This window comes from Manis javanica, chromosome 13, assembly GCF_040802235.1.
Source record: "Manis javanica isolate MJ-LG chromosome 13, MJ_LKY, whole genome shotgun sequence".
In the NCBI taxonomy this organism is placed as follows: domain Eukaryota; kingdom Metazoa; phylum Chordata; class Mammalia; order Pholidota; family Manidae; genus Manis; species Manis javanica.
In genome coordinates, this window is record NC_133168.1 from 57,606,506 (window position 1) to 57,750,684 (window position 144,179).

General features: G+C 40.7%; 2 protein-coding genes across 3 annotated transcripts; one reads left to right on the forward strand and one right to left on the reverse strand.

Annotated features, from left to right (window-relative positions):
- The first annotated feature begins 2,538 nt into the window (after positions 1–2,538).
- HECA (hdc homolog, cell cycle regulator) lies at positions 2,539–49,648 on the forward strand. 2 transcript variants are annotated; one of them, XM_037022033.2, is made up of 4 exons: positions 2,539–3,107; positions 34,043–35,092; positions 43,180–43,334; positions 46,098–49,648. In XM_037022033.2, the coding sequence occupies exons 1-4, from the start codon at positions 2,837–2,839 to the stop codon at positions 46,260–46,262; spliced, it is 1,641 nt and encodes a 546-aa protein (XP_036877928.1). In that variant the 5' UTR covers positions 2,539–2,836; the 3' UTR covers positions 46,263–49,648. The 2 variants fall into 2 exon arrangements, with proteins under 2 accessions (XP_036877928.1, XP_073075776.1); XM_073219675.1 differs by lacking the exon at positions 2,539–3,107 and adding an exon at positions 23,801–24,054.
- Positions 49,649–92,448: 42,800 nt separating this feature from the next.
- Positions 92,449–139,870, reverse strand: TXLNB (taxilin beta). The gene is made up of 10 exons (XM_073219676.1): positions 139,665–139,870; positions 136,987–137,443; positions 129,679–129,766; positions 118,137–118,307; positions 109,639–109,833; positions 107,714–107,833; positions 103,992–104,066; positions 99,060–99,152; positions 96,813–96,908; positions 92,449–95,606 (listed from the first exon to the last, which is right to left on the reverse strand). Exons 1-10 carry the CDS (start codon positions 139,825–139,827, stop codon positions 94,845–94,847), a joined length of 2,220 nt encoding a protein of 739 aa, XP_073075777.1. The 5' UTR covers positions 139,828–139,870; the 3' UTR covers positions 92,449–94,844.
- Positions 139,871–144,179: the final 4,309 nt, after the last annotated feature.

Sequence of the window (144,179 nt, forward strand, 5' to 3'; positions counted from 1 at the left end):
GGAAATAGGAAATGGAGTCCTTTAGCCTCACCTCAATTTTGTTTTGAACATCTTGAGTTTAGTACTTCTTTTTGGTAGCAATAAAATCAAAACTATTACCTCTGCATGAAATTTGACTAAGGTTAAAAATAGGTTAGCAAGGTTGAGCATGGAAGAAATGGCCTAGCTTCTCCTTCCTCCTTTTCATTTTGTTTTGGTTTGAATGAGGAGGTAGCTCACACAATGAACAAGAACAGCAACTGGCTGAATGTCTGTGTGCTCTGAGCCAATTGTGATATTTTTGTGGGAATGCTTCCAATTCTTAAATCTTAGTTATGTAGAGGTGGGAGGCAGCTGGCGTGACTGTCTGTCTGCGGGGTACATGCATACTTACTCTGATCCAACATGGCACAACAGCAATGTGCATATTTAAGACAATAATTATCTCCATGTTCTTTTACTCTAACAAAAAACTTCTTTCTCACCACTTAAAAAAAACAACAACAGCAAAAGAAGAAAAAAGGGCAAAGCCAAGGTCACTAAAATATTTTGAGATTTTTCAGCCACCTTCAGTAATGAAATTAAGCTAAATCTGAAAGGGCCACATTAACTTATCTTCCTCCACAGCTCCACTGCACTACCCCTAAAGTCTCCATTTATTTTACTACCATCATCATTTCCTCTAGTTTTCAGAATTTCTTGACTTCCTTTATCCCACACATTCAAGTGGCCACCAAAGCCTGCTCCATCTAACTTCAAAGCATTTGCCCATTCATTTATTCATGTTATTTGTTATGCATTTATTAAAATACTGTGTACCGTGCACTGTGTCAGGCACCAAGGATTACAATGATGATTAAGACACAGTTCTGCCATCACAGAGCGGATACTCTCTCTCTAGTGGGGGCCCAGACAATAGACTAATAAAGAGGCAATTTTAATACCTTGTGTGCAGGCTGTTGGGGTGGGGAAGGTCAGGGGGGCATATGGGGACGAGTCTAGGCTTTGAGCTGTTAGAAAAGACTTTCTAGAGAATCCATGATTTACCTGAGACTTTAAGGTTCAGAAAAATGTAGCCAGAAGAATGTGTTAGGCATCTTTCATTAAAAAATTTTCATTAACACTTACTCTGGGTCAGACTTTCTGCGGGACTGCAGAGTTAGAAAGATAGACTCAATCCGCGCTCTCAGTGCTTAGAGAACATCAGGGTGGGGGAGATACAGATGTGAAAATATAAACACAGAATATCTATGTATGTATCTCTCACTCTATGAAAGTCCAGCCAGCAATTGCTCCCAAGTATCCAGGCTCCTCCCTGTAGCTCTTGGCTCTGTTATGGACTCTGCTATGCACGCCCAGAGCCCAGTCAGAATACAGTAGGAGGGTTCGAGTATTCTTCCACCTGCGTTCCTTTTTTGTCTCTTGATGCTTCACAACACAGCTACAGAGCTTTACTGAAGGGCTGGGTTAATTAAAGATTACACTATAGGGGGGAAAACTGTAAACTGTCAGTTAAAATAGTTGTAGGGAATAAAGGAAAAAAAGAGAATAATTTACACATTGAACAAATAAATATATGCTAGCTGTTGCCTGAGGTGCCTATGAGAGAACATCTCCTACCTAGGGAACTTCCATTTGAGTGAGAAGGTGATAGGGAAAAGTAAACATATGCATGGACGATATAATTAGAGATGATGAGAGACATAAACAGGGTGATGTTTCTTATAGCTCTTCTGGGGAAGTGTCTCTGTTGAATGTCCTGAAGGAAAGGATGTGTTTGAGCTGGGACCTGAGGGATGGGAAGGAGCTGGTCTGTGCAAACGCAGAATAGAGTTGTAAAAAAGGGAGACCAAGTGAAACTCTTCCCAGGGGTCGCCAGCCCTCAAGTCATTGCCTCTCTTCACAGGTGTCCTGTTCTAATCCAGCCTGCTCACAGTGCAGCCACTTCTCTCTCAGGACTACTCAATCCTACGCAGAGATTGGGTTTGCCCCCAGACAGGGCCTCCTTCTGGGTCACAGACAACATTTAGTTTCATCCTAGCTGGTGGGTCCAGTTTGAATGAAATGTTTCACCACTAAGCTGTGCCGGCTTTTCATTCAGCGGCCGTCTTGTCCATTCTCGCCGTCCAGGAACGCAGCCCCATTTCTGTAATTACTGAAACTAATACTGTTCCTGAAGGGCAAAGCCTTTCAATGGATTGTTAATCCGAAATCCTTTGTTTTCCATTCTTGTTCTAGTCACCCGCCTGCTTTTTTCCGGACCATACTGTTGTAAATCTCTTTTACGTGAAGGTCAGGAGGCAGCCGCATACCTTCAGACACCACCGGATTGGCGATCGCGGTCAGCTCTGGAAGCCGCTTCGCCGACGCCCGGCAGCTCCGGAGGCTCGGAAAGAGGGCGCCAGGATGACGTCACTCGACGCGGCCGGCTCAGCGCGGGGCTTGACGTCACGCACGCGGCCGGTCCACCGTGAGGTCACCTGGTGGGCGCGGCCAGGCCGAATCCCCAGTGTCGTCACGGGCAGGGGCGGGGCCAGAGCGTGTCAGCCAAGCCGAATCAAAACAAGCCGTAGACCCGCCTTTTCCCTCCGGCTCGGGAGCGTCTCGCTCGCGCCTCGAGCCCGCGGCGTCCGCGCGGCTGCGAGCCTCTGGTGGCCGCGCGCCGGCTCCAGGAAGCCGGGGAGGGCGCGGCGGCCGGGATGGCGCGGCGCGGGCCGCGCGGCTAGACGGGCGTCGGAGGAGCCGCCGGCCCGCGCCCTCCATTCTCTCGCTGCGGGAGCCGGTTCCGCGCGGGCCGGGAGCTGTCGCGTCTCCGGCAGCCGCCTTCGGTGACGCGGGGCACCTGGACGCTCGCGAGATGCCCAACCCCAAAAACAGTAAAGGCGGCCGCAAAAACAAGCGCGCCAACAGCAGCGGGGACGAGCAGGAAAATGGAGCCGGGGCCCTGGCGGCGGCGGGCGCGGCGGGCGCGGCGGCCGGCGGGGCCCTGGCGGCAGCGGCCGGCTGCGGAGCGGCGGCGGCGGGCGCGGCGGGCACCGGGGGCGCGGCGGGCACCGGAGGCACGGGCACTGGCGCCGCCAACGCCGCGGCCGCCCCGGGGGCTGCGGCCGCGGGCGATGCCAAGAACGGTAAGACTGGGTTGGCGGGGCGAGCGCCAACTTCCTCCCCGAGGGGACGGCGCGGTGGCGGGGCCCTGGGTGGCGCGGGCGATGCGTGGACAATGCGAGAGTCAGGAAGTGCTCACCCCGCCCCTCCGCCCCGCCGCGGCCGCCCCTCCTCGGTCCCCACGCCCGGCCGAGGACGGAGCTGGCCCGGCCTGGGTCCGGCCGGCCGCACGCCCTGGGCAGCCCGCGTCCCGGACTCCGAGGGGCGCCCAGGTGTCCGGCCGCCGCAGCGCCACCCTCGGCCCGGCCCTGGTGCCCGCCCTGGCAAAGCCGAGTGTGTGCCCCGGCCGGAGGGAGGGGGAAAGGAAGGAAAGAAGGGAGGGAGAAAAGAGCTGCCCGAGTCGAGAAGAATGATCCGATTGAAAACTTGGGCACCAGTTCGTTCTTCCCTGTGCCCCCCTCACCCACCCGCCATTCCCCCTCAGGTGAAAGACAGCCTTAAATCCCAGCAAATCCAGGCCTGCTCTGACGATTGCCACAGGTGAAGAGGTCCTGAGACATTTTTACTATACGGCGTGTGTGTGTGTGTGTGTGGGGGGTGCTGTTTAATTCTCTTGCTCGCTTGAGGAAGGAAGAGAATCTGAACTTGACTTCCGTTCTCAGTCTGGAGTTTAAAAAAAAAAAGCATTGTCTAGTTGTGTTTCACGTTTTTGGAAGCACCGCTAGTAGTCTTAGGTAGTGTCTGAATGCACCTTTTGAGGGGACACTTAGTCAACAGTGAAGATGTGATGGGATTGCCGTTGTCCTACAGAGACATGGCCTTCGTTGTGGAGTGCTAGCACACGTTTTTTTCTTGGACAGTTTGAATTCCTCTGGTCAGGTAGTTTTTCAGGAATGGGAATATAGGTATATCTTAATGAAGGAAGGTGAGGATCTTTCTCTCTGGCTTTTAACTTGTAGTTTTCAGCCTTTGAAGCTGTTCTTTATTAGATCAGTAACTTTTGAAACAGGGCACCTGCACTTAGAAGAACCCAACAGTGTTCTAAACACAGGAGACTGAAGCCAGCCTATTAGAAACAGCAGAACCTTAGGCCCCACTGACTGTCTCTGCACTGTAGACATAGGAAGATTTCTTTTTTCACTCAGAAACAAACTGAATCCGTTTGTGAGTGTTTGATAATACATCTTTTGGCCAGACTGTCTTCTCCATGTTCTTTTGTTTTAATAGCTTTCAACCTCATTTTGGTATTGATGTGGCAGAAGGGAAGGAAGATGGACTCCTGGCTCAGCCATTTAAAACTTTGCCATTTTGGAAAAGCCAGCCTTTCTGGCCTCAATTTCCTCACCTGTGAAATTGAAAAAATAATTATGCTGGTTATTTTGGTCTCCTCATCGGGTTATTATGAGGCCCAGAGTGTCCCTTCCCTACTTAGTTCCCAGTTCTTGTCTTAGAGGCTTGTTACATTTTGAACAGCTTAGTATAGTAGTTCCTCAGGAAAAGTAAGTGATCAATGAATGATAGCTGTCATTTATTCAAAATATATTAAGCACTACAGTTTTGCAAGTACTGTGTTAAATATTATAGGATACAGTGGTAGGTAGAGTAATCAGAGCGATCATTCTGGTCCTCATGGAGCTTGCAGTTTAGTTCTGGTGGTGGTTCTGGGTTACTCTGCTATACTGTGTATGGAAGCTTCAGATTGGCTGTTCCTTTTCTTTCTCCAAAAGATTAGACCACTTTAGGGTAGTGTGAGGACTTTTTTGATGCTATCTCCTTGTGCATAAACTGGTTATGGTACTATTACTCTCCTCTGAAGCGGCAAACTCAAGTCTGTGTAGCAATTATGTATATATTTGTGTGAAGCTATGCATTTCAGATTTGGAGCTTGTTTTAGTAAATGAATGGGGTGGGGGTGGGGTGGGGAGAAGGAAGAAATGGGTCAAACATTACTGTAATCTGAGCTAGAGAAGGTGAAACTTAGATCAGTGAGCTGAATTTTATGATGCCAAATTCTTGGTTCTGACATGGTGTGAAGTCAGTGAATGACCCATCCTAATTTGAAGAATGTGCAGTTAATGATAACTGAACATGGATGCTAAGGCATCCTATATGCAAAATTGTTAAATAAAGTACAAGTGCTTTCTTTTTGCCATTTAAAACTGTGTTTAGTAATATAGGGATGGAAGAGGTAGCATCAGTGAATTTTTAAAGGAAGGGGCAACAGATATGTGCAAACTCTCAGAATCAACTGATATGGCCCAGTTATTTTTGAATTTTAAAATAACATTTGACTAGTATGTATAAATACATTTCAGTTTTTTACTTAGCTGTGATATTAGACTTTATGGTTATGGGTATTACAAATCAAACAATTATTCTGGAGATGTAGTAAATCTGCATCTTATTAAACTTTTTAATGGTTTGTTTTCACTGCTCAACTCAGTTGTGATCTACATCTCCTAGCATGCAAACTCAATGACTTCACTTGAAGTTAATAGTATTTATTTGTACTTGTTGGGAGTTTATAGAATTGTTTTATGTTTTGTAGTTCTTGAGCAGTGTGGGCACCAGGGCAGGGTAATATTAGTTCTTAGTTCACTATCAATAGGTATAAATACCTACTTACTCTATGAAAGATAGTTAGGGAAAGCTTGGGGAAGCTACAGTACAGTACAGTTGTAGTTGAAGAAGTTGAACTGGTTGCAATTGTACATCTTGGGTAAATGGAATATTAATTGTAAGGAATCTGTACCCCTAGTAAGAACTTCGTTAGTGCATTTTTAGATACTGATTTAGGAAGCTGTTTGCAGGGATTGGAGTAAAAGGTGAGGAAAGCCATCCTCTTCCTACATAGCAAATATCTTTCTGTACATATTGTAGCACTTTAATTATAGGTGGGCAAGATTTGCCAGTCATTTTTTTAAAGACGTAGTCATCATGCAGATTATAACTATCAGTTTCTGCATGTGTGAAATGGGATTATAGTATCCATCCATACATATATCTTGTAAAGTACATCTATGGTATGTATTACATACATACTATATATATGTAAACAGTAATGCTTGACTTACTAGTGGGGGAGTGAGGAAAGGGGGGTTGAACCAAGTGAGGAGTTGAACTGTGATGCACTTCAAATGGGGACCTCTGGAGCTGGGATGGCCTTTCAGAATTACCTTACCTTAAGGCATGGGGCAGGGTCTTTAAACTCCTCCATCCCCCATTGACTGATCATTTGGCTATGGGTTGACCCTAGGAAAAGTATGACCTACTTGGTGGTATATCTAGCTGGAGAATCACTTTGGAGAGGGTCTCAGGGAGAGCCTTCGGCTCCAAGTGAAGGGGAGCCTTTCTTATTCCCCTAGCATTTTTGGTTTCTTCACTTAGACCACCAGTGCCATTCACTTGAAATGGAAGTGTGGGATAAATAGTTCTCACTAATGACTAAATAGGCTTCATGGACTAGGCTGAGAGTTAACCACTGTTATAACATTGTTTTGATGGGAAATGTGCTCAGAATTCAGTACATCTGTTTACAAATAGATTTTTGGTGACACCTGTTCCCTATAAACAAGATTTTTATTTTTCTGCAAACTTAGGCCACCAGACACACTTCTTATAACCCCAGGTTTGTAGTATATTTTAAATAGTTTCTCTTTTTAGATGTGAATTCTTACTACATTTAAATTACCTGTATCCATCTGAAGGAAAAGGAAGTGTGTTTACCTGCTTTTTACTTTAAATTAAGGAATATTTATTGAGGGTCTAAGGTGTGTAGTGCACCATTGCCATCTTGGAAGACATTTTCTTGGGTTATCTAGAAGTTGCTTTTGTCAGGTCTTTAAAATATCTGCTACTTTTTTGGACCTTGTCTTTTGAAACCCACCCTTGTAATGGGGATCGGTAAAAAATACTGCCTCATCCATCAAAGATTCATCTTGTACACTTCGTATTCTGTGCTCTGCTAATGGTGTTTTATGCACAATCCTTACTCTCTCTCTCTCTCTCTCTCTCTCTCTCTCTCTCTCTCTCTCTCTCTCTCTCTCTCTCTCCTTCTACAGGCCCTGAGCTTACATTCTAGAAACTAAACCTTCAATGTCAGCTTTTCTGTAAATCCAAGGATATGTATCATTCTGTAGAGAATTGAAAGCAGGAGATAAAACTTGGAAATCTCTTGCAGCTTAATCCTCCTATGAATTTACTTCAGGCTTTTAGCTATGAACAATTTAAAGAACTTGAAGGTATCACAAGGAAGACTTTTAGGGTAAAAAAAAAATCAGTCCTGGTTTTGATCACAAACTCTTTGGCATTTTTAAGGGATTGATTTAATTAATTTATTATTTCATTACTTTGCCAGTTATAAATAGCACTGTGGAAAAAATATTTAAAAGTCATAAAAAAGTAAAGAAGGTAGGCAAAGTTCTCCTTGACTTTCTAGTTACATGCTACTTAGACACCATTGTTAACATTTTGATATACTTTCAGCCTTTACATTTTTTTAATAGATTTTTTTAAGTTACCTGTATAATTTTTGAAAAAAGACATTTTATAATCTACTTTTTATATGTACAGTATTTTATGGACATTTTAGCAGGGCAGTAAACACAGGTGTATCAATACTTTAAATGATGGCATAATATGTCTTTTGAAATCCACCCTTGTACCAAATAAGAACCTACTGGTTCTTATTCATATATCTCTGGGCATTATTCAGTTATCTCGTTAGGATGAATTCTTACCTGTGGACTTACTATGTCAAAGGATTTGCATAGTTTGATGGTTTAATACATGCTGACAGTTTGCCCTATAGAAAGGTTGCACCATTTTGACCCCTCTGTGGTCAGGGCGCCCTTTCCCTACGGCCCTCCCAGTTCCTAGTTCTGGTTGTTTTAAATGCATGCTGGAGAATTGCTGGTACCCTGGACTGTCTCAGTAATCAGAGGGCTCCTTTTGGATCGAGAGCTTGGAGTAGATGCTCCCACACTTAGGGAGACTTTCCAAGGCTGAGTCTATTTCTTTTGGGGACTATTGTACTCTGGTGATTTGGTGGCTAGCAAGGGTTCAGCAAAATAATAATGGGGAATGGTATTTTTGCAGCTGGCAATAGTGACGATGAGAGCATTGGCTTTTGAAATTCTCTCTGTAGTATTTTTTTCTAATCTTAGGAAGTAAGGCCTAGAATTTTTGAAGTTTTAGTCAAAAATGCAGTTTGAACAGACCTGTTCAAACTAGGTGCCACATTTTACTAGTAAAGTTACTTTGGGGCAAGTTATTTAATGTTTCTCAGACTCTATTTTACAGCCCTTTGGAGTGTTTCCAAAGATGAGGAAAACAATATTCTTGAAAGATTTTGGCATAGGGTCTGACAGATATGGACAGTATTAACAGTTTTATCAGTTTTATGATTTGCTCAATTTTATCCAATTAAAAAGCTTGTTAAAGTATTATACTGTTGAGTACAGGCCCTGAGAGACAATAAGTTGGTGGTGAAGGGTCTGTGAATATTAATAGAGAAGAGGACTGGTATAAAGGTTTTTATCCAAGCACTGATTTGACTGTAAATGATCTCTTCTTCCATCGTCATCTCTCTCTCTGAGCATAGTTCACCTGGAAAAATTAGATAAGTGAATTAGAAAAAAGCAAAAAGAAAAGAAAAAAGTAAAAAGCAAATCTTTCATTTACATCTTTTTTACTTCATTCATTTATAGATCTCACATGTATAGAAAGACTTCTATTTGTCAGGCACTGTGCTAGGCTCTGGGATGATAAGGACAAAAGGGGCCATGGTCTAGTTGGAAGATTTCCCAGAAGCAAGTGCAAGTAGGGTACTACATGTGTGACACAAGGGCAGCTATGAACTAAAGAGCAGGGGCTTCTGAGGTGGCAAAATATTAAAGATAGGGATTGTATTTGAAGATATGGAGAAGTGAAATGAACATATGGAGTTGAAGAGTAGCTGTAAGGAGGTGAGGATCTCAGGGTGTTCTTTAGGAATCAGGGCTTAATATTACTAACAGTTAAACAGAAGATCATCCCCTCTCTCCAGGTAACAACTAGAGAGTTCATTCATTAGTTCATGCATTCATTTGTCTGCTCATTCATTGTTTTGTTTGCACTCATACATTTACTAAACATTTATTATGTACCTACTGTCTTCTGTGACTGGAAGTTTAATGTTGAATTACACTTTAAGAAATCAGAATCTATACCCACAGAGACTCATGGTGAAGCTGGGCCAAGAGACATGTAAACACCGGGAGCCATGACAATGTGCTGTGGATACCCAGTGGGAAAAACAATTTGTTTCCTGGAGGAGGGAACGTTTGAGCTGAGCCTCACAGGAAGAGCAGCAGTTCGCTCTGAAAGCAAAGGAAGGATGTTTCAAGCAGAGGGAGGTAGGAAAGAGCCTTGAATTCTGGTTGGTGCCAGGAGTTTGTGGCTGGTTGGGTGGTAGGACATGAGGCTGGAGCCAGACAGTCAAATCTGGATGTTTAATAGCCACAGAGACCCATCCTGAGCAGGGAATAGGTCAGCTGAAGCTGCAGAAGGGGACTGTAGGTTGTTGACAAGATTGTGAAGTTGTGTATTTCTTGCAGTTTTTCTGGTATCTTCTGGCAGTTTTTCTTTTGATACAGTCAGTTAAGGATTGGTGGTTCAACCTGCCACAGTCCCTTGATTGTGATTTTTCAGTAAAGTAGTGGGCATATTTATTTTTCTGCACAGCAGGAGATAGTATTGCAGCATGGCAAGTCTGTCTTAATTGTGGCCATCAGCATCCCTGTGCTTTCTGAGCCATGAGAGATTAGCTAATTGAGAGAGAACCAAATGCCAAGGGAAGACTTGGGGCCATCTGAGCAGAAAGGTTTTCTCTGGAGGGAAAGGGTTGTTTCTATGGTTTATTTTTTATACCTTGGTAGAAAGTGTGTATCTCTGTGACAGGTTAGGTTACTTTTCTTGGTTTTTCATTTTATTTTTATCATTGGATCAGTTTTAAAATAATAAATTTTGGTGAGGGGATATGTCTTTGTTTTGTGCAGTGACTATATGTGTGTTTTAATTCTGTGTATTTCAGAAAACTTCCAGTTCTCAGTGGTTGGTTTGAAATAGCAACTTGCTTTATTTAATCAATAGGATGTTTTAACTTGATTGTACTTGAGAGGTTTTTATAAACTGGCAAAAAGTGAGTTGTGTTTCTAATGTTTAATAACTGTATGTTCTGATTTATCAGAGGTAGATAGGGGAAGTAAATTATTTCTCCTAAATTATTCTTAAGAGAATAATACTTGAAAACAGTCTTATAGTTAGAAACAAGAAAAATTAAATTTAAAGAAAAGTGAGAAATAAGAAGATGGAAAGAGGAAGTATTAAATGTTAATCGTATAATTGTTTAGATTGCAATTGAAAGCATGGTTCTCAGATACACTTATAATACAGTGTATTGCATAGATTGAAATTGTCTGGGATGAGAAACTTTCCTCTTCCCTCTTCTGTTTCTAGGCACCTTCATATTAAACTGACAAAAGATGGATTATCAAGAGAAAAGATAGATTTAATCACAGAAAAGAATGTGACTCAAAGGGAGTGGAGGTTAGAATTTGTGGTTTCATATACCCTTTAATAGAAAGGGAAGGAGAAGGGCACTTACGGGAAAACAAACTACTTCTTAATAAGACAAGGGGAGGGAAGGATGGTAACTTTTTGGGAAGATAAATGGCCCTTAGAGAATAGATAGGAGATATGATAGTTTTCTGACAATATTTGGGTGTGGTGTAGAGACTTATCTCTGTTGATAAGAGTTAATCCTCCATGGCTACTCCTATGGAGGGGATTTATGACAATTGAGTTCTTTTGAGAGGCTCTGTTTTTATGCAGATAAGAGATTTTAGAAACTCAAATGCCTTCAGCTCAAAATAATTTTTAGGCTACAGTGGCATATTCTGGACCTTTTCAAAATATATTGCAACTCAAATTACATCACCCTCATAATAGCAATTACAGATGGTCAGATAGCAAAAGACAGTGTCATAATTCAGGATTCTCTTTTAATTTTATTGGAAATTTATTAGAAGTAAATGGTCTTAATGCATATGCTGTTATAAGACTGATAGTAAAGGTGAATTTAGGCAGAAGTTAGCAGAGCATCAAATTGCTCATATAAGTAATGGAAATTTGTTAAATTTAAATAAAATTTTTTCCCCAGGGGTAAGCATAAGTTTGATGATACTTTAGATCATGTTCCTTCAAGTTGTAAAAGCATCTCAGGAGATTCAACACTGGTGTTGAAACAGAATCACAAACTCTGTTTTCGATTTCTAGAACAGCACTCTTGAATGTGATGTTTATTTCATTATACTATTTAGTAGGGCTATGTTATAACACAACTTCTTATTAAAGTGACACGCTATCTATTAATTCCCAACAAAGATCAATGTCTGGGCAGAAATGGAAACTGACTAATTTACAGAATCAAATTCTGGCTATTTTTGATAGGCAGCATGTGCAGTCTGTAATCGGAGAGGATAAGGCTAGGATCGTTAGTTGGTGACAGTTGTTAATGAACAGACTTGATGTTGTCAAGAGCCATGGAGAAAGCCTGGCATTGAGAAATAGGAAGTGTTCTTCCGTAGTGGAGGCAGAAATACACACATTTCACACATGGGGCAGCTCCAAGAATTCTTCCAATGGTTTCCAACTCCTCAGATCTATTATTGAACAGTGCTTACATGTTAGCCCTACAATGATTTGGTTGTACTATATATTAGGCTTTTAGTTTTAGAAATGCAGATAATGTCTTCCAGTACAGAAGCAAATTGGGTAAGATTCCTGGGTGGTAGGCGTGTTGGGGATGTAGAACCCATAGAACCATAGAGTCCACAGAAAGGAGAAGTGGTCGTTTCCAGTGACAGGAACAACAATAATACTGAGACAGGGACCGTGGGTGTAGTCAGAGTAGGGTGAAGGCCTCCGGAAAAAGCAAGGCAGAGTATTTGCAGTCAGAGCAATGTACATGCAAGGAAACCCCCTACTAAAACTCTGTGTTAAACATTCAGCTCTAGAGTCATTCTTCAGTAAGATCAGTTAATATTCTCCAGATAAAGAGTAGCACATGTTTTTATTATGCTAATCATTTATAATCATGTGTGAGATTCACCTTAGCATGCTAAAAGGCCCAGGCCTATGTGCTGTTCTTTCCTCCTTCAGATCTGTTGAAGTGATTTTGCAAACTGGGCAACTAATTTAGCATGCAGGCCCAGCCATAAACAACACAGTAAAAGGCAGAAAGGATTCCATCTTAAAGATAAGATTGCATTTTAATACCCAAGAAGTTAAGACGTTAGAAATTCTGGCCATCAGCATCCCTGTGCTTTCTGAGCCATGAGAGAAATAGGAAGTGTTCTTCCGTAGTGGAGGCAGAAATACAATACCTTTAGCAAGCAATACCTCAGCCCACCTTGGGGATGGGGCAGGTGACCTTGTTTCATATGCTCCGAGACCAAGACACTGGTATCTCAGGGAGAAATCATCAGAGCAGGAAGTTGCTTGTGTTAAGTTAATTCTAAATATTCTGGGAACACTTAAGTCCACACCCCTAAGCCTTTTTCATGTTCTCAAAAATCTTCAACTGCCTATAAAACCCCTATACAATGCACCACTATGGACTCTCATGCCAGGAGCTCTGTCCTTTCACTTTATCTCTATATAAAAGCCTATACCTTGCTCTCCTACCCTGAGTGTTTGTGGAGCTCATTTTTCGCCTTCATGAACAAGAACCCTGGCATCAATACCACAGCTGCTCTCTTTTGAGTGCTTTCTAGGATCCCGATGTGACATCTGGCAGTCTGTAGTCTACCTGTGAGGACGAGGACAGCTATGCTCCAGAGATGGCCTCCTTCCCTTTTTTGCAGAAAAGACATGCTTGGGTTAGGGTAATGTGCCCGACACCGATATCACAGTTGGATCCTGTATGATACTCATTCCATCTTGACTGACACACACATGTGTATAAATAATGAACAAGTGTTTAATAGATTTAAAATCACTATAAAAGCATTAAGGAAGCAATAGGGCCATTTACACTACTTTTAAAAGGCTTCTTGCTTACCATTGTGGCAATTAAAATTAGATTTGTGGAACAAGAAAACACTTAACCAACGAAACATTTTGCCCTCACATTGTGCGTTCTTGATCTGACTTTTGATGTATATGACAGAAAGATTCCCTGGTCTTTTAATTGTGGAGATTGTAAAAATTTGAATCGATACTTTTCTGTTCTTAGTGGAACACACTTCAGAACTAGGATATGATTATCTTCTTTAGGCTAAGTCCTAGAAGTATGATCACTAGTCACAAGGCATGTGATTTTTAAGGCTTTGACATATTGCCAAACTGGTCTCCAGGAATGGTTTGCTTGTTTCCACTGACACTGGCCCTGGGTGATGTGCCATTTTTTTCACATGCCTCAGCATGGATGTTGGTAACAGTTTTCATCTTTTTCAATCAGATAGATGAAAAATCACATCCCATTTTTACTTTTATTTGCATTTGTTGGGTTATCAGCGAGTGAGCGTCTTTTATGTATACCACTCATATGTATTTTTTTTCTGTTTGTACTTTTTGTCCATTTTGCTAATGGGATAGATATTTGTGTTCTTCTTTGATGTGTACAAAGTCTTTGTAGATTCAGGATACTTTCTGGTGTACGTTTTCCCCCGTTCATTGTTTATCTTTTTGCCTTGTTTAAGGTGTTCTTTAAGGTTAGAAGTGTTATAGCTGTGTGTGATCACAGAACATCTACATAGAGATAGAACCTCAAGAGAAAGATAGGGGAGAATGAGGAAAGTTGTGAAATTGTAGGAGAAGTGGTTTTGGGTATGGCATAAGGTTAGTGACTGAATTCATTTGGATGTCAGTGCACAGTAATGCTGTTACATTTGTGAGGTTCTGTGTCCTTCTTGTATTTAATTTGCTGGGCTCGATTGGTTGCAACTCCTGCCACCCTCCCTGACCTTCTTTTCCCTAACTGGCCACTTCCCTGACCACTACTGTCCAGAAGACAGCTGAGCTCTGCAGCTCAACACCTGTCACTTCTCACACATTTCTCAAGTCCCCTGCAGTTTTTATTCCAACCGCAGAAGACTTTGAAACTTGTAGATAAAGCCCATTATTTACTTTTCCCCTCTTTGCAAGAACCAAGCCGCAAATTTAGGCTTCTTAAGGCTAAATTGCCTCTACTTCCTTGTGGCAACAAACTTAAATGCTGAGTCGTAAGAAAGTTCTCATTTGTCTCATTCTGGCACTGGGATTGAAATTACATTTGTATGTTAATGAAATGAGAACATTGCACTTAATTGAACTGAGAGTTTATCCACACCCTGTGCATCATGCTGATCCAGTCAGCCCTTGTGCTTCTCAAGTGTCTGTGATTTAGAAGAGGTTCCCAAATTCATTGCTGTTCTGAAGAGTGAGATTTGAGAGATTGCTATTTTGCAAGGCCAGTGAACTTTTCTGAGCCCAAATGCCCTTATCTGTAGAAAGGGAGGATAACATGATGTATTGCTTATGACTTACTCTTTGCAGACAGAGTGTAGAGCTGCTTGAAAAGGCAAATAGTTGTCACATGAATCGGGTGTTTTAGTGTTTAGTTGGTTTTTTGGTTCTTAAGTTTGTCATGTGGTAGTATGACTGCTTCCCACCTTGCTGAGTGCGCGCTGCCCTTTGTTGGAGGAACCCAGGGCAGACTTTGTCTCTCACACAAAGAGTTTGCAGGGAATGTTGCTCTTCTAAAATCCTTATTCTGCTTCCTGGAGGGGTCCTTTAGTTTGTCTACAAGTTCTGGTCTAGGAGATCTTGTTGTGCAGATGGTTAGCAGAGAATCTGCAGTGCTTGCCTGTGGGTCTCAGGGCAGGCCTAGCAACTTGAGTGAGTTTTAAGGAGGTTCTATAAAAGGCTTTTCTGATCCCATGGTAGGGAGACTGTGGGGAAGCCATGGGGGGGAGGGATCTTTCACCAGTGTGAGTACAGTTGACTTGGGGGTTGTTTTGTCTGCTTCATCCTGTCCCCAGGTTTCATTTTAAAAGCAGATTCCATGTGATTTTAACCACTTGATGAGCAGAGCCTTCTTTTGATCTGTTGTACTCCATGATGTACATGTGTGTGCCTGTAACTGTAGTCATGCCTTACGTAGTTTGTATCTGGATTCACTTCAGGCCTTTCTGCTTTTTGCCCTTCACTGGTCTCTAGGGTGCTATGGAGTGGGAGTTAAAGTGTTATTAAAGCATTTGAAATGCTTACATATGACTTTCCTTTGTTTTTTTTTTATGTCCCTTTTAGATTTTGTATTTTAAATTAGGTTAAAGAATTTGGAATATACCAAAGCATATTATGGATTTTATCAAAATAACTTCTACAGGCATAAGAAACTTGGCGTGTATATGTATCATTGCACATATGGGAATATATCTGTAAGGTTGAAGGCACTGGGGGGAGGGGTAAGCACGTCAAACACTGCTGAACTGATGACGTGCCAAAGACCCCGGCTGCTGCCCCCTCCCAACCTGAAAAATGTGCCTTAGGCTAGCCAATCCTCGCACCGCTGTAAATCTAAGCTCTGCTTCCCCCTACCTTCTTTAAAAACTCGCTGCCTGCCCTGCTGGGTGTGACTTCCCCAGCCTGTGATAGCCAGACGGGGGAATATCACCTGGGAATTGCACTCAAATAAACTGCCTGGCCCTTTGTTGCCTCTCCTCGCCTGCTTATTTCAGCTAGAATTTATCTTACAATATCAATGTGTTATATTGGGTCACTGTTTTTCTTGGGATTTGGTTGATGAAAAACAATTTGTAAGCTTCATTGTTGAGATACTCAGATTTGAAATTTTTGACTTTGAATAAATCAGTTGTCCTCATAATTATTTTTTAATGTTCCATGAGATGTGTGATCAAAAGATGACTTGGAAGAACTTTTAAAGAATTAATTTGCCATGTTTTTCTCTTGACATGTTTAGAAATATTTAGAATTCATTTGGAATATACTCATATATACATTTGTACATATTTACATATTTTAATAGAATTGATACTTAATACAGTAAATTCTAAGGCAGAATGAGAAATTTCTAGATATTTTGGTAACATTTTTATAAGTGGTATATATTTTTTTCCTTCTAGTTTAGAAACGAATAGTTCTGAGTCTTTGAGTGGCCAATACTATAAAATTATATCTGTGTCCCACAAAAGTTAGAAATTGGAAAAGGAATGAACGTCTAGTTGTGATTCACTGGCTTAATATAGCACTGGGGGTCCATAACGTTGAGTTTCCTTAGCAGTAGAAAATTTTATGAAATACAGGTAACCCTTAAACAATAAAGGGATTAGGGGCACTGACCCTCCCACAAAATCTGTGTATAACTTGATTCTCCTGTTGGGGAAGAAGAAATTTCCTCTACCCCTCAAGGTGCTTCTACCTAGTCTAAAAAAAAGTTGACATGGGACAGAAAAAAAACATTTAATTACATAGGTATGGGGAACTCATAGACATGGATTCCAAAGTTAGGGACATTGAAGTAAGTCATCCTGAACTAAGGAGAAGGGGGCAGGGGTCTGGGACTTCCAAGGAAAAGGGAAGCAATTCACAGGAATATAAAAGAGTAAGTGTTTGATAAATATTTGATGGGCCACATAGAAACAGTGAGACACAGAAAGGAATTTTGACAGACTCAGCCACATTCCTCTCTTTTTACCACACCTAGTTCACATTATAATGTAGTTGTCGATGGTGACAGCTCTCTTCCTGGAGCACTTCTTCTAGGTCTTTTTATGATATTGTAGGGCTAAAGGGGAAAGGTCAAAGTTTCTTTCTGACTTAGGCCTTGATTATGTATAGCTCACATGTTGCAAGGGCAAATTTGGGGGCAGCCTGCCCTTGGCACCTACACCCCCAAAACTAGCCTACTGTTGACCAGAAGCCCTGCTAATAACAAAAACAGTCAACTAACACATATTTTGTATGTTCATGTATTATACACTGTATTCTTACAATAAAGTAAACTAAAAAAAAGAATGTTGCTTCAAGTGGTCACAAATCTCCAAAAACTTTTTCCAAGTTATTCATTGAAAAAATCCATGTATAAGTGTTTTGTTTAAGGGTCAACTGTATTCTCTTGGAAACAAGTCATACTATAGTGTAACTCCAGGGGGAAAATCCCAGGGCAAAATACCTTTGAACCGAAGTCAGTCAAAGAGAGAAACAGAGTGGAAGAAACCCATTTATTGCTTATAAGCAGTCGTCCACTTCTGTTTGCCTGTGCCTCTTGCAACCTGGCTGCAGAAAAAGGGGACCCCACCCAACCTCTACGGTCCAGATATACCCTCTCTTGCCCTGGTAATTACCTATTGATATGGAGATGGCCTACTTCTCTCCACCCCTTGGAAACACTTATTGATAGGAAGATACACTAAGGCCAGGTGAGAGATTCTGGAAATACTGCAGTTTTACCCACATACAGCAAGCTGTGTTGACTGTGTATATGTGATGAACTTCTGGACCAGGACAGAGACATGATTCTTGAGTTTAGTTTTCATTTTTCCTGAGGTACATACAAGACTTATACATACCCTCTCTTTTGACAAGTCTGTCCTTGTTGCAACAGATTCTGTAACTTAACTTGTTTGTGTTGATGCAGCATTTCAGAAATAGGCTGATATGTCCCCCAGGCAGAAAGCTTTTTTTTTTCTCCTCAGATCGCGGCAAAGTGACTGCCAGGGTGGGTGGAATAGCAATAAAGCATTTTCCTAGATTTATTTTGAAGGCAAGGCAAGGGAGCAGAAAGAGTATATTTTTCGAGGAGTTCAGCAGGGCAGAAAACCATATGGAAAACAAAGGAGTGTAAGGACTTAGTTTGGGGTATGGATAGGGTAGGGAAATGAATTTAGCTACATTATTGTGGGATTTTATTGCTTTATATACAGTATTTTTAAAGTGTTGAGAGTTGGTGTGTTGAGAGCTCCAGACGGAGGGGATTCCCAGCTCTGGGCAAGTTCACTATGGATTTGATGAGACCTAATAAGGACAGAGGGATGTTGCAGGTGAAAAGGGGCTCATACCACGTTTTATTCTCACTGCAGTAGGTTGAGTTCTGGAATTCTGTCTGCCTTGTCTCTGCCCCTGGTTCATCCTCTGCTCCCCTCTCTCCTTCCCTCTGTCCCTAGAATGGGGAGGAACTCTTAGTGTCAATACTGGCAGTAATAGCTTATTATCAATGGGTACAAGCATGCCCCTCTGCTGCAGCCTAAGTATTACCTCATTGCATGTATACAGTTGGCGAGATTAGGATCAGGTGAGAATTTTGGCCATGGAATTTCCATTTTCCATGGTCCACAGTGTGTGGACCCTGTCCATTGACCCAAACCAGGTCAGGCAAAGCAGGCTGAGCTTCTGTTTCTCAATGTCATTGCTTTTTCTCCTGCCCAGTTCCATAGTCTTATACTGATAAAATGGTGTTTCTTTATATTCTTTCCAAGGAAAATTGCTTTATTCTCTCTAATTATTTTACTTGTGACTTTTTTTTTTAATTTAGCAGTTCTATCAGCTAGAGTAGATTTACCATATTGTCTGTCTTTGTTTTTAAGGAGTGCAAAAATTGGGAGTCAGGAAACCTTTATATTATAATTGAGTTTAAGCAATTCTTTAACTTGGTTTTCCCTGTACCTAGTTTTAAAGAAAGTCTGAGAATTAGTATGGGTATTGAACATTGTGAATAAGCTTTTGGGTTAACCAAATCATAGTAAGTAGTTCTATAATTTTGAATAAGACACTATTCCAAATTGTAGAACTACTTGTTATGAGCTGGTTACACAAAGCTGTTGGTCACTGCCTCTTATTACTAGATGGTTCTATGTTCTTTTTAAAATTTTTCCCCCTACCAAAGCTTTTTAATTTTTTTTATTATTTTTATTTTGGTATATCATAATCTACAATTACATGAGGAACATTATATTTACTAGACTCCCCCCATCACCAAGTCCTGTCCATTACATACCCCATTACAGTCACTGTCCATCAGCATAGTAAGATGCCATAGAATCACTACTTGTCTTCTCTGTGTTGTACAACCCTCCCCGTGCCCCCCCGATACATTGTCTGCTAATAATAATGCCCCCCCTCCTTTTTTTTCCCCTTATCTCTCCCTTCCCTCCCATCCTCCCCAGTCCCTTTCTGTTTGGTAACTGTTAGTCCATTCTTGGGTTCTGTGAGTCTGCTGCTGTTTTGTTCCTTCAGTTTTTTTCTTTGTTCTTATACTCCACAGATGAGTGAAATCATTTGATACTTGTCTTTTTCCACCTAGCTTATTTCACTGAGCATAATACCCTCTAGCTCCATCCATGTTGTTGCAAATGGTAGGATTTGGTTTCTTCTTATGGCTGAATAATATTCCATTGTGTACATGTACCACATCTTTATCCATCCATCTACTGATAGACCCTTAGGTGGCTTCCATTTCTTGGCTAATGTAAATAGTGCTGTGATAAACATAGGGGTGCATATGTCTTTTTGAAACTGATGCTCCTGCATTTTTAGGGTAAATTCCTAAGAGTGGAATTCCTGGGTCAAATGGTATTTCTATTTTGAGTTTTTTGAGGAACCTCCATACTGCTTTCCACAATGGTTGAACTAATTTACATTCCCACCAGCAGTGTAGGAGGGTTCCCCTTTCTCTACAACCTGCTAACATTTGTTGCTGTTTGTCTTTTGGAAGGTGGCGATCCTTACTGGTGTGAGGTGATATCTCATTGTGGTTTTAATTTGCATTTCTCTGATGACAAGCGATGTGGAGCATCTTTTCATGTGCTTGTTGGCCATCTGAATTTCTTCTTTGGAGAACTGTCTGTTCAGCTCCTCTGCCCATTTTTTAATTGGATTATTTACTTTTTGTTTGTTGAGGTGCGTGAGCTCTTTATATATTATCGGATCTGTCATTTATGAATATATTCTCCCATACTGTAGAATGCCTTTTTGTTCTATTGGTGGTATCTTTGCTGTCCAGAAGCTTTTCAGCTTGATATAGTCCCACTTGTTCATTTTTGCTTTTGTTTCTCTTGCCCAGGGAGATAATGTTCATGAAGAAGTTGCTCATGTTTATGTCCAAGAGATTTTTGCCTATGTTTTTTTCTAAGAGTTATATGTTTTCATGACTTACATTCAGGTCTTTGATCCATTTCAAATTTACTTTTGTGTATGGGGTTAGACAATGATCCAGTTTCATTTTCTTGCATGTAGCTGTCCAGTTTTGCCAACAGCAGCTGTTGAAGAGGCTGTCATTTCCCCATTGTATGTCCATGGCTCCTTTATCGTATATTAATTGACACTGGCTCTATGTTCTTTATTAATCTGTGTGCAGTATGTGTGGGAATGGAAGAGGGAAGGTCACCTACTAGTTGAATGACTTTGGGCTGATCACCAAAGGATCCAGAAATATTTGTAGAATTTGAACTGAGGAATTGCCATATTTCTATTTTGTGGAACTTTGGCATTTTTAAGAAACATTGTGGAAAAACTGTGAAATCATTAACTTTATCCTGATATTTAGCCTTAACCATGCATATTTTTGGTCCGTGTCCTTTTGGATCTTGACCTGGCCTCTGTTAGGCAAGGAAATAAGAATTTTGTACTTTATAGTTATTATCAATATAGATTTCTTACTGATATCAGAGTGTTGGAGTCAGAATGGAAATGAAAAAAATAGGTAAAATAGAAGCCTATAGCTTTCTATTTAGTTGGCTGTGAGGCTGGGTAGGCTGGTGGGAGTAAAAGCCTTGTGTTTTAACCCTACTCTAAGCATAAAAATGTGTTTAATTGAATGTAATTGCCATGTACTCAATTTGCTGTCCACTTTGGAACAGTCTCACAGATGAAAATTACATGAGGGAGGATTAACTAAATCAGAGGTTAAGACAGATATGCTTAAGTGAGTTTATGGTAGTTCCTATACTAATTAAAACAATTTGACAAAATATTTTTGTATTAGCTTCCTTTTATGTATAGGACTTGGTGTCTTTTTTATTTAGTAGAGAAAAGTTTCTCAAAATATTTAAAAATTAATTTAAAAACCTTTTTGGTTTTTACTTAAAAATACTAGTTAATCAATAAATGCTTTTTAAATACCTAGTGAATCTGTGGTGTGATGTGGGGCACCAGTGGGCTGCAGGTATCCTTACCAGTCTGTGTCCACCCTTCCTCTTCTAATCTGCTTTCTGCCCTATAGCCACAGGGAGGCGTCATGGCTGGAGCAGAGGCTTCCTGCAGCCGCCTAATGGATGATCAGGTGAAAAGGCCATACTGGAGCCTAATTGTGGAACTCCTTGTATAAATCCAGAGGAAGGGCTTGGTGCTTGAGTCTGGCAGTTTCTGAAGGCTGATCTGAGGTGGTGATCAAACATTTTTGCATGTGTATCCCCTAAAAGAATTTGGGAAAAACAGTTCCTTTTGCACATTGAAAATTGTCACACCCAGTTGTATAAAGATTTAAATAAATGCAGAAGGTACGGTTTCCAGTTAATTGCAAACATTGTCACTTAATGAGTTTAAACAAAATCCAAATATCATAGTAATTTGATAACCATTATCAGCCATCAGCCATTCAAAAAATAGTCATAAATTTTGTATTTTCTATTTCTATTCAACTCTCACCCAGAATTTGATTATAAGACTGAGTATTGTCCTCCTTCAATGTCTTTTGTTGACCATTCATATTCATTCTTGATAGCAAAACCAATTTATGTAGCAATTTAATTTATATAGCAACAAAATATGAATATAAACTTAAATTTATATTAAGAAGCACTTCTGGAATGACCAAATAAGGAACTCTAGAAATCTGCTTCTCCATAAAAGCAATGAGAACACTGTCAGAAATGATCAATATCAACTTTTCAGAACTCTAGAAATTAACCAAAGGGTGCACTAATCCTAGGAGTGTTCATTCAAGGGAAATGACTGAATTATAGTAAGAAGAGTGAATTTTGTTGTATTTTAACTTACTACATTCCCACTCCCTATCCCAGGCTCCCTGATAGCTTTAAAACAAGCAGCCTAGTAGTCACTGCAGGGGGAAGAACAGGTTGGGAGCTTCCCCCAAAGCCCTGGTCCCTGAGAACTGTCACTATTTTTGATTGGAAGTTCCTTGGTAAAGCCTCGTTCATAAAGTTTGTTTTTATTTGACTTTATTCAGAGATTTCCCAGTGGAAAAGCACATTCTTAGGGTGACTGTTGAAAGCAGCAGCAATTATTTAACATTGCAGCTGCCTGTGGCAGTGATGCTAGTTGGGGCAAATAAAAGATTGGCCAAAAAACTTAAAATTTTGGGAAGAGATGTACATAGGGGACTTTGAAAAGCTCTGTTGTGTTCCTGGTGCTCCAGAAGACATGCACAGGGGCAGGGCTGCACACATGTCCAGGAAAGACCTGTGGGGGCCCTCATTCTCACCTCTGGCTGACCTTGAGGCTCTGCACACGCAGGAAGTAAAGGCTAACGCAGAGTTGTAAACTGCTGAAATGTTGAAGATGTTCCCCAATACACATGCAGAGCCTCTTGGCAAAGGGTGGGAAGACTTCTTGATTCAAGGCACTTAAGAAGTCTGTCCAGTTATTAGCTGACCACTAAGTTGACTAAGCAGAGACTTCAGTGTCTGCACATGACAAATAAACACAGACTTTATAGAATTAATCCAGGAAAATCACTAAGCAAACATCAATAAAAACAACATCAACACCATGTCCGGTGAGGGGAGGGAATCTGATTTTCAGAGTTGCTACCATATGTTGTTTCAAGTGTCCAGTTTTCACCAGCAGAAAAGTGTACTCAAAGAGTGTGCAAAGTATGGCTTAGGATCTTATCATTTGTATCCCTGATGTTAAATTCTGCACTGGGCACAAAACAGGTGTTCAAAAACATTTGAATTGACTTGCATTGATTAGCAGCTGGTCATAATTAGCTGATTTTCAGAGACTCCATGTTTTTTCTTCTGTCTGTAGTGAGCATTTAACCCTAAGACAGACCCCTAGAACAGGGTCCTTATTAAACAATGGCTATTAAAAAAAGCCATATATTTGTCCAAATGAGTGTTCATTAGTATCCTAGAAAGTTTGAAGGCTCTTTATTTAGGCAGTTGTGTAACAGTAAACCTGATAAGAAAACTGACTTATTCAGAGACTGGCTCACTCTTAAATGTTTCCTGTATGACGTTTATCTTTATAATTTTGAGTTTTTAAAGCATTTTGAGAATATGACTATTATACTTTTTTGCCGGTGTCCAGATCTCCGTACAGTCAAGTACTCACTTGTACAAGTACTGATGTACAGTCACTTGACAAGTACTGATGTACAGTCAAGTACTCACGTTAGCCTGTATATGACTACTGTGATGGTTCAAAGGATTTTGGTGTGTCAGAGGTAGTAAATTGGTGTTAAGTCTACTTATGCTGATAAAAGAAAATCTGGCCTCAAATCTATAATATTTTCAGGTGACAAACTTACACCATTTTCATAATTAATTGTGATGATGGAAGAAGTTCCAGGTTGTTGTGTACTGTATTGATGTTCCCTGATTCATTCTAGAAGCAGAAAAAAGAAAACTGGAAATGCTGATATCATCACATCTGTACACAGGGTGTTATCAATATTTCCTGCTTTTGAATACTCATTTGTGTATATTTTTCTATATTTTTCATTCTTTTTTTACTGCAGCATCTGTAAAAAGATGAAGTAAACCTGCTGGACTGGCCAGCTTCAGCATCCTGTATTGCTGTAAGGAGGGGATGCTGGCCGAATTTGTACTGATGCTGAGCAGAGGCAAGAGCTGATTCGTATCCTAGAGAATGTGGTCAGAATTCCAGTTGGTGATGACTGATTCCTGCAGTGGTTAATGCTGACTCGCCAACTTGCAGAGAGTGACATGACAAAGGACAACCCAGAAAGTAAACAGTTGTTTACTAGCAATTGTAAACAAGGCCGGAAATGACTTGGGTTCGCAGTGATCATGAGGTTAAAATTCAACTGTTAAAGACCTTGGTTAGCAAGTTCTTTTGAGGACTAGTTTGGGTTTATAAGAAATTGAAGGCCTTTGTCTTTTCTACTCTTTGTTTCATAGTTTTCTGTTTGCAAATGTCTAAGAATATAATAAGGAGTTTTGGGTTTTCTCCGGTAGAGCATGTGAAAGTAAAATGCATGGGTCTTTTTCACTGGAAATAATACTGCAAATAGAGTAGATATGTATGTGTGTATATAAAATTACAGGGATATAAAGTTATATCTGTAGTTATTCATGAATAAGCTCATGAGTATGTATGCCTAATTTCAATTGGCACCTGTTATAGACATATTTTTTCTTATAATTCTTATATATGAGTACATGTACCTATGATTATTTTACCAATGGATATGACTTTTTATTAGGACAAGTTGCTGTTGTAATTGCTAATGCTGCTTATAATTAAGGCTAGGTAACTACAATGATCTATTATTGTTGCTGTGAAGTTGTTGTACTGATGTTTCTTAGGTAGCCATCCTAAGAACATGAAATCAGTTGGAGTCTTGTATTTGTCAGTGGTGATGTGGTCCAGCAGCAGGTTCAGATTATGTGACCACATCTCTATCACTTGTCGTTTCTCAGTTCATTGATCTTTTCTCTGCCTCTCTGCTATAGATCCAAGTCTATAGGTAAATATGGGACTCTTCTTTGAAGATTTGCCAGAAAGGAATTCCCAGGTTTGATAGGTGAGGGAAAGAAGGGAAGAAGGGGAAGTAAAGATGATGCTATTGAAAAGAGCTAAGTGGAGACCATGCTGGGGGCACCCAAGGATGACGGTGTCCTGAGGACTCTAGGTTTCGGGAGTTGGAGCCAAGGAGATAGGACCCCTTGGGAGATGACAAGGCAGGTTAGAATTGGGAGGAAGCAGGGGCCACTTCACTGTGTCTTAGTTTCACCAGAGAGGCTGGGAGCAAATTGGGGGTGCAGGGAGCACGTGCATGGATGAGGTGAGGCAAGGAGAACTGAAGGGGCTGGTTGGCTAGCAGAGCCCTGAACGACAGGAGCCAGGCCTAAGTTGTGTCCAAGAGAGAAGCCAGGTGAGATGGGAATAGGTAGAAACCTGGGTATGAAGAGTGAAGTCTGAAGCTGCAGGGCTGAGCCAAGGGGAAGTGGAGGAGAGGTGTGAAACGGATGAGGTGAGTCTCTCCAGGACCAAGAGCTCTTGTGTTTGGCAGTGGGGTGCTTCTCTCAGGAGCAAAGCACAGGGCATGGCCAAGAGGGTAGCCATTCCTAAAAGGTGCTGTGTTTGTGGGACTCCTGGAGCCAGTGGGTCAGCACTGGCCTCCCCTCTCACTTTGAACCCTTCTCTGGTCAACTTTGGAAAGAGAGGAGGGAGGGGAGAACCTTGGCACCCATCAAGTACAGACTTTAGTACGTATGAGGCAAAACTGATTTGAAATTTATGAGAGGAGGTGGTGAATGTTTTGTTTTCATCATTTATACCCTCCTTCTTCCAAAAATAAAGTGGCTTTCAAAATACATGTAATACTATAAGAGAAGTAATAAGGAAGTGAGAGTATTAGTAATAGGGATAATACCCTTAGGAAAAGTATTGGATATCTGAGTCATTACAAGAGATAGGTCACAAATTTGGCTTCCACCTTTCTGGCACAGGGGGGCAAGAGCCAAAACAGTGGCAGTGGTGTGCTCTGCAGTGTCCATCAGATTAAAAACAAATCAAAACAGTCACTTAGTCATGTAAAGATGTTGTAAAATACTGAACAATGTCCATGCCAATAACCTTTATAAATAAAACAAATTTATTAGGCCAGCACACATCATTAAAAGCAGTCTTTCCAGTGAATGAAGCGATATGGTCCAGGTAACCAGCTCTGTGACACCTGGTTTAACTGAGGGATAGCTTTCATCTCGCGTGGGAGTCACACACCCAAATGCCTCCAGGGCCTGACATGAATAAGCATGTGTTGGGGGCTGGGGCTGATGGGTGGGTGGGAGTATACTTGGTGCACCCATAAAACATTTGGATTTACATTTCATAACAAAAAACCCTGTACTGATTTGATAAGACACATTGCAGTCCAGCTACTTCACTGGAACTCTGTCTAGAGGAATGTGTGTACATCATCTATGAATCCTTTGTTAAAAACATTAATTTCAGTTGAGGTTTTTTTTGGAAGACACTGAAGAGCAGTGAGTTATAGGTTGTATTCTCTGACAGGCACCTGGTTTGCAAATGACCCATGTTGCCAGTTAATCATGCAGCCGTATGTTTTACCTGCTGGACAGACTAGGGAGGAGGTAAAGCCATTTGTCTTCTCAGCTGAGGCCTTTGGGAATTGTAGGGGAGGAAAACTTCCTTCTTCCCTTCCAGGTTCTTTGGCTGGTCTAGTAATTAAATTGACTTAAGAGACATTAACAGGAGAAAAACAAAGTTATGTACATGCAGGAGCCCCACAAAGACATGAGAGGCTCTCTGACAGCAGTTGAGGCTTATAAGCCATCCCGAGCTAAGAGGTTAGGAGTCTGGGATTTCGGGGAGGAAGACAAGTCCCAGGAAGGTGGGAAGAGCAGGGGTTTGACATGCCTTGCAGAGAAGTCTTTCTTACATAAGGCTTCTTGAGTTTGCTGAGACTTATTTGTCTTCAGCTCAAAATAATCTGCCCACCGCAGTGGCACATTCTTGGGGAGCCTGCCCTAGGTCCAGAGGGGAGGGGCAGGTATAGGGAGGGGACCTACCCCACTGTGTCCTTTGGTCCCTAGGCACCATTTTGGGCCCACCAAGAGAGAAGAAATAGGGGGAGGCTATTTTGGATACACTGTTCTATAACTGAGGTGTATGTAGATATTACATATAAAAACTATGATTTAGGAGTGTTGATTATGGCCACATTTTGAATATTTGTGTGGCAAAGGGGAGGACATTGGCAAGGATAATCAAAATCAAGTTCTGTAGGGTTTCAGAGGAGCAAGGAAAATGCTTCAAAATTTGAATATAGTACTGAAGTATCGTCAAAGTCTTTTCTCTAGTCTAAAAATGGGATAGTTTAGTAACTGGGCAGTTTCTCTGTAGTTATATATATGCACATACTCATGCATGTACACATATACTTAATCTAGAGTTATATTCCCAATTTGTGATATTGAGATTTGGTTCTGAGGGCTCCCGGATTTACCTCTCCTTTAGGGTGAGTTTGTTCAGAACATGTAATGCTAGGGTGCTGTGTATGTAGTTCCCAGTGATCCAGCCACCTTCAACATGGGAGTTTCCAGGAGAAAAGGCAGCCTGCTAATTTACTTCCTACTGTAGTATGATCCCATTATATACAGATTGAATTATGCAGATTTCATCTAATGACACATACTATTAGTAAAAGCTTTATATTATGTGCAAAATTTCAGTGGATACATTCCCCCAGATTATGCATTACACTATCTTGTATTTTCAAAGCCAGCAGGTCAACTCTATTGTAAAAATGCTTTGTTTCCCAGTGGCATCACCTTTTCTTGTAAATCCTTGGCAGTATTACATGAACTCCTGTTGTTTGTAGAACTTCTTCAAGGATTTTGGTGACATTTGTGTCATTACTTCAAAATGAACTGTTACAATTTCCACCTTTATTATGGCTTTAGGAATATCCAAGTGTGCTGTTGCTGGTGCTGAGAAACATTCTGAAAATCAGTAACTTTGGAACAGATATGTGATAACACACATGCTGTCCATTTATGAGCTACAACTGAGAAATATTAGAAATAATGCTGAAATTAAAAAGCACCAATAAAACAAGTACACACCACAGTGACTGCAGATTTATGTGCTGTGAAGACGTATTTCCCACAGCCTTCCCCCAGACTGGGATAATCAGTCTTGAATTATGTAAATTCTTTGAGGAATATATCCCATGAATCAAATGCAGCCATGCTTTATGAATCCCTATTACCTAGGCTTGGAAAAGATAACTTAGGTTGAAAAATACATATAGCAAAGTGTTTATTTGTCTGACATTTGAGTGGAGCACCTTTAAGGGGTTAGAAGAGAATTTTGCTTTTAGTTCTTTCAAACTTGTCAGTAAATATTCAGTGAATTATTTTATGTGTGCCATTCTGTAGGGAAGAAGTACATTTCTTACACTTATTTATGTGCGGAGGAGGGGTAACGGTCACTTCCTGGTTGTAGCTTTGCTCTAGATGCATGCATTCAAAGTCCTTTGGTTTTCACATCAGATAATATAAAGTGATAAGGCTTTTAATAATAATTGCTTATATTTGAATGGTGCTTATTGTATGCCAGACACTGCCTTAATAACTCCTTTAATTCTCTTGGCAACCTTTTCAGGTAGGTACTATTATTTCTGCCTTTTTACAGGGGAGAAAGCAGAAGCACAGGGTGGTTAAGTTACTTGCCAAAGATTGTAAAACTGATTAGTTGTAGAGCTGAGAGTCCAATCCAGGCTGGCTGGCTCTGGAGTCTGTAATCTCAGTCACCATGCTCTGTGGCTCCTCAGGAAGCTGGAGATGATCCTCTGGTCCACAACTTCCTGCCCTGAGGGGAACTTGCTCTGCAAACCAGGGGATGTGTTCCCACCTAGGAAGAATTACTATGTGGAAAAGAGCCCTGTCATAAAATAGTGGTTAAGAAACCCTAAAATCTGCGTTTGGTTAACTGGATATCCAAGGAGGGTAGAATAGATTCCGGTAAGTTTGAGGAAATGAAGGTGAGGGCCAGGCTCTGCCCTGAAAGAGAAGTCCCGGTTGAGTCTGGAAGACCTGGTGAGCGCCCAGCTTGCCGAGCGAGCGAGCAGCCTGGCTGTGCTCCGCAGGGCTTCCCCCGCCCTCCTGCCTCCAGCCGCCAGCACTGCAGTCACTGCAGAGTGTGAAATCTGACTGGGCCCTGCCTTCTTTCAACGAGACATGTGTTAAAACACTTAGTACAATTTTCACAGTAGTGGGTTCACGAGGATGACTGTGACCAGGTCCTACCATAGGTTTTGCCTTAGAAAGCCTCATCTGACTGCAGGAGACCCTCCTCAACCCCCTACCCCAAACTCCCCACCTGCCTGCGATGCTTAAAACTATTTTAAGAGGGGTGAAAACATTTAATTTCACAGTTAAAAAGCAGAAAATGACAATTTATGGGGCTCCTGTTAGTGTGGATGAGTTTGCCAAGGGGTTCGTGTTTGTTGGGTGGCCAGTGTAAATGACTGCTGCCAGATTGTCCCTGTTTCACAGGTGGGGGAGCACAGAGGCCTGCCGTTGGGGAGGCCTTGGGATGAGAAGGCTGGGAGAGTGACAGACTTTGTCCAGCTGAGGTCAGCCTAGTTACCTCATTGTCCACACTTGAAACTGCTTGGGTTTTGGCCAGAATGAGGTGATTAGTTTCACTTGAGCAGGGATAATTAGAAGCCAAATACTGAATATTTGATGATGAAGCTGTAAAAACAGGCATTGGAGGATTTGGCTACATTTTTTAAAACAGTGCTGACTCTGCACAAAGGACCATTTTCCCATATTGCTTGTTAGCCCAGCTATCATATCTTAAGACTAGTGTCCCAAGGGCTTCACTGAATGTGGGATTCCCTTCTCCCCTCTCCTGTTCAAGGTTTAGTTGTATCAGATCAATCTGTATTTTGTTTATACCATTGTTGGATTGCTCTTCTTAAGAGCTAGGGGTTTTATAAATTTAGAGATAGCTTTCTGGAAGCAATCAAATACGTGTCTATAACCTATTTTGTTACAGGTGTGATTTCGAATGCCGTCAGTGCTACTTCTTCGAGTTACAAAATCTTTCCCTGTATGTTTCCTTATATGTTGTAAGACTTAGGAGATTGAGCCATGACATTATTCATTTATTTACTTAACTTTCTATTGTGTGTCCAAAATATTAGAAAAAGTGTGAGATTGTGAGATGTATTGGAGCAGTTTGCATTTAGGTGGGAAGCCAGGTACACAGATACAAAGTTATGGTAGAGGTATCATAGAAGACTTTCTGTGGAATTTTATGGTGGACAAAGTGCTTCCACATATATTTGATGAGAGGCAAGTATTTTTATCCTCACTTTACGGAAGGGGGAACTGAGGAAACTTGGTCATGTCAAACTAGTCAGTAGCAGAACTGGCATCTTCTCTTATTCCCAGCTGCCTTCCTAGTGTGGAGACTGGGAGGGAGAGAAGTTTGAACCAAGCCTTGAAGGACCTCCCGTCTTTGACTGCAGAGGCCAGCCTACCGTGGCTCCATCAGAAGGCTGTGTGTTTGGTGTAAAAGCCTTGTCAGAAGTCTTCACAGTGGTCCTAAGGCTCACCCTGTCACCCTATTCCCTGGAGCCTTGCCTCAGGCTGGAGGTGTGTGGCACATAGTATTTGGTGTGAAACAAGCCCTTGGCTTAGATTTGTTTTTGAGGCTTAGCCATGAGGCCACATCCATCAGTGGCTGAGAGGTGAGTGGGCAGGACTTGCAAGTTGAAGTAGGGGCTCTTCACTGAAGAGTACTGGAGGGTAGAAAGCAGGACACAGTGGTTATGATGATTGTAGACAGTGTTGGGGGACAGGGACGTGGAGCTACACTACCTCCTCTGTGATCCAGGCCTGAACTTCCAGTAGTACTCCCAGCACTATTTGCTGATCTTTCCACATCCAAAGACCTGGTCTGTAAGAAATGGCTCAGTATTGGTTAAATGATACATTTCCAGCTCTTTATGGAAATATATAAACAGGATTTTCTCTCTCAGTCTACCTTCCTTTAATGTGAAAATACTTTTAAAAGAGATACCAAGGAACCTTAGCATTGAAATTTTTACATCTTGGATGCTGTGAATGCAGAGATACAGTTAGGCTGTTCTTTAATTTGGTTTCATTAGTCCTGGGTTAATATTGATTTGATTACTGCCCTCACATTTCAGAGATATTCCCTTCAAGGCTATTCTTCTGAAGGACTGAAGATAAAAGCAACTGAACTTTGTTTAATTGACAGATTAACATTTTAAAGGATATTAAAGGTCACAGCCCAGGTGACTGCAGTAAATTTATTGTTTACGAACCATTTTTCTGCTGCTTTGCAGTGTACTTCAGTGCATTTAGGTTTTTCTGTCTGGGATTACAGCTCTCTCCCCCTTCTGTTCTGCTTGTCATGTGTGGGTTTCATGGGCCAGTGTCGTCTTAATGCAGCTCTGCTCAGCATCAGATGTGCAAGGTCTGAGCCCAGTTGTGCCAAGACCACAAAGATGATTAAGAGGCGTCCTCTCCTTAGTCATCATCTGGTAGGGATCATTATGGGGACTTAAGTAGGTTCAGACCAGACCAGGATGGGGGCAGGTTGGGGGAGCAGGTCAAGATGCAGGGGAAGAAGGTGGTCCTGGTGAAATTGGTGTCTGGAGGTTGGCCTTGAAGAATGGGGGGAAGAGGAGGTTTACGGTGTGCTGGGCCCTGCTCTAAGTGCCACCTGTGTATTGGTGTTATTTCATCCTTATAACAATGCTGTAAGGTAAATTCAGTTGTTGTCTGCATTTTATGAAGGAAACTGACACAGTTAAGTTTCTTGTCCAGCGCACAGCTCATAAGGGATTCAGGGATTCCAACTCGGGCAGTCTGGCTGCAGAGTCCATGCTGTGAATTGTTACACTAGGGGAGTGAGGTTTGGACAAATGAAGACTGAGGATGGGGACTCCCAGGAGGTAGATGGGGAAGCCACAGATCAGAGGCCCAGAGGTAGACATTTTGTAAGGCCATTTTGCTGAGGCCCTGGAATCCCTCACTGAGGCGATGATTGTAACATGGGAGAGTCATAGGCTTTATGAGTCCCCTCACCTGTACTGTTTGGAGGCATGTTGTGTGTGTAGTTCAGCGGGCAGTGCTGAGGCTGTGAAAGTTTCTGAGTAGGGAAATTGCATAGCTGTTGCTTCTCCTACATCTTCAAGCTACCCTGAGGTTTGGCATTTATTCCCGCACTTGATGAATATGCTTAGGTTCAGCCTTTGCTGTCCTCTGCCCATTCTTTTTCCTTCCTTCTGCAGTTACACTTCTGGAAAGAGGCTTTCTGAAGGGTCATCTGTCTGTACTATTTCCACTTCTTCACCTCACCATCCACTCCTCACCACTCACTTCTCACCTGTCCCCTGTCATCCCACTGGAACTGTCCTTACTGAGGTGGCACTGACTGGCTAACTGATCATTCTGGTGAGGACTTTCAGTATTTGTTCCATAGTTCCCAATGAGGGCAGTCCCCCTCCCTCATGGGGAGAGGATTATCTGGCAGTGTCTGCAGACTTTTTGGGGTAACACATTGGAGGTGGGTGGCATCCTGGCATCTTGCTGGGATGCTCCTGAACATCTTAGAGTACACAGGACAGCTGCCACAACACAGAATTATCCAGCCCCAAATGTCAGCAGAGCAGAGGCTGAGAAACACTGGCCTCACCTGGCACTCTGGGACATACCACAGTCCGCGTTGTCGTAACTTGCTTGACTGCCGTGACGATAATTCTCTTCTGACTTGTCTTCCAGTGAATTCTCATTTCATTCCTTACCAATCTCTGTGGAGGGCTCTTCTCCCCCAGCCCTTTAATGTTGTTTCCTAGGTTTCTTTTCCACTCTTCACGTTCCTGTTGGGCTAGCTCATTAGTCCAGGTGCATTTCTGGGTGCGCACCTCCATCTGTATTCACGGCTCCAGCTCTCTTTTGGGCTCCAGTCATGTCTTCCTCCACCTCAGTGGTACACAGGCACTTCAATTCAGCAGGTCTTAAATAGGGCCAACCTGAAGTCTTCTTCCATCCAAACCTGCCCCCAGCTTCGCTGCCCACCTGCCTCCAGCGCTGAGAGTCAGCCTGTGCTGTTGTTGCCCTAGCTCAGGCACTAATCATGCCCCCATCCCCCTGCCCCCGGATTACTGCATCCCCCCCCATCTTTCAGCCAGCCCTCCCTCCATTTAGCTTCACTTCCTGCACTGCCACCAGGCCGAGCTTTCTGAAACAACAACTCTTGACGGAGGGGTTCTGGGGCTTACAGTCCTCATTTAGCTTCTCGACTGTAACAGATACAGTGTAAACTGAGCTTGGCATGTGGAACCTTCACCCTCAAGCTCAGTGGTTCCCACCTAGAAGTAGTAGTACTGCTCTCCAAAGGGGCCTTTGGAAAATGATATGGATGTTGAAGTAACAGGAATCCAGTGGAACTCCAGTCTCCATAAATGCTGTTTATTCTTAAGAAATGGGTTTTACTTTGTGTCACCAGGCTCTGGGAAACTGCTTTGGCCTTTCGGATGCTCTGTAAATGGGGTAGATCTTGGTGTCCCTGCTTTCTGTCCTGATAGCTGTAGACGCACTCTGTTTTCTTTTTCTGCTTAATGTCCTGGCAGTGTGATTCTGTGCAGACAATTAGTTTGACCAAACATCCCTGCCATTAAGTATTAGGCTATTCTAGAAGACAGTGGGGATGAGAAAAGACTTTTCTAGCTTCTCTGTGGCCTTCAGGATGACCTAAACCCTGTGACGAAGGGCTTTGAAGGCCCTCTTAGAGCTACTGCCTGAACTGATTGATTCAGTAGCTTCGTTCTAGTTCCTAGTTTCCTGGAGTGATTCATTTTTCAAAGAACCTTGGAGCTGCCCCTCCTTATACCCATGTCTTAGAACCTCATACTACACTGTTGCAAGTAATATGGACTTTCTGAAGCTTATTGGTGTGTTTTTCAGCAGATAACAAATATCAAAATATAAATTCCCTTGGCATAACATCATACCAGGAGAAAATGGTGGATGTTTTCTGATCCTGTCTGGCTTAATTCCAGGGGTGGGAATTTGACACCAGAGTATATTGTATTTTGGGCATGAATGGACTAATACCAATGGTAGCTTTGAGCTCTGACTTGGTTTTGGCTGGATCCCACCTCCTGTGTGCTGAATCTCTGTCTTTTTGTGTTTCTCCCCAGAAGCCCCATGTGCCACCCCCCTGATCTGCAGCTTCGGGAGGCCCGTTGACCTGGAGAAGGACGACTACCAGAAGGTGGTGTGCAACAATGAGCACTGCCCGTACAGTGCGTGGATGCACCTGCAGTGCTTCTATGAGTGGGAGAGCAGCATCCTGGTCCAGTTCAACTGCATCGGCCGTGCGCGCAGCTGGAACGAGAAGCAGTGCCGCCAGAATATGTGGACCAAGAAGGGCTACGACCTGGCCTTTCGCTTCTGCTCCTGCCGCTGTGGACAGGGTCACCTTAAGAAGGACACAGACTGGTATCAGGTGAAGCGGATGCAGGATGAGAAAAAGAAGAAGTCAGGGTCAGAGAAAAACACAGGGAGGCCCCCAGGCGAGGCAGTGGAGGACGCCGCCTCCACAAAAAAGTGCAGGCCACTGAACAAGCCCCAGAAAGGCCTGAACCACGACCTGCCCCGCCGGCACTCCATGGACCGGCAGAACTCCCAGGAGAAGGCGGTCAGCGCCGTGCCGTACGGGGCGCGCTCCCCCTGTGGCTCCCCCGGCCAGTCGCCGCCCTCTGGCTACTCCATCCTCTCACCGGCCCACTTCAGCGGCCCCCGCTCCTCCAGATACCTCGGAGAATTCTTAAAGAACGCCATCCACCTTGAGCCTCACAAAAAGGCCCTGGCCGGGGGGCACGTGTTCAGAAACGCCCACTTTGATTACAGCCCGGCTGGGTTGTCGGTTCACAGGGGGGGCCACTTTGACGCGCCCGTGCAGTTCCTGCGGCGGTTGGACCTCTCCGAGCTGCTCGCTCACATCCCCAGGCATAAGTTGAACACTTTCCACGTTCGGATGGAAGACGATGCGCAAATGGGACAGGGCGAGGATCTGCGGAAGTTCATCCTTGCGGCCCTCAGTGCCAGCCACAGAAATGTTGTAAACTGTGCCCTGTGCCACCGTGCGCTGCCGGTGTTCGAGCAGTTCCCGCTGGTGGACGGCACTCTGTTTCTGAGCCCGTCCAGACACGATGAGATCGAATACGATGTTCCCTGTCACCTCCAAGGTACAGGTGTTAAGTCACCTTGCCTGCATTCTGTTTTGTTGAAAGCCCGAAAGCAAAGGATCACTCTGTTCTGCCTTAGTTTTAACTGATGGTGCTTTTGTTCTGGTCTGGTGCTAGGTGGTATTTGAATATTTCAGCCTTACCCAATGAGGTGGTGGGGGTGATGGTTTCTTTTCACTCTGATGTCACTATACCAAGTACAGCTGTCCCGGTGGGTCATTTTATGTTTTTTTTTCTGCTGTAATTTGGAGAGAGAATTCCTGGTGTATAGTTTTCCATAATTGGGAGGAAATTTAGAGAGGGAATTGCATGATCATGTCACTTGCTGTAAATAGTTGTCTTTGAAACCTGTGCTAATGTGCCTAGCAAGCTGTGTATTCCTTTGATCCCTGTAAACTTAGAGTGAGGGCAAGTAGGGGTGAGAGAAGACCAAGGTGTTTTTAGATGAGCTGAACTCATCTTGAAATTTCCCAAAGGTGAGCCTGCCTTGATAGGAGCAAAAGGGAGATGGACGATTATTGAGAGCTCAGCCATTGCCCTGGTGGTAAAGGGTGAGGAGCTTCTTGGGTGCTGTGGATGACCTTCAAGGACTTGTGGACATGTCAGCCATGACTTATAATGCCAGGGGTGTAGTAAGTACAAGTGAGAAATCTGACAGTTCATGTACAATTGTTGAATTTATTGTTGTAAAGGTGGGATACATGACCTGTATCATGTATGTTTATAACTTCAGGTGTGCTTAAAAAAGCTTATAGTAAAAGTGATTATCCCCATCTGTCTTCTCTCCTTCAACCCCTGCTGTCTCAATTTCCAGAGACAAGCACTCTTTGATTCTAACTGTTCAGGTATTTACCAGCATAAATTTAAAACTGCCTTCTTCCTTTCCAATTCTAGGTATTATCTGTTAACTCTTTTTTTTTAAAATTTTTTATTAAGGTATGATTAAGGGGGAAGTGACTGCATCCCCCAATGCAGTCACTGTCCATCAGTGCAGTAAGTTGCCAGAGATCCACTATGTCCCTTCTCTGTGATACACTGTTCTCCCCGTGATCCTCCATACCATGTGTACTAAACATAATACCCCTCAGTCCCCTTCTCCCTCCCTCCCCACCCACCCTTCCACACCCCTCCCCTTTGGTAACCACTAGTTCATTCTTGGAGTCTCTGAGTCTGCTGCCATTTTGTTCCTTCAGTTTTGCCTCACTGTTATACTCCACAAATGAGGGAAATCATTTGGCATTTGTCTTTCTCCATCTGGCTTATTTCACTGAGCATAATGTTCTCCAGCTCCATCCATGTTGTTGCAAATGGTAGGATTTGTTTCTTTCTTATGGCTGCATAGAATTGCATTGTATATATGTACCACCTCTTCTTTATCCATTCATCTGCTGATGGACACTTAGGTTGCCTCCATATCTTGGCTATTGTAAAAAGTGCTGCAATAAACATAAGGGTGCATATGTCTTCTTGAGTCTGAGAAGTTGTATTCTTTGGGTAAATTCCAACGAGTGGGATTCCCAGGTCAAATGGTATTTCTATTTCTAGTTTTTTGAGGAACCTCCATATTGCTTTCCACAATGGTTGAACTAGCTTACATTCCCACCAGCAGTGTAGGAGGGTACCCTTTTCTCTGCATCCTCGCCAACATTTGTTCTTAGTCTAAGGATGCTGGCTATCCTTACTGGTGTGAGGTGATATCTCATTGTGGTTTTAATTTGCATTTCCCTGATGATTAGTGATGTGGAGCATCTTTTCATGTGTCTGTTGGCCATCTGAATTTCTTCTTTGGAGAACCGTCTCTTTATATCCTCTGCCCATTTGTTAATCAGGTTATTTGCATTTTGGGTGCTGAGGTGTGTAAGTTCTTTATATATTTTGGATGTTAACCCCTTGTCGGATATGTCATTTATAAATATATTCTCCCATACTGTAGGATGCCTTTTTGTTTTGTTGATGATGTCCTTTGCCTTACAAAGATTTTTAGTTTGATGTAGTCCCATGAGTTCATTTTTTCTTTTGTTTCCTTTTCTTGAGGATGTGGGTTCAGGAAGAAGTTTGCTCATGCTTGTATTCAGGAGATGTTTGCATATGTTGTCTTCTAAGAGTTTTATAGTTTCATGACTTACATTCAAGTCTTTAATCCATTTCGAGTTTACTTTTGTGTATGGGGTTAAACAATAATCCAGTGTCATTCTCTTGCATGTAGCTGTCCAGTTTTGCCAACACCAGCTGTAAGGGGCTGTCATTTCCCCATTGTATGTCCATGGCTCCTTTATCATATATTAATTGACCATATATGGTTGGGTTTATATCAGGGCTCTCTAGTCTGTTCCATTGGTCTATGGGTCTCTTCTTGTGTCAATACCAAACTGTCTTGATTACTGTGGCTTTGTAGTAGAGCTTGAAGTTGGGGAGTGTAATTCCCCCTGCTTTATTCTTCCTTCTCAGGATTGCTTTGGCTGTTTGAGGTCTTTTGTGGTTCCATATGAATTTTAGGATGCTTTTCTCTAGTTCGTTGAAGAATGCTGAGGAATTGCATTGAATTTATAGATTTCTTTAGCAGGATGGCCATTTTGACAATATTAATTCTTCCTATCCATGAGCACAGGATGTGTTTCCATTTATTGGTATCTTCTTTAATTTCTCTCATGAGTGTCTTATAGTTTTCAGAGTATGGGTCTTTCACTTCCTTGGTTTTACCTGTTAACTCTTAAGGTGGACTGTTGATTGTTGCATCTTCCTGTTTCTAGGAGAATAATGTATCACAATTCTTGGTTAAATTCTTAATGTTTTTGCTGTTATGATTATGTCAAAATTTAGTGTTCAGCCAAAAAGTATAGGTATGTTTCCTAAGTAGAGTGCAGTATATTCTGAGACACCTTTTATTTTTATTCACATTAGTAATTGTTTCACATTCTCATTTGCTTAGCCTTTTTTTCAAAACTTTGGCTGGTGGTTCTCACTCTTCAGCAGCTCCACAAACCACTTTTCAAAAATATTTCCACATACATGTCAGACATTTTATGAGTTGTTTTTTTAAAGAAATTTCCCTCATGGAGCCTTTCATCTGCCTGTTCCTGTCTGTCCAGGTACATTCAGTGCCTGCTATACCACAGAGCTGCCCTTCTAGGAATTCTTTAATTGCTTTTCTATTTTTTTCTCCTGTTTTCTAGATCCTGTATTTTCTTATTTCTTGGTAACATTTCCAGAAACTTTCTGAGGAAGGGAGCATGGGAATAGATGTTTTGAAACTTTGAAAGTCTGATAATATCTTGATTCTGTCTTCACACTTGATTGCAGTTCAGCTGGGTGTAGTCCTCAAGTTGGAAGTATTTTCCCCTTAGAATTCTGAAGGCATTTCTTCACAGTGAAGAATTTTAAGATTTTCTCTTTATTCCTAGTATTCTAAAGTTTCACCATGATAAGGGTCTTCTTTTTTTCATTTATTATGTAGGGTGCTTTTTTGGCTTTTTGACTTTGTAAACTTACAGTCTTCAGTTTGGGAAAACTTTCTTAAGATTTACTTATTTGATGATTTCCTCCCATTTTCATTTTTTAAAAAGCACTGTGGAACTGTTAGGTATTGGGCCTCTTAGATCCTTTTTTTTTTTTTCCAGATAAGAAGATCCTTTATTATGTGTATTTTGGCCCTATTGTTCATCTCTTTATCTTTATTCTGCTTTCTGAAAGATTTCCTTGACTTTATATTCTAATATTTTTACTGAGTTTAAGGTTTCCTGTTCTCATAATTTCCATGAGCTTTTTTTTAATAGTGTCCTGTTCTTGTTTTATGGATGCAGTTTCTTGTCTTCTCTTTGCTACAGGGGAAGGGAGCTGAAGTTGCAGGGAGTGGTCGTTTTCATTTTCTAGAGTTCCACCTAATCCTTTATGTCTTTCTGCCTTTGTTGTAAGGGAAACCACTCCAAAACTTAGTGGTTTTAGTAGATGATTCATGATTTCTCACAATTCTGTGGGTTGGTTGGTTAGGTTGGCCTCTAACGTGTCTCAGTTGGCAGACTGGATGGCCTTGGGAGTCTGAGCTAGAATGGCTCATCCCTGTTCTTTAGAGTCTTTTATTTTTCTGTAGGCTAGCCTGGGTGTTCTGATGTGGCGTTCTCAGGACAGCATTCACAGGGTGAGAGTGGCTGCTGCAAGCTCTCTTTCTCCAGAGACGTAAGGTTGGAACTGAGTAACATCGCTTCTGTTACATTCTATTCTTCAAAGTAGGTTGTAAGACTAGCTCAGATTCAGGGGATGATTAAATGGACTCTGCTTCTTGATGGAAAAAGTTACACAGAATGTATGGTTGCTTATGTATCCCACTATTTTCCTTTCAGCATCTCATCTCACTCTTGCCTGCGCTTTTTCTCCAGTTTCAGAGCTGAACCATTTACCTTTCCTGTATCCAGTTCTGACTAACTGTTTTGGTTCAGGTTTGCAAGGACCTGAGTTCTGTGCAAGATGGCGTTTGTGTTTTGTTTCTTGTTCTTAATGCTGCTTGAGGATAATTTTAGAGGGAAGTAGGTGGAACAAATTTACTTCATTTTAAAACTAGAAATACTCTTTATGAAGATGCATGTGAGACAAGGGTGCATGGTACATGAGAGTAGTGTTATTCTTTTCTATTCATCTTGGTCAAATTGTGTTCATAGAATCTATTCATCAACCAATCAAGCTTAGGAACTTCTTACATGTGCTAGGTATTATCGGTCCTTGCCTTTCGTCAGTTTGTAATCTTCGAATGTAAGATGCTTTTATAAAAATGTAACTCACTTTACCAGGCCTCAGGCTCTAGTACCTCTTGTGGAATTCAGTAGCACCTGGATATTACGTACATGAAGCATTTTATAACTTTCCAGGAGGAAGGGGCCCCTCTGGCTGGGGTAGTTAGAGGAGGCATTGTGAAGGCAAAAGTCCTTTTTTTCCTTCAGCAAGGGTAAGCAGAGGGTCTAGTCCCATCAGGTCATTGTTGATAAGGAGAGGGAACAATATAAGCAAAAGACTGGTGGTTAAAAAGACAAGGTCAGCAGACAGAAGTGAGAGAACCGGTGAGAACAGTTTGTTTGGAGCAGAGATTCTAGAGTGGAAAATGAGTAGGGTGGGTGGAGAACAGATTGTGGGTCTGTTCAAGCCACCGTAAAGAGCTTTTCCATGTTCTTTATGAATTGAAGGGTCAAAATATTATTTAAAAATAGACGGTCACTTAGGGGAAAAGTTGTCTGATGGGGTGGGTCCTACATACAGAGAGTTGGTATTTGTCTCTTATCTCCTTCCAGTCTAGGTGGAAGGAGGTAAGAGACTGCTAGGCAGTAACAGTAGGAACTGAAAGATGGGAATATCTGCAAGGATTATTTTAAATGAAAAATTAAAGTTTTGGGGATACCTTGACTGTAGAGGATGAAGATGAGACCCTGTTGGCTCTCTTTGGTTCTAGAACAGATAAATGATACTGTCATGGACCTAAGATCAAGAAAAGGACCTGATCTTGGGAGGAGGATGTGAGAACATTGGTGTGAACTGGGTTTGAAGAGATTTTGGGATATTTGTGTGGAGATGTCTGTCTAGCAAGCACTGTTAGAAAGAAGCATTTGGGATAAGCACTGGTGAGCTTGTTTTATGACAGTGGTGGCTAAAATCTTAAGAGTGGAAGAGCTCTTGAATGGGAGAGAAGAGAAAGAAAAGGAAGACTATACTATATGACAGATTCCCAAGACCAAATCTTGAGGGTACCTGTTAGGGAGAAAGGTGAAAATTAGGTAGGCCTGAGAATTGTGTGTGGAGTGTGTGTGTGTGTGTGTGTGTACATAAGTACATACACAGCCACAAATAGATAATGGATGTGTTAGGTATGCACTATAAAGGTCTTGAGAAATTTAACTGCTGATAAAGTCCAAAGAGCAGGATGTTTTATTTTGTCAGTACCAGACAAGTCGGTGCTACAGGTGGGCCCTTAGCATGTGTGTGTATTGTCGTCATCTCACAGAAGTCCATGCAATCTTTTTTTTTATAGCAAGCTTGTGTAAATCATTTCTTTTATCACAGAGTCCCAAACATTTTCAACTCCCAATAGAAGGGCCCTGTTCAGGCCACAGAGTTCTAGTCTGCAGTTGATAAAATGCTGCTGAAGTAACTTGTTATTTCCAGTGGTGGACTGTGTGAATCGTTGTTGACCCCGTGCCTGCCATTTACCCCTCATTGCTCTCCCCCAGCCTCCAACTCTAGCCTCTGTTCTCCAACTCTACTGAGAGAATGGTTTTGTTTGGTTTTAATAATTTCTTAAGGTCAATCTGATTAGGAAGTTACCGTGCCTTTTTACCACTAAGAACCACAGGTAACTGGTCTCTCCGGAATATACTTTTTGTTTGTGCTCACAACCCTAGAATTAATAAATTTAGAATTCTCTATATTTAGGACAATATCTAATGCTAACTCAGACAGAGGACTTTAAATTAAGCCTGCACTTGGCTACTTAGTATCTCTTTGAGTTTAGGCAATCTACTCTAGCTTGCTGAGCTTCAGTTCCTCCTATCTGAAGTGGGGATAATAATAATGCCTCCTTTGCAGTGTTGCTGTGAGGGTTAAATGAAATGCTTCATGTACTCTTGTAGCACAGAGCCAGACCGTTGGTGAGCACTTAGTAAAATGTCCCAGTCAACTTCATTATAGTCATTGCTACGAACACTTGACCTCTGTCCCGGTCTCTATGCTTCCTAGCAGTTGCCTGCGTATCTTTGAATGTTTGAGAATTGCAGTGAGTTGAGTCTAGGATGGAGACTGGAAGTGCAGCATTTTCCCGTGGTCCTTGGATATTTGAACTGACATCCTGAAATGCCCTCAAGTGGGCATGGCATGTGAGACCTTTTAATTCTCAGTGCCTTAGAGCAGAAGTAGGCAGTGTTGCAAGAAGCTCTTATTCTTCCCATTTTTGGCATAAAAATCCCCAAGGTTATAATTTATGTCTTTGGCTATTAACATGCCCCATCCATTCAACCAATGTACAATTTTGGAATGCTTTCCCCACTGCAGACAGTGTGCTAGACACTGGCCTACAAGGATGGATAAGACATGATTTCCTGCCATCAAGGAGGGAGTCTCATGAGCAATTGCATTAAGAGATTTCCCTGTATGTACCATATACATTTCCCTTTCTAATGTATAAGGAGCAGGCTGGCCCCACTGCTGACAGGTGAAGAGCCATGGTCTGACTGATGGCAGTGAGCTGCACATTCTGAATTAGAAGGCTCTTAGGAGTATGTCCCCTCCTGATAGCATTTTCTAGCACTGGAGCTCCCTGTCCCCACATAGAGCAGCACTGTGGCTGTTATACACATTGCCCAGGCAGATCCTGGACATTCTGCTTCTTTGCCAGTGATTTGAACCCTAGTCCTTCTGTATAAACTAGGGTGACATCTTTTCCTTTCAAGCTCTAGATGTTGATAAATAATGGAGGAATGGTGTTGTGACTTTTAGGAGCCAAGTACATAACAAGACACTGAACTCCTTTTAGAAAACCACTTACAGGTAAGATGCAATTCTGGCTTCTAAATTAGATGTGGTGATGGCTGAACGACGGAGACAAGGACAGTTAACATAGTAATTTTGGCTGTGGTGTAATTCTGGGCTAGTACCAAGACAGACCTGACTTCTTCATGATGGGACTTGGTGGTGGATGAGAGTCTGTGACTACAGACCAGTGTTGTTGGCTCAGTCTCCCTGTGCCACACACAGAAATTAGGGCAGTAAGTCCTGTGTGATCACAGGCTGGTTTTGAGCATGTATTGGCTTGGTCATTTGAGTTTGGATGTCTATTTTGTAAACCTGGTAGCACCTTCCAAAAAAGGAATTTAAAGCGAGTATTTAACAAGGTTGAACTTAAAGTACATGCCCCACTGACCATAGTTAGTAATGCATCATTACTCTAAAAGAACAAGTTGAGGATGTGTGGTATCTATTGTGATTCTTATATTTATCCAAATGATAAAATGTTTGCTTATAATTGAGAGATGAGCCATTTTTTTAATCCCTTTTGTAGACAAAAGGTGATTTTTCTTGATGGTCACTCTCAGCACTGTGTCTTCTGTGCACAGGGAGACTCATGCACCTGTACGCGGTATGCGTGGACTGCTTGGAAGGGGTTCACAAGATCATCTGCATCAAGTGTAAGTCGCGGTGGGACGGCAGCTGGCACCAGCTGGGCACCATGTATACCTATGACATCCTGGCCGCCTCTCCCTGTTGTCAGGTTGGTATTGCCTCCCCGGGTGAACAGTGAATGATGCCAGGCTTCTCTCTCCCAGTGAATGAAGAGGAGTTAGAGGCAGCACTGCAGTTACTGTGGGAGAGGGTGAGGCATGGAGAAGATGTTTCTCTAGTTAGCAGTCACAGAGCTAACCCAAGGTGCAGGAATGATGGCTGGCTTACCATAGTGTGGCGCTACCGTGATGGGATTACTATACAGCCATTAAAAAGGGGCATTGTAGAATAATGTAAAATTATCTGGGAAGTGTTTTCAGTGTAATGAGTCAAAAAAGTAGGTTAGAAAATGCTATAATCGTATGCTTCTAACTTGTAAAAGTGAACATAGGAAGGGATCTGCTAATCTGCTATCAAAGGCTGATGGGGTGCTGAGTGATTCCTTTAGTTTTCTTTTGCTTATGTTTTCTTATTGACATATGCTAAGCTTCCAGTAAGAAGGTGGTATTTTTTAAAAAAAAGAAAGTTTCAGTTGACAGGATATTCTTTTTGTTTTCTTTCTCTGGATAATGCAGTTACCCAAGAACTGCCTGCCTTGTGCAGTGGTTGAGATTGGCATGAAAGATTCGTAATTCCTAAAGGAATGTTAAAAGGATGCATTTTCTAATAATAAGAGAGCATCCAAAATTTAGCTGTCATCAGGAAAAGAAGGAAGTATTAATGTGTGAAAACACATTAAATAAGTCCATGGAAACACAGGAAACAAAACAAAAAATCCTTGGCAATATCTTGGTTTATTTCCAAGCTCTTGGGGAAAAGAAAGCATTTGTTACATAATTCCTTAATATTCCTGAGAAACTTCCCTTTGCTCTTGAGTGTGTAAGCCTGTTTTTTAATGTAAGTAACTTTATTAGTTACTATATAGTTTTGCATCTTTAGCTTTACGGTTTGAGTTTTGTGAAGAGAACATCCTTACTATTAGCAGTTTATTCAGATGATAACCCTTGTCAGCTGAATTAAAAGTTGGCAGAGTGGGATTTCAGCTATACTTCATTTATACTAGTGATCTCAGACATAGAGTCGTGATGGACCCAAATGGCCATCCATAGCCTGTTGTTTGATTCCAGCTAGGACTACCTTTACGCTATTCTAGTACTTTGACCACATTTCCATTATGAAACGGCCTTGGAAATGAGATATTCCTTCTAAGTCTTTTGGTTATTCCCGGTAGCGTTTTGTAATACTCACTGTGCCTTCATGCCAGCTCTTGAGAGGAACAAAGGGGAGTGGCTTTTCTCTCCTGACACAGACCCCCGAGAGGAGTCTCTTTTAAAGAAACAAGAAAGTAAAAGAATGTTTGGGCCTGGTCCTCACAAGAATATTAGTGCTTGAAGGGAGCTGGGAGATCCAGTGTAGCCTCCTTATTGTCCACGTACAGTGGAGGCCTAAAAGTCTGGGCTGTTTTACCCAGGTCTACACAAACATGTCGCAGCCATGACTAAAAACTCTGACTCTGGGTGTTGGTGTTCTTAATACTACACCACTGAAAGGCAGTGGGATTAGTTCCTTATCTTCAGGGGTAAAAGCAGAGTGGCATCCTGCCACACCCAGCCTGTTGGTGCTCACTGTGTATTTCTTCCTTAAAAGAATTTGAGGTCAGAGCTTTATTTTCTGGCCTCCTACTAAAATGGGAAACATGTTTGTTTACTCTTCGGCCTTTAAAAGAAATCAACTATATTCACCGTGAAGGTGTAAGTAAGTATTAGACAATACTAAGGAATCACTAAGACTGAGCCAAAAATAAGCAGTGATTAGTTATTAGAAAGAAATAACAGATTAGAGAATGATTAAAAGAGAAGTTTGCTCGGAACCTCACTTTTAGTGTTGTTGAGAGGGATTAGTCAGGGAATTTATCTCAGGTTGTAGAAAGGTTGTCCATGTAATGCTTGGGGGTAAGTAAGCTATTTTGGTTCAAACCTTAGCCTTCCTACCTTACCTATGTGGTGTCGTGGGAATGCTGCTTTGTCTCTGCATGCCTCAGGTTTGTCATCTGAAATTCACATATTGCTACCTACAACACAGGACTCTTTTGAAGACAAAATGAGGTTATACTTTACTGTTGTAGTTTCAAATGAATCTAAATTGAGAGTCTGTTGTAGTCATCATTTCTGGCGATTGCTGTAAGTTCTTGCGCCCATTGCTAAAAGCCTCTAGTGTTGTGCTGTCAGAGAGAGGCCTGGGGCATGAATGAGGATACAGAGTGCAGGTAGGTTCCAGAAACCTCAGGATAAACATAGTACTCTTTCCTAGGTTATTAATTTTACTGGAGTATTTTAGGGAAATTTTATTTTTACATCAGAGAAAACAAAAATGTTGTAAAGAGTAGAGTGAAAAATGTGCATGGAATTTAAAAAATAAGCTCAAAGGAGTTTAATGCAGGTTTGGATGAGGAAAATCAGCTTCAGCCACTCTTTAAAATCCAGGGGAAAGAGGCTTCCTATTGTTTGGGGAAGTAGTGGAGACATTCAGGCAGTGCGAGTGTAGAATTTTCTTCGTACTAGTAGGTGAAACTACTAGCAGTGCTCACATCAGGGGAAGTATTAGGAGGCATTCATCTTTCAGATTGATGAATAATTGAATTTATGTCTTATGCTTATGCTTTGCACAATCTGTTTTTGGCAATAAAAGGGCTGCTTTACTAAATTGCTCAGTTTCCCAGATACAACAGTCTTGCGTTTTGGCCTGGATGGCTTTGACAGTGGCGTGAGGATGAAGGGTGTGGTGGCTTACTGCGTCTGTGTTTTGCCCCCAGGCCCGCCTGAACTGTAAGCACTGCGGGAAGCCTGTGATAGACGTGCGGATTGGGATGCAGTACTTCTCCGAGTACAGCAACGTCCAGCAATGTCCACACTGTGGGAACCTGGACTACCATTTCGTGAAGCCATTTTCCTCCTTCAAAGTTCTTGAAGCTTATTGATGAAAGCTTTGCTTTAGTAATAGCTATTTTATTGATATTATTACTTTATTACATATCTTTTATAGGGAAACATTCTGTGACATTAATTTCTTTTCTAATTTAAAGGAGAGTTCCTTTGCGTATGTGTGCCACTAAAATGGGGCTGCCCCCTGCCCTCCTTTGACTCCTGAGTGTTAGTCTGTGGTCATGACCAGAGCCCAAATGGGTAATCCTGTGAGTTTGGGGTAGCAGTTCCCTATCACTAAGAATCTCTCATGCAGTTTTTAAGGTGGTGGGAGGATGGAGTGGATTTAGGAAAAGGATTATGTGGTTGTAAACTAAGAGCATGGTAGGAAACTCTTTTTAAAGTGTTAACTGACTGGAGACTCACCTTTGGTCTTTTCTGGGCCTTGGGAAGAACACGTGACAAATGAATGTAAGTCTGTGCCTGGGGAGCTGATAGTGCATGAGTCCATCTTGGTGTAGCCTCCTGCAGTGCACACTGACCTGCAGTTTACCCTCACAGATGATTTGCAGGTAGACATGAGTGCTGTTCTATCTGTTGTAATTTAGCAGTTTCATGCTGAAAATGATACCCAAATTATTAGACATATGAAAGCTTTTGGTGTTGCAAGTAATTTTTAGATAAGCTGACCTTTAACAATATACTAAATGAATTTGGAAATGCTGTACACTGACCCAAGAGGGCAGAAAGGTAAGAACCTGTCATTTGAATTGTGTCTTTGAAGTTGGTCAAATGGGCTCTTAAGGAGAATCCATGAATAAACTGATTTGGGTGGTACTGATTTATGTAGGTTGCACTTTTAAAGCACCATTTGATGTCAGATTCTTCTCACAGGTAAATCTCACAGCCACAGACCTAACTTTAATGGTGAAGTGTGAGTTTCAGAACCAGTCATTTCCATGCTTATCGTCCCCAAAATTGCTTATGGCCACAATTTACCCATTTAATGCTAAGTTTCCAAAAAATGATTTGACCCTAACATGGAAAGGAAAAAAATTGTTTGTGAGGCTAGAAGGGAAATAATAATTTTAATATGTCTTTTTAAAATGTGTTTCATTTTGGGAAATCCCTGATCATAATGTATAGCAATATATTTGAAAATAGATCATTCTGAAGATCTATCCTACCATTGGTGAAAAAAGATAATTTGTATAATTGATTAGGCACAGATTTGGGTTTTCCAAAATACAACCTTCTGTTCATTACATACAGCTTGGTGAATTAAATAGACTGACACCCCATACCCTTACAGAATTGGAATTGGAATATGATTTCTCAAAAATGAACTTATAATTTAAAGTATAATACACATATGCTAAAAGAATGGTGAAATCTTTTATGGGTAGCAAAATTTGGGGTTATATAAATAACATTTTATATTGCTCATTTGGTTTATACTATTTTTTTTTCTTCTCAGAGAAACAGTTGTTTTTCTTTCAGTACAGTTTAGGCATTATTAGAAGTGAGTTTCAATTCTGCTATATGAAAAAGTTGATGTTTTGTTTGAAGCAACACAGCATTAAAGGACCAATATACTGAGTAATATTCTTCATTCAGTTTGGATGATTGTAATTTGGTTTAACATCTACTTTGGTGTTGATGATCTGAAAAATATTTCACAGTGCAGGAAAATGCTCAATGCCTATAAGAAGCAGGAAATTTGTTACTGGTCTAACAGTATTTGATGCAACTAAAAGAGGTCTGTAGGATATAGCCCTTGCAAATTTGTCTTTAATACACAAAGCTGTAATTGTGAATTAACCATTTCCCTATTGATTGTCTCATGTACTTAAGTATAAAAATTGTAAGTTTCTCTTCAGAGTACCATTTCAATTTTATTTCTGAATTTAAAATGAATAGTAAGATATTTGCAATGCTGTTCTTTAACTCACATAAATTTTTACAGAGAAACCTGCTTTTATTATTGTTCTGAAGCTTAAAGTTATGCGTCAGTCTCATTCAGCAAGCTCCTCAATCTAAAACTGCTTTGAGTGTAGTGTTGCGCTCAGTATTTTCTCCTTATATTGTTTTCTAGTCTCTGAAAAACAAGTGTGATGAGGTTGCACTGTAATTGGATAAAATTTGCTTTTGGCCTTGATTTTAATGATAGAGATAGGATTCTGCAGGTATGTAAGAGGAGAGGCATAGGTATCATGTCTGAGAATGTCATTTGTCTTTAAGGCATTGCATTCTTGTCTAAAGTGGAAAATTTGGCTGAGTTGAGAATAAAATACTATTTAGTATGCAACAGTGTGAAGAATAAAACTTAATTTGGAAATCTGTTGACCTTAGCATTTTCTTGACGCTTTCTCAAAGCGCTTTGCACTGAGCACCTTGATGGAGATAGGAGTATGTCAAAAAAGATGATTATTTTTGTTTTGGTTTGGATATTAAAGGATGTTAGTCACCCAAGAGATCCATTTTCTGTTTTTCTGATACTGTTCAATAACATGAACCACTTGTAAGTGACCAATAATTTTTCAAAGTGATTTTCTTCTACACTGAGTTACAGACCTTGAACAAAGAAAGTAATCTGCTTTAGTTTAGTGAGAAGACTTTGTGATGGTCTCATAATTTTCTCTTCAGGCCATCTCATTTCTCAACTCTCTTCTGGTTGCATCTGAAGCAGTTGATATATTGGGCTTATACCTTAAAAGATAGATATTGACCATGAAATTGGGGGTTGGGGGAGTTATCCCATTCTAGTTAAGAAAGAGCTTTCCTCAGTCTTTAATTTCCAGTTTTGTAAAAGAAGTTCATTTTCAGAATAAAAAAGTGTTTTCATGTCTGTTTGGGAGAAATGAACTCATCAAGAAAGACTATTATTACCAGGTGTTTAAATCCTAAAACTAACAAATACTCTGATACATAATTTATCAGGCCACCAAAACAAACTTGCTGAGATTTTTTGTTTTGTCCTGTGAGACAAATGCCTAACATACAGTCTGTTCTTCTGTGCCCAGGTTGGTAGCTCCAGTTTGCTTTACTCTTTAGTCTCACCGTAGCAGCTGCTGAGTGATTTTAGGCGGAGGCCGGGGAAGGTGAGGAGAGAGAGCTCTTGGTCAGTGTGCTGGTTCCTGCCATAGGTGCTGCCTGACCCCCTCCTCTCTGTGTCCTGTTGGTTTTATTGTCATCCCAGGTAACCGAAAGGAAAATTCTGAATGGGCATCGTTAAAACAAACTCAAACACATTCTCGTCAGTGAAGATTTCTTGTCAAGATAAGATGTCTTGGATCGCACTTTTGTTGAGGGAAGACAGTGTAAATAGTTCAACAATGTTGATAAAATTGGAACATTTGCTTATGGCATTGTGTGTGGTGTTAGAAAGTTTCTGTTTGTGAAATGTATGTATTAAAAATAATAAAATTTCAGAAACATTGTGTTTTCTCTTTAGTGTGCCATTTTATTTCTTGTCAGGATTCAAGGTTTTTGAGTTTGAGATTGGTGAGAAAAAACAGTAGGGAAGATTTTGAGATTTTAATCACTATTCAGGTAGCCATTTTAAAAGCACTCAGGCAGCTAATAAAAACTACGAACTTTTTTGTTTGAAAGTGGTATTCACATGCAACAAAATAAACATGCTATTTAACAAAGTTGGTTCCATATGGATAGTACAAAATTACTGTTCTGGTTATCAGGAATTCTATTGATAGAGAATCCCGTTCTACAAATATTTTCTTTGATTCCTAGGCCTATAACAATTTTCATAATGAAAAGACTTGATTATATGCTTGATTATAAGAAAATGAAAACAGTTTTAATTAAGCTTTTTGCTGACTTTTTGTACTGTGATCAAGTATAGTTTATCTTTAAAATCTCCTTGTCCCCTTCATTTAAAATATCATTCCCTATGAATGGACTGAAATGCACAAAAACATTAGAACACATGAAAAGATGTGGAAATATGGGTTAGGCAAGAATCTCTAGTCTGCCAGTGGATTCAAAGCCTGTCTTACCACTTATTTATTACAGACATGAGGGATAAATTTTATCTTTTTTGAAGGTTTATGCACAGGGAATATTGTAATTTCTACTAGTGTGGTTTATGTCAACCAAATTCCTAAGAAAAATTTCTTACTGTAGTAGAAAGAAAAAAATTTAAACAGTGATTGATAATAATTAAGTTTAGTGGAAGAAAAACCTTATTTGCTTTTACTGGTTTCCATTTCTTTAAATCTTGCTTTTAATTGTTTTGACTTAAATTTAGCAGCAATTAGATTGCTAATTATGAAGGCTGTTTAGTAAAGAGTTAAAATTAAATTTTGGAAGAAAAGAAGCTTGTCTTGAGGTTGTGTTCTTTTCATGGTCTCTCAGCTCTCCATACCTGGGATAAACTGTATCTAACGAATGTGAAATATCTTTGAAGACAGTAAGGTGCTGTACAGCCATACTCTAAAATAATGTATTTTAAGGAATATTTTTCTTCTAATGGCAGCCTTTTGCATAGTGGTAATTATATAAGCATCACCTGGTATTACTTAGCCTCCAGAAGAGCAAAAATAAGGATGAACAAAGCACTTGGTCTTGTGGAGTCCAGTAGAATAATACTGATTACATATATCAGAATTCAAATGGAATCGGCCACCACAGCACCTTTTCCTGATGGACACCATGCCAGATGTTCTGATACACTTGATTGAAAAACAGATCATATCTCAAAGTGAAGTTTAGAACTATGTAATTATAAACCTAAAAGTGAAAAGTCATAGCCATACAGTCTAGAGAGGCCAGAATTTAGAGTTAGGGCTGTGTTTTTCAGTGTATTCCCTGTACATTGTTAAATTGCATTGACTATTCATACAGTTAACGACTAACTGGGGATTATGCCTGGATTCCCTCTCCTAGTGTTCAAAATGAGGTCAGTAGATGGGCATGTTGTTTTCAGTTGAGAGATAACTTGGGGTTTGGTAAGGTAGTAGATTTAAATGGTATGATACGGTAACCCTCACTTCAGCAGCATCTGTGAAAATGGAAGTAATTCTGAGAGGTCTTGCTGGGACTCTGCATAAGGGTGACAAGCATGTTGGAAAGCCAACAAGCATATTGGAAAGCATTCCCTATTTTTAGAAAGAAGAAAAAAAAAACGAGGAACATTTTTCCGAAAAGGGAAAAATATAATATTTGAAATCAATACTTGTGTCTTTTATTTCATTTTTCATGCATCAATTTGTTGACATCTGTTCCCTTTTGTTGAGATAGATCATTGCTTGAGAAGAGCTGCATCTGTGTATAAGGTGACATTTTTAACAGACAGTCCACAGTAAGAACCCATTTTATTCACTTTGGGATCTGACTTTCAGATGTTTTTGGACTCACATGTCAAGCTGTCAGATTTGATACCATTGGTCTGTCCAATTTGGGCAGGGTTTTCCTTTTAGACTACTTCAAACATTTCCTCTTGGTATGTTTCATTTTCAGTTTCTCATTATTTTTTTTATCTGAAGCTCTGGTATCTCAGATTGTTTTTGAGTTGCTAAATCTGATTACTATTTGTATTCCACACAGCTTTAGGAGAAAAAAGTGCTGGTTACATGTTCTAGAGAATTAAAATTTTTTGTGGTGTAGAGGCCATCTCTTGAGCTAATAGTGATGTTCCAAGTTATTGTGAAGCCATGGGTTGGCAATCTGCCTTAAACTTTCCTATTTTAATCACATTAACAAATCACATTTTTTTCTGAAACTCTTGGTGACACAGCAAGTGGTTGATGAAGGAAGTAAAGCCAGGTGAAGTTCCTAGGCTCCGGAACCATGTGGCTCAAAGGAGTGGTTTGGGCAGGAAGAGGTCTGGGGCTATTGTGAAGATTTCAAAAAGCTTAACAGAATCGTTAACACTGCCCACTGCAAGACTGCATAGGACATCTAAAAGGCAACTTATTTTTGAAAGGAGTTATAGCAACTTTGGTTATCTCATATTGCTTAGAAACAACTTGCAGTAGCATATGCCTTTGATGAATAATAAACAAGAACACAAATGATTATTACCTGACAAATGCTGTTTATTTTATAGACATAACCTTTCAAAATAGGATGGGGTTGTATTAGGTGGGGGGTGCTCTTTAGTGACGGTAGAGTTGGAAAAATGCCACCTAAAAAAGTGTTTTTTTTCTAATCCTTTCCTTTTATCTGTTGTGATAATTTTACCTTAACTTTTCCACAACTGTCCATCTCTCTTTCCTACCTTGTCTTTTCTCCTGCCTTTCCTGTTGGATCAATTTCTTAGCACTTGGACTAATTGTAAAAGCCCTTTGACACCAGAAATGAGTTGGTCAGTAAGTTGAAAAAGTGGATTCCTACAATTGGCATAGTGTTAGGTTGATCAATGGGAGAACAGAGTCTAGAAGAAGGCCCACACTACATATATGGTCAATTGATTATTGACAAGTGTACAGAGAATTCAGTGAGGAAAGGATATGTGACATGGAGCTGGAATTTGATACCCATATGCAAAAAACAAAGCAGCCAGACAAGCCTGGATGTGTACTTATACCACATTTGAAAAAACAATGCAAGGTGGATTGTAGATGTAATCTGAAAATAGATAAATTTTATTAAAGTTAAAAATATCTCAAAAGACATTGTTAAGAGAATTAAAAGATAAACTGCAGACTGGAAGAAAAGGACTTGTATCCAGAATATACGAAGAACCCCCAAAATGTAGTAATAAGAAAATAAATGACCCACTTAAAAAAGGGCAAAGTATTTGAACAGACACTTTGCCAAAATAGGACAAATGAACATCCAAGATACCCAATGTAATTAGTCATTAGGGAAACGTAAATCTAAACCGCAATGAAATTCCACTGCATGCCTGTTAGAATGACTTAAAGTAATAAAGACAATAACAATTGCTAGCAAAGATGAGAAATAACAAACTCACATGCTGCTTGATAGCAGATCGGAAGTGTCTGAAAAAGTTAAGCATATTCCTATCCTGTGTCCTAGCCACACTACTACATATTTATGGAAGAGAAATGAAAGTGGGCACATAGCAACTTGCTCATGAATGTTTATAGCAGCTTTATTTGTCATGGCCCAACCCAATGTTCATCAACAGGGAAATGGATGAGAAGTGATACCTGTACTGTAGAACTCTATACCTATACCTATACTGTGCCTGTACCCTCCCCAGTAAAAGGGAATAAACTCTTGACACATGCAAAAACATGGATAACTCAAAATAATTACGCTGAAGTGAAAGAAGCCAGAGGGAAAAAAGTACATACTATATGATTTCATTTATGTAAAACTTTAGAAAATGTAAACAAATCCATGGTGATCGATAATTGGTTCCCTGGGGATGGGTAGAGGGATAGTTATAGGGAAAGGAGAGAAAATGATTATAAAGGGACATGAAGAAACTTCTGGTGGTGACCAGTGTGTACATAATCTTGTTTATAATAATGGTTTCATATATACATTTGTTGAAACTTACTGTATAGTGTAAATATGTGTAGTTTATTGTATATTAATTATACCTCCATAAAACAAAAAACACCCCACTCCCTGAAACATAACTTAGAAATCATAAGCATTTTATTTAAATCAGCAATATACATTCATTTGACAGATTGGTTAAATCTTTTTTTTGTTTGTTTTAGTATATGATTCCTGCAACTATTGGATCATGCTGCCGTTCTTGCAAAATGTCCTTTTGTGATGCATCCTCTGAGAATACTTCCTGTTTGCTTCTCTTTAAAATGGAGTAAGATTTTACACACATGAGAAATAAATAAAACAGTTCTCTAGACTTTCAGGATTTCTTTCACCTTATCTTTTACTATTTATCTCCTCCATTTAATTCAATGATATTTGTGTGTGTCCATGATTTGCCTTATTTTTCCAAAGCATCCTCAGTTACTGAAACAATATTTCCTCTTATATGTCATTGGCTTATGTACTATTAAGTTACATTATCTCTGTGAGAGATATAAATAGCATAAGGAAGTTTAGGAACAAGCATGAACTATTGGTAAGTCCACAATTTTGCTGGGGGAAATTGTTTGCAGACCGTTTAATAGAGGCTGCCAACCACCAGCATTCATGGGAATGAGGTCACTCATCGTGGTGCAGTTTTACAAAGTGAATTAGAGTCAGCACATTTGCTGAACTGGCTAAGTAAAGGTCAGCTGAGAGAGATTCTACTGCTTGAAGCCCTCTATTGCTCACTTTTCCTTGTCTGTAAGTAGTAAGAGTCCTTACATGGGGGTAGGAGAATTTTTAAGGGTTAAGTGAAATAATGTAAATAAAGTGCTTAGTGCAAATCCCTGGCACTGTAGTAAGTGCTAAAAATGTGCCTTATGATCACGAATGTTATTATAGAAAGCATTTTGACAAAGCGAGGGCCAGAAGGACCTATTGTCCAACAGTGCATTTATTTTACAGATGAAGGAAATGGCTCGACAACACATCACCATGTAGGTCTTTTCCATCACTATGTTGGTGACCCTAAGGAAGTGGGTCTAAGCAGTGAGCTGCTTAGTAAGGCGCCTGGAAACCTGGAGAGTTCTCTAATAGTAAGGGAGGAATTACAGACCTTATGTCAGACTCAAAGGAGCTGCTTTGGAGAGCAGCCTTACTTGTTCAGAGGGCTGATGAGCTTCAGCAGCTGTGAACAGCTTTTAAAAACATTTGCTGAATTCTACTTTTGAAGTGTCAGTATTCCTTAACACACCTCAAATCAGTGGGTGTGTGAAATGAGGTAAAACCAGGCCACAGTGAGGCAGTGAGGTGAGAAGTGGGTGAGAAGATTGTGGGACTAATAAACACATGAAATCTGACATAATAGGCTGGGTTAGAAATTTTGTGAAAGCTTAATTTGTTTTTTCGCACTTGGATTTTGCTTCAAACTGTGACCTAAGCTCAAAAACTTGTTTCTTTTTGGGCTGAGAAATGATCCTTTTCTTTCCATTGGTGGTGAAACAGCTGCCTGTCAGTTTTAGCGATTTTTTCATCTGAAGTATACCCACAAAGGATGGCTTCCAGGTTCCTGACTTAATACAGTGAATGTCGCTTGCAGGACCGACTCCAGTGTGTTACGTGTGGGAGAGGGGTCTTCCCACACACACAACACCAAACAATTCTTGAATACCAGCACGGTGTCCGAGAACTCCATTCTGATGCTATCTGCCTGGAGACAGCACCCAGATTCCCCAGGTTAAAGGCTCCGTCCTATAGGACTGCCCTCTACCCCCAACTCCAGATGCCAATTGCAAGCTCCAGGCAGTTACCTGTGCTTCTGACCTACTGACTACGGATTAGAGGTGCCCACGACCTCCCCTGAGGTTCAATTAATTTGCTAGAGCAGATCACAGAACTCTGGAAGACATTTAGGTTTACCAGTTAAATAAAGGACACCGCGAAGAATGCAGGTTAACAGCCAGATGAAGAGATACATAGGGCAGTGTCCTATATAAAGGAGCTTCTATCCTCATTCAGCTTGGAGCCTGGTTCAGTGGCATGTGGGAGCATTCCAGCTCCCCAAGAGTAGAAGCTCTCCCCAACTGAGAAGCAGGATCCGAGAGAGTGATAAGCTCTTCTCAGGTTTTTGGGAGGGCTTCACTGCCTGCCCCAGCGTGGGGTCCAAAAATCTCTTACTAATCTGACAAGACACCCATTTCACCTTTGAGACTCTGCTGTATTTTCAGGAACTGTGGATGAAGACCAAGTACACCTGGGAAATGTATATTTGATCATCTGATGGCCATAGTAAGTACTTCTTATGGCTCATTATGTTGCAGAAACAGATCACAGTTGCCCTGTGCTGGCCAGGATAATGCCCTTCAGTGGTGATGGTTGGTTTTACTGGCCCGATCCAGCTGGGGGAATGCTAGGTTTCAAGATGCACCTGCTCAAGTTCTGCAGGGTTCTTAACCCCTGTTGGGCATCTGAAGTTGGCTCAGGCAACCAGGCCAGGGCCTGGCCACAGTGCTGGTGTCCGAGGCAGGAGGGCTGCGTTTAAATGCTGCCTCTTATACACTCAGGCAAATCACTTAACCTTTCAGATCTTGCTTTCTGTTATGGCATGAAAACACAATTACCAACCTCCTAATATTCCCAGGGTGAGATTTACTGAATTGGCTAACTGAGTCTATAAACTTTTCAATGAGAAACAGACTTGTGACGTTATTAAAGTGAGCAAGGCAGTGATGATTCCGTTTATTTCTGCTTTTAAAAAATAGCACCTGTCTCAGGTGCCTTGCTCTTTGGTGTTAAGCAGCTATGACTATCTCACTAAAATTAGGCTTTCCATGATATGCTCAGCATGTTAAATGTTACTCAGTTCAGCATTTATTGAGCACATACTATGTGCAGGGGTAGGAGCTAAAAGGAGCATTGATTATTTGTTCAGAAGACCATATTTAATAGCAAGAACATCTTTAAAAACTTGGCCAAGTTCTACTTTTGAAGTGTTGGCATTCCTTGAGAGGTTACAAGACTCCTGGAGGTATACACACCTAAACTAGTTCTTGCTGAGAATCACTGTGTTCATCTGTGATCCTCTACCTAACAGTGAAATGAAAATTTAAATGTAGACCCTTTTTAAAAGAACTCATTGAAATTCTAACAAAGCATTGATTTATAAGGTTTGCATTTTTAGATCAAGAAGAATTTTGTAGACTAAAAAAATTCTGAAAGATAAATTTCATTTCTGGCATGTCTCTCATGTACATTTTTGTCAGGCTTATTAATGCCTATGTAGCACTTTGTGTGCAGGGAGGCAAGAGTGTTTTGAAGAACTGTATTGAAATCTCAGTCATTTTCCAGATGTCTTTAATCTGGTGTCTATGTAGGTGGGATATGGGCTGTGGTTCTTACTCTTTTGAAGTTGGGATTTCAACATTAAGCATTTATTTGATGCTTCAAATAAGAAGTACTAGTATTTTATTATAGCTTTGGGGGGTAAAAATATTGCAAAGGAGGTGACAGGCTGATTCTGATGCTAAAATCTTTATGATTTCTCTGAAAGCTGATGTGCATATTTGGGTTTGCATTAGTTGAAAGTTTTAAGAATATATCTCTAGCAAATCATCTAAGCTGTGTGAGAAAGTGTATTCAAAGTTACTGTAAGAAATGATTTTACCTAAAAAGAATAATATTTAAGATAATCAAGCTGAAGTTTTTTTCTTTTAGAACTGTCTCTATTTTGAGGTTGGAGCAAGCACTTTGGCACTTCATTTTCCTTGGTTTACATATAATTTTAATTAGCAAGATATTAATTATGAGTCTAAAGATTTTAAAAATCATTATTAAATGCAGGAAAGATCTAGAAGTAAATTGAATTCTCTGTGGAGATGTGCTCATTTTGAGGTATACACTTCCGGGTCAGATTTCTAATATGGGCCAAGGAAGTAAGCTTTCAACTCTTCAAAGACAATACTGACTTTGCAGCTATAGGAATTGTGGGTTGCGGGAGGGCAAGCCAGATGAAAACAGAGCTTTATAAGATTTCAATGTCAGCATTTAACAAGGAAGATCTCGTTGGCCTGAAGTTGCTCAGATGTGGGGTACAGAGGAGTTGCTCAGCTGTTGTGCTCTGGAAGCCATATGATGGGATTTCATGTAGGTATCATTCTGTGCTCTCCTGGAGGACAGGGACTGTGTTTCAACATCTCATATTCATCATGCCTAGTACAAGCCTTACCCATTAGCTACTTGTTAGATGAACAATTGAATGTACTGGTAGCTCTGCATGCCAGAGGAATGATCTAACTGGGAGAATTCAGCCAGTTTTCCTTTTCACCTATGTACTAGGGTATATATGTTTCCTGGTTTTGTGTTTTTGATGGCCTGCTTCTTTGGGGATTCCTTTCAGAAAATAAAATATTAACATAATAAAAACAAAGGAAATACCTGGACCATAAGAACTGACCTTTACTCTGGGCCATTGTTAAAAATCACTTCATCTGTCATATGTTTAAGTGATTGTATTTAATATTATTTAAGTAGTTACGATTAAAAAAAATTAGAGTTAATGTTAGAAATAGAAGGTGCTTTAAAAATTCTCTTTCTCAATTTCCTGACTGTTAAGAAGGGACACAGTTTCAAGGATTGCTTAGAATGGAAGCCTCTCTAGAGCTGTGCCACCCAGTAGAGTAGCCACTTAGCCACATGTGGCCACCTGAATTAAATTGAAAAAAAAATTAAATTAAAAATCAATTTCCTGAGCTACACTAACCATATTTCAAGTTCTTAATAGCCACACATGGCTAGTGGCTATCATATTGGTTAGCCCCAAGTATATAACATTTCCATCTTTGGAGAATGTTCTGGGCCATACTGGGCTAGACTTTTTCACTTAAGCCCTTTTTTCTCCACTGTGAAACCTTAATGAATGAGCACCTGCTGATTGGCCCCTAGCATCGTAATAAATGATTTAAAGTTGGAAACAATATGTGAAATGATTTTGTTAAACATTGTTCATTTTTGGTTATCCCAGAGGGGAGGTGTACCCAGGAGACTCACCGAGTGTGTGTGGTTCGTGAGACATCAACAAGCTTGAGTGAGCAATCATAGAGCCATGTGCCTGAGACGGAATGGAAAAGGGCTTATTTGGCCCTTGTCTGCCTCCTGTGAAACACCAAGTTTAATTTCAGGTCTGTCTCAAGTGAAAGTAACTTCTTCAAGCTGGCATTTTTTTTTTCTTTCTTCCAGCTTTATTAAGATTTAATTGCCTTATAACATTGTATTAGTTTAAGGTGGAAAACATAATGGTTTGATATGTGTGTATACTGTGAAATGATAACACAGTAAGTTTAACATCCGCCAGAACTCACAGTTTTGTTTTGTTTTTTTCTTGTGAAGGGAACTTTTAAGATCTTATCTCTTAGCAGCCTTCATCTGTACAATATAGTATTGTTAACTATAGTCTCCATGCTGTACATTGCATTCCCAGAACTTATTTATCTTACATCTGGAAGGTTGACCACCTTCACATGTCCCTACCCTCACCTCTGACAACCACCTTTCTGTTTTCTCTTTCTTTGAGTTTGGTTTTTAAATTTATTTTTATTTTTATTATTTAAAAAAATTGTTCTCAACTGGCTTTCTTATCAGCCCTGCTCAATTTAGCCTATTCTATAAGCAGGTAAACGTATACTTACCTCAGTTTTTAGTAATCTGTTACTAATGCCTTTTTTGAGTTAATAATGCCTTACGAAGTTTTGAGTTAATACACCATAGCGGACTTAATCCAACATGACATTTCTTTGTTGAGTGATTCTGATGGATTATAGTACTGATTGGATTATTCTAAGAGTAACAGCAAATAATTGCGGGCTAAATCTTGGTTTTTATTCCTCGTTTATTTATTCAACTAATGTTTGGGGAAGCCTCTACATTTGCAGGTTTTATAGATGTAGTTAATGCCAGCTAAGGGCTGTAAACTGAGAGCATTGAAGAAAATAAAATCCTGGGGTACAGTTTTGGATCAGAGAGTCAACTCTTTAAAGCTATGAATCAAATGCCACCTTCTTTATGAAGCAGTCTACCTTGACCACCCTATTTAAATTGCAACCCTTTGGTGTACTTGATTTCCCTTTTCCTGCACTATGTTTTTAATTGCTTTTATCACCTCTGGCTCATTTATTATGCTTATTGTTTATTGAGTGTCTCCATTAAAATCTAAGCCCCTTAAGGGCATGGGTTTTTTTTTTGTGGGGGAGTTGGGGTCAGTTTCACTGGTATATATCAAGTTTCTAGTATAGTGTTTGTCACATAATAGTTGCTCAAGTAATAGTTATTGAAATGAATGAATAGGTGAATATGATCACAAAGAAGGATGTTTTCATTTGATCAGTCCATTAAAAGTATTAGGAAGCTCACCAGTGACCTCCATATGTTAAAAGCAGTGGTCATATCTCAGTCCTCATTATACTTAAATTGTTAGCTTTTAATACAGTGAACGCTCCCTCCTCCAGGACAGCACATGTTCCAATTTTTTCTCCTACTTTACTGGTTAGCTTCTCAATTCTTCCTTAGCTGCTGCCTCTTCATCTCTCCAATCTCTTAACAATAGAGCACCCAGTGCTCACTCTTGGATCCTCTCTTCTCTTCAGTCTTACTCATTGTCTTGGTGGTCTCATCCTGTCTCATGGCTTTGAATTCTAATTGTATAGTGACGAGTCCTAGATTTACATATCTAGCCTAGACTGCTCCCCTAACTCTAGACTGTATTAGTTCAAAAACAAGTAACACTCAAATTTCAGTGTGCTGACACACATTTATTTCTTGCTCACGAATTTGCGTTTCAGGTGCATCTCAGCTCCAGGCTATGGGGTGGGTTCAGATTTTCTCTTCTCTCCACAGATGTATCTTCTCTGCCTGTCTTCTCCTTTTCAGATGCCAGGCTGAATGTACTACCTCTATCTGGTCTGAACTATTCTTTGTAGCAGACAGCAGGAGCAAGAAAGCAGGTGGAAATTTTTGATGCCTCTAAACATGATGTATGTCATGTCTCCTCACATTCTATTGGCAAGTCATGTGGTCAAGATCCAAGTCAATGGGATAGAGAAGTATACTCCACCAACCAGAAAGGGAAGGAATGATTTTGAACAACGGTGCAATCTAACAGAATGTCTTAGACATTTCAGGCTTAATATGTTCAATACGGAGCTCCTGATCTTTCCCTCCAAACCTGTTCCTCCTGCATTCCTCTCCATTTCAATTACTGGCAACTCCAATTGTTTGTACCAAAATCCTCATAGTCATGCTGGGCTCCTCTTTTTCATACTGTCTATCCAGTGTTTTAGAAAATCCTGTCAACTCAACCATCAAAATATGTTTAGACTCCAACCACTTCACACGGCCCAGTGCTTGGTACAGGCATCATCTCTTGCTCAGCTGGTTGCAGTAACCTTCCAGTTCATCTTAATGTTACTGCTTTGCACTGTCCCTGTATATTTTCAACACAACAGTCCTGCTTGAGACTGTATAATGCTTCCCTTTTCCTTTCAGAGTTAAAGTCAAAATCCTTAAAATGGCCAACAAGAAACTACATGATCTGGCCCCCAATTCTCTAAGCATTTCTCTACCACTCCTTCTCTTATTTACTGTTTCAGTAATATCAGCTTGTTAGTCCTCTAACACTGACGTGTTTCCTCTTGTATTATTTTTCTGTTGCTGCTATAACAAATCACCACAAACTAAGTGGCTTTAGACAATATACATTTCTTACCTTACAGTCCTATAGGTCTGCAGTCTGACACCAGCCTCACTGGGCTAAAATCAAGGTGTTGGCTGGACTGCCTTCCTTTCTGGGGCTTTAGAGGAGGACCTGTTTCCTTGCCTTTCCAGATCCTAGGGGCTGTCCACAGTCCTTGGCTCATAGCCCCCTTCCTCCATTTTCAAAGCCAGGAACGGTGGGTTGAGTCCTTCTTGAGCATTGAGTCACTCTGACATCATTTTCCTTCTCCCTCTTCCACTTTTTTTTTTTTTTCCTGAGAGGGCATCTCTCATATTTATTGATCAAATGGTTGTTAACAACAATAAAATTCTGTATAGGGGAGTCAATGCTCAATGCACAATCATTAATCCACCCCAAGCCTAATTCTCGTCAGTCTCCAATCTTCTGAAGCATAACGAATAAGTTCTTAAATGGTGAACAAATTCTTACATAGTGAATAAGTTCTTACATGGTGAACAGTACAAGGGCAGTCATCACAGGAACTTTTGGTTTTGATCACGCATTATGAGCTATAAACAATCAGGTCAAATATGAATATTCGTTTGATTTTTATACTTGATTTATATGTGGATCCCACATTTCTCCCTTTATTATTATTATTATTTTTATTTTTAATAAAATGCTGAAGTGGTAGGTAGATGCAAGATAAAGGTAGAAAACATAGTTTAGTGTTGTAAGAGCAAATGTAGATGATCAGGTGTGTGTCTGTAGACTATGTGTTAATCCAAGCTAGAGAAGGGCATTAAAACATCCACGGATCCAGAAGATTTCTCTCAAAACAGGGGGAGTGAGGTTCTAAGCCTCACCACTGTTGATCCCCAATTTCTCACCTGATGGCCCCCCTGCAACTGTGCCTGTCTTAGGTTGTTCCTCCCTTCCCTCTTCCACTTTTAAGGACCTTTGTGAGTACATGGGGCTCACCCAATAATCCAAAATAATCTCCCTATTTTAAGGTGAGCTGATTAGCAATGTTGAGTCCTTCTGCAACCTTGATTCCCCTTTGCCATAGAACATAATCATACAGTCTCTGGGGATTAGGACATGGAGATGTTAGGGAGGGCTGTTATTCTGCCTTCCATGTCCCTTCAAGGATTATCTCTTCTACCTGTTGGTGTTCACTTTGCCTGAACTTCTCTCCCCTCAGTTATCAGCAGGTCATGCCTTCTTATAGGGTTTTACTCATATCTTTTCTTTTTAGGTCTTTTCTGATTATTGAAAATTCAACTCCTACTGAAAACTCCCTTTCCCCTTTCCAGCTTTATTTTCCCTCAAGGCATTTACAGCCAACCAACATAATCATATACACACACACACACACACACACAAACACACACACATGTATTTTAAGTCTACATATTATATTCAGTGTGTTTTCCCTACAAGAATGTAAGCTCCATGGAGACAGAGATTTTTCCTATTTTGTTCACTGCTGTATCTCAGCATCTAGAGTGGTACCTAGAACATAGTAAGCACTCAATAAATACTTATTTGAGTGAATGAATTAAGAATTCTCATCTTTCATCATTTGAAAGTGTGGTACATTACAATCAGCTAAGGAAATTAATTACTATTGACAAATACTCCTTGAGAATAATGTGAATAAAGTATAAATCAAATGGTCTCAGTGGTCTAGAAAGATTATGAATCAGAGTAGCCTGTGGAATCCAAACAAATGTTAGGTTATAAAGTAAGTATATGAGGGAAAAAAATATTTTTCCCTCAGAAAAACTCAAACCATCTTTTAGTAAGTCCATCTCTAGTAATGTTTCTTCAATCATTGTTTCAGGAGGGTACTTACTATTAATTCTATTATTTCTTCACTAAAAACTCAGAATTTTCTTCTGGGAAAGCATGCCCAGCCAACATACTGCATACATTTTCCCATCTCCCTGGCAGCTATGGTGGGATGTCAGGAGTCCCAGCAGCCATCTTGGACCATGACACGACTGTAAGGAAGGAAGCCAAGTGCTAAAGATGGTGAATCAGGAAGACAGAAGGAAGCCGGGTTCTTGAACACTGTGGAGTTGACATCTTAGTTTGGGGTACCTACATCAGGACTTGCTGTAACATGAGATAAATGAGCCATTATGTCAGTTATTTCTCTTTTGCAGTAGTCCTCTGCCCGAGCTCCATTCTCTCCTGCATCTTGTGTGATCTGTACCCCAGGAGGCTCCTTTGGCCTCTGGCTTCCAGCTGGGCTTGGCCGCTGGAGGCACTTGGCAGGAGATGAGTGTGCGAGCTGAGAACTGTGATTTTCCCTGCTCCCTCCCTGCTTGCTTGGTCTCGGTGCTAGTGGGGGCTCTGTTTCCCTGAAGTCAGAGCTCCTGCCTAGGGGCCCCACCTCCCTAACTCCAGCTCCTCACGGGTTCTAGCAACGCCATGTGTCCACTGTCCCTGCAGCCTAGGGGGGTATACCTTCTCACTGCTGATAACCCTAGGAAGCTTCCCCACCCCTTGCTGGTTTCCTCAACCCAGTCTACACCTCTGTAACAGTGGCTTCTCAACTTTGCTCCAGTTAAACCTTTCTGAATGTGCCATCTGTTTCATGCTGGGAACCCCGACTGATAGAGCTCCATATTTAGGTCCCCCATTATAGGCAGCTAAATGTAATCCTGACTGATACAGCCTATATTTAGCCCCTAGATTCACACTCAGTTCAGTAAAATGATTGCATTATTCTCATGATCTCTGCATCCATTTTTCTTTGCAAAACTATTTTATCAAACTTTCCATTCTGATTCTCTTACTCTAGGTCTCCCATCACATTTTTTTCCCTCCAATCTCAGTTTAAGCCAGCACTCTAAGCCCGTGATTGCCCTGATTTCTTGCTAGTAGCCACCTTATACCTGATCTTCTTTTTACTAGTCAGTAAGTCAAGATGGTTTATTTAACATTGACTGAGCATCAGTGCTGTGTTAGGCCCTGGGGTCCAGCGGTGAGCAAGACAGATGGGCTTAGCTGCTGTGGAGCTACCTTATCTGGCAGCGAAATCAGACAGCGGATACTAGTCTGACATGTTCTACATGGGAGAAGAACTGAGCACCACACAACACGTAACAGGATACAACCCAGTCTGAGGCCTATCAACAGGGGAGTTGAGATGGCATGGAAGTGAAGATAGAAGTAAAGGCTGCGTGGAAATAATAGCCAGGCCACGGCAGGGATGGGATCAGGAGGAGCTTCCTCGTAGGGGACGCAGAGTGTACAAGGGCTCTGATGGGGAAGAGTGAGCATGGTGTGTGCCTAGAATTGAGAGAAGTCTGATATAGTTGGAGTACAGAAACCAGGGATAGGGTTAAGCTGCAGTGGTGGGTGAAGGTCAGAATTTCTTGTTGCTGTTATCAGTGGTGGTTGTCGGAAGTGAATTAGCAGGTAAGGGACGCTGGTTACCATGTGGTGAGAGAGTAGACGTGGATGGAAGTAGAGAGAATGGAGAGATGGTCAGAATGTGAAGTCGCCAGGGTGTGGTGGTTAGGTTTGGTGGGAAGAATGATGACTCACAGGCTTCTGGTTTTCTTTCTTTCTTTGTTAACAAGAATTTATTGAATGCTGGGTACTCCAGTCCAGCCTAGATCTCATGGCCTGGTGCATCACTTCCTGTCTTGCTGATACTGTCCTGGTCACTCCTTGTATTCTGGCTGGCAAGAACCAGCCTTTGACCACCTTCTCAATGCGTCACGCCGCCCGGCAGTCCCGCAGAGCCCTCCCTCCCATCCGTGCGGGGCTGCGACACCCGCCTGGTTCTGCCCAGACCCATCAGGTCTGCAGCCTTGTGCTCTTTTCATCTGTTTTCCTTCGCCCATGCTTCATGGCAGGTTTATTTATTTCTAAAAAAAACCTCCTCTCTGTTCTCTTCAAACCTATCCCACCCCCCTCACTGCTCCTCATTCACAGGTGACAACCTTGTCTTTTCCTTCACTCTGAACAGAAGTGAGCTAATGAAAAATCCTTCAACTTCTTGCCACCAAATCACTAAACTTCTCAGTACCTGTAACTTCATTCCTTCTTTCTTATCTTTAAACAGCTTCTCTTTTCCTCCATTATGTTACTATCTCTTAGCTGTTTCCTTCCACTGCCTCTGAGGCTCTCAGTCCTGACTCTAGCATATTTCCATCTTGGTGACTCCTCATGGTTTGATTTCTTTCGTTCTTCATTTGGCTGCTTAAAAGAAACAGAACATAGAAAGCACGACCCCCTTCTCAAAGTGGCTAACCCAGGCACTCTGGGATGAAGACCGGACAGCGGCGCTGGAGTCTTCGGACACCTCCAGAGCTTAAAGCACCAGAGGAAATAAAGTGCTTCCCACTTAGCACACCCCCACCTCCCGCAGTATCCACGTCGCAGCCGCTGCTTCCTCCCCAAACGGATACAAATTCTTAATTTCATTGTTTTCTTTTGATTGAAGTGATATTATACACAATTTCAATTTGAAAGTTTCTCAAGTGTATCTAGTTACATAGCACAGTTTAGAAACCTGTCTGAGCCTGACTTTATCTGTTGTCTAACTGGCAAAGATCATGTCTACGAATGTGTAGTTGTACATCTTATTTTATTGGACTAACCCAGGACCATTTCAGAGATGTAAACTGTGTCTTCTCTGGCTTAGCTGAAACAATCCTGGACTTCTCAGCAACCTAGATGGCATCTTCCACAGTCGTGAAAATTGAACGTTTTAGGAATTTCAAACTTTAAATGATCATTGGGTTCCTTTTCTATTTTATTTTTATTTTGGTTAATGCAGCAGGACTTAACCGAATGAACTTTGATCTTTGTTTTAAAGATGATTAAAAATTCATGTGTATATACATATAGCTCTTCAAGACCCACAGCTTTTACTACACTTCAGGATATGATCTCCATGTAACACATGTAAAATTGCAGGTTGATTTTTGTTGAGTGCTTTATACTGCTAATGTTAAATCTTAAACGTTCTTCCCCTGGACTTTAACATTTACCTTCAGTCACGTCTTCCTCTCTCTTCCCTTTCACAGGCTAATTCAAAGAACTGTCTGGATTTTCTGTCATTAGCACTTCACTTACTGCAATCTCACTTCCACCCTTACCATTCTGGGGAAATTGCTTTAATCAAGCAAGCCAATGTCCCATTATCACTAAATATAATGCTCTCATTGCTTAGCTTCACCTCTTAGCAGGACTTGAGGAAACCTGCTGACTCACTTTTTCTTGAAACACTTTCTTCCCTTGGTTTCCATGACAATGCACTTTCCTGATTTTCTTCCCTCCTGTCTGGATACTTTGCAGGCATCCTCTACCCATCTCTTAAGTCTTTTCCCACTTACATGTCCTCTCGGGGAGAGGAGAGAGAAATGGCACAGCAGTCTGACAACTCTCTACAAAGATATCCCTGCCCACCAATATGTCCTTCATCATTCTAATTTTCTCAAATATAGGTACAAGTAGTTACAGATGGCTTGAGGCCACCTCCTAAGAAAGTTATGTAAAGATACTCCATCTTCACTCTTTAGAATGGGAGTGCTTTATCACTCATACTCCATAATGGGAATTAGGTTGAACTTAGAGCATCAGGGGAAAACAAATCTCATGTAACGTCGTATCAGGTGGGTGTATCTTTTTTAAATGTTCTCATTCAGTCTTGTTTTTCATTCCAACCTGTTCTTGGCTCTAAACTTTAAGAGCATCTCTCTACCCTGTTTGACAAGCTAGACAGCTTGCTGAAACAAAATTTTCATGAATGCCTTAGTTTTTAAATTCTTCTTGATGGACATGAAAATGTACCTTTGTCCGTGTGAATTACTAAGTGAGGAATGAGTATTAAGTATTTCCAAGAGTCAGGATGAGTTCAAGAGCAAATCAGGGCAGATTGATCTCATTACATTTCTTAAAAGGTTGTCAGGCAGGTAATTCAGGGCAGCATATATTGTGAATATGTGCTTCAAAAAGATACTTGACAAGAGCTCTCATGAAATTCTTGTGAACATGATAAAAACTTGGATGCAAGGACAATCACGGTTGAATGATGGCATACAAAATATAGATTAGTAACTGATGTCTAAGTGGAAGAAAGTTTCTAGTGTCCTGTGGGTGTGCATATGTGTGTGTGTGTGTGTGTGTTTTCTCAATGTGGAAGGCTGTCTGGTTGGTAGGTGGTGGGTGTGGGCAGTGGAACCAGACAGTCCTGGGCTTAGATGATTGTGTATTTAAGTACTGGGGTGCATAGCATAGCTCCTGACATTTAGTAAGCCCTCAATAAATGTTAGTACATTTATTATTATTGCATCATCATTATTATTATTTTTAAAGACATAGCAAGTATGCTTAGTCACCTTGCAGATGACACAGAGCATGAGAGATCCTAAATAGTCTGAGTGACAAAATCAGATTGAGAATGATTTGAACAGATTGGAATGATCATGAGGTGACCTTTGTAAAAGGTAAATGTAAAATAGGCTCACAGGTCCCAAAACCAACTGAGTATCATAGATTGGCGATGACATTTTTAATGAGAACATTCAACATGGATCAAGATGTGATGTAGAAATATAGCATCTAGAACTACATTCTCTACTGTGGATCTGCTTAACATATGTGGCCATGAAAAATAAAATTAGCTAAATAAAATAGAAATTGAGTTCCTCAGTCTCAATAACCACATTTCAAGCACTTAAGAGCCAAAGGTGGCTAGTGGCAGCTGAGGAAGACGGGGAAACTATAGAACATTCCCATCACTGCACAAAGTTGTATTGGGCAGTGCTGGGCTGGAATGTAGGCAGTGGTCATGTTTTTCTACACTGCCTACTCAAACCACATCAAACATATGGTTATGCTAGGATCTGGGTAACACATTTCAGAGGGTCATAGAGCAAATGATGCATGTTGGGTTAGAGGGCTTGGAGAATGAGAGAGGTAATAAAATTGTGTCATTTGAGGCGTGTTGAAGGACCTGGATGATTAGCAAGGAGCAGAGACAGCACTTCCTCTATCCGAAGCATATAGGCTGTCATGTGGAAAAGGAATCAGGTGCCTTCATGGCCCAAGGCAAGGCACAGACCAAGGGCCAATTAGTGGAAGTTGGAAGTAGGAGTCATGACACTCTGCAGACCTGATAGTTTAGAGGCTTCTGGAGTCAAACAGCCTGTGTGCAAATCCCTCACAATCTCTTCCCTGTTGGATGGATGATCTTGGGAAGCATCCTTAACCTCTCTAAGCCTCACTTTTGTCTGTAGAGCAGAATAAGAGTAATAGCTTCCCCACAGCAGTATTGAGGAGAATAAGCTATTATATTTACAAAATGGAATATTGTGCAAATGTTAGCTATTATTATGTCATATTTTGGCTGATGTGAAGAAGAATCATCCAAACATTGAATAAGCTGCTTCGGAGTTAGCAAGTTCCCATCACTGGGGTAGTTTGATGTGGTGGTGACTTTTTGGCAGGGAGTGAAGAGGGCACTGAAGCTCTGTGTAGGAGGTTGAATTGGAGTTTTCAGTTTCCTCCCTATGTAAACATTTATGGTTATTTTATTTTGTTTTGTTTCATGTTTATTTTCACCATAGCTCTTCCCAAGCCTTGAGCATTTTTGACTTGGTCAGGTGAACGTTAATAGTTCCTTGCTGATCTTGAGGGGCAGGGTGGGAGGGAGAAAAGTGGAGGGAAGGAAGGGAAATGAAAGTTGAGGGTTAGCCTCTGTGTCTTGCCTGCTACATACCAGTCTATACAACCCAAAAAGAGACCAGGTGAGCTATGAGGTCTGTCCTTGGAGCAGTGCAGATATACTGGCAAGAATGAGGGCTGGGGTGACCTTAGGGTTCTGTGGAAGGTTCTGAGTGGTGTCCAGGGTGGGGCGTGCTTGTTCTCGCCACAGCTCACCTAAGGACTAAATGTCATTTGTAGCAGCTGACAGCAGCTCTTAGAGCCCCCATTGAACTGATTTATGGGAATTAAGGAATAAGGCATAGAAGAAAAGTCTATCAGGTCAGAAGCTGAATGATTGGATGGAAACATGTTCAAACTACTTTGTGAGACCTTGCAAAAAGAAGGGGGGTAGAAATAGATTGGAAACATGACAATGGATACTTAAGGGTGAAAATATGAACTAAGATAAATACTTAAAACATATTATTTAAGCTTATGCCCACCTGGACTATATTCGAAAGTAAAATCATAATACAATACCAGAAACTTTGGCAGGACTTAAGTATAATTCTCACAGTAGTAGCTTAAGAAATTTTAATTTGTGAATATTGCATTCTGGATGAAATCTATCTTGAATCCAACATGATACTTCTTTGCCCATTTCCTATCATTTGTATTTACCTGGCTCCCCTTAATGGATGAGGCACACCTGTATGGCTTATAAGAACATGCATGGAGAGTGGCTGTGCACAGTGGCTGAAGCACCAGAGTCTCAGTAGGGGAGGTTTTCAGGTTCTGCTTCCCAAGTGCAGATATGTGACCAAATTGCTGTGTGTTGGCTTCTGACTTACACGAGTGTTTACTTAGCAACTTATGTAAGTATGTATGTATGCATGCATGCATGTGTTTTAAGTAAGATTTTCTGATATCATTAGATACTAAAAACATTTAAAAATGTATTTTGTTGATTATTGTTAGAAATGTGCTATTAGCACGTGTAAGAGGAGTCTGTGAATACAGGGAAAGGATTTAGCACTTTGAGAGTGGTCCTGGCAAGATTTTCTGAGAGGCAGACCAGGAGGATGCTTAGGCATCCTCAAAGCAATTGTTTTGAGAATAGAATTCTAAATATATTTTTTGTTAATTGGCAACTCAAAAAAGAGCAATAAAGAAGCCATGTGACTGCTTAATCTAAGCTTAGTAATAGAACACAGGAAAAATGGAAAATCCAGATGCTCCAAATCCCGTGCTTTGAGATATGTTCTGTCGTCTAACTGGTGGCTGGGTTCCTCGAGTGTATTTTGTCAACAGTGGAATACAGGTTATTGGTTGTCATCCATCTGTTGTTTGTGTGGTGTAGACCATTCATACTTCTGTCCCTAGGGCCTTGTGCCATGTCTGGTACAGGGTAAGTACTTAATTTCCATGTTCTGTGTCAAACGCTGCATTTGATGGCTTGTCCACTTCTCACTTAAGTGGAATACAGCCTGGATCCCAACTGTAATTTGGTTTCGTTTGTTTAGAGCAGAATAAACTTCCTTGAGACGTTTTCAGTCTAACCGTGGTAAACAATTACTAAAGTTGGCACAAGATGAGGCCTACTTACTGTCCGTACAAAGGTGGTTTTCAGTCCCGTTGCTGGGTGACAAGCAGGCCTCAGCTGGCCAAGGCACTGGCTGCATCCCCAGTGCTTCAGTAGGTGGCACTCCTGCTCTCTGTGTGCCGGCACCGCGGCAGCGCGGACGCTGCGGGTTCGGGCAGGCAGGAAGGCAAATCTGCAACTCAAAGCAGCTTTTTTGGGCAAGCAGCAGCACAAACCTATTATCAGTGCCGTGGCAGCTGCTGCTGCTGTCTGTCCCTGCTTGCAGGCAGTTTCAGGGTGAAGCCCTTTGGAATCTGACTGGGGGCCTGGAGACATCTAGAAGAGAAGCCACTGTCTGAAAGAAGCAGGTTAGAAGTCAGTTAACTGGTTCCTTGCAGACTGGTCTGGGAGCAGCTTGGAGGAGGAGATTAGACGTCAGGCAAGCCCTTCCCTCCTGTAACGCTGATCTGGAAGCTCTCATCAAACTGGCCAGCTCTCTAAGCCCCATCTTGGAACCAAGTTAGTGAAAATCAAGAATATCTTGAATCAGTGACAGAATTGTATTTTTTATATCTATGGGCTGGCCTTTCGCACTTAGTCTTGATTTCTAGCGTTCTGTCTTACTGCTGACATGAGAGCATTTAGCTCTTGTCAGAAAGTGTCTTTACTTGAAGTTTAGAAAATATGGTCACCACTATTATCTTCTGCTTCCTGACAGCTGAGTCTCAATCAATGTTACGGAACTGAATGTTTGTGCCCCCTCAAATCCATATGTTGAAATCCTGACCCCCAATGTGATTGTATTAGGAGATGAGGGCCTGTGGGAGGTGACTAGGTCATGAGGGTAGAACCCTCGTGAATGGGATTAGTGCCCTTATAAAAGAGGCTCCACAAAGCTATCTTGTCTCTTCTGCCATGTGAGGACACAGTGAGAAGATGGCCATCTATCAACTAGTTAGACGGCTCTCCCAAGACATTGAATCTGTTGGTACCATGATCTTGGACTTTCCAGCTTCCAGAACTGTGAGAAATAAATTTCTGTTGTTGATAAGCCACTCAATCTATGATATTTTGTTGTAACAGCCTGAACAGACTAAGACAGCCAATAATGTACCTCTTCTGTCTACCAATTCAAACTTACTCAACTCTTACACAAAGTGATGGGAAACCATGAGCCACTGGGATTTAGTTTTTGCTAATCTCTAGTATGTGGGATGAATTTCTGCCATGTTAGCAAATCCTTATCCACTTTTAAGAGAGTTGTGGCCTCTATTAATAATAATAATTATAAAGGTCAAAGTGTTAGGTAAACCAACAAAACAGCTCCTTCATAGTGGGTTCTTAAAAGAAATAAAAAAGGAATCATTTAATGTTAGAGTTCAAAGGAAACATGATGAATTTCCAGAATCTTAAGGTTGATACTCAAAAGACAAGTTGAATGGTATTCTGCTTTTGGTCAAGGTGGAATCACTTGTTGCAGGGTAAACTTCCCTCTAAGAGTAACTAGAACAGCTGGAGAAAATAGAATATCTGTTTGCGGACATTGGAGAGCTACCCAGGCAGCAAAAATTTGATGGGATAGGGTCTTTAAGGAAAGGGGGAAAAAAAAGAGAAATGAAGTAACATTCAGGACGGTTTCCCCTTTTAAGGCACTTGGAAATATTCAAGCTATGGCTGAGAGGCTGAGAAGCTAGCAGCAAAGGTTCCTGCAGTTTTAGGGACATCAGGAACAGAAGTTGGAATTTAGAGACAGCCAATGAATTAGAGCACTGGCAAACACTCCAGGCCTTTCATTGGGACCAAACGACTATTCTGCAGGAAATAAGTAACTCTTTAAAAAGGAAAAAGCTGAAGTTCAAGTCCCTTCAATTTGTGATTGGGTAAGGTGTTCACCTTAACTGTCTGTTGGAAGCAAAAATAAACTCCTTTCAGGAAGCTAACCCTATCCAGAGCTTTAAATTGTCTCAGAGATTTTTAACAAACCCTATCCAGAGCTTTAAATTGTCTCAGAGATTTTTAACAAATCCCCTACATTCAAACAAAACTTATATTAGTATATCTCAAGGCAAAATTACTGAAAACTTCAAAACTCTTAAGATATCCAGATACTGCAATTATCAGGCATGGATGCTAAAGTAATTGTGATTAGTATGTTAAAGAATTTAAATGATGAGATAGAGAATTGTTTAGAAACTATGCAAAAATCAAATGGAATATAAACTTAAAAATTAATATCTATACTTAAGCACTCAATAGATTGGTTTGACAATGGCTTTGATATTGTTGAAGAGAGAGATCAGAAACTGGAAGATAAATCAGAGGGAGGTAGAAAGGGATTAGATAGAACTGAAATGTACTAAAGCCTTGCTTTGGCCAAGAAGTGGTAAAGGTAACACTATTCATTAGACTTTAATAAGTCACAGATGAATGTTGAAATCTCTATGGTAACCACTAAATGCATAATAAAAGATTATTTAACTAAGAATAGCTAATGGGGGGGAAATGGGATAATAAAAATAATAAAAATTAAAGTCCAAAAGAAGATATGACAAGAAAGGAAAAAAGCAAAACAGATAGAATAAATTTAAAACAAATAGCAAGATGGTAGGTATAAATTTATATACACTCATTGTAACATTATGTATAAATGAATAAAAAATTCCATTTAAAAGACAAAAATTGTCAGATTGAATAAAACAAAATAAACAACTATAAATACCCAAATTCAGCTCTATAATGTACATAAGTGCATGTTGCAAATTATAAGAATTCAGGAACACTGAAAGTAAATGGATGGGAAAAAATACAGCATGCAAATACTAACTAAAAGAAAGCTCATTTACCTATACTTATATCAGACAAAGTAGACTTTAAGCATTACTAAAGATAAAAAGAGATATTTCATAATAACTGTCATCCCAATGTAAGGCTATCACAATTATAAATTTGTATACATATACCTAGTAACATATAAGGCAATACTTGATAGAACAAAATGGAGAGATATAAAAATCTTTGACTGTAGGAGATTTTTAATACACCTCTTCCAGTAATTGATAGAACCAGTGACTGAATACCAGTCAACCCACCAATCCATCAGACAGGATAAAGAAGATTTGAACAGCATCATTAACCAAGTTGACCTAATTGGTGTATATAGAATACTGCATTTAACAACTGCACATGGAACATTTACCCATATACTAGGCTATAAAGAAAATTTCAAATAAATCAAATCATATAGAATATGGTTTATGACATAGCAGAATCAAGCTATTAATTAAGAGCTAAAACATAAATAGAGCATTTTCTGATTAGAAATGAATCAATACACTCTAAAACATCTATCAGGGAAAAAATAGTGAAAATTAGAAAATGTGTTGAATTGAATGATAATAAATATAATAGATCAAAACTTGTGGGATTAAATGGTCAAAGCCTTTCTTAGGTAGTATTAAATACACATGTTAGAAAAGAAGGAAGAACATCAGTGATCTGCACATCTATCTCAAGAAGTTAGAAAAAGAGCAGCAAACTAAACTTAAATAAACACAAAGAAACAGAAAACAAAATGTGCAATAGAGAAAATAAAACAGATAAAACCAAAAGCCATATTATACTATATTCTATGAACAATATAGTATAATAGATAACCCTCTGATATTATTAATAAATGACATAGGTAGAAATTACTATTTGGGTGAAAAATGCTACAAATACTACAGAATTAAAAAATATATTTCAAGAGGATATCATAAACAATTTGTACCAATGAACTTGAAAATTTAGATGCAATGGACTAATTTCCTGAAAAATACAACATCCAATAAGTGCTAACAAAAATGAGAAAATTTATTAAAATTAAATCCATAATTAAAAACCTTTCCACACACACACACACACACACACACACAAACAACAAAAAACAAACCCTCTAGACCCAGATAGCTTAACCAAAGAATTCTTCCAAACTTAAGGAAAGAACATTTAAGATACTCACACTCTCCCAAAGGATGGAAAAATAAGGAATACTTTCCAATTCATAATGATAAGGACGTCATAAGAAAAGAAAATTAAGGCAACCTCTCTCATGAACATAGATGCCAAAATTCCTAAACAAAATATTAGCAAACCAAATTTAGTAATGTAAAAAGGATATTAGTTCATGACCTAGTTTAATTCATTCCAAAGGCATAAAGTTAAACACTTGATAATATCACTATAATCTATCACAGTAGTAGAAGAAAAGGTAAAAAATTGTGTTTGTCTGAATACATACAGAAAAAACATTTGATAAAATTCATATCTATCTAAAATGAACACTCATAGCAAACTAGGAATAGAAGGATCATGTGTAATCTGATAGAAAATATATCAAAAAGTCATGCAGCAGGCATCCTACTTAATAGGGAAAATATAAACATTCCCTTGAGATTAGAAACTAAGCAAAGAAGATCACTATCACCACATATATTCAAATTCTATTAGAGAACCTTACTAGTTCAGTAACTCAACAAAAATAAATAACAGATATAATGAGAGGAAAAGGAGAAATAGATGCCATCACTGTGCTTAGAGAAGCCAAAAGCATCTAAAAATAGTGAATTTGCGAAGGTTGCTAGCTATAAGGTCAATAGGTAAACAATTCAATTATATTTTGATGTAAATCAACAAAAAATTAGGAAAATTTAACTGTCATTTTCAATATTATCACAAAACACCAAACACCTAGAATTAAACCTAATGAAAAATGAGCAAAGACACCCCAAAAACAATGAAATGTTACTGAAAAATAATTAAAGTAAACATAAATAGAGACTTTTATTGCATTCCTAGATTGGAAAACTAAGTATTGTGAAAATATCAGTTCTCCCCAAATTTGTTTTTGTATGAAATCCAATCCCCATGAAAATTCCACCTCTGAGTTTGTGTGTGTAAATTATTAAACTGATTTTGAATTACACATGGAAATAGAAGGCTAAGAATAGCCAATACTATCTTGAATAACAACAAAGTAAGAAGCCCTAAATTCTTGGCTATAATAACTTATTATAAAACTACAGTAATTAAAACAACATGGCATTTGTTCAAAGATAAACGAATCAATGGAACAGAATAGAGAGTCTAGAAAAAGATCCACCCACATACATTCATTCAATTTATGACTAAGAAAGCACTAAAAAGCAATGGAGGAAAATGTTTTGCTTTAATAAGTGGTGCTTGATGAATGGCTTAACCATATAGAAAAAAATCTGATCCCTATGTCACTTTCTCTTAAGAATTAATTCTGGATAGATTGTACATCTAAATGTAAAATGTAAAACAATAGAGTTTTTAAAAGCTATCACGACAGAATTTCTTCATAATTTTGGGGTTGACAAAGATTTCTTAAACAGGAAACATTTTTATCAAAAAGGCAAAAGATGGATAAATAGGACATCATTAATATAAACCATATTTATCAAAATATATCACTAAGAGAATAAAAAACCAGAAAGCCACAGATATGAAAATTCATTTACAATTACATTAATTAATAAAATGCTGCTTTTCAGGAATATAAGGAGCTCTACAAATGAACAAGAAAAACATAGACGACTCAATAGGTGAAGATGGGACAAGATCATGAGTGTGCATGTCACCACAGAGGATATCCACTTGGCTAATAACTATCAGAAAAGATGTTCCACCTCATTAGTCATCCGGGAAAGACAAGTTGAAACTATAATGAGATACTATTATGTACACCCAAATGGCTAAAATTAAAGTGACTGATGATACCAAGAGAAAGACAGGGAGAACTAGAGCTCTTGTACATTGGTAGTGGAAATAACTGTTTCAATCTCTTTGGAAAACTGTTTCCTAAGCATATACTTAGGAAGTGTCATACCAACATTATTTGTGGTAGCCAATAATTGGAAACAACTAAAATGTCAGTAGACATTAGAATACATAAATAAATTGTGGTATAGTCATACAATAGATGACTATATGATAATTGAAAATGAACAAACTACTGTAAGTTATAACATGGGTGAATCTCACACAGTTTTGAGTGAAAGAAGCCAGACAAAAAAATTATACTTTTATAAAGTAAAACAACAACAACACACACACACACACACACACACACACACACACACGCACGCACGCACGCACGCACGCACACACACAGGCAAAACAAATCCATGTTGTTAGACATCAGGAAAGCGGGTAGTGGTCGAGAAGGGGAACAAGGCAGCTTCTGGAAGGAATGCTTGGGGTTTCTGTTTCTTGACCCAGTTGGGGGTTACATGAAAGAATTCACATTGTACTAACTCATCATCTTTGCAATACAGGATCTTAAAAGCTAAGTTGAGAAAAGTGATTTTAAAACCATTTTAGTGTAAGTTCAATTGTAATTTTAAACTCTTCTTTTTGGTGTACCACACTTAGCTATTTGAGCTTCTCCTCATCTTTGTTACTAAGAGCTCTTTGGAGGCAATTGAAAACAACCCAACTCACACCCTCTTAAACAAAAAGGGCAACTATTTGATCCAAAAAGACCAACTGCATCCAGAAGCACAATTATAGTTATCAGGATTATGCCTCTTCTTGTCCTGCGACTCCACTCTTTCCTTTGACTGTATCCTGTACACAGGCCATCTCCAGGAGGTAGGCAGAATTCCAACAGAAAGAAACAGTAGTTAGACTAGACCGACCCCTTGGTGATTTAGGCAAACTGCATGCAAACAGCTCCAGGGCCCCTAAACCCCAAGGTAACGCACGAATTAAAAGAATGTTGTTGTCATAAAGCAAATGCAACTGCATGAAAAACCTAATAGCCTCCTACCCCTCTTTTAAGCAGACCAAAGTCCTGAGTTCCCTGCTCTGTGGAAACCCTGGAGCTGCCCCTGTCTGTAATTCAATACTGTATCTAGTGTTAGGCTGCTTCGGGCCCTCCCCTGAGGCCAGGACTGGGTGAGGGGGCCAGCACTCTGTGACGGATGGCCCCGTCCAGACTGTAAGTATCCAGGGCACAGGGCTTCCTCCAAGGGAAGGATGTGGGCAGGCAAGAGCCATATGTCTGCTCTTTGTAAAAAATTTTTATTTTTGCACTGTAATACCTACTTCCAATGCCCTTCAAAAGAATTCCTACAAATAGCCAGAAAGACAGATGACCCAATACTGTACCAACCATTTGTTGAGTGTCCCCACTTGCTTTCAACCTTGCTAATATTGGATATTATTAATATTTAAATTTTTGTCAGTCTAATTGACAAAAGTGATAGTATCTTGAAAGGAAAGGAGCGACACACAGCAGCAATTCACCGGAGAGTTCCGCTTTATTAGGGAAAGGTGCTGGGTTATATAGGAAGGGGCATAGGGTGATTGTGGTGTTACTTCTACGGGGCTGGTGGCTGTTGGCTAGGTGCTGGGATTGGGAGGGGGGTGAGAGGTGATTGGGCTTTAGGTGGCGCCGGCGGGAACCGAGGACCCCGAAAAGAAGCCGGAAGTTTGCCATCTTACTGGTGGGGACCCTTCATTCCCCCCTTTCTCCTCTATGGGTTTGTGGACGTTGCTTTCTCTCTGACTGCTTCTTGCTGAACAGGGGCGGAGAAGGGAGTGAGGGTTTGGGGATTGGGAGGAAAGGGTTGATAGGACTCCCCACAGTAAGGATGAGTAGATGTGGACTTCTTCAGGTTGGAAATCAATGAAGGTTCCCTGTAACCATAGGTCGAGGACCTGTTAATTCCAATGGTGCCAAGAGGATATGGGTGTCAGGAGCCAGGCGTCTGCGGCCATTGTTTCCAGGAACAGTTTCCAGTGGAGAGAGGGGTCCATCTCAGCATGTGGTGAGGAGGTCACGTGAGGGTGAGGGATATTCTGTGGCCAGAAGCTGGTAGTTCCTGAGTAAAAGCTGGTTGAAAGCTTGATTAGAGATTTTTCCGACTTGGGATTTGATGAACTTTATTATACAGGGTAAGAAGAGACAGACGAGAAGAATGACTATTATGGGGCTTGCAATGGGCCAGAGCCAGGTGAGGAGGGGGTTTGTTAGTATTGAAGAGAATGGGTTGGAATTGGAAGCAGAGTGGAGACTGGAGGCAAGGTCGGTGAGTTTGGTGATGTCAGTTTCTACAATGCCGGATTCGTTGATGTAATAGCAGCACTCTTCCTGGAGGAAGACGCAGGTGCTGCCCTTCTCGGCTGTAAGCAGATCTAGGGCCCGCCTGTTTTGAAGGGTGACTTTAGCTAGCGAAGTGACCTGTCTTTGGAGAGAGGCTAGGGAATCGGCAGTGGATGTCAGGGCTCCCTCAAGTCTGGCGTTGAGATCTCTAACTGCCCATAGAGAGTGACCCAAGGCTCCTCCTGAAAACCCCACCCCAATGGCTGAGGTGATCAAAGAGATACCGACCATGATGGGAAGGAAAGCAGCCCTTTTTGTGCGCGAGTGCAAGGGAGGTTGGAGCTCAAGGAATTCTGCCATGCTGTAAACTATAAGCCGTGGGATTAGGGTGACGAGAATGCAGGGTGTATCGGAGTTGAGAGGCAGTGAGTTGAAAAGACTGCCATTACACCAAAAGAAGTGTCCCGGTTGTGTAAAAGTCTTAGAGCTGGAGGTAGGGGTGTAGATAGAGAGGCAGTGAAGTGCACTGGAGGGGGGTGGAGTTGGGCCTACACAGTGGTGGATGGTGAGATTATCTGCGTATTCTGGTTCCCATAGGGGTATGTCTGCCAGGGGGCGGAGGGGTTGTCCTTCTGCATGGAAAGAGTAGTTGGAAATATTGAGGGGCACAGCGGCCAGCAGTGGGCGCTGTAGTGATGCGCACAAGAAACAATTGGCGGTGTTGAGGGTGTGGTTAAGAAAGATGGTGGTGTCTTGAATGAGCTGTAACCAAGAGTAGGAGGAATAAGAAGATGAAGAGGTGCCATCAAGAGTTTGGATAATGACTTTCTCGGAATGTCTGATATCTGACGCAACTTGAGAGATCTGGGAGCGAGAGGGAACATACTCTCAAGAGATATGAAGGGTACCATGGGGGGTCGAGGACCCCTTGTAGTAAACTGAGGCTGTTACTCCAGCAGCCCATCGAGAGTCCCAGGGATCTGGGATTGATAAGGAGAATGAGCCGTTGGGATATTTCATGAAACGGTTGGAGGAGTAATACTGTGGGTACTGGAAGTCACTCATGTAGTGAATGGTGCAAGACCAGTAGGGACATCCCCCGTAGGTGTCTTGCCATCGCCTGCAATAGGCTTGTCTTTGGTCATAGAGGAAGCAGAGGTAGGGAGAATGAAGGTAGCTGTAAATGAATACTTCGGTGGAGGGAGAAAAGTGGAGGTACAAAGGCTCAGAGCAGCCTTTCAGAGGGCAGTCTGATGTGGCAATGAGGGCAGTAACTTTTGTTTGATGCTATGTGTAAGTCTGCCTGACTTTGAATCGCCATACAAAGGAGGGTGGGGCGGCGGGGAAGACAATAGGAATGAGGGAAAAAAGCGAGAGAGCAGTAAAGGAGGAAAAAGTCATGATTCGGGTATGGATGGCAAAGGGGGTGCACGGGAGATGCGGAGCTTCAAGGGATCAGAGGGATGAGGCGTGGTAGAGTAGACAGCGTCTTGGGCTGTATCCGAAGGACTCTGGATTGTGACTGATGGGTCTTGGGTGTCCAGAGAAGGTGGGTCTTGGGTATTTGGTTTCAACCTGGAGATATGAATCCAAGGGGTGACAGAGTTATCAGGCAGTGAGAGCTTGGCGGCCGAGGGGGTGCAGAGAATAACTGGGTGTGGACCTTCCCATTTCGGGGTGAGAGAGGGCTGATCCTCTGGTGGCTTATAAAACACTAGTTGGCCGGGCTGTAAGACAGGAGGATTTTGGGAGGCGAATGGATCAGGAAGGAGCCAATCCTGATATTTCCACAATTCAGTGTGGAGGAGAGAGAGTAGTGGAAGGGCTATATTGGGAGGAATTGGTCCTTTGTGGGAAGGGAGCCCTGGGGGTAGAATCGGGCGGCCGTACATGATCTCAAAGGGTGACAAGAAGGAAGGTTTCTTTGGAAGGGCTCGAATGCGGAGTAGAGCTAAGGGAAGTAAGCGAACCCAGTCAAGGTGTAGTTCTAGAGATAGTTTGGTCAGGATGTCTTTTAGAGTCCTATTGGCTCTTTCTACTTTTCCTGAAGCTTGTGGTCGATAAGGACAATGTAAATGCCAGGGGAGCGAGAGCGACTTGGAGAGGTTCTGGATAATTTGGGCAGTGAACTCAGGGCTGTTATCTGATTGGAGGGAAGTGGGCATCCTGAACCTAGGAAAGATCTGGGTGAGGAGGATAGAGGCAACTATGGACGCTCGTTTGTTAGTGGTGGGGAAAGCTTTGACCCATCCTGAAAATGTATCTACTAGCATGAGTAGGTATCTGGTACGTCGTACAGGGGGCATGTTAGTGAAGTCTATTTGCCAATCTGCAGCAGGGACATTACCCCTTGCTTGATGAGCCGGGAAGGGTCGGGCTTTGAGGGGGGTATTAGGGTTAGTGCGTTGGCAGATGGTGCACTTGCAGGTGATATGGTTAAGTAGGGTTTTGTCTTCAGGAGAGAGAGGAAAAAAAGATTGTAAAAAATGGATCAAGGATTGGGGGCTGGGATGGAACAGGTCATGTAAGAGGCGGAAGAGAGACTCTTTGTCCTGAGAGCAGAGGGCGTCTTGTGATAAGGCTAAAACCGCAAGGGCAGACAGATTGTTGTCTGGTGTGTTTTCTGATAGGGCAACTGACCGGGCTACTCTGTCGGCTTTGTTGTTACCTCTTGCAATGGGGGAGTCATCTTTTTGATGTGATTTGCAGTGGAGTATGCCTAGTCGGTGTGGGAGTTGTGAAGCCTCTAGAAGTTTAGTAATTAAGGCTGAATTAGTTATGGAATTCCCTTTTGTGGTGAGGAGGCCTCGTTCTTTTCATACTGCCGCGTGGGACAAGAGAATGTGGAATACATACTTGGAGTCAGTGTACAATGTGAGAGACATGTCCCGGGCCAGAGTGCAAGCTCTGGTGGCTGCAATGAGTTCAGCCTGCTGATTGGTTGTACCAGGGGGTAGGGCTCGTGCCTCAGTGACATCTTTGAGGGAGACTACTGCATATCCTGAGTAGTGGGTGCCCTCATGTTTAAGGGAGGACCCATCAGTAAACCAGATGAAGTCGGAGTGTGAGAGGGCTCCTTCAGAGATCGTGGAGTGGCATGGAAGGAAGTTGTGAAGGGCTTCCAGGCAATCATGCTAGGGAGTATGAGGAGAGTAGGGTAGAGGAAGAAGAGTGGCCGGATTTAGGGGCGGGCAGGGGAGGAAAGAAATGTTTGGATTTTGGAGGAAAGAGGATAGTAAGGTCAGGAGTCTGGAGGGAGGGAGAGTCTGTAAACTTTTGTAGGTTAAGAGATCTTTTAGGTGATGTGGGGACAGAATGATAAGTGGCGCTCCGAATGTTAGTTTATGAGCTTCTTTCTGCAAGAGCTGTCCAGCGGCTAATGCCCGTAGGCAGGGGGTCCATCCCCGAACTGTGGGGTCTAATTGCTTGGAGAGATAAGCTACTGGGGCAAAGGATGGGTCATAATATTGGCCTAGGACTCCTAGAGCTTGACTGGACCTCTCATGAATGTATAATGAGAAGGGTTTTGACAAGTCAGGGAGTTGGAGAGCTGGAGCTTCTACAAGGGCTTGGCGGAGCTTAATGAAGGAGTGTTGGGGTGAGGATGATAATGGTTCTTCAGGGGGGCCCTTGCTGAGGTTGTATAGGGGTCTTGCAAACAGGGAGAAGTTAGGGATCCACGCTCTAAAATACCCAGCCAGGCCTAGAAAGGAAAGGATTTCTGTCTTGGTTTTGGGAACGGGCAGGTCAGAGAGGAGTCGTTTTCTGTCTAAGGTAATGGACTTTCTTTGTTGAGATAGAAGGAATCCAAGGTAAGTGACAGAAGGAGAAGAGATTTGAGCTTTGACGGGGGATACTCGGTAACCTCTGGAAGCTAGAAGGTCAAGTAGAGATGCAGTGTCAAGTTGAGACTGTTCCCACGAGGGACTGCAGAGTAGAAGATCATCTACATATTGTAATAAAGTGGACTCAGGGTGATCATGGTGAAACTGTTTGAAGTCTTGAGCTAGGACTTGTCCAAAAATATGGGGACTATCTCGGAAGCCTTGTGGCAAAACTGTCCAAGTAAGTTGTACAGAATGTCTGGTGTATGGGTCCGTCCAGGTGAAGGCAAAAAAATCTTGGGAGGAGAGGTCTAGAGGGATAGAAAAAAATGCGTCCTTGAGATCTAGGACTGAGAAGTGGGATGCGGAAGCAGGGATCTGCGATAAAAGGGTGTATGGATTTGGAACTAAGGGATGGATAGGGACAACGGCTATGTTGATGAGGCGAAGGTCTTGGACAAGGCGGAAAGATCCTTTGTTTTTTTTAACAGCTAATATGGGGGTATTAAATGGGGAGTGAGTGGGTCTGAGGTAGTTTTTGTTTAAGAGATCTTGAATGATGGGTTGGAGGCCTATGAGGGCTAAAGTGGTTAGGGGGTATTGGGCCTGACAGATATACTGAGAGGGGTCACGTAATTTGATAGAGGCAGGGGGACATAGGGCCACGGAGGGGCTTGTAATGTCCTAAACTTTGGGATTTACAGGGTGTATAAGGGCGGGACTGGAGCTTTCATTGGGTAGAGGGGGGTTGTCGGCTATGAGGGCCATCAGAAAGGGAGTACTGGGGGCTGTGGGAATGGATATAGTTATGGAAACGTGGAGGAGGGAAAGGATGTCCCGTCCTAGTAAAGGGATGGGACACTGGGGCATAACTAGGAAGGAGTGGGAGAAAGGTATGGGACTGTCTAGGATTGTGCATAAAAGGGGGGGGTTTAGTGGGAAAATCTGTTTACCTCCTACCCCGACTATAGGAGTAATGGCTGGCGTGGTACGGCCCCGGTATTCTCGCAAGACTGAGAAGGTGGCTCCTGTATCTAGGAGGAAGGAGATGGGGCGACCATCTACTGTTAAAGTAACCCTGGGCTCCTGTTTGGTGATGGAAATGGTCGGGCGAGAAGCCCCCAGGCCCCATCAATCTTCTTCTACCAGCCCCACTACGGCGGGCTTAGGATGGGGGTTGTTCGTCCAGCCTCCCCTTCGGGTGATTGGGCAATCAGACCCCCAGTGGCCATTTTTGTGGCATCTGGGGTATGGGGTGGTAGGAGATCTGGGGGAGGGGCACGCCCTTGACCAATGTCCCTCTTTTCCGCACTTGAAACAATCTCCTGGGGGGGGCTTGTCTGTAGAGGGGCGCCCAGGTTGTGGTTTTATCAGCTGGGCCAACATCTGGAAATTGGCCTGATCAGCTTTTTGTTTATGGCGTTCTTTCTTCTCCTCCCAGTTATGGAAGACTTTAAAGGCCACTGTTAGGATCTCAGTCTGTGGGGTAGCGGGGCCCTGTTCTAACTTTTTGAGTTTAGCTTTAATGTCGGGGTAGCTTTGAGTTAGGAAGTATCTCATAAGGACCTGTCTTCCTTCAGGTGTTTCTGGGTCCAGGCTGGTATACTGTAATAGGGCTTGAGTGAGTCTGTCTAAGAACTCGGAGGGGGTTTCGTCTCTCTTTTGAATTATGTCTTGGAGCTTTTGAAAATTGACTACTTTACGAGCTGCCTTTTTTAGACCTGCTATTAAGCAGGAGGCAAAAATATCTCGAGAGTGGAGACCCACGGCGGTGTTATAATCCCAGTGTGGGTCTTGTTTGGGGACAGCAGTGGAGCCAGGGGGACAGGTAGGGTCAGTCCTGTGGGTTTCGGTAGCATGCGTTTGGGCGAAGTCCCAAACTCGTCTATGCTCTTCAGGGAGGAGAGTATTGGCCAGGAGCATGAAAATGTCATGATGTGTGAGGCTGTAAGACTGGAGGGTTCATTGAAACTCCCTGATGTATGTCGTGGGATCAGTGGAAAAGGAACATAGGCATTTCTGTAGTTGGGCTAAATCTCCTAAGGAGAAAGGGACGTGAACGTGCACGATGCCTTCGGATCCTGCTACTTCCCGGAGCGGGGAGATAATTTTGGGAGGCCCTCGGGACCGAGTCTGAGGGGGACTGAAGGGTTCTCGCTCAATCTGTGTGGGGGAAACGGTGATGGGGGCAAAGCCGCAATAATTTTGGGAGGCCCTCGGGACTGAATCTGAGGGGGCAAAGACGGACAAGGCTCTTGGAACTTAGTTAGAGGGGGGCTGCAAGGCTCAGGCTCGATTTGTGGGAGGGGGGAAGGTGAGGGGGACGGAGGAGGAGGGGGTGAGGTGCAGGAAGAGATGGTGGAGGAGGGGGAACGGAGAGGATGGGAGGCTTCTGCGGGGGTGGAGGGGGTGGCGGAAGAGGAAGGAGGAGGGGGTGTTGAAGGAGAAGAAGGGGAAGGGGGAGGACGGGAGGCTTCTGCCGCGGGGAAAGAGGCAGCAGTGGCGGTGGTAGAGGAAGGGGGAGGGGCTGTTGTAGGAGAAGAAGGGGAAGGGAGAGGATGGGAGGCTTCTGCCGCGGGGAAAGAGGCAGCGGTGGCGGCGGTAGAGGAAGGGGGAGGGGCTGTTGTAGGAGAAGAAGGGGAAGGGAGAGGATGGGAAGCTTCTGCTGCGGGGAAAGAGGCGGCAGCGGCGGCGGAGGGTGGAGGGGTTGTAGGAGGGGGAGGGGCTGAATGGGGAAGTCTGTATGGCGGAGGCTCATTGGCCGGGTCAAAGGTAATTGAAGAGGGACTGGGAGTGTGTGGAGGGGAGGGAGATGGCTTGCAGGCTAGGAGAACTTGGGGCGGGGAGCAGGTGGTGCAGAGGCTGGGATTTTGAGCTAGGAGGCGAAAAGCTTCGATATAGGGAATCTCCTTCCATTTTTTCAGGCGCTGGCAGTATTTAAAGAGATTGCGAGTGATGTTAGGATCAAGAGTTCCCCCTGCAGGTCATTGGTTGTTATTGTCTAGGGGGTATGTCGGCCAATCTTGGGAGCAATATTTACGGAGAAGTTTTGGTTTTATATCAGGCGTCAGGGAGAGGGTAGCCAGATGCTTAAGCAGGCATTCAAGAGGTGAACTTTCAGGGCGGGATGAGGAGGCTCCCATGGCTAAAGGACAGAGAAGGAGACAAACAGGGGAAGACAAATGGAGATCCTCGGACTGGAAGCAGACCACAAGGAGACAAAGGGCGTCCCCGATGATCCTTGGTGGTCTGCGGAAACTCGTATACGAGTCGGAATTTCTTGGGAAGTGTGGGTCGTCACCCAGACTTCCCTAAGAAGGCAGAGTGCCGGAGTCACGAGGTACCTAGCGCTAGGCGTTTTCGGCAGACGGAACAGAAGAGGAGGGGGCGGGAAAGGGAGCGTTCTCATCCGCAAAGGAGTCACCTCGTTTATGGCTGTTGGGGGGGGGCTGAGAGTCTGTTGCAGCTGTGAAGGCCTGAGGTGGGGATTTATGGCTGTTGGAGGAGGGGCCTGAGGGTCCGCTGCAGCCGTGAAGGCCTGAGGCGGGGATTTATGGCTGTCGGAGGAGGGGCCTGAGGGTCCGCCGCAGCCGTGAAGGCCTGAGGCGGGGAGCGTTCCCTCCTCGTCCCCGAGCGTCAGGGCCTTGCCGGACGATCACGGTCAATGGCACTACGATAGCTCGGGGAAGAGTGGCCCACCCCGGGGGGAAAACTTACCTAAAGGCCAGAGAAGAGTGGTGAGTGTGATGAGCCAGCGCCGGAAAAAGAGGACGAGGGCAAGCTGCTGCTGGTGTTGGGGGGAAGATGGGGCCCAGTTGGGGTGTCCCGTCTCCCGGGTTTCGGCGCCAATGAAAGGAAAGGAGCGACACACAGCAGCAATTCACCGGAGAGTTCCGCTTTATTAGGGAAAGGTGCTGGGTTATATAGGAAGGGGCATAGGGTGATTGTGGTGTTACTTCTACGGGGCTGGTGGCTGTTGGCTAGGTGCTGGGATTGGGAGGGGGGGCGAGAGGTGATTGGGCTTCAGGTGGCGCCGGCGGGAACCGAGGACCCCGAAAAGAAGCCGGAAGTTTGCCATCTTACTGGTGGGGACCCTTCATATTTCATGGTTTTTTTATTGGCCTGATGTATTTTGGTCATTTGCATTTCTCTTTCTATGAATTGCCCATCATATCCCATGCTGGTGGCAGGCAAATGGGAGATGAGGCGCACAGCGGAGCAATCACCTGGGGCGGGAGGGCAACTTTAATACTGATGACGTCATTCAGAACTGCTGTGCATGATGGTGATAAAAAGCTGATTAGATTGTCTTATAGTCGGTTTTATTACTGTTTCTAAATTCTCTCTGGACAATACCCTCTGCCCCTCACTGCCTGCACCCTCCCACTGCTTCTCCCACTTTCTCCTGAATTCTTTGTCTTACTGCGTTGTATGATTTCTGTTTGTATTGTGGACATTAATGCTTTGCTGTATTTATTGTGATTATCTTCTCCCATTCTGTTGCCTTTCAATTTTATTTATGTTTTGTTGTTTTGTTCCCTTTAACGTTTGAAGATCATAAGTTAACTTGTAAATGGCAGGCAATTAATTTGTTATAAAAAACTCCCACTTTCCTTCCTGTGGGTATTGCTTTAAATTATTCCCACATTGAACTGGAAGACTTCTGGATTAGTTGTCTAATAATGGGCAAGGGAGCTGCCAGATGGTCCAGCTATGACATCACAGCTAGTCAATAGTAGACATTTTGGGGAGATGAATTATATCACAGCAAAAAATCTCTGCACAAAGGATGAGTCATGGGCCTGACACTGGCTGGTGGCATCTGCAGTCAGGTCTGGTTTGGTGCCTTCTGACTCACTGATGAAAGCATAAATGGACTGAGTACTCTTTCTTTGGCTTTTAGTTCAAAGAAACATGCTTAATATCCAGGGGCTTGATTTCAGCTGGGTGATAGTTTCACAAAGATAAAGGAGACTATAACTTTGCCCCCAAGGATGCCACCTTTGTTGGGGATAGTGGCCTTCTGAGGACCTCCTCTCTTACTTAGAAACACAAGAATCAAGTTAGCCTGTTTGCGAAGGATTAAAATGGCACAGACCAGAGACTCCAAGAATGAACTAGTGGTTACTAAAGGGGAGGGGTGTGGGAGGGCAGGTGGGGAGGGAGGGAGAAGGGGACTGAGGGGTACTATGTTTAGTACACATGGTGTGGGGGATCATGGGGAGAACAATGTATCACAGAGAAGGGACATAGTGGATCTCTGGCATCTTGCTGCACTGATGGACAGTGACTGTATTGGGATGTGGGTGGGGACTTGATAATGTGGGTGAATGTAGTAGCCACATTGCTTTTTCATGTGAAACCTTCATAAGAGTGTATATCAATCATACCTTAATAAAAAAAAAAAGTTAGCCTGTTTGCTGCCACTTCTTGTTTTCCCTTCTCAAGTTGGCGCTGGTTCATGTGAGGAATGGCACTGAGAATTTCTCAAGACAGACCTGTAGACTTGCCTTAGGGTGGAAATTGTGAGTCAGTGGTGGCTGCCACATTGGGCTGGTGGTGTGTGCAATTGTTTTGCAAATAGCTGCAGCTACTACACATGCAGCCTCCTCCACCTGCCTGTTTGTTCTGAAGGCAGATTGTTAGCCAAAAAGAATGTGCCCTATAACACTAAGCAAAAGAGAATTAGTCGTGCAAACAGAGGTCTGCAACAAGGCATGATCCTATAAAAACAAGCTAGTCATATGACTAAATCATATCTGTTTTAGCTTCTCAGTTCCCAGCCCCATCACACACATGCCACAAACTCCTTCATGACTACACACACTTGCATAGGCTCATGTCACTTTACAATGCATGAATATAGTCACATACAATTATAAACTTTCACCTAGTGCTACATACATCCAACACACATGAAAATACACATGTACTGGTAGATATGTGTGTACACAGATACACATTTCCTCACACACAAGTATTCACGTACACACACACACACACACACACATTCACACACAAATAACCACACACACATTTCATACCACCTTTCTTCTCTACCAGGAACACAACTTTTCCACTTGGAAAGCTGGGTACCATTTGTAATAAAATTGCCCCTACATGTCTCCTTTCTGCTTTTTGGTTGCTGAACATTGTGGTCAACAGGACCTCTTGGCATCTCTTGCAGCCCCTTCCCTTGGTGCTGGGTCAGCAGGGTAGGTAGTGGGAGGAACCCTCAGGCCTGTCTCCATAGAGTCAAGGTATGGGTGGTCCTGAGATCCTTTGTTTAGCCTTGTAACTGCGGCCCTCCCAGGGGCTAGCACAGAACCCTACACATAGAAAGCCTTCAGTTTTTGTTGAAGAAATCCAAGAATTCGTGATTTCCTCTTTCATCTTTCTTTTGTCTAATTTTGAAAATTTAAAATAATTTTATTTGAGCTACTTCTTACTTTTTTGAGTAATTTCTTACTTTTATTTATTTGAGTAATCTCTTCCCATTGCCTGACTTAATGCGAGTGGCCAAGGTGATTTGCATATCTCTTAGAACAAAAGCCTCCCTACAGAGTGGAAAGCCCTGTATAACTTTATAGGTCTCTTGGGATTTTATCAGAGATACCAAAAGCCTCAGAATCATCTAAAGCTTTAATTTTATAGATGAGTGAACTGAGGCCCAGAGATGTTAAGTGATTTCTCCAAAGTCAACAAGGACTAGGGATTCAATAGCCTGATTCCTAAACTGGTGCTATCCTATACTTCTCACCTTGGTTGGACTTGAGTGATTTTATTCCAGGGAATAACTCCTTGATAAAGATGTTAAGAAAACAAGAGAATTGAACACGAATTTCTTTACTCAGAGCATTACAACAGCCTTTGAGGAATTACACTGGCCTGGGGAGAGCATTTGCTCTATTCTAATAAATGTAGCTTATGATATCACATGGGTTGACTTCCATCTGAGACATTTGAACCTCATGACTTTGGGTGTGATGAAAGGTGCCCCTGTTGTATTAATTCCATAAATTTGAACTTTGACGTTCAATTTTCCATAGTATGTGAGATCTGGCATCTACCCCATAGATATTAGAGCAATCTCAGATTCACAGTGCTTTTTAGTTTTGTCCTTCTTAGTTGACATGATATAACTAATGCTGTGACCGTCATTTTATGAGAGCAACAAAACCACTGCCTCATTAACTTTGAAGTTTAGATTTGTTTTAGAACATTGGCCTTTATTTAGCCAATCCTGTGATTTATGGTATTATCGTGTTTCTTGTCACTTCATAAACTGGAGTTTGACTTTTTCTTTTGTTAATTACTACATTTGTATTTCTCTAAGAGTTGGTTACTTATTTATTTCTTTTTAAGCTCTGCTAAGTTTAGGTATCTCATTCTACCTATGTCTAGTAAGTTTATTCAGAAACCTGTGCATATGTGGTGGAATTCACGGCATAACTTTTTCTAACAACATATAAGAATTCTGTGTATTTGTATTTGCAGTCATGCTTATTCTATAAATAATATAATGTATTTCCATGTTTACATAATGAAATGTATAATATGAATACATAGTGTAAACACTCAAATCTGGCAGCTATTGATAGCTATTACTCTCACTTGAACTACTGTGCCTTCTCCCAAAGACAAACTAGCATCATGTTAAATAAATAAGATACTTAATTTAAAATATAGTGTGATACAGTGACTACAGACAGTGGTTAAGTTAGAGGGATTTTATGGTTAATTATGGTTAATTTTTCTCTTTTCTCTTTTCTCTATTTTCTAACTTCTATAATATTATTTTATTATTTTTATACTGAAAAGAATGCATTTATTATTTTAAAAGAAAGACAATAAAGCCATAATACTGAGACAGACATTTGTAAAAATTCCCTGTGTTGAAGCTGTGGTGTGGAAGTATATTCACTTCATTATGGCTCTTGCCTCTGGGCATCCTGCTTTTACAAAAGGCTCCCACAACTTATCTCTCTCTTCTTTTTATTGCTCTTAGTGGTCTTAAAGTTTTATCTTCTTATTTTGCCTTTTATATAATAGCTATGGGATTGAAAATCTTTTTTTCTCTCTCCGTTTGCCCCTCTTAGCTTAATGTCTTTTTATTTGATTTCAGTGGTGGTTTTTGGTCTTTGACATAAAGTCAACTGACTGTCAGTTCTGAAATAATGATTTTTACACCTTGGTGTGTTTTAATTGTGGCATAAGGTAATTGAGCATTACATCACCTTTTTAAAAATTCAGTTAAAATGGGATAGATGTTTGTGTTAACAGAAAGCTGAGGCTCGAAAATCCAGCAGGAAAAAGGACTTACACTTAGATTTAGCCAACTTGATTTTGCAGTCGAAGTGATTTATCTCATTTCTTTTCTCCTGGTAGAATAATTTTTGTGCCATAGATAATTGGATCAATGGTTTATTTTGCTAGTTAAATGATTCTATCAGATGTTCTTATTTACGCAGGAAATGATTTTTTTTCATCATTTGTCTTTATCTAATACTAAGTATCTTTTGAAAATATAGGTGTTAAAAACTCACCTATAGGAACAGAATTTAATCTAGCCCAAATTTTATACATGTGCATTTATATGTACATGTACGTGTGTACATTCACACATATATACAATAGTAACTAGTGTTTGTAGACCTTCTGTAAGGAGACTTAACATCAGGTTGTGGATACAGCTTGACAGGCATCAAGAAAAATCTTTATTACTATCATTTATGAATGCTTCTAATGGAATGCTCTCATGGTTGATCTAATGATACCTTTAATATTCAGGTTTTAAAGTACAGAAATGGAAATGATTTAAACCTTGTGAAATTTAACCCATCTGCCTTGCCTCCTAAATCTTACTTGCCAGTTTATGATGGGAATAAATTTTAGAGACTAGTGTCATCATTTTTATTTCACATCTTTTCTTAGTCAATTATTTACATTTTAAACTACATTTATTTTTCTTAAATACTGGATTTGCCTACTGGTTGGAGGAGAAGGGGTAGAGGAAGTTTTCCTGAGGTCATTTCTCTCTTAATGATCTCTTAGTCATATCAAAAAGCAGCCTCAGTTTTGCAATGAACATGTAAAAAAAAGAGCAATTTAAAAAATGTGTATCTACACACCAAGCAAAAAGTAGCAAAAAAGCCTTAAAGATAAAACTTTATCTTTTTTCCATTCTCGCTAAGCAATCTTCTTTTTCAGGCATACTAGGAAAGGCCATATTCAAAAAGCTCTTGGATCAATACGTTTGGGAAGGAGAGAATTAGCAAAAGGCAGAATGGCTGGCCCTCTTCCGGTCTTGCTAGAGGAAATTCTTGGAGCCCTTAGAAGGACTGAGTAGAAGCAGCATGAGCTCACACCTTCTACAGCCCCTCCCTCACTCCTCAGAGTGTTTCTGAGAGGACACACGCTTCCAGTCTGTGGAAGCATAATCTCACAGAGCTTGGGACTGAAGAGAAACATTGGCCATGTGATAACAGCAGCAGATGGTCAGGCAGAAGAGTGAGTTTTGCTCTCTCCTTAGCCCTGGGCAGTCATGTTCTCTCTCCCTCACTTCCTCCCCTTTTCATTTCTTTCACTACAGATGCACAGACACACACACACACACACACACACACACACACACACACACACACACACACACTCTCTCTCTCTCTCTCTCTCTCTCTCTCTCTCTCTCTCTCTCTCTCTCTCTCTCTAAGATTTTCAAAGCGTTCCATACCATTACATTCTACTCAGAGACCAAAAATTCAACCAACAGTAGAATACAACCATAATCTTTGTTAGGTGTTGTTGAAATATAGTAACAGAAGTAAAAGTAAATATAAGTGAAAATTAAAAAAATAAAACCACTGCCCGTACATTCAGGAAGAGAAGGAACTTTTTAATAGATACATAACTTAGAGTTATTTAATTTAGAAAATACCAGCAATGAGTAGTACTTCTAGAAAGTAGACCTGGCATTTCTAGAAATATTACACAAACTTGATACAGAACAGAGATCCCTTATTCTTTCAGGTCTTATGAGTTATTGTTATAATTAGTAAAGTTGAATTCTAAAACAAAGGACTATAATCAAACATTCTTTGAATATTAAAATAATTCTTCCAAAGCCTATATTAAGCTTTACAAATTTCAAGCAAGTTATTGTATACAAAACTCTGCCCAAGATATACACAGTAGTGAGTAATGTGTTGCTATGAAAGGTTTTTAGATGGGAAACAAAAAGAACTTTGGGCATTAGAATATATGATTTACTGAGTATTTTGGCTCCTCTCCTGCCTGTTTCTCTTGCTAACCACTCAAACTGAGACTTGACTATGATTATCTAATCTTACTCTGTTTTTGGAAGTGTAGCCTCTGTAAGTAGTGGGAAAGGAGACCCTCCTGGATTGTTATGGTGAATATTTGGCTTTGAATTAAATGAATGTTTAAATCTCTAAGATTTTCAGTAATGTTCAATTTGGCTGGATACACTATGGTTATAATATTTTAAGCCTTTAAAAAAAACACAGGTTCTCAAATAGCGATATGCATTTTTTTCCTGATTAGCATTATGTTATTACCCTCACTGTCTACTTCAAACAAATTTTATGCAGTTCACAATTCTTGTAGCATATGGTTGCTGCCTTCAAGCACTTTGTGTACCTTGGCAGGCAGCCACATGCGGCACTGAAGAATGAGTTCCTGGATAAGTAGTACAGAAATCTTCCATTTATCCATTTTTTTACTTGGATTCAACTTTTATAGTAAGGCTGCGTTAGATGTTTTTCTCCCCACCTTTCCTCTCTCCTCCCTCTCTTCCTTCCTCTTTCTTTGTTGGTCTGCTGCTACCCTAGCAGAGCAATTTATGCTCTCAGTATTATTAGATGTTCTTGTCAAGCAGTGATAATTTTATATGTATGTGGATAACCCCAGGTGTTTCTAGCATTTGCCGTCTCTTGAATCCTCACCTATTTTTCAAGTCCTTTGGATTAGGGGACAATTTGTCCCCTGCTTTGTACTTCTGGCTGTGGAGAACTCTTCAAAGGAGAAAATATGTTGGTTTGTAAGCCTCATCACTGATATTGAGACCCTATACGGACTTCTGTTTTGGAAAAACAGTAGCTTTTACTTAGCAATAATTGAGATGAGGGCTGGGTGTAATTTCCAGCTGTAAAAGAGGATGTTTGAAAAACGGAGCAGATGTTTTGAGAGTATAGATGGAGGCAGCAACAGCAAGCAGAGGTAGGGGACCCTCTGCAGAGAGTGGTAGATGATAGGAGGGAACTGAGGAGTTGACAGGGCCAGCTGAGTATCCGTCAGGAGATGAGAGTTCCGCTTCTTCTCCATCCCTCAGTCAGGACCCTCAGTCCCTCCACGCCCTAGCTCCCTTTCCCACTTCGAACCTTTTCCTCATGGGAAGCCACGAGTGGGCTGCCTCACTGCGTGAGAGGGTTGCAAGGCAAGGGGCTGAGTTGTGTAGGATGAACAGTTGGAAGAGGTCATCAGTCTATGATGTGACGGTTCCCATTTTCTGTTTAGAGTCCTCTTTGGGTCTGTACTCCGCACAGATTTGCTGTCTAACCCAACTGTCGTTCTGTCATTTGATTAACTGGTTGAATTTATTGACTTACAGTTGAGTTACTTATCTTTGCCCAACACTATATGGCCTAAATATTTGTGTTCTGAACCTGCTTCTGATTAGCATTAGTCTACTGTAGTCCCAAGTGCAAGTAAGAGATAATTTTTTGATTAGCATCTAAACAGTTTGCATGAGAGAAATCCAAAAAATGATGAGAGAAATTTGATCAACACATATGTGTGTATTAAGTATATAATGTTTAAATGGAACCTGAACATTCGTTACTACTGTGGAACTTACTAAACTATACATGGAAATAAATAGAACATCACATTTTCAGTATTTACATATTGTAGTGGAACTATTTAAACACCAAATCTTACTGTTAAGAAATTGAAGTAAGTACCACCTTAATGGCAAATTAATACAAATTTGCTATTTGAGTGTTCTGTTGCCATTTGGGAAAATTATACCATCAACCAGTGTTAAATAGAAAAGCTCTAAATCAGTTATAAATGGAGAACAAATACCAAACGCTGAATGTACTCTGCAAAACATTTAAAAATGTCTTGATTCTAATTAAGTCTCTTCCATTAGACATCTAATGCCACTCAGAAGACAGTGCCAAAGATGTACTGTCAGGCAGAGCTGTGAAGCCAGGAAGGGCAGCCCTCCACGGGCGGGTGAGGCTCGGGCTACCCCTCCCAGCCTGGCCCCAGGAGCTTCGGGTCCCGGGGCCCCGCTGAGGCCCCTGCGGGCAGCGCCTCCTCTGTCGCTGCGGCTGGTGGAGGCTGCCCACCAGGCTCACACCCCGGCACGCCAGCTGGAGCTTGCTCACCTGCTGTGGGTGGTGGAGCAGGACCATTTGCCTCCACCGCCGGTAGGGAAGGCCCTGCTGGGAGCCACGGGCCCGGAGTGGAAGCTTCTGCCTCTGGCTTCAGGGGCTGCTGACCAGCCTGTGTTGCAGCCGGGAGACCCCAGTCTTGAGCCTCTGCTCCCACGGGGGTATTGCTGGTCCCCGGAGGAGGAGGTTCGGCCTCGGCCTGAGGAGCTGGGGGAGGCAGGGGACTGTCTGGATGGCAGGAGGCGCCCAGAGGGGACCGTTCCGGCTCCTTCGGGGCGCTGTCACCGCCCCCTGGAGGACTGCCCAATCCTGGCTGGACTTCCTGGGACCGGTCGAGGGTAGCCTCTGGATGATGAACTTTCATGAAGGTTGTGGCCAGATTTTTCCCAACACCGTGAACGCAGTCGGCCTCCTCTGCGTCCGGCCCTCCCTCGGCAGCTGACTCTGGCTCCTCGTCGGAGGTGTGCTGACTTGGGTCATCCTTTCCCGGCGTTTTCGCTTCTCTAATTTTTTTGTAGAGTTCGTTTCTCTCTTCTTGTAAAGCTCGACAGAGGTTCTCGAGCCTCCCAATTTTCATCACAAAGCACTCGTATTCTTTAGCCCTCAATGCTTTCTGTGACACACACACACAAAAACAACACCAAAAGCAAAATTGCCAATATGTCCCCCGGGAGTTAAGCAAAATCATTTGTCCAGGAATTTATCTGCTAGGCTCTGGGGCCTGTCCACAGAGTGGTGGCTGAACAGATGCTTAGGGGCATCACTTCACTTTTGCATGCGTGTGAGTCTCTGGAAGAATTGCAATCACTTTCCTTTAGGAAAGAAAGATGGCACAGTTCTCTCTGCTTCAGTCCAGGGCCTCTGGAATCTTAAAGTAGACTAATTTTTCTGCTTCCAGGACTTAGAAGGCGTAAGCAAAAGCTTGTGGCAAAATGAATGAGCTGGACTGGGAATTGGCTGTCAGCACGGCCTCATCTATTCTATAGATACACTGCTGTATGCCAGTCTAGCAACTGTTTGATTTATGTTGATGAATAATAAGCATATCTCTTTGGAATTGGTTGCAATTTGGGATGAATTGTTAGAACAGTGATTATGGCCAGAGAAACTCACCACACACTAATTCATGATGCTGGCTGCTCCAACTATTCAACTCTCCATCTTTTCCCTGGAAATGGCGGTGTGTTTGTGCATAAAGTAATTCCTGCTCCTCTTACTCCTCCCCCCATACCTTTGTGCCACTCTGTACTCTTTAAGACTTGTCTTTCGTTTGTTCACATGGAGGGATCTTCACCTGTAAACCCTGCCATGTGTCTTTGCTGTCATAGTCTCAAAACCTACAGAGCCCAACGTAATTTCAGTAATTAAATATTTGATGGAGGCTTTAAACACTGTATCTTCTTATCTATTTATAAGATGACACATACCCTGGGTGCTTGGGCTGGTGTCTTCTCTCAGTATGATCAAATCAACTAATTAACCTATTCTGCACCTGTTAGGTGCCAGGCACCATGCACAAGGCAAGTAAGACACCAGTTTGCAAGGAATTTGCAGTTCAGGCATGGAGCTGCTTTGGGGGCAGCTTTGGAATCAACATATAGGCTTGTAACTTAGGGTCACAGAGCTCTTTATGAGTCTGGACCCCGTTCTGAATTACCTTTGCTCTAATTATTTTTATTACAGTTTCATGGATCACATCCCAGAAAAATTTAGCTGTTTTTCAAAGGTAATAATTTGTCCTATTAAGTTATAATTATTATCTGGGTATGAATATGTCAACTAGACAGGAGATCATGAGCTAGGGGAGGAGCTGCCTCACCTCTTCGATCATGTCCAGCAGGGCTTTGTTACAGTTCTCAAACCGGGCTTTCCATGTGGCTGTGTCCTTTTCCAGCTTCTTCATTTTCTTAGTCGTCTACAGAAATTAGAGTGTTTTAATGTTAATCCTGAAGAGTTAGTTTATCAAGGAAGCTATTCCATACATGGTGTCAAGAAAAGTCCTTGTGTTATTAGCTGCTGAGGCAAACAAAAGTTTGATGTCAAGAAATGAAGACTGAGTGGGGAGAGTCGTGATTTATTCCTGAACCATCTAGGTCAGTGGTGGGTGAACTTATTTGCACCACAGCCAACTCAGGAAAAAGGAAACCACTTGGTGCCACCCCTGTTTGTCACTGTTTTTTCTTTCGTTTGACATGAAAATAGCTTTATTTAGTGCCATGAATAACTTTGGCGTTTAGATTGTTTACTGAATAGAAGATGATAAGTGAGAAAGCTGCCATGGCTTATTAGCCATTAAAATGTGGGTGACACCTGGGCACCTCCGAGAAGTACCGCACAGAGGCAACTTCCCATTTCCTCAGCCTGTACATTTGTGGAGTGTGGTGAGATTCACAGAGTGTGTCTACATGTGTTGTTCATTTAATCCTTGAAACCATCCCACAACAAAGTTTCTGTTTTCATCCCCACTTTATAAATGGGCAAATGGAAGCCCTGAGAGGTAGAATCATATTTATGCGAGTTAGCAGAAGAATGGGGCTGATTTCATTTCACTTAATGCAGCTGTTCAGAGTGTCTGCTGGTCACCAGGCAGGGCCTGGGTGTAGAGGATACAGAAGGGAATAAAATGCAGCCCGTTTTTTTTGAACCTGAAACCACTCATGTCCCTGATTGTAGAATCTCCTCTCTGCTTGGATGAAGTGAAGGGCAAGACATTATGTAATCAGGGGCAGTTTCCCCGGGTGAGCTGCACCTGGGCACTTGCTGCTTCCGGCCAAGGAGCCTGAGTCTGTGTAGACGTGGAGGCCGGAGGCTGGGCCCTGTCTGTCAGCCCCTGGGCTCTATAGAGAAGCTAAGTGAGGCTCTAGTGGTTTTTATTTTGATCATTTAACAAAGTTAGTAGTTTGTGAACTTTTAAAAGTCATCAACTCCTTTAAGAATTTGATGACATCTATGGGTCCACACTCAAAGAGATGTGATGTGTGTCACATTTTTTTCTGCTCATTCTCAGGTCTACTACTAAAAGTCTATAGATGAATCCCAGCTTAAAAATTTCTGCTTTAATATTTATTCCGCTCTTAAAACTATGTAATTTTGAAATAAATATAAACATTTTTCCTACTTTAATATTTATTCCAATCTTAATTCTCCTTAGTTAAAAATATTTTGAAAAAACAGATAGATCCATCCTGGACTGGGAAAGCTGAAACTTATGTTTTGGCCAACTTAAGACTGATCACTGAGTTGTGCAATTCATCATATTATCTTATGAAAATGCTTTTGAAGGATGCTTTCTACACTTAAAAAGGATTAACGTCAATGCCTGTTAAATACAATTTGGATGCTGATTTTGTTTTGGGAAAACACTGAGTTGAACAAGATTTAAACATTATGTACAATAATAATATTAGCACCTTATATTTGTAAAAGACTTTTAAAAAGCTTAAAACCCTTTAAAATACATTAATTTATTTGGACTTCACAGTTTTGTGAAGTAGGCAAGGGAAATATTAACTTACAGATAAAAGAAAAAGAAAGTTGGGGTAAGTTAAGTCCAGTGCTACTTGATGGGTAAGAGCCCATCGGAATTTGAATTCAGGCTCCATCTTCTCATTCAGGATCTGTCAACTACATCATGCCTCATATCCTATGGAGGATCCTATGAGATGGTATTTTCCACTCTAACATTCTACTTTTGTGTATTTGATTTGCGTAAAAGTTTTTTTTAAGTGTTAGAATATTAAATATTTTATGATTGCAGTATAAACAGCATAATGGTAAATTGCAGCTCCTGTCTTTTTTTTAAAGCTCCCTCCATGGACTAGAAAAGGAAAATATTCTTCCTCAGAGTGAAAATGTATCCTAGTGTTTTTGGACTGTTCCTAAGATTAGTTCACCGGACACTTACCAATAAAAAAAAGAGCCCAAATCTCATTTACACATATAAAAAATTTTTCATTACTTCATGAAATGGACTGAAATATCTTGGTGAGAGAAATATGAAACCAAGGGACAATTGCCTGTCAAAATAGAAAATGTCAATATTTCGTGGGGAGTAAGCAATACTCACTTTATCCATTTCCTGTTTGAAAGTGGCAAACACCTCATTGCTTTTTGTCAGCGTGCTCTGGAACTCTTCAAACCTCCCAGAGTAAAGAGTAAGCTGTAAACAGGGGAAACAGTGGGTCTATTTTAGGGCTGCTTTCAAAATGCTTCTGGAACAAAGTAGTATGTCACTGTTCATTAATTGAGAAGAAAAGTGATTTTAGGGAATTCTCAGTACAATGTTAGTCATATGTTCAGTTTTTCTATTTACTATGAGATCAACCAAGATCAGTGAGTATGACTGAAGTACTTCTTTAAAGAAAAATGAAGTAATAGCATATATCACCACCATATCATATTGTAATTTTACCCATAAACATTTATTGAGCGCTGAACATATAGATTGACTCTACGTAAAAAAAAATCATTGAACCTGTGGCTCCTGTTTTTGAGAGACCTGCACTCCTGAGGTGGAAAGATAATCCCAAAGAGAATTTGGTTGTAAAACAGTGAATACGAAGGGATAAGTCAGTTAAATGCGATGCTGGTCAGAGAAGGTGAGCATGGCAGGTGACACTGTGAGCCATATTTTAGTGGAGAAGGTGAACCTTGAACTTGGTCTTGAAAGAAGTGAGAATGTTGACAAATGAAAATAAGTGGTAAAGGAAATGTGGGCCAGACATGGATGAGGGCTACTGCCTTATGTAGGCTGCTCCGTTCTAAATAATTGCCATTTCCATTTTAGACACTGTGGTTTTGTGTATTTGTGAATACACAGTGTTCTAGCCAATAGCAGTAAAATGTCCCTTTTCATCAAACTCAGCTTATGATAAAAATTTATTAATGGTCCTTAAGAAGAAACACATTTTTCTAATTTTCACAAAAACCCCACATTGTATGGCCTAGCCATACAAGTGTGCAGCTCCTCATGGGAGTACAGAGCAGAGCCCGTGGATCGCTACATGCCTAATTCCAAGGCTTGCATTTAAGGTGAGAATAGGGCAGGACAGGGAAGGGGAGTGTGTAAATACTTGATTGTTAGTGATCGTAATACCACAATGAAATAAAATTTGCTCTTGAAAATAATTTTAGGATAGCATGCTTTGAGAGAGTGGAGATTTCATATGGATGATCATCTTAGTAAAACCTCCATGTTCAAATGAGTCTTTGATACTCTTGAGCATCTGGAAGAGCCCTAAGTCCTCAAATGGGCACCAACCAACTGCAAACTGGTGGGACTGTGAGACAACCATTTTGGAAGCAGAGAGGAGGGACTGACTAAAAGACAGAAGATTGGAGAGTCCCCAGTATTGAGAGTGGAAGTTAGAGGGAGTCTGTGGGAATCAGACAACCGCTAGAACCCAGAAAATGTGCTTATCTAGAATGGCTCATTCTCAAATGATTCAGAATAGCAGAGTTTTAACTGCAGCAAATAAGAGCAAAATGATATCACAAAACCTTTCCACAGGATACAGATTCCAAAGAAAAGTCAGACAACAGCTGACCATCATTTTGAAAGAATTCATTAGCGCCATGAGTATGTGACAGAGCTTGGGGCAACTCTGGTGGCCTGAAGGTTGCTTTTCATGATTCCTCGCATACAGGTTAAAGACTGTGTAAAGGAGCATCAGGGAATTCAAGGCCAGGAAGGTACCCGAGGGTTTTACACACACACGCACAGTGCGTAGGCAATCCTTACTCATTGTGTGCAATGTACTATTGACATAGTGTATTTAATTCTCTTTCATTCTTTTCAAAGTACTGGCTAGGTGCCACTGAATTGATTTCAGGGCCCGTATAGGTCAAGACCCTCAATTTGAGCGTAAGCTGCTGTGGGCCTGGCTACCTTTACTGCACACGATCCAGTGGTCTAGGTTGGGAATATCTGCCTGCAGTTAATCCACTTGACCTTCTTTCAAAAAAGCCATTTTTACATTCTTGGCTAAGTCTCCTGTTGGGCTTTTTTTTCTTATTTTCTTCCCTTTCTTTTTCCAATTTTTCAGTAATTCCAGCCGAGTTTTGGCGGGGGCGGTCGCAGATGTTACAGTCTGAGCCGATCCTCCTCCCGAGCTCTCTGGCAGCCCTGTAGTTGCAGGCTGCAGGCAGGAGGGGGCAGGAGTGAGCACATAGGCCGTCCTCGCAGAGGCAACCTTGATAACAACAGGAGCAGCCACGCCCACCCCAGCCTGCTCTCCTGCTTTCTTTGGGCAACATGTTTTTGGTGTGTAAACTGGGCAGATTTTGTTTCTCCTCCCCTGTTTTCTTGTGGCTTGGAGCAGACAGTCACACCCACAGTGCCAAGAAACAGTGTCTCACTTCACTACCACTCTGGCCTTTTTCTAGTGATTGTTTTTTTTCCCCCCCTCAACATTTTTTTCCTTTTAAATTGTGTTAAAATACACACATCACATAAAATTTACCATCTTCACCGTTTTTAGTGTACAGATTAGTATTGTGGAGTATATTTACATTGCTGTGTGACCAGTTTCCAGAACTTTTTCATCTTGCAAAACTGAAACTCTGTACCCATTGAACAACTCCCCCTTTCCTGCATCCAGTGGCCGTTTTTAATAATCTGGTTTCCTTCCTGTATGAACTCTTTGCCATACGTGGCAAAGCCCGTGTGGGTTATACTTTTCTCAGGTAGCCGACTCTAACGCTCCTTCCTCACACTAACTGACAACGTACTTCCTGTTCACTTCAGGGATGTTTGATTGGCTGTATTTTCTCTCTCACGGCGACCTGAGGCATTTCTGGCTGGAAGCGTCATCTTTCCGCTATTACTCTGGTATTTCAGAGAATCACGGAAGGGACATCCAGAGGTCATCCACAGCACTGCCAGAGGCAGAAACAGAAACAGAAACAAACCATCCTAGGGCTGGTGACAAGAACAATTGCCCCAACAGTTCACTTTTAAATAGGCCAGGCAACACACACGCATTCTTTTAACAGAGCACTAAATTTTAATTCAGGAAACAGAACCATGTCTAGGGGCTGTCTTCCCAGAATTTGCTTTGGGAACAAATCCAGTCACAGTAGTAGTTGCAGAGCAATCTTCTCGCATCCCATGTAAGTAAGGTGAGGACCTCTGAGTTTAAAGACTGTGATTATCCAGCTTTCACACCTGACTGGCTGATCTTTCCCCTTGGGCAGTATTTTGTGTCTGTGTTGCTGTGTTGTGCTTGCATTGCTGACTTTCCACATCTAGGACCATCTTCATCCTTATCGATCCAATGAACACTCTATTTGTACTGCCAATTGTATCCCATTGATCATCTCTGACATTTACTCTATTGCCTTGGTTTGTATAATTGAAAGCCAGACGTCTCCTCCCTAAGTGAGAATCATGGCCCGAACTGTCAAGCTGTTGTCTTATGACTGAAAAGGAAAACACAACCTGTCTTCAGTATTTCCCTTGCTCAGACCATAGAAATGGGGACTTAGGCCTCCCCCTCATCCCACCCCCACTCTCCTTTAAAGGCACTTTATAAACAAAGGAAGCTTTTAAGTGCTCTGCAAAATAATCCGTCATATACTTTGTTTTTCAAAATTTAATAGTTTAGAAAATACAGTGTGGATGTTTTTCAAGAGGAGCTTATTTAAACATTATTGTACATAGGAATTTGGGGCCTGCCACCTACCCCACACCCTGATGTGATGGGTCCCCTGACTGCCTAAGGGTTGATCTTGAGTTTGTAACTCTAGAGTAAGCTTTTTAAATCTGGGACCTTTGATTTTATTAATAGTAAAAAAGCCAATTCCAATTTCTATGTAGTTAATATTTTTAAACTATTTTGATATATTAACTGGGGAAAAGCAATTCATCATTACATTCGGTACACACATCGAAAAGTATGCTTTAGGAAGGTTAGATACAAAATGTTATCTGTGATTCGGTCTGCACAGTGGTATAATTTGTGATTTTTAAATTTCCTATTTTTCTTTTTAAAAAATGAACACGTGTTCATTGAACTTGTTCATTCGTACAATGAACAACTATTCTGTTTTTTACACAATGAGCAAGTGTTCAGCAGTCAGCACATAAACGTTTAGAAGTGAATTACCCAAATCTTAAATTTATACTGCCCAGCTTGGAAGGCCTGTGATTTCCTCACCTTCTGTGAATTTGCTCTGTGTGATCTTACAGTCCCTTTAGTACTTGGCCATTTCTCCCATCAGGGGAGCTAGAACTTCTCTGTGGCCCCTGGCCTGGGGCAGGAGGGCTCTACAGTTCAATTTATACTGTTTAGTATAAATAAAATACTAAAATACTAAACTGCCAGGAAATGTTTGCCAGGAGAGACAGACCCTAAGGGCACTGGAACGATGAAAGATCTGGCTTTCCTCTACAGTCAGCTGTTGCGTGAGACTTTATTTTTGAGTCTGAAATATGAATTCTCATAGTCTCATCAAAAACACACACATGATATCCCGAAGCCAGATCAAAACTTGTCTGCTACCCCTAGTCATTCACCACTGACAAGGCCAACCTCTGATAGCACAAAACATGGGTGTTGACTCTATTTTTCTACTTTCCTTTTACTATAAGCAATACCAAACAAGTAATGACATTTTCAGTATCGACAGGTATGGACAGTGCATCTGAACAGTTCGCATTTTATTCTTACCTTTATGAGTTAATGGGGTTGAAGAGAGAGAGGACATAGCCACAGAGAGGCAGGAACCTGGACCCCACCTATTCTGATTGACCGTTTTGGTGCCTCATTTGTGTGTCAACAAAGTTGGTGGTTAGGGCACTGATTTTTCTTAGACATACGATGTGCTTTTATTTTTGCTTAAAAATGATAAATACGAAGCTATTCTTCATCTCCAACTCCTCTCCCCCTTTCCCTGCCACTTGTAAGGCCTTGTGCAGACTGTCTTTGGTTCGCACGCAGTCCCTTTACTTGGGAACAGCAAGGAGAGTACCCCGCATGCACTGCTGTCCCCATGTCACCTGGGCCTGCAGGACCGTCTCCTGCTCTTTCAGCACTCTGGCCTGCAGTTTCCACTCTGCTGCCTGGTTCAGCAACTGTGAGAAGAGAGAACACATGCAGAGGCTGTTCAAAATGTCTTTAAAATGACCATTTGACTGTAACTTGTGTATACAACTGAATAACTTGCTAATTAACCCTCTTAATGAAATTTTTTGGGAACTTTGTGAAGAATCTAAGAAAGCCAAGGAAGTAGCTAGTCTAAAAGTTGGATTCTCAACTAAAAATTGGTGGTCCTTATGGAAAAAAAAAACAAATAAAAATCATCTCCTATTCAAGCACGAATCACACAAAATTTAACCAACCACCAAAATTCTGGGAACTTCTGTAGCAATCCTGCCCTTACCGTCACTTGGCTTCTGCTTGAATATCTCCAGGACACCCCCACCTGGGCCATGGTTTCTTTATGTTAAACCCGAAGTTATTCTCCTAGACCACTGTTGACCATAGCACGCACCAGAACCTTCTAGGGAGAATGTTAAAATGCAAATCCCTCTCAGGAAATGTAAATTAGGAAACAGAACATGTTTAGAGTCTATACTTAAAACAAATACTGAAGATGGTTTGGATATTGGTGGTCCCTGGATTACATTTTGAGAAACGGGTTAGAAATGTGAGCTAGTATTCTAAATCCTGTACAAGATTAACAAAATAAGCCTCGTCCTTCTGGTACAACTGCCTTACAAATACAAACAAGACGATCTTATCAAACACAGTCAGAAGTGGGAGCTGATAGGTTAAATTAGAAAAGCTGTTTCAGGCCTAAAAATGACACACACATAATTAAAACGTCATTTTAACTTAAGATGTATGCTCATTAATTTATCAGTTTGATGTAGGGCTATGGTCTTTGTTTTGGGTATGGATCTTCTGATTAGAATTAAGAAGCTTTTTGTTTTGTTTTGTTTTTACAAAGTTATATCCAGAATGTACCATATAAGATTTATAATTAAAAAAAAATTTTTTAAACAGTGGTGCTAGAACCAAGAGACCCAAAGATATTTGCGAAACAGCTGGAGAGTAATTCTAAGAATTTTTACAACTTTGTCCCAGTTTTTTTATAGCTGTTCACATCTGACTTGACAATTGTGGTTTGCTGTTTGCCTACATCTAGTCTTTCAAAGCATTAAGTGTAGTTTTCATAGAAATAACTCTTTCTTTTCACACTTATGCTTCATCAACTGACGTATCATTCTGTTGATTTATATAACACAAAAATAAGGATAACTGTAAAGAAAAGGTTTGAGAACAAAGAGCTGATTCTTGGTAGGCCCCATCTTACTTGGGCAACTATGAGTGGCCAACCAGTTACAAGATTCAACATGCTGTGGACGTCTGTTAGCATGTTCAGAGAGAGAGAGGTGAACCTCATGGATTAATCTGTTTAGTCAGGTGGCCATCAGCTAAAAGGTTTCTATTGTATATGAGGACAGGCTGATTTAATTCTTTCTTTTGTTTAGCGCTATTTTAAAAAATGTCCACTTTCGTGATCAGAACAAAAAACAATAAAATTGTTATTCTTAAAAAGTTGGAGGCATCTTTTTTTAAAATCCAAGTTTATCTTTTTTCCCATGGCTTGACCTCTTCATTTATAAAATGGGTTGTGTATATTCCTCTATACCTCCCAGAGAGCAGTGAAGATTAATTAATGGAAGTGCAATTGGCTCATTGAGAGGTCTGAGGCAGCATGGAGTAGAAGACCTGCAGTGTCCCCTCTGGCTGTCTGAGCCGTGTGGCGGCAGTGTCCGCAGCCCCTGCTTCCCAACGAGGACTGAGGAGCCCTGTGTGGCGGGTGGTCCCTGGCTGGGAGGGAGGGAGGTGGCTGCCTGTCCTGCTCGGGATAAAGAAACCCTGCAGCTTTGACTTCATAAGTCATCACTTTAAAAAAGAAGCATCAGAACTGGAATCCATGTAGGTGATCAGCTTTGAGGAACTGAGGGGCCTACCTTTTTTGACTCAAATCAGGGTAGGAAAATAGGGCAGCATGCTGGTTTCCTGCTAAGGCTGGGTCACCCCGTGTCTCTTGCACATGCATCTTTGCCTAGTTGCTTCTCTGTCGTGTCTTGTATATTATATACCAAACGTACTGATATCCTGTTTCACCTAAGGGAGGGAGTAATTACGCCAAGAGTGGGATATCTCTTTTCTTGGATTCTGAGTAATAATTAAATGCTTTACTTCTTGATTTGAGAGCTAGGTCATCAATGGATTTAATAAATTAATCTTTTTATTATGAGCATTTGAAGTTGTCCAGTGTCCTCCAGGTCATGTTCTCCAGAATTCATCCTTTGGTCGCCATGTTTGAAAACCAAAGTTGTGTTAAGATTACTATTCTAGTTTGAGTTTAGGTAGACGGGAAGCTTGTGATCAGTTGTTAAATGGCCACATTTGAGTGATCAGTCTGCTGCTTGGATCTTAAATCTGTCTCCCTAGCAACCGGCACATTCTTGGACTTGTGCCTCTAAAACACACCTCTGAGTGTGATGTACCATCACAGAGCGTGGGCTCTGGAGACAGATGCAGAGACAGAGAGAGGTGTTGGAAGTGTGCCCAACACATCTTGGTCACGTAGCACATGAGGTCTTAAACAAGTTGCACATCCTCTTTGAGCCTCAATTCTCTCATCTGTAGAATGAGAGAATAACCCCTACATGCTTGGAGTTAATGAGCTGACCTAATAGCCACCACTCAGTTTCTCAAGCCAAACACTCAGGCGTCATCCTTGACTCCTTCCCTTCTTCCCTGATATTAGCTCCTGTTCAGAGCATCACCTGCTGGTTTCACATTGAAAAACACGACTTCTTTCTGTGTCCAGCCCTCCTTCTCCACTGCCACCTCCCCAATCCAAGGTGTCATCGTATCTCATCCAGTGCTGCCTGGACTCCTAACCATCTTCCTGCTTTCTTGTCCTAAACTTTTTAGATCATTTTCCATTCAGGAGCCAAATTCATCTTTTACAGATGAAGATAATCATGTCACTCCCTTTGCTAAAAATACCCAGACCTTTCCCACCCCACCCCCCACCCCCCACCCCGCTTACCTCTTCAACTTCGTTTGGAAACTTTCTCCCACTGGGCCAACGTGCTCTTGCTACCCTGACCTTTTGCTGTTTCTGGTGGGTACCAGCTGGTTCCAGCAGCAGGGGCTTTGTCTGCTATGCAGACGCTGCCAGAGGCCTCCTCCCCTGTCCCGTCTCCGCAGGTAGGGCTCGGCTCAATCATCCTCCTCGCCAGAGGCCTTCCTGCTCACCCAGCCTAAAGTGTGCCCCTTCTTTCTGCCCCTCCTCAGTTCCTCCTTACTTCCCCGGGAGCACATATCATTATCTAAAATTATCCTTCCTTATTTGTTTGCCTCTTTTACTGCCTGTCTCTTCCCAGTTAAACTCTAGTCTCCATTGCTGGAACATGGCCTTCCTGGTTTTGTTCACTGTTGAACCTCAGCACCTAGGATAGTGCTCAGCGTACGACAGATACCTGAAAAGATTAGTCGAATGGTTATATGACTGTTCTATGTAAAAAATAGTGTAGGTACAGTGCCTCCTACTGGGCTGGCCAGTGTAGTTCTCCAAGGAAGCTCAGACTCTGTCCCAGGCCAGTGCTCGATGAGCATGCCCATAGACAGCTTTCTCAGGGGCCCCCTGACCTCGAGGCTGACCAGACAAGCACGTGACACAGATGGTAAGTACATATTCCTTCTCGCGTTTGTGTCGCTCCTCGGCTTCCTTCATCAATTCTTGTGCCTGCTCCAGTTTGGCATCCACCAGCTTCTGCTGCAGTTCTCTGTGTTTAAATATTTTGTCCAGATGCTGAGGAAAAACAAAGTGTACATATCAAGCTTGACTTATTATTGATGCTAAAAATCTAAAATTGAAAAGTAATATTGTCAGAAAGACATGTTCTCCAGGTTTTACTATTTTAAAAAGGAGGGATGAATCCATGCATTGACAGAACTTAGAGCTTTATATAAAAGGCATACATGGGCATGGTCCCCAGTATTTTGCAGCACACAAAGGTGGCTGCAAAGGTCAAGGTGCCAGAGTTCGGCAGTGTTAAGTCTAACAGGTCCCAACATTATTTTTCTGAATTTGGTAACTATTCGATATGATGTTAGTTATTATGCCAGGCAGCATAGACCATGATGTATATTGTAAGGCTATGGCCCTATCACTTGGTGTTTGGGGTCTTTCTATGACTAAAAAACCACATTTCATCACAACATGGATGCAGTTTATCGTGATGAAGTCTCCTCCATATTCCTGCCTCAAGGGTTGTCAGGAAGCTTTCGGGTACCAGCATGTGGCCTGAGATCTGGGACTGAGTTTGGAGCCCCCTGATTTCAACTCAGCTGCTCTGGTGGGCAGGACAAGGCCAGGGGTCCCAGGTGAACTGATATGCAAACGCACTACCACCTGCTCCACACCTTTTGATCTCTGACTAGCTTGGTGAAGAGAAGCTTCCATCTTGACCTCAGTGTCGAGAACTTTTTGGTCATTAGAAGGTCCCATAGGCAAGGGTGCATGTGGAATTCTATCTCCAGGCCTTATTTAGAACCAAACCCAGGAATATACAACAGACCCTTCCCAAATGAGATCCCCCTGAAGAGTATGGGCATTTTCCTTTCAGCTCCTTCCCTTTTGCTTTTGCCTGAACCTCCACTCTGGAGCGGGACTGATCTTCGTGACAAGATAAAATGGTAGCATGACATTTTGGCTTACTGTGAGGAGTTTCTTGATTTACCTAACTGCTGCTATCATGTGCTCTTGGTTCAGTTTTTTTTTTTTTTGATAAAATTCTAGCATGTTGCCAACAGAGCCACTTTGCCTATGTTGTTAATTTTATGGCGGAGATTTAAAATTGGGGTTGGATGGGGAAATGTATATGATATAGCAAAGTCCCGAGGGGGCATCTGGACTTTTAAAAACACATTAAATGTTAAATTATATTTTGGAATGATGAAAGATCTTTATAGTCCCTCTATGCAAACTTTTGAAAGCAAAACTCTTGGCTTTTGTGACTGTGGATTCTGCTTCCCATCTATAAAATGTGGGTAATATATTTTTATCTAGTACATAAGATTGTTATCTAGTACATAAGATTGCTCAGTCAATTAAATGACACATGTGTGTAAAGTATAGTACTGAGCACATTGCATGGTACAACTAAGCAATGAATAAGTAATATCATTATTATGATCATTACATTATTAATACTTTTATTGGCTGTGGGTATGTAGAATACAGACTCTTCATTTGGATGACATGGGGGATTCTTAAGAGAGAGTGTGTGAGATATTTCTTGGCTCTGTAGAGAGGGTTTTAAACCGGCTGAGATATATAATTTTCAAGGATAACTATGCTCATGTTCTACCACTTTCTATTTATTGTCTGTGTTTTGCAGTGACTCCAATTTTGAAGACATCCCATATGATTTTCAGCCAGGTATTTTGCAATACCATCTGTTTTCTTTTGGCTAGAAAAAAAGAAATCCAATCTTAAATATTAATCAGTTGAGAGGGCTAGCCATAACTTCCTTATTAACCAAGTTCCCCACTTTCACACCCCAGATCTGGGTCTATATACTTTGTCACTAAGTTGTTTGATGTGGGTCTCACCTCTTCTCTTAGCTCGTACTGATCAATGATGCTTTTCAGTTTCTCTGCAAGCTCTGTGTTTTCCTGACACAGCTTCATATTTCGCTCACTCTGCTGCTCAATCTGGGTCTGGATATCCGTCAGGGTAGTCTGGAAATGACTTGTAATCTCCTTCCTCTTCTCTTCTTCCTCACGTGCCCGCTGAAGGGTTTCCTCCTGTTGAAAAAAGCAAGATCTTCTGTTATGTTGGTTTACATGCACCCAGGTTTACAGAACTCAGTTAAGTCAAGGAAGGAGGTTGGCATGCAAGGTAAGTAGGACATTTTTCCCCCAGTTCTCTAGAGTTAACATTGCCCGGCCTCAAAATAAATGTATGAGCAAAGATTTCAGTTAAGAATACACAGACACCCAGAGCAGGTGTAGTGAGAGCCTTGAGTTTGATAGTTGGTGATGAATAGGCTTGTTTTAAAGACGGGTTTCCTGCTGAGTGAATAAACTGCAACTATTTCTAACAAACATACAGTCACATGGTTTTGATCTCTTGGCTGTGGCCTGGAAAAAGGCCACTCGGTTTTAGTGATTGATGTCATAGAGCATGTGTTTCCTTGGTTCGGTGCAGAAAGAACATTAGACCTTACATTCCTCTATAAAAACTATGGCATATTCTAAGGTGCCTAACTGGTTTTCTTGGTTTCACTGGAGATGGCTGGTAATTATAGGTATGCTTTGGTTATGTAACTGTATTCCCATTATGTTAATGTGTGTGCACAATTTAATTAGTAGTTTAAAACCTATATATGCTGAAATTACTCTACAAGAAGATATGTCAAAGAAATAATCAATCTTCCCATGTTTTCTTCAGCCTGCAACTTCTATAGCTTTTCTTCTTCCTTTCTAATTACAACCCCTAAATAGAATTCGTGCCTCTTATTGAATTTACCGTGTATCACAATTCTTCCAGATGGTAAAGATACCTCAAGACAAATGCTGGGCATAGAAGCCACAGGGCATAAGTATGCAAAGAAGTAAAAAACTAACCCTTTCAAACAATAAGGCTTCTCTCTCACTTACCAACTTTACATTTCCCTGTATGGCCCCGGAAGATGACTGGTTAGCCAGAGACGGGTAAGATTCCTCAAGGGAGGAACAACCTAAGACAGGCACAGTCACAGGGGGGCCATCAGATGAGAAATTGGGGATCAACAGAGGTGAGGCTTAGAACCCCGCCCCCCCCCATTCTGAGAGAAATCTGCTGCATCCGTGGATGTCTTATTGCCCTTGTCTAGCTTGGATTAACACATAGTCTACAGGCACACACATGGTCATCCACATTTGCTCTCTTACAACACTAAACTATGTTTTCTACCTTTATCTTGCATCTACCTACCACTTCAGCATTTTATTAAAAATAATGATAATAAAGAGAGAAATGTGGTATCCACATATAAATCAAGTATAAAAATCAAACGAATATTCATATTTGAACTGACTGTTTATAGTTCATAATGCATGATCAAAACCGAAAGTTTCTGTGATGACTGCCCTTGTACTGTTCACCATGTAACTTATTCACTATGTAAGAATTTGTCCTCCATGTAAGAACTTGTTCGTTATGCTTCAGAAGATTGGAGACTGATGAAAATTAGGCCTGGGGTGGATTAATGATTATACATTGAACATTGAGTCCCCTATACAGAATTTTATTGTTGTTAACAACCATTTGATCAATAAATAGGAGAGATGCCCTCACAAAAAAAAAAAAAAAAAGTACACACTTCCAATTGTAAAATAAATAAGTAACCGGGATGTAATGTGTAGCATAAGGAATATAGTCAAAATATTGTAACAACTTGGTAGGGTGATAGCTGGTACCTAGAATTATCATGTATATAAATGTTGAATCACTGTGTTGTACACCTGAAACTAATGTAATACTGTGTGTCAACTACCCTTCAATAAAAAATAATTATAAAAAAAAATAATAATAATGATTCATTGTAGAAATTTTGCAAAGTACAAATAAGGCTTAGAAAAGAAAAAATCACCTTCAACCCCACCATCCAGAAATATCTATTGCCATGTATGTAGATATGCTTTTTTCCATGCATATATATATAGTCATCTATATTTTGTCTATAAAAACAGAATTTTTGTAACTACCTCTTTTCACTTAAATCATAGATGTCTCTATGTAAATAAATACATCTTTATATACAAATACAAAAACAAACAAACAACAAAAAAAAAACTATGGCATATTAACCACCCAAGTTTTGTGAATATAAATGATCACAATCTAAACTTTTTCTTAGGAAGAAAGAACTTTCATCAAAAAGTTTGAAAAGGAAACCAGGATAGCTATAGATCAATAACAGCAATTCAAGAATGTAAAAGGAAATCTCCAAAAATATGCTAGGTATTTTATTTCTGAAAAAACAATCACCCCATATGTCACATAAGGTAATTAAAATGTTCTATGTAAATTATGAATCTAAGGGCAATATTAAGTTTCAAATCTTTAACTCTAAAATGAAACATCTGATTTCCCCCTCTTGCATCTTGTTAACATTCAAGAATTAGAAATTAACTTTTATCTCATTTCTGCTTTCTTTGCTCCTTAATCAAAACTCTCCCTTCATTTTTAACTACTAACAATGTGCTCAAATTTCTCCCATTTCTATATTGAGAATTGTTTGCTTTGTGATTATTCCGCTCATTCTTTTAGAATAAAAGGGTTTAATCTTGCCCTGTCATAGCAAAGATAGAGACTGCTGACAAGTGATACAGACATTCTAGGATTCCTTTCAGTTTTGATTAATCGTTATTATGAATACTTGCTTCATTGTTGGCAAGTAAAATTATACTGCACTTAGTTGCCTACCAAGATCAAATTATGTAACAGGATTTTTACAAAGAAATAATATTTTAAACAGAATTAACTGTGCAAATTTTTATTATGATAGTAAAATGATATAAACCTAAAATACAATAAAAATGGATCCTAAAATTGCTCTGGAAATATTTTAATTTATCGTTGGGCATCCTCTCCCCCCCCCCATTGTTAACATATTTCCTACCTCTAATATGACTTGACATCAGAATCATAATTTATTCATAGTATAAAGATTTACTGAGAGACAACTTCTTAGGGATATTGTATAAAATGTTTGCACTTCCTAATCCGAAGAAATGAACTGAGATGTGATTTCCCTGAACTTTGTATGGTAACACTTTTGAAATGTATTTCACTAAAAAATAATTATGAGTATCTGTTAGGAGTCAACTGAATACACATATGGTAGTGATTGTTTCCTTATCACTCCTAATTAGCTTAGAAGTCAACAAGTTCCTAGCTGTAGAACTACAAACCATAATCTGAATGACATTTGTATTTATGACTATTCTATTCATGAAGGAATAAATGAAAGTACTATTCCATGCTAACCAGCAAGTTTGAGTTTTTCAGTGGCAACTGATTACAGAAAGAATGTATGGATGTTAAGATGGCATTAAACGCAGGTCAAACCATCATAGCACCCAGTTCTGGCCCACAAAATGGCATCTTGCATTTTATAGTACATTGTTTCTCAGTGAGAGAAAAATAAATAAAATAAAATTTTGGTCAATTTATAAAGAATTTGCAGTCATTTGGATAGAGTCTGAAATAAAAATTTTTTCTTTATCAAGCACATTATTCAAAGTGAAAATAATAATGCAAGTTAGATTGAGAAGCAAAGTCTGAAATTACTAAGAAAGCAGACTTTGTAAACATCATTGTGCATCTTAGAACTGGTGTTATGCCTGGCACATAATCCATAGGTATTCAGTAAATGTTTAATGAATCAATGAATAATTAATTTACATACAGACATATGAATAGTTTGGACTAGATAATTCTTATATTGTTTCCACATTAAAATTCTGTGGTATTCTGATAATAAATCCTATTTACTCCTCTACTAAAATCATGTTCTCTTGAGACACTTAGCCATCTCTCAGTTGGCAGTTCTTTTTCTGTGTAATTTGAAGTTCAAATTTATTGCTTCAAATATATGTAGTTTTTATTGAAACAAACCTTTGTCTCAGACTTTCACTGGCTTTTTCTAAATTATCTTGAATTGTGAGTTTTTGTGTGTGTATGTGTGTGTGTGTGTGTTTTGGAATCATTGAAGAGTTAATTTTAGTAAAGAATAGTAATAGTTAAAATTTATGGTGGTGGGAAGAGCCTCAGTATGCATTCTTTTCCTATATCTTCTCAAGCTCCTAGCACAGGGATTTTAGATTCAGATATACTTAGGTTGTTTCACTAGTATGGCCAAGGAAACTCATACCACACTGACTCTTCTAAGGATAACAATTACAAACTCTGAAAAACAAGAGAAACAACTACTTAAAGACACTGGAGTAGCAGACAGGCAGGTTCTGGAGGGAAATTAATACCTGTACAAAGGGAATGTACATTTCCCATTTTTCACAGCCTTAGCTTGAGGGAAGACAGCAATTGGCAGCTGCATGGGATGGGTAAAAATATCATAGCAAACCTACCTACATTTTTTCTGGTCTGAAGAATAAGAGTACAGAGTTCTGGGCAACTACAGTTACTGGAAGATGAGAAGGAATTACCAGGAAAGAGAATGGGTGTGTATGTATGTATGTGTGTGTGTGTGTGTGTGTGTGTGTGTGAGAGAGAGAGAGAGAGAGAGAGAGAGAGAGAGAGACAGAGAGAGACAGAGAGAGAAGAGAGACAGAGACAGAGAGAGAGTGCTATAAATTCTGTGAATAAGCTGTGCTGAAATCTTTGGCTGACTCTGACCATACATGTGCAAGGCAGACTCCAAGTTATCTAGGTAAGGAAAAAGGCAATGAACTGAGATTTGATATGCTTCCCAAGAGAGAGTCTGCAGTTTGATTGCCTGCTTAAAAAAAACTCCAGCATTCTTCAAGGAGTATTGTAGAATCCATGTTTTCTATAATATAATACCCACAACATCCAGGATATAATCTACAATGACTTGACATATGAAGAACTAAGAAAATGTGATCCATTCTCAAATGAAAAGATTATCAGAGGAAGCCTATTCCATAATGACCCATATGTGGAATTAGCAGGCAATAATACAGGTATTATAACTTTGCCTAATGACATAAAGGAAAGTATTACCTCATTAATGAAAAGATAGGAAATCTCAGGAGAGAAAAAATGTAAGAGAGAACCAAATGGAAATTATGGAGTTACAAGTTTCAAAATATGAAATTTAAAAATCACTTGGTAGACTTAGTGCAGAATGGAGATAACAGAGGAAAGAGACAATGAATATGAAGATAGACCAGTATAAATGACCTAATCTGAAGATAAGAGAGAAAAAGGATTTTTGAAGAACATGAAGACAGATTCAAGGAACTGTGAGACAATGTCAAAGGGTCTAGCAGACATGGAGTTAGAATCTTAGAAAATAAAGGAGAGAATGGGAAGGAAAAAATACTTGAAGGAAAAATGGCTGAAATTTTTGCAAATTTGGTGAAAGACATAAACTACCAATACAAGAAGCTCAGCAAATCCCCAGTAGAATAAATATGAATAAAACAACAAGCAGTCAAGGTTCTGAACACCAAAGATCAATAGAAAAACCTTGAAAGTAGCCAGAGATAAATGATGTATGACATACAAGCTGGCAATAATTCAAATGGTTGATTTTCATCAGAAATTATGAAGACTTGAATAAAGAATGCAGGATCTATAAGAGGCTAAGAGGAACAAAGAAAAGGAACAACCTTGTCAATGCCGAATTCTATATCCAGTTACTATAGCTTTTATTAATAAAAGCAAAATAAAGATATTTTAAAGATACAAAACAAATAAAAGAATTAATTTCCAGTAGATCTGAACCATAAGAAATACTAAAGGAAGTTCTTCAAACTGAAGGAAATGACTCCAGACAGAAACTTGAAGCTTTAGAAGGGATTAAAAACATCAGAAATGGTAAATATATGGGTAAATATAAAGCACAGTTTTTGCCCTTAATTTTTAAAGAAATGCATATGATCATTTAAAGTAAAAATGATAACATTTTCTCATGGTCTTTATAAACATATATCAATATAATACACATAACAACAAAAGTGGCATTTAAAAGTGGAGGGCAGTAAATGGAAGTTTTTAATTGCAATGTTTCTTCACATATGTGAAGTGAAACAGTATTAACTCCAGGTAGACTGTTGAAACCCTAAGAATGCATATAGTAATCAAAGAGCAACCACTAAATATGCAAAGAGTTTAATTAAAAATCCAATTCATAGATTAAAGTAGAATTTTAAAAATATTCAAAAAACCCAAAGGAAGGCAGGAAAGAACAGAGGACCAGAAAACAGAAAACATATAGTAAATAAATAATAAAATGGTATATGTATATCTAACCCTGCTAATAATTATATTATATGGACTCACACTCTAAATAAAGGGAGTTATTATAAAAATGAAAATAAACAAGGTCCCACTATATAAGCATATATTGTGAGATGCACTATAAGAGATGTACTTTAAATATATAGACCCAGGTTGAAACAAGTAGATGGAAAGTGATTACCATGCAACAATAAGAGTAAGAAACTGCAGTGGCTATATTGATATCAGATGTAGGCATTCAGGTAAAGATTATTATTGAATGACATTTCATAGTGATAAAGCAGTCAGTTCATCAAGGAGACAGAACAATCATAAATGTGTATACACATTATATTGATGCTTGAAAATACTTGAAGCAAAAATAGAACTAAAAAGAGAAGTAGACAATTTCATGATTATGCTAGCAGACTGTTCCTGAGCAATTGACACAAAAATTTTGAACTACACAGAAATTCAGTAAAGACATAAACAACCAATAGCTAATTGTCTCTTGTGTGACATTACATCTAACATCTGAAGAACATTCTTCCCAATTCCCTATAGTATGTTCATCAAGATAGACCATATATACTAAGCAACACTTCTATATATATGTATTCTTTATATATGTTTTATATATATATATATATATACACACACATTTATATATATAACATATATTTATTAAGCAACACTTCTAAATAATGCAAGGGTCAAAAAAAATTCAAAAGGGAATTTAGAAAATATTTTGAGTTTGAATCTTAATTTTGATACTTAATATGTGCATGTCCTTGGTACTGATTTGGATTGCTGACCCTCAGTTTCTTTGCCAATAAAATGGACATATTAAACCTCACAGGGTTGTTAAATAAAATAACAATAGCATTCTGTGTTATTATGTACTGTTATTTTCTTTTACCTGCCAAAATTTCCTGCCACTTTGATCATTCTGTCTTGGAATGTTACCCGGAGCCCAAGCCACATCATTCCACTCTTCAAATCTCTCTGTTGATAAAGCTTCCCACTATGTCTGATTTAAATTTTTGTCCCCTTACCACTGAAAGCCAGATCTATGTAAACACAGAGTGCTGTAATTTTGAACACATAGCTTGAGCTGAGGATGATGCTCCCATCCTCAGGCACCGTATTCCAACCTGGGTCTCATTGTCCCTAAAGCACTGACTGCAGAGATGCCAGAAGCCTATCTTTTAGGCCCAGTAATTTGAAAGTTAGAGCTCATCACCCTGGGCTCCCATTTTCTGGATATTATTGCAAAAGAATGTGGAATATAAGGAGCCATTAGCCTCTTCTATTGCTCTTCCTGACTCTGTTGTATAAACTCAGTGATGATCTTAATCCCTCTGTTTCTTAAAGTAGCTCCTTTTACACACATGTAACAATAACTATCTCACAGGAATTTTAGTGTTTAATTAATTACTATTTGTCAGAAGCTTTAGGATCTTCAGCTGCAAAGGGGATTGTGGACACAGGCTGTATTATCTTGGAGAACCCTACATCTTGTTGCATTGAATGGAGCTAGTGTTTGTGTGTAATCAAATTAGACACACAGCTAGAGGCTGATGCTGTAACTAATGAAACCCATGCAGACTGAAGGAAGCGCTCAGTCTATTGTTTTTAGATTGAATAATTAAGCCTGAAGAGCTTCAGTGTTTTTTACAAGTAGCTTCTCTTTCAGCTGACGACTGACATTTTGGCTCTGAAATCTTGTTTTATCACTTAGCTTTGTGTCAGTTTATCTCATGTCATGTGGATTTTATTATAACACAAAAAATGTTGAATTTTTACAAATTTGTGTTTTAAGAGTAGAACTAAGGCCTACCTTAAATTAACAAAACAAAACAAACTCAGCATAAGAAAAACGTAAGGGAAATGGCACACATTTTCCCCGGGCCTGCTCTGGGTCAGGGACTATGTGACACCTTACCTGTATGACCTCATTGAATTTTTTCCTGACTACACAGTGAGACATCCCCATTTAGGGGGTGAGGAAACAGGCTGCAAAGGGGATTGTGGATGCACAGTAGTGTCAGAACCTTATGCTATTCCTACAAGTAGCAGAAGCTGGTGTCCATGCAGCAAGCAAGAAAGTGTTATCCAGAGCCGCGGTGACACATACCTTCAGTGTTTTATTGTGTCTCTGCAGCTCCCGGCACAGACTCTCCAGTTTGCTTCGAGCGAGGATAGCTCTGCTGTGTTCGCCTTGTAACTGGTCCTTTTCTTTTTGAATTTGTACCTGTTTCTTTTGCAGGAGCTTTAACTTTTTCTGTTCAGTGCGATGTTCATCCAGCTAGACATGAGGGTGCAGAGGTGAAAGAAAATGACAGAAATCTCTTTTGAGTTGGCAGAAAAGGAGAAGAGGAAATGCCTAAAGATCACTCTACGGTTGTTTGGAAACACTTTTTTTTTTTTTTTTTTGCTATTTTCACTGTCCTGTTGGAATCAAATGACTCCACAAAGTTTAACTTTACAATACTTGAAGATATGGTTTTGAGAGCATAACATTTATAGTTTTTTCCTTATCACCATTGCTATTACTGATCTCTTCTTACTTTGATCTTCTTTTTTGTGGTCTAGAAATAGTTGTATTTTCTTGAGTCTGTCCAATGATACCAGTCAATAGAGAAGGCATGTCTCAGAATCTGTGAACTGCTAGGATTTCTGGTAATTCCTTCTCTGGGGAAACAGTCAACAGGGTGTCTGCATGGTTTGCATTTGGTTCTCTTTTCAAACAAGCTTATAGCAACTATTTTAAAATAGGAAAGAAAAAAGCAGCCACCATATATAGAAGATGAAGGCTGTGGGTGGCGAGACGGGGAGAAGAAAAAGTTCCCCTCGACTACGTCGCACTGACAATTCACCAAATCTTCAGAAACAGCCACTGCCCAGAGCTCAACAGCATGAATGGCAAGTATCCGCTACATGCCCCGCTCGCTGACCACCCCTGCTCCCTCTGTGCTTGGAGCAAATAAATCATGACACTTGCTTCTGCTGAGCACTGCCGGGGCCTCTTCCACCACTCCTCCAGCAGCTCAAACTAAAGTATCAGGGGCGGCATGGAAAGCGAAGCCCATGTTCCAGTGGACTTTCCATCTTGGGATGCTAAAGTTCTGAGATAGGTTTGCAAGATAAAATGTAGGACACCCAGTTAAATTTGAATTTCAAATAAATAAGGAATATGTTTTAGTAAAAGTATATCCAGAGTATTGCAAGGGCATACTTTTACTGAAAAAAAAAAATCATTCACCTGAAATGCAAACTTAACTGGTCATTCTGTACTTTTATTTGCTAAATGGAGAAATATTTTAATGGAATTCCTGTTACAGTGAGGCAAGTTTGGGGATCAGACTAGGATACTCTAGGAGTGGCAATCCCAGATTGACAGTCAGTGTGGCCATACGCAAGTGGTTACCTTTTACCAAAGGCTTTCCCTTTGCTGGACTTAGTTTCCCGAGTCCTGAAGGGTGCTTAAGCCAGGTATATACTTCTCCTAATAACGACCTTGTTGGCCAATAAGGAGGAAAAGCCCTAGGCAACCCTTTGGGGCTCTGGTTCCTGGTGCCTTGAGGAGCTTGATGTAAGTGCTGTCACAGGACATGTGTATCAGGTTCCCTGTCTTGAAAAGCATTTATTCTTTCTGAACTACAAGAGCAGGACTCTCACACTTCCTTCAGTTCACATCTTATTTTACTCTTTTCCACCTGCCTCCCACCACACTGAAATGACCATCATAAACCCCTTGCCAGACCAAGCCGGGGATGTTCATCACAACATTCAATCTTCATACATTGAGCAATTTTTACTTAATAGTAAGATTTAGCATCAGGACAAACTAGGCCCATATTACTGTAAATATTGATTTAACTTGGTATCTTTCTTGAGGTTTAGTTAGGAAATCAGTGATACTTTTTAATGTATTTCTCATGCAGTCTCCTGTTAATAAATGAAGTCCTTTCATTTTGTACCAGTTATCAGATTGGATGAAACTTCTTGTGCTTATATTTGGTTTTTAAATGCCCTATTGTCTTTTCTTGAGATTTTTATATTGTTATTGCCGTTATGGTTTAGACTATATCTTTTGAAAATTAAACCGTATGTCAGTTTCTTAACCTATCCTTACTGATATATTGGGACAGATTATTTTTTGTTGTTGGGGCTGGGATGCGCACTGTAGGCTGTTTGCCAACATCTTTAGCCGTTACCCACTAGATGCCACTAGCACCCTCCAACTGTGACATCCAAAACATCTCCAGACAGACATTGCCTATTGATCTGTGGTGGGCAAAACTGCCCCTGTTTGGGGATCACTGCTCCATGTGGATTTATCTGAGCTTCAGGAGAAGGACATTCTAGTGTATTAGACTGGAAGAGATGAATGATTTGTGCTCACTCACTGACTGTCTAATCTTGTTTAACCAAGCAAGATCACATTTATCTGGATCTATTTTGCATTGCTCTAAATAAAATCCTTTAATTCTCTGACACATTTTTTATAGTGTGGTTAGTTTCATTCAAATACTTCAGATTTTTGTGATCACGGGATTTCATTATGAATGAAAGCAAACATATTGCAACTGAGTCATCTTCAGCCACATGCCGGATTTGTGATTTGATGATGTGCTTAGACATGGTTCTCCTGAACAGATGTAGCAGACATATGGGATTTTTATCTGTAATTTCCCTTGTTCTCTCTCTTTTTTATTATTAAATAAAAAAGGCAAATTAATGCCATCTACTAAATTAGAACAGTATTAGTGATGTTGTTATAACTACCTTAGAGTTGAAATTCGCAAAAAAAATTTCTTCTGGGTTATTTTTTAACTTAGTCATGCAGTGTCCTTATTCATTAATGAATGTAATAGTAGATAATATTACAGGATTCAGAATCTATAAGGATGAGTGAGCTAGAGTGGCAGTTTGATTCACAGCCTTGAATTTGATGATTTATTTTATGTTAACACTTATATGTCAGACACCTTCTATATTAATATCCAAATCAGTGAGCAGGGAAATAGGTTTTAGTCTCCAAGTAAAAGATAGAAATTCCTCATGATTTTTCTTTTCTGAAAAGGAAATGTAATGGGTTTTTTGGGCCAGTTTTCTCCAATTCATTTTTTCTAGAATGATCTCCTGGGTTTCAAAGTTTAGTATAGAAGATGATACAAGTGCCAAAGTATAGTACATAAGCCTTAAATTGGGCAGGATATCTGGAAAAATAGCATCCATGGGAGTGATTGCTTGGCTAGGAAGGTGAGTAGATGCAAGGAGTACCCAGAGACCAGGGTGAACAGGCCTGGTCCGTGAAGAAAATCTCGGGAAGACTAGAGAAGTGATTCTTCTCCAGTGTAGTGCTGTGAAGCTGCAGTGCAGCACACGGCTTCCTGTGCTAGTCTAGAATGCTGCCCAGTCCAGCCAGAACATGGCACTAGAACCCACAAGAACGGCCTTGGTGTATGAAGGTGGATTAAAAGTGCAAAGGAAAAATGACGTGGAAAATATTGCAACAAGCAAGGATGGACGGTTGAGAATGGGGGTCACATTTTTGGGACACATTATTTTTCACACCTACCTTATTTTATGGCATTGAAATTGTACATAGACAGTTGATAGCCAGTGTTAGAAAAGTTGCAATAAAAACAAGTTGATACACTGATACTTGCTTTATCAATTTCTATCATTCTTTTGGAAAGTACTATGGTCATTAAAAATAAACAAGCAAACAAAAAGCCATTCGTATTGTTTGATTTAGTAATCCCGATTCTGGAGCTTTTTCCTAAGGTCATAAAAAAGAAGGAGAAAGAACAAATCTAATGCATGATGGTGTTTTCTGCAGCAATATCTGGTAATGCAATCAGTGGAAGGAATCTAAATATTCCCAAACTAGAGAACCAGTAGATATGGCCACTTAATGCAAAGTGATGTAGCTTTTACAAAATATCATTATGAAGACTATAAACTACATGGGAAAATGTCATGTGAGCCAAAAAACCAGATACAAATTATGTGTACCTCATGATGGTAATTATAATAAAAAGTGTATATAGAGAGATGGGATTAAAGATGGCGGCGTGAGAGGAGAGACAGAGGCTTCCTCCTAAAATTGGATACAATTAGAAAATTTAATTGGCACAACTAATCCTGAGAGAGCAACAAGAAAGAGGATGGCATCAGACTGCACACACCTGGAGAAAAGAGCAGACCTCAGTGAACGGGGTAACGTACCAGAGCTGTGGCTCCGTGGGACCCGAGCCCCTCCCCCACCCCAGCTCATGGGCGGGAGGAAGACAAACAGAGCAGGGAGGGAGTGGAAGGCTTGGGACTGCTGAATACCTAGCTCCGGAGATCTGCTCTGGGAGCACAAACCTACATTTCATGGTGCTTTCATGAGACTCGCATAACTACTGGGTTGGAAAGTTAATACAGGCAGAGTTCCTGGGGAGACTGGGATTCTGGCTGCTTGTGGAAAGCAGGGATCCATATCTGGCTGCTCTGGGACAAAAACTTATACCTGTGTGACCAGCCCACTGGCTCAGGCAGTGGAGACAGGCACAGCAGCCAGGAGGCAGGGAAAAGCTCTTTCCTTCCCCTAGGCACCAGTACCCTTCCTCTGCCACCCCCGACATTGCTTCAGAGGCTCAGCAGCTCCAGAATAGAGTGTCTGGACACTAGAGGGCGCCATATACAAACATGAAACGCCGAAGGAACCTTGTCCAGAGTAAAATTGCTAATACAACTCCCGAGAAAGATTTAAATGATATGGACCTTGTGACTCTTCCTGAAAGGGAGTTCAAAATAAAAATAATCAACATCCTAATGGAGGTACGAAAAGACATCCAAGAACTCAGGAATGAATTCAGGTCAGAGATCCAATCATTAAAGAACACGATGGAGAGTATTAAAAGCAGGTTGGATACGGTGGAGGAGACAATAAATGAAATAGAAACTAGAGAGGAGGAATACAAAGAAGCTGAGGCACAGATAGAAAAAAAGGATCTCTAAAAATGAAAGAATATTGAGAGAACTGTGTGACCAATCCAAGTGGAACAATATTCTCATTATAGGGATACCAGAAGAAGAAGAGAGAGAGAGAAAGGGATAGAAAGTGTCTTTGAAGAGGTAGTTGCTGAAAACTTCCCCAATCTGGGGAAGGACGTAGTCTGTCAGGCCATGGAGATCCACAGATCCCCCATCACAAGGGACCCAAGGAAGACAACAGCAAGACACATAGTAATTAAAATGGGAAAGATCAAGGATAAGGACAGACTGTTAAAAGCGGCCAGAGGCAGAAATAAGATCACATACAAAGGAAAGCCCATCAGACTAACATCAGACTTCTTAGCAGAAACCTCACAAGCCAGAAGGGAGTGGCATGATGTATTAAATGCCATGAAGCAGAAGGGCCTGGAACCAATATTACTTTATCCAGCAAGATTATCATTTAAATTTGAAGGAGGGATTAAACAATTTCCAGATAAGCAAAAGCTGAGAGAGTTTACCTCTCACAAACCATCTCTGCAGTTTATTTTGGAGGGACTGCTATAGATGGAAGTGTTCCTAGGGTTGGATAGCTGTCACCAGAGGTAGTAAAATCACAGTAGGAAGGGTGGAGCAGCTGATTGCGAGGCAAATCCAAAATTAAATTGACTATCCCCAAAGTCAATCAAGGGATAGACAAAAAGTACAGAATTTGATACCTAATATATAAAGAATGAAGGAGGAAGAAAAAGGAGGAGAAATAGAAAAGAACCTTTAGATTGTGTTTGTAACAGCATACTAAGTGAGTTAAGTTAGACTCTTAGATAGTAAGGAAAGTAACCTGGAACCTTCAGTAACCACGAATCTAAAGCCTGAAAAGGCAATAAGTACATACTAATCGATAATCACCCTAAATGTAAATGGACTGAATGCACCAATCAAAAGATATAGAGTCACTGAATAGATAAAAAAACAAGACCCATCTAAATGCTGTTTACAAGAGACTCACCTCAAACCCAAAGACATGCACAGACTAAAAGTCAAGGGATGGAAAAAGATATTTCATGCAAACAATAGGGAGAAAAAAGCAGGTGTTGCAGTACTAGTGTCAGACAAAATAGACTTCAAAACAAAGAAAGTAACAAGAGATAAAGAAGGACATTACATAATGATAAAGGGCTCAGACCAACAAGAGGATATAACCATTATAAATATATGTGCACCCAACACAGGAGCACCAGCATATGTGAAACAAATACTAACAGAACTAAAGGAGGAAATAGACTGCAATGCATTCATTTTAGGAGACTTCAACACACCATTCACTCCAAAGGACAGATCCACCAGACAGAGAATAAGTAAGGACACAGAGGCACTGAACAACACATTAGAATGGATGGACCTAATAGACATCTATAGAACTCTACACCCAAAAGCAACAGGATACTCATTCTTCTCAAGTGCACATGAAACATTCTCCAGAATAGACCACATACTAGGCCATAAAAAGAGCCTCAGTAAATTCCAAAAGATTGAAATCCAACCAACCAACTTTTCAGACCACAAAGGCATAAAGCTAGAAATTAATTGTACAAAGAAAGAAAAAAGGCTCATAAACATATGGAGGCTTAACAACATGCTCCTGAATAATCAATGGATCAATGACCAAATTTAAATGGAGATCCAGCAATATATGGAAACAAACAACAACAACAACACAAAGCACCAACTACTGTGGGATACAGCAAAAGCAGTCTTAAGAGGAAAGTATATAGCAATCCAGGCATATTTAAAGAAGGAAGAACAATCCCAAATGAATGGTCTAATGTCACAATTATCAAAATTGGAAAAAGAAGAACAAATGAGACCTAAAGTCAGCAGGAGGGACATAATAAAGATCAGAGAAGAAATAAATAAAATTGAGAAGAATTAAACAATAGAAAAAATCAATGAAACCAAGAGCTGGTTCTTTGAGAAAATAAACAAAATAGATAAGCCTCTAGCCAGACTTATTAAGAGAAAAAGAGAATCAACACACATCAACAGAATCAGAAATGAGAAAGGAAACATCATGACAGACCCAACAGAAATACAAAGAATTATTAGAGACTACTATGAAAACCTATATGCTAAGAAGGTGGAAAACTTAGAAGAAATGGACAACTTCCTAGAAAAATACAACCTTCCAAAACTGACCAAGGAAAAAACACAAAATCTAAACAAACCAATTACCAGCAAAGAAATTGAAGCGGTAATAAAAAAACTACCAAAGAACAAAACCCCCGGGCCAGATGGATTTACCTCAGAATTTTATCAGACATACAGAGAAGACATAATACCCATTCTCCTTAAAGTTTTCCAAAAAATAGAAGAGGAGGGAATACTCCCAAACGCATTCTATGAAGCCAACATCACCCTAGTACCAAAACTAGACAAAGACCCCAACCAAAAAAGAAAATTACAAACCAATATCCCTGATGAATGTAGATGCAAAAATACTCAATAAAATATTAGAAAACAGAATTCAACAGCATATCAAAAGGATCATACACCATGACCAAGTGGGATTCATCCCAGGGATGCAAGGATGGTACAACATTTGAAAATCCATCAACATCATCCACCACATAAACAAAAAGAAAGACAAAAACCAGATGATCATCTCCGTAGATGCTGAAAAAGCATTCGACAAAATTCAACATCCATTCATGATAAAAACTCTCAGCAAAATGGGTATAGAGGGCAAGTACCTCAACATAATAAAGGCCATATACGATAAACCCATAGCCAACATCATACTGAACAGCGAGAAGCTGAAAGCTTTTCCTCTGAGATTGGGAACAAGACAGGGAAGCCCACTCTCCCCACTGTTATTTAACATAGTACTGGAGGTCCTAGCCACAGCAATTAAACAAAACAAAGAAATACAAGGAATCCAGATTGGTAAAGAAGAAGTTAAACTGTCACTATTTGCAGATGACATGATATTGTACATAAAAACCCTAAAGACTCCACTCCAAAACTACTAGAACTGATATCGGAATACAGCACAGTTGCAGGATACAAAATTAACACACAGAAATCTGTGGCTTTCCTATACACTAACAATGAGCCAATAGAAAGAGAAATTAAGAAAACTATTCCATTCACAACTGCATCAAAAAGAATAAAATACCTAGGAATAAACCTAACCAAAGAAGTGAAAGACCTATACCCTAAAAACTGTAAGACACTCTTAAGAGAAATTAAAGAGGTCACTAACAAATGGAAACTCATCCCATGCTCTTGGCTAGGAAGAATTAATATTGTCAAAATGGCCATCCTGCCCAAAGCAATATACAGATTTGATGCAATCCCTATCAAATTACCAACAACATTCTTCAATGAACTGGAACAAATAGTTCAAAAATTCATATGGAAACACCAAAGACCCTGAATAGCCAAAGCAATCCTGAGAAAGAAGAATAAAGTGGGGGGTATCTCACTCCCCAACTTCAAGCTCTACTACAAAGCCATAGTAATCAAGACAATTTGGTACTGGCACAAGAACAGAGCCACAGACCAGTGGAACAGATTAGAGACTCCAGACATTAATCCAAATATATATGGTCAATTAATATTCGATAAAGGAGCCATGGACATACAATGGGGAAATGACAGTCTCTTCAACAGATGGTGCTGGCAGAACTGGACAGCTACATGTAAGAGAATGAAACTGGATCACTGTCTAACCCCATACACAAAAGTAAATTCAAAATGGATCAAAGACCTGAATGTAAGTCATGAAACCATAAAACTCTTAGAAAAAAACATAGGCAAAAATCTCTTGGACATAAACATGAGTGACTTCTTCATGAATATACCTCCCTGGGTAAGGGAAACAAAAGCAAAAATGAACAAGTGGGACTGTATCAAGCTGAAAAGGTTCTGTACAGCAAAGGACACCATTAATAGAACAAAAAGGTACACTACAGTATAGGAGAATATATTCGTAAATGACAAATCTGATAAAGGCCTGATATCCAAAATATATAAAAAGCCCACATACCTCAGCAAACAAAAAGCAAATAATCCAATTAAAAAATGGGCAGAGAAGCTGAATAGACATTTCTCCAAAGAAGAAATTCAGATGGCCAACAGACACATGTAAAGATGCTCCACATCGCTAGTTATCAGAGAAATGCAAATTAAAACCACCTCACACCAGTAAGGATGGCCACCATCCAAAAGACAAACAGCAACAAATGTTGGCAAGGTTGCAGAGAAAGGGGAACCCTCCTACATTGCTGGTGGGAATGTAAATTAGTTCAGCCATTGTGGAAAGCAGTATGGAGGTTCCTCAAAATGCTCAAAATAGACTTACCATTTGACCCAGGAATTCCACTTCTAGGAATTTACCCTAAGGATGCAGCACTCCAGTTTGAAAAGACAGATGCACCCCTATGTTTATCGCTGCACTATTTACAATAGCCAAGAAATGGAAGCAAACTAGGTGTCCATCAGCAGATGAATGGATAAAGAAGATGTGGTACATATACACAGTGGAATATTATTCAGCCATAAGAAGGAAACAAATCCTACCATTTGCACAACATGGATGGAGCTAGAGGGTATTATGCTCAGTGAAATAAGCCAAGCGGAGAAAGATAAATACCAAATGATTTCACTCATCTGTGGAGTATAAGAACAAAAGAAAAACTGAAGGAACAAAACAGCAGCAGAATCACAGAACTGAAGAATGGACTAACAGTTACCAAAGGGAAAGAGACTGGGGAGAATGGGAGGGTAGGGAGGGATAAGGGTGGGGAAGAAGAAGGGGGGTCTTATGATTAGCATGTATAATGTGGGGGGTGGGTGAAAGGGGAGGGCTTTGCAACACAGAGAAGACAAGTAGTGATTCTACAACATATTACTCTGCTGATGGACAGTGACTGTAATGGGGTTTGTTGGGGGGATTTGGGGTAGGGGTGAGCCTAGTAAACATTATGTTCTTCGTGTAATTGTAGATTAATGATAAAAAAATAAAATTAAATAAAAATTTTAAAAAATCACAGACAACCCTCAGAAAAAAAAAATTCCAGTAGTCAGAAGAGGTACTCCTGAGCTGAGGAAGTTGTCTGAGAGGAGGCCTCTTTCTGGGGTAATGGGTGTCATATATTGACCTGGGCAGTAGTGAGAGGTGTCTGCACATCGCTGAAAACGCATCAACCTGTGTACTTTATATTTGCTTACTTTACCTTATAAAGATAAAAGATTACAACAACAAAAAGTGTATATAGCAGAGCTGGAAAAGAAAGATGTATAAATCAGAAGTTGTGTTTTAGATTACAGGATTAGATATATTTTTACCTGTGTTATATATTCAGCATTTGTCTTATATCATCATGACGTTGTGTATGTGATTAAAACATAATTTAGAAGTTTTATTGGCAGCCTACCAGGGTTTCAGATTTCTCTGGGTCTATTGCAGAAAGTTCAGCTTAACAGGATGCATCAAGGTAAAAGGAAGAAAAAGAGCAAATGAGGATTATAGTACTGAAGTGAGAGGGAAGAAGAAAACAAATCACTCATGAAACTACTTCATCAATAGGAAGAAGATGCAGCCAGGGAACTGAAGAGTTTGTGGGCCTGAATCCTATTCAGTTTTGGAGGCTCTTTTTTGTTAGAAAAAGAAAATTAAGAGTAGAGAATTGTGTCCTGGATTTTACAGGGGTCCATGCAGGTGGGAGGCCCTGAGGAATTGTTTTGCTATGTATGTGGACTTAAGTTTCTTTCCCCTGCCACCACTTCTCCAAAGAAATAAGTACATGGAAAAAAATTTTTATAAGGAAAAGAAGCGTAAATGAAAAAGAAGCACATTGCTTAGTGCCACTTGTGAGGATGCCACATCTTAGCTGTGGATCTCAAATACCCAGGGTGTGTAGTGCACAGACCTCAGATGCCACTCCCTTAGTGGGTGTTTGCGAGGGGGTTCACCAGGACCTGAGATGCTGGCTTCCCTGAGCCCTCTCCCTTTTCCCAGCTGTGCATTGTAGGAGTGCCAGCATGGAGACAATCCACACATGGATTCCCTGATGTCTGGGGGTGGGTTCCCTTCCTCCTAGTGGCTCTCACTTTATAGACATGGAGACTGTCTGGGGAGGACCTAGAACTGGACACAAAGCAATCCACGTCACATGCTTTCCAATGTGGGGGAGGCAGAGAAGACTGTAAGGCAGTGAATAAATGAATGAGTAAAGTCATCAAGACCAAATGAGACTGTGTCATAAACTGAGGGGTGGGATTAGCTGAACCCTCTGCCTTCCCGAGGGGTCCCCCTCAAAACACCTAGGAACAAAAACTGAATCAAAGTTTGCCTGTACATTGAATGTATTTCTGTTTTATTGCAAAGCCAAAGAGAATTTTACAATATCCATAGTTTTCAATTATTGGTCATTCTTCCATCTTCCCAAATATAAACATAATTGAAAGTGAAGTGGACTCCAGCTCTATCCTCCTTCTTCCTTTTGCTGTTATGCCTGATTTTCTGTTTCTTTTTTCTTTAAAAAAATTCTGCCTTATGAATTCTTGTCTGAGGTAACCAGCCATGGTCTGTAATGAAGTAGTTGAAAATCGAACAGCCTCCTTTTCTCAGTTCTAACCAGCACCCAAAGCTTTCCAAAAAAAGAGCTAATCAAAGATCTTACCAACTCAGCATACTTCTTGAATAGAAAATCAAGCTTTTCTTCAGATGTTTGCAACTTGTTCAGATTTTGCATTAGCAGGTTGGCTTCTCTGCCTAAAAAGAAACAAAGACCATAGCACATTAAAAAAAAAAATAACCATTGAATTTGAGGTCAGATGATAAAGGCTGGCATCTCAGATTGTCTACTTCCTATGTCCTATCCAAACTTGGCCAAGCCACTTAACCTATCTGAGCCTCAGATATAATTTTCTTTTCCCATAAGAAGGGGTGACACCTACTGTACGGAGTGAGGATCAGTTGAGAAGTTCATGAAAATGTGTGGTTTGGTGTCTGGCTCATGGCAGATGCTCAATAAATGTCTACTAACACAGTATTCTCTAACTTTTCACCTCAAGAATCCATTCTTGTTAGTTTCACTCCATATTCTAAACATTCCAAAGAATTTTAAGTATTTTGAAGGCATTCAAAGTAATAAAAACATCGACTTGATGAAAGAATAAATCACCCATTTTCCCATGTTAATTAATAAAAAAGGAAGCAAAATAGCCAATCAAACTTTCTGATAATCATGACATAGTTGGCATTGATATGTGGAGTTGCTAGAATTCCAGCCCAGAGCAGAGAAAGTTGATGGTCTGATCTAACAATTTTTTGTTGTACTTCTTGTTCTTTTCATACCTTTCCTCTTTCTTTTTTTTAGGAAACAGTTCTCTTGTTCTATGTGTGAGTCTCCATTCCATGAGGTTTGGGTAGGAATAACTTTGATCATATTTCCTACCTAGCAGAGAATAAAATTAATATAGAGGGAAAATGGAGCCAAGACATAGAAAGCTTTTGCACAGGCCTTTTTGTGTCTGTGATAACGGGTTCAACCTTCCTAGGCCTTCCCTTTTCCCACTGGGGCCTTAAGCTTTGTTGGCAGTTTCATTTTCCATTCCCAATGGGAGTTTATGCTGCATTTTAAAACTCTTTAGTTCATGATTATTTGATGGTGAGCTCTGGAGTCTTTCTTTTCTTTCTCCATTGTTCTTCCTTTGGTCTTTTTGGCACAGGCTGCCCTGTTTTCCTGTCTGTGGGCTTGGAAATCTTGTCTGTAAGCAGCCATTGGGATAGTGTTGGGAGGGAGGAGCCCACAGATACCTCTGAGGCCTACAAATACCGAGGATTCTATCTTTTCAAACAGTCCAGTCAAGGTGGGACAGAGTGACAACCACTCTGTCCAGTTAGAGCAGGGGGCGCACATTTCCTGACATAAATTTGTTTAAGAAGGTCAACAGCTTTGAAAACTTTTCCCCCCTGAACTGGCATTTCCCCTTTGCTAGAATATTTGCTTTCATCCTGGAGAGGCAGATAAATCATGGAATTAGGGTTGCCAGATGAAATACAGGACACAGCACATGATCGTACTTAAAAAAATTTGCGTTGTTTATCTGAAATTCAAATTCCCCTGGGCTTCCCGTACCATTATTTGCTTAATTTGGTAACTCTAATGACATCATAGAATTTTAAGCCTAGGAGGAACTTCAAAGAGTATCCAGACAACTGGTTAATTTAATTGTTTAAGAATCTAAGGCCCAGAGAAGTCCAAAGCCATGTAATCAGCACGGGCAGAGCCAAGGCTTGGATCCGAGGTCTGTCTACTTGCTCTAAATCACTCCACTCCCATGTGGAATTCTGATGCCAAAGAAACCTAGAGGAGTAAAAGGAAATTTAAAAAATGACCTCATTCCTAACAGCTGGTTTTGTCCATCTTTGTCTCTTGAGCCAGTTCTGATTAGAGACATGGCCTAAGACAGGGGAGGAGGTGAGGGTGCGCGGAGCCCTACCAGCTCTGCAGTCACCGACCACGGCAGAGTGCGCTGCTGCTAGTCCCTGCTGCGTGTCCCCCTGGGCCTGTGCTTTGGGCTCTTTCTCCAGCAGCAGGGATGGACCTGCCTTGGTCAGGCCGTCCCTTCACCCTTGCCTTCAGTCTGTAGAAGTTGCCCAGTTGAAGACTGATGGCCTGAGGTACAGTGCCATCTGCTAAAGGAAGAGACTGTAGTGGGGGTCAGATTTGGCCCACGACTCAGCACAGTGTTTGGCCCATGGCAAGTGCTCAGAAAAGGGTTGGTAGCAATGGAACAAAACAAAGCCAGCCTGAGCACGTCAGTATCATGTAAATCAAATGAACACTGACCTGAAGACCGATTTGTGATTGACAGGAGGAAAGGCAGGTCTTGCTCTCACCTGTCACATTTAACATATGCCTAGGGCATCTCTCCATGTGTGTAATGACATACAAAACCATCGTGTGTCTCATCGGGGGGAGGTGGAAACATTTGAGTGAGTCCGGTGGGTCTCTTTTTCTCCCCACATTAAGTATCTTCTCTCCTTTTTTGTTTTCTTTAACTGTGAGAAGATGGTGGTTTATTTTTAATCATCACACTCTCTGAGGTCTCTTTCTGCTGTCTTATTTTTGTTTTATATAGAAGGTTAATATTCAGAAGCACCAATCCACCCTTCAAAAATCATTCTCCTGTCCACAACAACAAAAATCCAAAAAGTTGGGAGACAGGTAGGTGCAGAATTCATACATTTGTGACATCAGTGAACTTAGTTTTCGAACTTTTCTGTTGGTTTGGTGGGACTAGAGTGCTGTATGGGATTATCATGGAGGAGGGGAATAGATAGAGACATGCTCATCTTTTAAGAAAGGCTGTAATTACAATTCCACAGAAATGGGGTCATTTGGTGACAGTGTTAGACAGGAAAAGGACAATTAACTTTAATCAGGGACATTTTATTGAGAGGGGATGACCTGCCTTCTCTCCAGTGTGTCATTCTAAAGCAATGTGATTGTGAGACTGGTCATAAAGAAAGCAAGGGACAGATCTAAGTCCCCAGAAAGGCTGGGGGAAGTCACAAAGTACACAGTTCAGTGGCACATCTACACGGAAGCAGGCCCACCTGTGCAGCAAGAACAGCCATGTCACGAATACAGTGGTACAGCTGTAGGCTGAAGAAGTATTGGAATATGAAGGAATTATTTTTACATCAAAGAAATTGAAAAGCTTACATGAAAACAATGAATTGGTTATATGAAGTGGACTGGGATTTTTCTTAAACTATAAGCATAGTGAGGACTATTTATATTAAGTTTATGCAGTTTTAATGAATCGTTGAAATTTTGCTCTTTCCTCTTTCAAAATCCCCTGCTAGAACTTTGGGGCTAAAAGTTGGTCTTGAATCCACATGTGAGTCTCTCTTTTCCCTTCCAGATTCTGACGTGTTGTGGCAGAAGCTTAAAACCTGAAAAGACTGTGAATATTCTCTTTCAAATGTCAGACCCAGATTCATATTTCCATCTGTAATTTTGTTTTCTTTCTAACATAATTGAAAAATAATGAACATGATCCATGTAATTCCTGCTATCTGTACTTTTAAAGGAAAGATCATTTAAGGGAACTAAGATACATGTCTGTAGAAAGGAGCTATAGTACAGTTAAATTAACACTGGATTCAGGGTAGGGATCCTGACTTCTGCCATCAACTAGCTGAGTAACCTTTTTTACAGACTCTTAAAACTCTCTGGGCTTCAATTTTCTTGTCTATAAAACTAGTGGGCTGACTAAGTGGTTTCTGAGTTCAGCCTTTAAGATGTGATGATTCCATAACTGGAATAGCTTTAACCATGTTTAGCTTGATTCAGATAACACAACAAAAATAACATTGTTTGGATGGTCTATTTGCCTTCCCAAATGTTTTTGTATACTTTGAAACTTATTCAAGAATCTCTCATAGTTGGGTTTCTGTTTGTTTGGTTTGGTTTTCATGACTCTATCAGTTTTGCAAATACTGCCTTCCCTGTATGTGTTTTAGTGATGTTGTTATATGTATTTGGAATTTCAGTGTCTCAGTTGGGGAGTGGATCTGGACTTCTTATTAGGCCAGTTGATGATATGTTTAAACTATTACCAATTTCTTGGCTATAACTATAAAGAAAACATTCTTAGAAAGAAAGCTTCACATCTCATAATGAGGAGATTATTCCAGGGAAAACAAAATAAAGCAAAACCTTATAATAAAAAAGAAAACACCAGAAAGAGCAGTAAGAAATGAATACGCCCATTCCCAACTCTGTTCAGGAGGACAGTACTAATAATTTTGCTCAAGATATATTTTCCTCTGCTGTTCTCTAAACTCTCCTCTCCTCCCAGGATCTGGCCTAAGTTCTAGCTTCCTGATGAATCTGCTCATGAAACTGTTGGGTCTTTGCTGATTCCTCTTTCCCATCTCCTATCATCTCTTCCAAAAAATTTAGTATTTATATCAAAACAACTGTTTATTCCCCTCCTACAGTGAACCTAGAAATGGAGCTAAAATGGATGAAACAGAACACCTGAGGAAGTGCCTAGTCGGAGGTAGCGTGAGTAAATCATTGTCTGAAGACATTTGGGAATGCCAGTGTCCTAGTCAAGGTGCCCCTTAGCCGGCAGACCTGAAACTCACCCGTAACTCAAGAACCAAACCCCACTAACCGATCTTTGGTAAATGCTCCTCAAACAAATATACCAATTATTTTTATATCTCTCTGGCCCTGCCCTATTAGTGACTTCATCTCTGCCCTCTGCATTCTTTATGACTCACCTCACAATCACATCAACCAGTTGAGTAACCTTTTTTTTGCAGACTCTTCAACTCTGTAGGCTACAATTTTCCTGTCTATAAAATTACTGGGTTGACTAGATGGATTCTGAGCTTGGAATGAACCTGTGGATCAGGTTTGTTTTCCTCCCAGGCTTATGCTTCAAACCTATGATTTCCTACTCAATCAGTCATCAACCTAAATATCAGAAGGCATATTATATTTTATCGTTGTTTTGTGCTTCTTAGTATGGGGTGCTTGTGAGGCCCACATAATGTTGGTAGAGAAGTGACTAATAAGACATTTGTGAGCCTGGAGGAAGGAGGGAGGGAAACAAGGAGTGGGGGTGTTTAAAATGTTAATGGGGTGTGTTATGGTGCTGTCTAAAGGGGAATCTGTTTTTGTTTCTTTTCAGTTCAGATGCCAAGGAGAAAGTCTCTCCCACCTAAACAGATTTTAAAATGTTCCCTCAGTGACTCCTGTGTATAGTGCGTTGATTGTGGGGGGATGTGTAGCTTCTCAAGGAAACCCAAGCCCTGAGTGCCTGGGTTGCAAAGACTTTTTCCAAATATTCAAAGGTGTCCTATGAAAGGGGGGTGTTTTTAGTCCAATTAGTATTGGAAATGTACATTATGCCCATCAGTATTGGAGATTTTTATTCTGTAAAAGGTCAGAGAAGTCTGGCAGTAAGGAAACTTGAACTTGGAAATCTCAAGTGTCCTAAAATATAAACTAGGGAAAACTTTGGGTTAGAGAGTCAGAATATTTCAGCATCTCAAAAATACCAGTAAAGCAAATGTTATCTCATAAACACACAATAATTAAAGACTCATCTGATCAAGTACCTAAGCAAAGCCTAAGGATGTATCTTCAGATGATGGAGGAAAGATTTACTAAAATTCTCTGAAAGATCCAAATAGATTCTTTCTCTGAAAGGGTGGAGGAGGCACTTCGTGAAGCAATGGAATTGTAAGGAGGGTATGGGGACAGGTAACACTAAACATGGCTGTGAAAGAAGGACAGTGAGTAAGTTCATTTTTGTTTGTGCCAAAATTACCCTGGGTGCTTTGGCAACAGTGCAGACTTATCAATTCTGAATCTCTAGCTCCAGAGCAGCATTTTTGACCAAGTCTGCTTTTGATTCTAATGCACAGTTAGATTTGAAAACCATTGGTCTAGATGATAATGCAGTGCTATTTAATTGATAAATAGCCAAGAAGCCTGCTAAACACACCTGCAGACAACTAACATAATGTTTAAAATGCTAAATACATATTTCGATTAGCCTAAAAATGTCTTGTTTTGTAGCTTATAATGTAGTTGCAATAGTGCAGTGGTTAGAAGAACATGCTGATGGTGTTCAGAGGAATGAAATGGTGAAATTCATCAAGGAAGACAGGCAGAGGGACCCTTGTGTGGGCAGTGACATGCTTTCACTAGTAGCTAAAAAATTAACTCACTCACCCTTCTTTCATGGCATTTTTGGTGTTACCCATCCTCCATGCTCTCCTAAACAATTTTCCTGTACCTGTTCTTGCACTTAATCCTATACAAAAATTAATTTCTAGATCTGTTTTTGTCTCTATACCTAGAACTCCTTAACCAAGGCACCATAACGACTTATTTATCTTTGTGCACTTACTACAGTGCCTCAAAAAGATCCAGTATTAATAAGTATTTGCTGAACCAATGAAGTAATGAGAGTAAAAATTTTTGACCTTCTATAATCGATACATTTCTGAAGAGTTTGTTAAATAAAAAAATTTTATGTAGTAATGGCCTATATTAATTGGTCTAAGTGATAATCATTTTATATATAAAACCATCCCTATCTAAATCCAGCTTTCACTAGCTTTGCTTTAAACAATTTCCCTTTCATTCAGTCATCCTTATGAAAAATATTTACTTAGCACCTAGGATGGACCATCCACTGTCCCAGTAACTAGGACCAGTGATATCCAAATACACCCACAGCCTCTGCTCTTGGGATAAAAGAGCTTAGAGGGAAGACCTGCATTAACCAAATAATCACAAAAGAAAATGTGCACTCCCAAATGCTGATAAGCGCTAGGAAGGAAGGATACATGGTACAATAGAAACAGAAAATGGAAGACTTTATCTAGGGTTGGGCTAATAAAATGCCATTTTGAGTTGTGAGCTAAAAGATTAAGGGCCCAAAGGGCTGAATTGGGGAAGGGGTAGGGATTTCTAGATAGAGAAAATAGAATGCGCATAGGCTCTGTAGTGGATGGAGCAAGGCATGTTTAAAGAACTGAAAGAGTAGATCAGAATGATCAGCTATTTGGCAGAAGCAGTAGTGGTGGGATTGGGGCAGAGTGCTCAGGAAGGGGATGTAGTAGGGTAGCATGGTGGTGGTAAAGCTGGAGAGACTGTCTTGGGTTAGACCATGAGGGCCTGAAAGACCACGTTAAGAATTCTGGTCCTTGTCCTGAGAGCAATGGGAAACCACCGGGGATAGAGGGAAGGTGGGTGACATGTTGCAAAGCTCACAGGAGTTCAACTGAGGGGAAGCAGTTGGGAACAAGTGCAGCAAGAGACGTAGGGAGACCCTGAAGGCAGCTATTATAGTAATCCAAACATTGGATGTGGCTTTTAGTCAAGGTTGGGGGAAATGCCCTTTTAAGGAATAATGCAAAGAGAAGTCATACGTTAAAACATAACAACTTGCCTAATCCTTTAAGGATTTTCTTTTCCAACTTCTGCTCTTTATTACTGGTAGGCTCTTTGGCTGCGAGTGGCTCTCCAGAAGCCGTGGGTTCCCTCTCAGTCTCCTCGGCAGCCTCATCACAGTCCCTGTCCTCATTGTCTGGTGGTTCTGTGTCCTCAGGCTGCTCCTTGGCCCTGGTGGGACCTTCTTTCCCTGCTGTACTGGCAGCAGACCCATATGTGTTGATGATGTCTTCCAGTTGGCGGTTTAACTCTTCAGAGATATCACGAGCTCCTTGTTCTGGCTGCGCACCTGCTTCCTTCTCTGGTGCTTGCAATGTGGTTGAATAATCCTTATCCTCTTGTGCTGTCAGGCCATTTTGACTGGGTAATGACGACTTGTCCCCTGGAGGTGCAGACTGGGGTTCCCCAGAGAGCTGTCCAGAGTGATTCTTCTCCATACTGGAAGTAGTACCTGGTGGGAAGCAGTCAGGTTTTATGTAGTTAACCCAGTTATGTGCAAATGGTCAGGATATCCCAAATGGGCACCTACTAATTACAGTTTCTAACATAGAATGAATGTACTTTCACAAACTGCTGGTATTGCAATTAGTTAGAAACAGTGGGAAGTCATTTTTCCAAATTAATTCAGACTATTAGCATATTTTTTGGCTTTGGTCTTTAAATTCCAGTAGTATCTCCTGTTACTGACATTAACAGAGTCATTCACTGTATTGTTTTTCACGGCCATGTTTGCCATATTGCTTAGTACGGCCAGTTTGTGTTCTCTTTTTCTTACATTAGTCTATGTAGATGTACAATCATTGAAAGTGCATGGATGTCTATGTTTAAAACATTTAAATTTGAAGTAGTTTTTCTTCAAAGTTAAAACATTTCGAACAATAGCCATGGAACTTACTAAAATCATGCATAACAATAACATTCCTAAACTCTATTTTAACCCATAAATGAAGATTTGATGAATATGGGTACACCGGCATAAATGAATTATTATACTGGATACAGGAAATGCTTCCTTCCTTTTCTGGTGTTTTCCTTTTCCCAGATGAACAACATGTAATTATCAATCAGCAAAACGCTTTTTCTGAGGTTCAAATTGGCATCATTTTTGGAAGGCAGAGAATGAGGGATGGTATAAAATGATGAATTAGTATGGAAACATGGTGATGATTATAAATAATAATTCCTTAAATTTCTGTAACAGTTTTTTGTTTCAATATAAAAATTGACTTTCTTTTAGAAAAAAAAAGACTACAACTTTCTTTTCTCAGTCAAGAAACTCTAGGATAAATTCATTATTTTTAAGAAATAGCAATGTTTAATGAGCAAGGAGTGAATAAACTAGGCAAATAATCCAGATACAATACGGGCTCTTTGGAAATAGTGGGGAAGGGATGAGCTGAGTCAAGGATTCCAGGGTTTCTGGCTATCACCATACCTTGGGATGCAATTGATTTGGCTTTGGACTTTTAAGTTTTGGAGCTGTTACTTGTGAACAATAATTAATGGCAATGCTGCTAATTAGAAGCATAAGAATATGACATGGTCTTCCTAATGCACAGGTTCTGCTGTGGTGGTGGCATGAAAGCAAAAACAAAAATCTACTGCTCCCTGCATTGCATAGCTTCCTGCTGCTGGTGTCAGGGCAGAAGGTGTCAAAAGCTTGAACGCCAGCAAGAGTGGAAAATTCAGCACACAGACCTCGCCACCCATTTGTGGCCCTCACCAAGTACTCATTAACCTCGCAGGAAGTACTTTTTTTCTCTCACTCATTTTAATTCACCAACTTTGTTATCCAGCCATGCAGTGAACAGCTTCGTTGTCTTCTTCCTGAGGCCTACTTGCTGGAAGCTCTATATATAACTTATGCTTCCCCTGAACTTGGAGAAAAACACAGGGCACCTGCTGTCCAGCCAGAAGTTATTTTCAGCTCTTCTAAAAAGAGCCATGACATTTAACACTTCATCCTTGAAAACCAAGGGAGGAGAATACATTTAATCAAATTGAAAACAGTAAACATTTACTGGTTTCAATACATATATGTGGGTTTTACAGTGTTAGGGGGCCTTCTTAGGATTAAGTGAACTATCTAAAGTAAACCAAACTTCAAAGCAATGAATTTAAAACTAACTGCACACGGGAGTGTTAGTGTGGTTAGTCTAAACACAAGTGTTTTGTTTGTATCTGGTTTATTCTTCATTCACCCGAGGCCATATCATTTGATGTTTTTCTATTAATTCCAAAGATACCATTTAAACTCACAGTCCACATTTACTTTAAAACATTGTAAACCACAGGACAACTCAATCCCTAAAAGTAACCTCAAGATAAATCAACAAGAGGAAAAAAATAAAGTCAAAGAACTCTGTTACTTTTACCTAGTCCCTTTTATGTTTATTAGTTTTACAGCAAGAAATTATTTCTAAATTGCAGCTTCTTTAAACGTTATTGTCTGTTTTTTCCCCTCTTCCGAGAGAGAATTTTTAACTTGCCCTGGGAGTTCTAGTCGATTATCACACACTCTTCCTTCCCTGAGCAACACATTTGAATTATAAATAAAACAATGGAAAGTTTTTCAGCAGTTCGCTGGCAATCTCAAAGTTGCAGGTTTCGAACACCACAAACCACACCCTACAGCTTCTCACAGGGCTGAGGGGAGTGTTCCTCATACTTACCCGAAGGCCAGGAGCTAAGCAGAAAGAGAGGCAAGAGGCAGCAAAAAGCCAGAGTAGCGGTAACAGCAGGAGACAGGCAGGCTGTGTTCTTACAGAGGAGAGAGAAACCAAGCGCGCGCACACACACACACACACACACACACACACGCACACACGCACACATGCACACACACACGCACGCACGCACACACACACACACACACACCCCACAGGCATCCAGGCAACAGGAGAGGAAGGAGGGGGTGGGGAGGCCAAGGAACATGGTATGACACAGCAAGAGAGAAATGCGCCCAGGCTTCAGTAGCTCTCTCTTGAGCCAGTGTCTTAGAAGAGAGAAGCAGCTTGCACATCTTACCAGACTCTGTTCTTTAAAAAATTTAAACTCCTGATATATGGCCCTTGGCCAGCACAATTTCTCACCACTGTTGCTCTTTTGAGCACAGATCAGTTTTTCTTTTTTCTTGGTTTATTTCCAGTGTGGCCCCTGATTCATCTTGTTTTGCTCTTATGCTAGCCTAATTAGCATCAGGTTTCTTATAGGAATCATGAAAAAAGAAAAACAATGGCATAACAAAAAGGAGGTGGTAGAACTTTAATTTTGGTATCATTGTTTGGTTTGTTAGTAAAATTTGAAATGAAAAATTGGATAGCTATTCTGGCACTGGGTTTAGTGACATGTTCACGTGCACAGCACCTGGTGTGACCTCCGATCCCATGTCTTTTCAGGTAACTTCCCATCTCAGATAAGTCCTTGGGGAGGCCATCATTTTCTTGTTCTTTGTTGGAGGTTTTTCCACCTTCCAGAGCTGCTTTTCTAAGTCTTTTTCTGCTCAAGGCTTCAACCTTCTTCCTTATCCACCTCAAAATGCCTCCTTCTCCACCATAAAATGCCTCTTTCTCTAAATCTACATCCATTCCCCTTTTCTTTCTGTTTCTTGAGAAAGTGTTCCCACTCTTTTCCCAAGTGGATTCCTCCATCAGAGTTTCTGCTCCTGGGACTGGCTGGGCACAGCAACGCCCTTGTAGCTGGCAGGGTAATGCCACCAGAAAGATGTGCACATCCTACTCCCAGGAACTTGTGAGTATGTTTCCTTACATGGTGCAAGAGACTTCGCAGATGTGATTAAGTTAAGGGTCTGGAGATGGAGTAATTACCCAGTATTTTCTGGGTGGGCCCAGTGTAATCATAAAATTCCTTTTAAGTGAAAAAGGGAAGCAGGAGAGTGAGCCAGAAAAAGAGATTTGATGAGCCCAGAAGGTCAGAGTGAGGTGGGGCCCCAAACCCAGGAATCTGGGAAGTCTCTAGAAGCTGGAAAGGGCAAGGAAATGGATGCTTCTCTAGAGCCTCCAGAAGGAATGCTTGTCTGCTGACACCTAATGTTAGCCCATTGAAACTCATTTTGCATTTCTGTCCTCTTGAACTGTGAAAGAATAAATTTCTATTGTGTTTAAGTTACTAGATTTATGGAAAATTGTTGTAGTAGCAAAAGGAAATTAAAATATCCCACTGCCAATTGTTCTTCTACCCCTTTTTCCATGTTCGGGGAGGCATGGGTCATATACAGGTGGGTGTACCCAACAAGGAGAGGTGAGGATAAAGAAATCCCAGTGATGAAGACAATGAAGCTGTTTACTGTGTCATTTGATAGTAAAGTTGGTGAATTAAAATGAGTCAGGAAAAAAATATTTTTTTCTCAGTTAATGAGTATTTGTGGAGGGTCACAAGTGGGTGGCATTCTATATTAGGCTAATTCAGTGACATCTTTCAATAAATATAAGCAGTAAGTCACTGTTCTCAATTTTAAGCAATGTACAGGTTCTTTTAACTGAATAACTTAATGCTAAAATCAAAGGAACAAAAATCCCTCACCATTACTGAACTAAGTTATTATATTATTATTTATACCAGTATGACCAATTTAAAAATAGGTAGAAACTGCTGGTGCTTATAGTTATTGTGTGATACAAATTTAAAAAACATCATTAAAAAAACTCTACAATATCGCAGCACTATTTACAATAGCCAAGAAATGGAAGCAATCTAAGTGTCCATCAGTAGATGAATGGATAAAGAAGATGTGGTACATATACACGATGGAATATTATTCAGCTATAAGAAGAAAACAAATCCTACCATTTGCAACAACATGGATGGAGCTAGAGGGTATTATGCTCAGTGACATAAGCCAGGTGGAGAAAGACAAATACCAAATGATTTCACTCATATGTGGAGGATAAGAACAAAGAAAAACTGAAGCAACAAAACAGCAGCAGAATCACAGAACCCAAGAATGGACTAATAGTTACCAGAGGGAAAGGGACTGGGAAGGATGGGTGGGAAGGGAGGCATAAGGGTGGGGAAAAAGAAAGGGGGTATTACGATTAGCATGTATAATGTGGGGGGGGCACGGGGAGGGCTGCGCAACACAGAGAAGACAAGTAGTGATTCCACAACATCTTACTGTGCTGATGGACAGTGACTGTAATGGGGTGTGTGGGGGGTACTTGGTGAAGGGGGAGCCTAGTAAACACAATGTTCTTCATGTAATTGTAGATTAATGATAACAAAATGAAAAATAAAAAATAAATAAATTAAATAAAAATAAACTCTACAAAACCAATAAATACAATTCAAGTGAGCATTACTTTTATGTGACAGATAATTTTTGCTGAACCCACATTGTTACTTGCCACTGCCTGCTGGTGTCTTTGAGTTCACTCTTCCACAATGTGCTTTGTGAATTGACTCAATTTCTTCGAAATCTGGTCCATTCAAATTATTACATAAGTTTCATTCATAATATCTGCCGTAATTTCAATTGGACTTCCTATGATAAATGTATCATTCAGCAATTTCTCTATTTCCTGCAGTTATTAAAGTAGTGCCACTTGAAGCTAAGTTGATTAGACAAACACATGACGACGATGGCACCCAAATTACTCGGGTGATCCGGAATGGGTTTATGCATTTCCAATTACAATTGAAATGACTATAAACGCTGTGGCTCCCAAGAACTCATCTGTGGTCTGCTAGAGTTCCAAAGAACTGGAGTAGGTAAGGAAGAGAAATTAATAGAGCTCAGTATTTTATTATAAAATAAACATTTGAGCTATTGTAAGGAATGCATTTCTTTTTTGAAAATAACATTTTAATTGTTAGGCAAACATTACAAGAAAACAATTAAGAAGTCAAATGAATCTAAAAAGCTTATCACAGGAATTGATAATCCCTTGTCCTCTTCCTCCTGCTCCCCCCCCAACCCCATTACTCCAATCTTGTGCTCCCCAGAGGTAATAATATTAAACTATTGCTTACATTTATTCTGTGATTTACTTTCTCATTTGTAAATAAAATACCTATGTTGCTGTCAACTCATCAATTTTTGACAATACTATTGCCTTTGTCTTTCCATAAGATAAAGATTTTAATTATTTGTTCTCCCCTTTCCCCTCATTTTTTCAATAAAATTGCATCTCAATTTTTAATTCATAGTTTATGTTTTCATTATTGCAATAATGTTCACTGCTAAATCAGGTAGAACAATGTGATTATAGTTCCATCTTTTACAACTTTCTGGTTTTCTTGGAATTATAGTTGTCTTTGCTTTGCTTTGCTTAGTATTGAAAATATTGTCTTCCCAAAATACACAGGAGCTCTGTAAAATGCCTCTCTATGCAATTTTCCCCCAGATCAGATAGGTCAGGTAATTTATACATGCTGGTATTTTCTTGGAAATATCAACCCCACATGCAAACACCCCCAGAGCCTTGAATTCCTTCTCCAGTCTGGTTTGGTGACTTTCTCAGTCTGCGGCGCAGATGTGGTCCTAGCACTTCCCTTGCTGTCATCCTGGAAATTCCCTTTACCTCCCTCCTATTTCTTGAGTCCCATTCTTCCCTTTCTTGGTTTACTTCCTCATTAGTAAAACATATTATCTACTGGCTTCCTAAGAAAGCCATATGTCTTTATTGCCTTTTTGCTACCCTTATACTTACTTGATTGATGGTTGGGCTGGATGCAAACTTTTTCATAAAATGTAAAAAAGGGTTTTTGACAAAACTTTTTTCATATCTACCAAACTTTTAAAGGCACCATTCTCTTGTCTTTTAGTTTTCTATTTTATTCTTAAAAGCGCAAGGTCATTCTTATTCCTGATCCACGATCTATTTCTTTTTTCCTCTGTGGAGGCTTTTAGATCCTCCCTGTGTCCTGATATTCTGAAGTTTCACAATGATAAAATTTGATGTGGGTCTTTTTTTCATTTATTATGTTGGATGCTTAATGGGTTTTTAAATCTGGAGATGCATGGCTTTAACTTGCTTTCCTTCTTATCATTGCTTCTCACCCTGTTCTCCTCTGGGCCTCTTCTCTCTGAGTCCAGAGGCTTTCTGGTTTAGCCTCTCCAGAGAATGATCCTCAGGTATCCTGAAAGGGTGGAGGGAGGTTATGGGACATTTATGAGCTGGGATTGGGGACCGTTGAGTCTAAGTGTTCATTCTCCTAATTAAGAACCA

Bases quoted from the DNA above. Each gene is read 5' to 3' on its own strand.
- HECA (XM_037022033.2), top strand. From the start codon at position 2,837: ATGCCCAACCCCAAAAACAGTAAAGGCGGCCGCAAAAACAAGCGCGCC. The intron at 3,108-34,042 runs GTAAGACTGGGT...GTTTCTCCCCAG, and splicing joins CGCGGGCGATGCCAAGAACG to AAGCCCCATGTGCCACCCCC. The intron at 35,093-43,179 runs GTACAGGTGTTA...TTCTGTGCACAG, and splicing joins TGTTCCCTGTCACCTCCAAG to GGAGACTCATGCACCTGTAC.
- TXLNB (XM_073219676.1), bottom strand. From the start codon at position 139,827: ATGTGTGCGTGTGTGCGTGTGTGTGTGTGTGTGTGTGTGTGTGTGCGC. The intron at 107,834-109,638 runs GTGAGACCCACA...GTTTTTCCTCAG, and splicing joins AGTACGAGCTAAGAGAAGAG to CATCTGGACAAAATATTTAA. The intron at 99,153-103,991 runs GTGACATGGGGA...CCCTGTTTACAG, and splicing joins AGACGGTCCTGCAGGCCCAG to CTTACTCTTTACTCTGGGAG.